At 40.8% G+C, this 125,437-nt stretch overlaps 5 protein-coding genes and 1 pseudogene across 17 annotated transcripts; 5 read left to right on the top strand and 1 right to left on the bottom strand.

Moving 5' to 3' along the window:
• Positions 1-17,421: 17,421 nt before the first annotated feature.
• Positions 17,422-25,025, top strand: si:dkey-6n21.12 (schwannomin-interacting protein 1). Of its 11 annotated transcripts, none has more exons than XR_006010189.1 (8): positions 17,422-17,763; positions 17,911-18,147; positions 19,845-19,969; positions 21,777-21,876; positions 21,967-22,092; positions 23,121-23,238; positions 23,307-24,187; positions 24,228-25,025. XR_006010189.1 is itself a non-coding variant. In XM_041984882.1 (7 exons), the coding sequence occupies exons 2-7, from the start codon at positions 17,911-17,913 to the stop codon at positions 23,405-23,407; spliced, it is 807 nt and encodes a 268-aa protein (XP_041840816.1). In that variant the 5' UTR covers positions 17,422-17,763; the 3' UTR covers positions 23,408-25,025. The 11 variants fall into 11 exon arrangements, 1 of the variants encoding a protein (XP_041840816.1); XR_006010192.1 differs by having other exon boundaries at positions 24,308-25,025; XR_006010193.1 differs by having other exon boundaries at positions 23,307-24,086; positions 24,247-25,025.
• Positions 25,026-36,187: 11,162 nt separating this feature from the next.
• si:dkey-6n21.13 (P2Y purinoceptor 3) lies at positions 36,188-37,702 on the top strand. The gene has a single exon (XM_041984853.1). The coding sequence runs from the start codon at positions 36,257-36,259 to the stop codon at positions 37,700-37,702; it is 1,446 nt and encodes a 481-aa protein (XP_041840787.1). The 5' UTR covers positions 36,188-36,256.
• A 3,686-nt stretch (positions 37,703-41,388) lies between these two features.
• rnaseka (ribonuclease, RNase K a) lies at positions 41,389-52,447 on the top strand. The gene is made up of 4 exons (XM_041984906.1): positions 41,389-41,579; positions 47,993-48,075; positions 50,002-50,128; positions 52,219-52,447. Exons 1-4 carry the CDS (start codon positions 41,505-41,507, stop codon positions 52,234-52,236), a joined length of 303 nt encoding a protein of 100 aa, XP_041840840.1. The 5' UTR covers positions 41,389-41,504; the 3' UTR covers positions 52,237-52,447.
• A 183-nt stretch (positions 52,448-52,630) lies between these two features.
• Positions 52,631-80,304, bottom strand: alox12 (arachidonate 12-lipoxygenase). Of its 2 annotated transcripts, none has more exons than XM_041984840.1 (15): positions 80,007-80,304; positions 73,009-73,155; positions 70,070-70,271; positions 69,412-69,493; positions 69,213-69,335; positions 69,034-69,140; positions 67,222-67,394; positions 66,928-67,071; positions 64,622-64,825; positions 60,397-60,483; positions 58,226-58,395; positions 56,126-56,247; positions 55,847-55,947; positions 55,588-55,758; positions 52,631-53,000 (listed from the first exon to the last, which is right to left on the bottom strand). In XM_041984840.1, the coding sequence occupies exons 2-15, from the start codon at positions 73,153-73,155 to the stop codon at positions 52,821-52,823; spliced, it is 2,013 nt and encodes a 670-aa protein (XP_041840774.1). In that variant the 5' UTR covers positions 80,007-80,304; the 3' UTR covers positions 52,631-52,820. The 2 variants fall into 2 exon arrangements, with proteins under 2 accessions (XP_041840774.1, XP_041840773.1); XM_041984839.1 differs by lacking the exon at positions 80,007-80,304 and adding an exon at positions 78,035-78,232.
• Positions 79,400-91,513, top strand: rce1a (Ras converting CAAX endopeptidase 1a). 2 transcript variants are annotated; one of them, XM_041984868.1, is made up of 8 exons: positions 79,400-79,726; positions 82,058-82,160; positions 83,071-83,154; positions 84,913-84,991; positions 85,097-85,264; positions 85,660-85,731; positions 85,821-85,883; positions 89,740-91,513. In XM_041984868.1, exons 1-8 carry the CDS (start codon positions 79,557-79,559, stop codon positions 89,967-89,969), a joined length of 969 nt encoding a protein of 322 aa, XP_041840802.1. In that variant the 5' UTR covers positions 79,400-79,556; the 3' UTR covers positions 89,970-91,513. The 2 variants fall into 2 exon arrangements, with proteins under 2 accessions (XP_041840802.1, XP_041840803.1); XM_041984869.1 differs by having other exon boundaries at positions 79,400-79,611.
• Positions 91,514-108,815: 17,302 nt separating this feature from the next.
• On the top strand, positions 108,816-111,907 carry LOC121639579 (annotated as a pseudogene).
• Positions 111,908-125,437: the final 13,530 nt, after the last annotated feature.

The following is a 125,437-nucleotide window of genomic DNA, read 5'->3' on the forward strand; positions in this document are numbered from 1 at the left end:
GGAATCTGCATGAATGTGCCATGTATTCAAACTAAGAACAAACCACCAGTTCTTCATCTGATCAGGAACTGATCTGGACGGTCAGAGGGTTCCTCTGTAGATGAGCTACTCTTTTTTTCTTTGTTTTCGTGGTGACAGTGAAAGCTACTGAAGCGTAGAGCTGCACGTTTGCACCATTGTTGTGCGCGCAGGCAGGTGACATATCGTGTTGTTCACAACTGTCCCAAATTCCTGTGTACAATGATAAATCACAGAACAGTTAATCCTTAAAAAAGTACTGAAATGTTTCTGCTTGATGAGAATATTTTCTATAAAATGTATTTTGCTCCAGTATTTCTAGGTTGAAACATCTGCATACTGTAGGCTACTTCGATTCATGTTCTCACAATAAAATGTTTTACACTAAGCGATAATGTGATACGTTTAACATTTTTACAATAAACGTTATAACGTGATAGTTTTATTGTAAAAACGCATCGTGTTATAACGTGATGAAGCTCCAGGTTTTTTATTTGGGTGACAGCTCTACGCTTCCGTAGAAAGCAGCACTGACTCACAAACAAACTAGTTTGGTTCTTGAAGGCTTACAGCTGCAGCTGAAGCCCCCTGGTGGCCAGTTCCTGTACCACAGGTCTGTCCCTGTTCTGGTCTGGTTTATTGGTTCAGCATATTGCCACTTATTTCCACTTTGTTGTCGTGTCTCTATGCTCCCATGGTGTATTCTGGTTGTAGTTTTCCAGGACTCACTCCCTCCACCCAAGTATGAACTCATCTATCATTTGTATGTGTGTTTCTACCACCTCAGTGTGTGTGTGTGTGTGTGTGTGTGTGTGTGTGTGTGTGTGTGTGTGTGTGTGTGTGTGTGTGTGTGTGTGTGTGGAGCCTGCTTTTAGGGTTAGATTTGTCTAAAGGTTGATATTAGGAAAAGGCTGTACGTCAGTGTGTGTCCTCACAGGGACAGTGAAACAAACATCTCGTGTGTGTACTATTAATGTCAGCGCCCTAATTTGCTGAAGGCTGTCCCAGCAAAGTGTCTCTGTTGGCATGTGAAGCTCCTATTTATGGCTCAGAGCTGTGTAGCCAAGCTTTAAAAGAACTATATATGAAAAAAGGATTGTACCTTCTGTCTAATACAAGTGAGGACTGCATGTGTCAAAGGCTGAGTGAGTGACAGCTCCTCTAGCTCCGTTTGTCCAATAGAAACCCTGCTTATATCCCACCTCCGTCCATCACCCCAGCCCCCACCTCCCAGTGCATGTTCTGAACTGTGCAAGGCCAAACTTTTCAACAGCTTCACCCAAACAGACACCACGAGAAGCCATACGTCTGTCCACCAGTGGAGCAGCTCAGGTGTGTTTGCTTCATCACCAACAATTACCACCTTTCTGACCCGAGATGGTCTCAATCAGTGTCCTGAACAGTCCTGCCAGCAATTTCCAAACCACTTCTGCCATCTATAGACAACACAGAGCAACATGAAAAAAGGAGATGATGAGAATATTATATATATATATATATATATATATATATATATATATATATATATAATATAAATTATTACAAAAAAAGAAAAAAAAAATTAACCTTAAGAAAATGCCAGGATGCTTCAATGTGTTGCAGCAAAATGAAATAATGCAGACAGTCAACCGTTTGGATATCCCTTATTCATTCTGATTTACAGTTAATAATAAAAACCTGTGCGGCAGGCTACACAGTTTTGTGATGTTAGCACCTCAGCCTCATAGCAAGAAGGTTGCTGGAGAGGGGTTTGGACCCTCCCCTTTCTGTGTAGAGTTTCCATATTCTTCCCATGTATGCGTGGGTTCTCTCCAGGTACACCGGCTCCCTCCCACCATCCAAAGATATGCATGTTAGGTTAAGTGGTCACTCTAAAATTCTCCCTAGGAGTGAGGTAGAGTGGTTGTTTGTCTCTCGGTGTTGGCCCTGCCTCTCACCTGCTAATTGCTATTATAGGCTCCTGCAGCCCTGAATAAGACTGAGCCGTATAGAAAATGATTGAATACAAATGCTGATGCTGTAACATGAAGACTACACTAAATTTTTTTGTTTTAATATAATAAGACTGAAAGAGAAACAATAACAGAAAATCACAAACCACAAAAAAGGCATTAAAATAGTCAAATATTCATTAGTTTTATGTGTTTCTTTTCACATCTGTGTTACATTTGTGTTTGCACTGAATGACTTCTTACTTAAAGAGTTTTATTTTCTTCTTCTTAAAGCAAAGCCGTCCTTGCCGGCTGGTTATGACTAACCCATTGAAGGACGTGGTGTCTGGTCTGGGTGATGTTATGAACCGCGTGGCCTACAATTCAGATCTCCACCAATCTCAATATATCCTGCCAAACTAGGACTGTTATTTTCTGTAAACTTTGTACGGTTCGATTGAAATATTATCAGAATAAAATATATATATCTAATGTTAGCTATGTTTGATGTTAGCAATAACGTAAACACATCAGTAAAGGAATATATTTGATATTTAAATGCAGTGGAACCATAACACCACAAACAGCCACGAGGATTGAAAGACTTGTTTTTAAAGCAATATTATCCTGAGTAGAAATGAACATGAGTGCCATGACCGTTTTTTCTTGTACATTTGTTTGGTTTGTTTCAATCCTCAGCCTCACTGTTGTGTGTTCCAGTCACTGGTTCTGTAAGTGCTGAAGGCTTCTGTAGCTTCCTAGTATGTCGCTGTGTATCATGAATGCTGACTTGATTAAGCTATAGCAACAGAAATAAAGACATCCTGCTGCATCTGTCCACCTGAGTTTTTACTGAGTCAGAAACAGACCCAGGAACATCCTCCACCACGGTTTCAGGATCTGCAGATGCTATTATTCCCACCTTCAACCATCTTGCAGAACTGAAACACTGACAATGTGAAGGTGCTGCTTCAGAAGCTAAAATGAAGCAATCATCCCCCCAATCCCAAATGGAACACTTGAGCACTCCTGCACTCAAGGGCGCGCTCCCGCGAGGGGCTCAAGGGTTCAGTGGTGTTCCAATTGGAATTGTGTGAGTGATCAAGGGATGATGGCGGACATTTTTGAGCCCTTTCTGCCCCCTTTCCATAAGTCAGCATCGATGCCAACTTTCGCTAAGGAATTACCCATAAATCACTGCGATGTCACGTGAAACACGGAGTTTACCGAGAGAAGCCGACGTGTGAAACATGTTCTTCAGTATTGTGGCGCTGGGTCGTTATATTTTTCGCCGTTTAATTTCCCCACGGCGGCGTTTACAGGAGCTTCCTGACCTCTACTATATATACTATATATATATAGTGTGTATATATATATATATATATATATATATATATATATATATATATATATATATATATGTGTGTATGGCGTCCCTCTCCTTGCAGTGCAGGTCTCAAAGTGCTGTCCCAATCCTATTTAAAGCATTTCGAGCCCTTGTGGCCTGTCACCCTCGACTCCTCACGCAGGTGATGTCATTTAGTCATCAGGGGCTCAGGGCGAGTGCTCAAGTTTTCGGTTTGGGATTGGGGGATCGCGTGAAAGTCAGAAGCAGGTTATCAACTTATTTTTCATTTAATAGTCTGACACTTTGCTTGCATATACAAACACAAATTCTCAGTATCATAATTGCAGCATTAAACCATGTAATTAACCTCTTCTTGGCTAGATTTATGCCCCCTGAATAACAGGGGTTTGCAAGAGATCTTGCGGTAGAGAAGAAGTTTGCAAGTACCTGGAAGCAGCATCCCTACATGTAGCATACCAAAGTGACGGGAAGAAACTCAACTAAAAGACTACCATCCAAACAAAACACAGTTCAAACCCCAAACAGTTATATGGCAATGTAATAAAATGCAATGTCCCTATTCCTAGGACTATTTTAGTAATTCCTGGGGCTATTGTACTCATTCTTAGAACTACTTTACTAGGACTACTTTGCTAATTCCTATGACTACCCAAGAATGGGAAGAGGGGGAGGAGTACTGGCATATCTCAAAGACAGCATTAAATGTGAAGCCATTATAGTCAACGCAGCAGGCACATTCGAATATGTTGAAAATGGTATTATCCCAATAAATGTCTTTCACCATAATATGATTCTACAGACCTCCATCAGCACATGATTTTCTGTGGTGAACTTATCATTTTTTTAAAGAGTGTTTTAAATGGTGTGGAGTGGAACCAATAGCAGCACAAATGAATTCTGCTTTAAGCAGTCTTTATAAAGGCAGGATCAGAAATTGCAGCAGTCCGAGTCTGGCAGGATCCAGATCCCCCATGTGCCAGGCAAACCCATAACAACTTGACTTGAAGTTTTTTACTTCATCCTGCTCCTTTTCGGACTTTATAGCAACAGTTATTTTTTTCTTTAATCTGTGATTCAGTGTGTTATTTTTTGTTCGAAATAAAGACATATCAATTAATCAGTCAATCAAACTAACAGAACAGATAGGAACTGCAAAAGACTTGTGAGTACATAACTGTCCAAATGTTCTCAATAGGCTCTACAAGTGGAGTGTAGTGATGTTACGCTCGAGCACAAACTTTGTTCCGATACATTGATTCAGCATGACGACATCCACGTGACCACACCAACAAAGGGTTTTCGAGAGAAGGTTTTCCTAGCAACCATTCATGATTTCAGATTGAAGGAAAGCCTCTAATTAGAATATTATTAGCTTTTGGGAGTCAAATATCTTTTTTTTTTCTAAACCTGTCCTGTCCAGCATCATAGCAAGCAGAATGATAGTCTGGTTGCTGTATTGTGCCAAACAAACTTGCTTTGCCAAGGGAAAGCTTATGGGTATGAGTCTCCTCTTGATAATCTGATTCATTTATTTATTTATTTACTTTGAATCATGGAATCTATGTAATCTCGCTGGACCTGACCGGAGGGGACAGAAAAATAAGGAAGACAGCAAAAAGAAGCAAAAGAAGAAAGAGGAGGCAAAAACACCACAGACAGCAGGCAATGACCTTCAGTCCAAACTATCACCAGACAACAAACTGTTACACACCAGAAAATTTCCCACGGCTTTTACAGAAAAACAGAGATGCTAAGTCATTAAGAGTTCGTAAATAATAACCAAATCAAAAAGACATTTCACAAACGTATCACAGCAATAATCAGATACAAACTCACAGAAAAAGAAGAATTATCTCTTAGTATATAAACCCATTGGACAACTCAGTGACTGTCAGCATGCAGAGGATGAGGAATAAGGAGTGATCAGTGATGAGTGGTGAGTGAGATCGTGCAAATGTGACCACGCCTCTACGGAGATTAGAGGCAGACCAGGGCAGCCCAGAGACCCGGGCCCTTAGCGGCAACCCCAGAGCACTAACCCAAGCTACCCCACACAGAAGACGACTCCAGCCCCACCTGGAGGGTGGTAGAGGAGAGCCCCAGCCAGAGGCCCCCGGTCTTGGGGCACAGGCCAACGTGGGCCATGATCGGCAGCTGCCGGCCCCGCCAGGCACCGGCCATCCAGGGCGGCCCGAGCGAAGGGTCCAGGGTCCCAGGAGCCCAGAGGCTGCCCCTCCCAAAGGTAGAGGGCCCACACCATGCCTAGGAGAACCAGGCACCACCAGACAACCAACGGGCGTGGGCCAGCACACACCCCGATGTCCCAGCTGCACACCCTGGGAACCAGGGCGCCATCGACCCCCCCTTCCCCACCCTCCACTTACTCTAACCTCCACCCCATATAACCCCTCACTCACACGTCACACATAACCCTCCCACCATGGCCATGGGGGACGTCCCAGGCAGAGAGCTGAGAGCAAGAGCAAGGTCAGAGAGCAAGGTCACCTTCGTGGCCCCGCCCACCATGCAGTACATGACATGCTACATGTCCTGTGTGTTTTGGTGTCTAAGTGTAATTGAAACTGAGAGGTGAGTCGCCACAGGGTGCAGCCAAGAAGGCCACTTGCGAACTTCCCTCTGGATGGTGAGCTGTTAGCAGCACTAAACACTCCTGTTCCCCGAGAGGCCCCCCAGGGCAAGACAGGCCAGCCACCCCACCTATGACCGGGCCACGCAGCGATTGCAGCCAACAAGCTGCCAACCGACTGCCACTGACCACAGAAGGCACCCACCCACCACACACCCAGAGGGGAAGGAGAGGGGCAGGAGGAGAATAGCGGGAGAGCCCAGATCCATAGCACACCACCCCCAGGCCCACCCAGGCCTCCCCCACAGGTTCATGTGATCCCTCCCCACCTTACCTACATACCCTCACATTGCAAACTGAGGGTTTTCGAGAGAAGGTTCAACCATTCATCATTTCGGATTGAAGGAAGGCCTCTAATTAGAATATTATTAGATTTTAGGAGTCAAACATCTACTTGAGATGCTGTTGCCAGGGTAACTGCTGAACAAGAGTATGAGAGTGAGAGCGGGGAGCGGGCAGTGCCTTCAACATCACAGGTAGGCTATATTTCCTTTTATTTATGTTGTTGTTTTTTTAAATAGCTTTGCAAAAAGCAGAGTTTAAAGTTAATTATAAACTTCATCTTGAAGCATCAGCAGAAAATGTTTCGGTCTGCAGCTGCAGAGGTGCAGGACAACCTGTGGGACATTCCACAGCCGAGCTGGTTTCCAATCACTATAGGCATAGATTTTTAATGATTTTAAAAAGTTGTGTAGCGACGGTTTAAATTTCCCTTCACCAGTCACAGAGTTATATTGTGGGGTCTTTGACTGCCCAAACTAATGAAAAAACAAAGGAATAAAAAAATAAAAGGGCATCTTTAAATTAATTTGAAGTTGACAGAAGTCTTAAGTGACGGTCGGTCTGCCACTTTCCTGTCTATGCATCAAATATGCATTCACGTGTCAGTGTCAACATTTTACCACAGAAAATGGAGTCCCAGTTCGCTTTTCCAGAATTAAAATCAGCTTGTGCATGAACAACTGAAGCAGTCACTCTTAAGGAATAAACAAACCCACATATCAGTGTCTATACAACATGACCCTTACATTGATACACCGATATAATTTAAGGTGCAGTAGTGCGCTTCAGGATACTCACTGCACAAAATGTCCATGTTATGTTCAGAAAAGCACTTTAGTGGCAGCATATAACAGTACCTGAACCCTGGGCAGACATGTCATAATGCGGAAAAAATGACAGACCCAAGCAGCAGACACAAACCCCTGTTAATGTGCAAAATGAAAATTTATTTAACCCAGCTGGCAGGCACAGCAAAGCAGAGACCTGCATAGTTCAGTTCTGCTGAGAAGGTGTGTCAAAGTTAAATAAATCCAAAGAGCCACAACAGTCAGAACTTTGAATAATGAATCAGTCCTACTTGGTCTTAGAGGATCCAAGGCAGAGAATAAGTGGTGAAAAAGCAAATTGAATCCATCCATTAAGTGGCGGCAGGACAGGGCAGATATGGCAGCCAAGGCCGGGTGCTCCAAGGCAACAAAGTCTGGCAGGCAACATATTCCCAGGATCAGTCCCAGGTAGAGCAGGAGAGAAGGCGATCTGGCAAGGAACTGCTGCTGCCTGCAGCTTGATCAACCCAACCTCCTGATTACCAGATGCAAGTCAGGTGTACGAAGGAAAATCCAAACAGGCTGAGGGCTGCCTTCACTCCACCTACAACTTAAAAGATTCCCAGCTCAGCCAACCACTGAGCTCAGACAAACTATGACATGCTGTAAATGACTATTTACAGGAGTTCAGTACCTGTAAGGCACTGGGATACAAGGTATTGGCTAGTCTGCTTGTGTGGACATAAATAGACCTGTGGAACTTTCCTGAAGGTAAAAGCAAGAGCAAGTGGTTTTCGGGTTGTGATCTGTCAGAGATTATGCTTTTGGTCTTGTGTAGACATCTGGTGGTACAGATGTCTGACAGGGAGTCAGCTGTCTTTCATGTTCTGGACGGATTTCCTGATTCTCTCCAGAGTCTGTTTGCCAGCCTTTGGGCTTCTGGAGTACCACACCAAGACGTCGTAGGTGAGGACACTTTCCACAGAACATCTGTAGAAAGACAGTAACAGTTCCCGGGACACTTCAGCTCTTTTCAGTGACCTTAGAAAGTACAGACACTGCTGTATTTTTTTTTTTTTAACAAGAGCATTGGTGTTAATTACAGTGGCCAGGAAGTGCAAAACAATACTACATCAAGTTAAACACTTACCAATACCCAATATAATACAAATTTATATCCAGTGAAAAACTTACAATTATACCAAAACACTTTTACAAGTTACAAAGAAAGGTGTTTCATCAAAATCTAAGACCCATCAGAATCTGTGACTGCAGGGAGTCCGCTGCACCTATGTCTTAAAAGACAAGCAAAGTCTTGAAAACACTTTTATTGAAGTCTAAATTCATTATAATGCAGGTACAGTAAGGTAGCACATTCAGATAGCTATCAGAAATGTGTTTTCAATAAAAGTGTTCAAGACTTTGCTTGTGTTCTGAGACCTGCATGCAGAGAAATGTACACTATCGCCCCCCTGTGGTCACAGATTCTGATGGCTCACAGATTTTGATGTAACACCTCTTTGTTATACAGTAAACTTGTAAAAGTGTTTCACTGGATGTAAATTTGCTTTGCAATTCCCGGCCACTGTAGTTAATGACCCATGTGAGGTCCTGAGAAATGTAAGTTCCCATGGGAACTTGAAATCACTGACCCTCTCCACAGTGTCCCCTCTGATTAGAAGAGGAGCAGGTTCTACCCTCTTCCTCCTGAAGTCTAACACCAACTCCTTTGTTTTGGAGGAGCATCAGGTTGTTGAGGGAGCACCAGGTGGTGAGGTTCAGGGCTTCCTCCTTTTATGGCTGTCTCATCCCTGGTGATGAAGCATGGAGGACACCTGCTGCCTGAGTTAATGTGGAAGTTGGAATCCACTGGTCCACTGACTCAATATTTAACTTTATTAAAACTGTAGCATGTGGGTTGAAATATTAGTGGCTAGAACTAAATCTTGATTTTATGTAGGTTAAGTCCCACTGGAGAAAAATACACATGGAGGCAAGTAAAAATGAAGTATAGACATATTTTAGAAAGGCAATATTGTACTAGAATATTTCACACCTCTTTATTTACAATTATATATATATATATATATATATATATATATATATATATATATATATATATATATATATATATATATATATATATAATGTGTACATATATGTTCAACTGTTTGCTTTATTTAGCTTCATTTATAAGGACGTTTATATTATTACTGTTTCTGGTTTACAGGCTGATGCCAGACTGACATGTTAGCTTGAGTAGTTATATTGTATGAACATGTGGTAGGATTATTAGATCATTTAAAACTTTTTCTGAGTTATGGAATATAAATATGAAGTTGTTTCTTTTGCAACATTTAATGCACATGAATCATTTATTATTAAATAAGGTAGGATCTAGGTAAGGATGGTGAAACCGAGGCCTCGTGAATCATCGAGTCAACTTTGACCCAAATACTTGAAAATGGCTTAGTGTTCTGAACTGGTTCTGAATCATTTGATCGGGTCAAAGAGCTCCATCTGCTGGCTGTGGGCATCTGATGCATCAGAAAGGAAGCGTTGACATGACTTCCTTACTGCACGTCGGTCATCCCTGTCTCATCTATTAATAATTGTTCAATAAGGGATACATTTTCTCCCATGTGTGAATATTCATTTTCTGTTGTTCGTATAAATGGTAAAGAGGGGCTATTAGGTAAGATTAGTTAAGGTAACAGAATAGTGGTGTAACTCGGTGGTGTAATGATAGTAATAGTCTACTCACAGGGGGAACATAGGAGGGAAGGGTGCTTGCGCAATGGGGATAGTGATTGTGTTATTGATTTTATACACTTATAGTAAAATTGTTTACTGTTTCATGTGTCTTATTATTCATAATAGATATTGCAAATGTATTTTATCGTCTACCTCATGAGTTTTTTTTTTTTTTTTTTTACACAGCTGGTCTTGAATGTGGCACACTGTACATTTATATACATAGATGATTTACTTAGTTTTTTTTACATTGTCTTTATCTTCTATCTAGTTTTTTTATTGTTTATTTTTTATTTTATAATTTTTTATGACATTCAGTGTGGACGGCAAAGTAAGATTTTCATTGTTCAGGGAAACTTGTTCCGGTGCAAATGACAATAAACACTTTGAATCTTGAAATGTATTATGAGAAAAATGCTTTCGCAACGTTGTGATGTGTCAAGAGATTTTTATTTAAAAACGTATTTTCTCAGTAATGTCAGGTTTCAGTCTGCTCCTCTTTTGGCACACTACCTATCCTGTCATGGTGTTTGGCTGGGGATGAGATTTCCCAGCTGCCCCTGAAGGCATTCTTCCTCCAGCTCTGACTATCGGTTCTGATTACTAACGCGCTCCACCTGCGCGGTGTATGGCAAGCCAAAGTGGTCAAAATTCGCCACTTTATTGGCGCGTTTGTAATAAAACGGCATTAAATACGCCGTTTGTGGTCAAAAACGGCGTTAAAAGTGTCGTTTTATGTGGCAAAAACGGTGTAAAATACGCCTTTTCTTAAAGCTTCGGTAAACGCCGAAAAATACAACATTTTTGGTGGTCATTAAACGCCGCTTCAATGAACGAGCGTAAAAAGTGCTGTTTTGTCGCACTTTAACGTGCGTTAAAAACGGCGTTTTGTGCAACTAAAATGCCGTTTCGTTGTATTATAATTATTATAAAAGCACACAAGCAGACCACATGGTTACTGGATCAATGCAAACAATCCTTCAGCAGAGATCAGTGATGAACTGGAGTGGTCTGCTCTTATTCTTTACTGATTGGATGATCACAGTTCAATTTCACTGGCTGTACAAAAAAGGGGCTGGGATAATTACAATACAACAAAATGGCGCTTTTCACGCGCGTTTTAGTTGCACAAAACGCTGTTTTTAACGCGCGTTAAAGTGCGACAAAACGCCGCTTTTTACGCCCGTTCATTGAACGCTGCAAAAAGCGGCGTTTAATGACCACCAAAAACGTCGTATTTTTCGGCGTTTACCAAAGCTTTAAGAAACGTTGTATTTTACACTGTTTTTGCCACATAAAATGGTGCTTTTAACGCCGTTTTTGACCACAAAACGGCGTATTTAATGCCGTTTTATTACAAACACGCCAATAAAGTGGCGAATTTTGACCACTTTGGCTTGCCATAGGGGTGCGCTTTAAATACCTGTGTGTGACAACTTCTCCCTGCCAGATCGTCTTGGTTTATCCTTGCATGTTTCCAGTCCTGATATTCTGCCTGCCAACCTGTTCCTGATCTCCAACCTGTTTAGACCTGGATTTCCTGACTCTGCCTGCCCCACCGCTCATCTGCTGGTACATGATCACTATACCTCGCACATTCCTCCTGTTCGCTCTGTTCCTCACCTTGGTTCTCCTACCCTCACAGGCAAGCGGACTGAGTATCCAGTTTCTCCACGCCAGGATATATTCTCATCTCTATAGAAAATCTTATTCACCCAATCCTCAGTTCTGACTTTTGTGGTCCAGTTTGCAGATTCGTGACACTCTCCAGCTTTGGAGAGGTTGCACCTAGAAGAAACACAAGAATAAAATTGTAATTAACCAACTTTAAAATCACTGAAATTCTCTGCTGATGGTGATCAGAAACCAGCTTGGCTGTCTAAGATCCTGCAGGTTGTAGTTTTCTTCTGCAGCTGCAGACAGACGTTTCCTCTGATGCTTCTGGATTAAATTTATGATTAATTTTAAAGTCTGCTTTTTGCAAGGCTATTTAAAAAAAAAAAAAAACTATACAAAAGGGAAATAAAGCCTACCTGTGATGTTGAAGGCACCCCCCGCTCCGTCCTTCTCTCATACTCGGAGTTTCTTCAGCCGTTACCATGGTAACGGCGTCTCGTGCAAACGTTTGTTTCCCAAAATCCATAAAAGCTAAATGTGATCCAATATAAGCTAATGCTGATGTGATTTCCCTAAATTTGTTGTCAAAATGCAATGTCTCAGAATCTCATCCTCTCAAAAACCGCAGTCTCCTCAGCGTTTGGAATCTCTCATTGAAACTTACAAGCCCCGCCTCTGTGGCAAGCCAAAAAGGCCATAATTCGCCACTATATTGGCGCATTTGTAATAAAATACGTTGTATTTTTCGGGGTTTACCGAAGCTTTAAGAAACGGCGTATTTTACGCCGTTTTTGCCACATAAAAATCCTTTTAACGCCGTTTTATACCACAAAACGGCGTATTTTACACCTTTTTATTACAAACGCGCCAATATAGTGGCGAATTATGGCCCTTTTGGCTTGCCATACCCCTTCGAAAATCCCGCGTGCTGCTCGATACGTGCTGATGGCGTAACGATGCTCGGTTGGACTATCACGTGACCTTGGCTCGCTGAATCAATGCTCAGCATAGATATACACGTGTCATTTTTTCTTTTTCTTTTCTTTTTTTTTTTATAACAATTTTTATTAATAAAACGCAATGCAGAACAAAGAACAAAAGTTAGAGGAAAAAAAGAATATGGTGATAAGGATTAAACGGGGTAAACACAGCTACAGTTCAGAAAGAGACATTACAGTTTTTAAATGCATTACAGGATCTAATGGCTTTGGGGTTGTTGCTTTTGGAGACAGTTGAAATGTATGATTTTATTTCTTTGATTAAAGCAGTAAAAAATGGCTTGCTGTGTAGGAATTTACATTTATGAATGTGGAACTTTGTTAGGAATATGGTGACATTTATTAAGCAAAATTTGTCGTGGTCAACTTTATCAAAAAAAAACAAAAAAAATAGTTTCCTATTTAAGATTAGTTTTGATAAAGATGGTTAATTCTTTCCATAATTTTCTAGAGAAAACACAATTCCAGAACAGGTGAGTAATAGTTTCAACATGGGAGCTGCAAAACGTACAGTTGGTGTTCTTGTCGTTCACAAATCTGGTCATGTACTGGTTAGTGTGGTAAAATCTGTGTAATATCTTAAAAGATACTTCTTTTATTTTATTGTTTGGTAGAAATTTGTTCTGTAAAAGCCAGATTTTTTTCCAGTTAATGTTTGGGACAAAACAACTCCAGTAGGAGTGAATGTAGGAGACGGTTTCTGTGTCCTGCTGAAACAGAGACGAACTGCTTTGTTGTTTTTCTTGTTCGTAGTAAAACAAATTTTACCCACAGGAGTGTCAGTTACATTTAATAAAGGAGGAACTTCAAAGTCCTTCACACAACCCTGAAAAAGAGTACAGATCTGCACAGAGAAAGCACCAAAGACAGTAGAAAAGTCTTTTGGAGAGACAGCAAGGTTATATTTTTCATTAAACTCCTGGTGTCTTAATAAAGGTCCATCATTGTTGAAGAGCTGACCTACTAGCAGGATGTGGTTATCAAACCAGCTTTGGAAGAATCGAGATTTATTCTTATAAAGAATGTGTTTATTGTTCCAGATGTAAAATTTGTGGGGAGAAAAATTATGTTTATATAAAAGAGACCAGGAAAGTAAAACCTGTTTGTGGAATGCAGAAAGTTTTAATGGGATTTTATCGACATTATAATTACAGAGAAGTAAAAAATTTAGGCCCCACACTTTGAAAAAATGTAGTGAGGAAAGATATTCCACATAGAGGTGGAGTTTTTAAGGTATGATTTTAGCCAGTTTGTTTATAAGGTGTTATTTAAGGTTGTAAAATCTAAAGTTTAGACCACCGTTCTCATTGGTGTTCATTATCACAGATTTTTTTTTTTTTTTTAGTGAATACGGTTTTTCCAAATTAAATTTAACAAGAGGTGATCAATAGTTTAAGTTCTGAGTATCTATGTATAAAGATAAAGCAACATAAGTTAATCGGGATATACCTTCAGCTTTTCAGATCAAGACCCTCCACTTTATATTGGTCCCTTTGGAGCCACTGATTGAAGCGTTTCTTGGTTTTATCAATTATAGGCTCAAAATTTTGACATTTATTGATTGGATTATTGGTAATTATTATACCCAGGTATGTCACATTATTTTTAATTGGAATATTACAGATAGTTGTTGAAGGACAGTCTTTAATTGGTAATGGTTCACACTTGTTGAGATTTAGACACAGACCTGAAACTTTGGAGAAGATTTCAAGTAACTGAAGGGCTACAGGAATCTGGCTGCTATTTTTTTTAGAAAGAGTGTGGTATCATCTGCTACCTGGCTGATAATGATTTCTCTACCTGCGACAGAGATGCCTTTTAAATTATTCTTGAGAATATGATCAGCAAGAACTTTTGTGGCTAGTAGAAATAAGTAGGGTGAGATTGGGCAGCCTTGTTTGATCCCTTTATTAAGGTAAAATATCAGTGAGGTCCCATTTTTAAGTTTGATTGAACAGCATTATTATATAAGATATTCATGGAACCACTGAAAAAAGAGCCAAAACCAAATTTTTCTAAACAACGGAAAATGAAATTCTGATTAATAGAATTGAAGGCTTTATAAAAGAAGTACCAGCTGAATGTTGATTTCCATGAGAGAACCAAATGTCATTACCCCATTGAGATTTCCAAAAAACAGTTTAATTTTCAGAAGAATGAGATTCTTGAAAGAAAAAGAAGTCTGTACGTAATTTAAAAAAAAAAAAAAAACAAAGCTTTACGTTTAACTGTGTTCTTTAGCATTAAGTGAACCTATAGTTAGAGACAAAGTGAAAAAGTACTAACACGAATAACCTTCAGGTAAGTGTGTAAGTGTACAGCCTTTCCCCCCCTGAGTTGTGTACTAAAATATTTTATAACCTTTTATTCTTTTTTTGTGGCGAACTAAATGTATGACATTTAAATTTTGAACAAAGGGAACACAAAAAATAACAAGTTTAACCTGTCAAGTAACTAGATTTACAATTTTCTGTAAGATGTAACTTGGGACTTTTATAAATTCTGTCTTACAGAACAAAAGAGAAGGAGATGGAAGGAGGTGGTGTCAGATACCCAATCTTTCAGCTGTCTAGTTAAACAAGTAATGAATTACAGTCAGACAGAAGACGTGTACCTGTGTGTGTCAACCATAACAGATCTTGAATTCAAACTTTTGGTTGGATTAACTCTTTGTCTTCCACAAAGGCGGGCGCCAACGTAGTAGGCGAGTTTACCCTTTCTCCTCGCCTCCTGGATCAGCTGCCAAAGCGCAGCTCGAGCCTCCCTATCGGCTGGACACAAGTCCTCAGCAAACCTGAGGTGGTTTTCTCGGAGACAGGGACTGTTCTTTGCAGCTCTCCAGATGCCGGATCTTGAGTTGAATCTTAAGATGTCTCCCCTTGGTCTCTGCTCATTCTCGTGCTTTTTTCCCAGACGATGCACAATGTCGATGTCATCTGCTAGTCTTCTATTTTTGTCCAGGATGATAGTCTGGCAGATCCTAATTATCTCATCCTTGATTTCTTCTTTGGGGACGGTTTCTGGTATCACATAGAGTTTGAGGTTCCATCTTCTGGAGTATTGTTCAGTTTCAGTCAGTCTTTCTTGCATCCTTGAAAAGTTTAGCTCCATCAGTGTTGGCTCTTTTTTCAGTGGTTTCAACTCTTTTCTTGATGTCTTGAATCTCTTGGAAAGCAAAATCCATGGATTTTTAAGACCTTCAATTTTCATCTCCATGGAATTGAACCGAGTGTTGATGAGATCAAAGAGAACAGCATCTTGATTTAACATATTATTTTCATTTTCTTTCTGGCTGAGTAAGGCTTTTTTAGGAGCTGGAGCCTTAATGGGAGTGTTCTCGGTAGAGAGCGGCAACGGAGGAAAATCCTCCTCGTTGAAAGGTTCGGTTAGCATTGCTGTAGAATTAGCTGTTTTAGCATAATCATGACCTCCCTGCACGTGCTGTTCTGGGTTCTGCTGTTTGGTCTCTTTGGAGTTTCTCTTTCGGTCCCGTGAGAACATTGCAATGCCAAGTTGTTCCTTGCTGAATCCTGAAAAAAGTTGAGGATCAGAATCTTTAAAATGTTTTGTTTTCCACAAAAAAAGTAAAGTTTAGCACACAAACTCTGGAAGATCCGTCTGTTCACGTCGCCATCTTGGATTGGACCCAGTATATATCTATGAATGCTCAGAAACAATGCTGGCAACACTTCTGTCTCTGTGACATCACCCATAAGAGCTGAATTGAAGCTCATTGGGCGTTTCCCACCGTCTCCATCTTAGGAGTTTTACATGTGTTGTTGTTCATGGAAAATCCAAAAATGAGCAAAGAGGTGGAGCTGAGAGGGGGACTGTGAAGGTGGTGAAGGTGGGGTGGATGATTGACACCTACCAAATTCCAAGCTGCCTGTAGCTGAGAGCTAACTACGAGCTAACAGTAGCTAACTAGCTAACGAAGGTAGGCGTGCTAAAGCTAAGGCATGCTGTTAGCCGGCAAAAAACCGCAGTCATGCTGCACTCTCCCTTCTTGCTGCTGATATTGGATACCTGTCAATCAAAACCACACGCCTTATGCCGAATTTCAAGATTAAATAACATCCAAATGGATGAGTTAGAAAAAACTTCACCCCCCTCACCGTTGTCACGAAGGTAAACTTGACCTATTAATCCTAAAATGTTTTTTGTAACAGGCTTTAAACATGTTTATTTCTTCTGTGAAGTTGGTCTTTTTAACATGGGAGTCTATGGGGATTGACTCTGTTTTGGAGCCCCTAGCGGATGAGGGGGGAACTGCAAGTTGTTGCATTTCTGCATGGGCTTCACGTTTTACCGGCGGAGGTTAGACCAAGTTTTTCTGCAACGGAAAATCCATAGTTTCCCTCAACTCAGGGTTAACATACTCACAGTTTGGCTATAACCTACTTTCTGGAACAACCCTGCAAAACAAAACAAGCAAACAAACAAAACAAACAAACACACAAACAAACAAACAAACAAAAAAAGACCCTGGCATGATGTGTCCACGAGGAAGCTGCTGAAAAAGAAGAGTCCTGTCAGGATGAAATGATCTGGAGGTGATTTCTACTGTTCTGGATAATGTGGGTGATGGAATATCTGCCTCCAGAAATAAAGTATAGAATAGTATAGAATAGAATAGAATAGAATAGAATAGAATAGAAATACTTTATTAATCCCTTTGGAGAGTCCTCAGGGAAATCTGGGTACCAGCAGCAATACAACACCAACAGTAAAGCAGGACAAGCACAAGACACAATATATACAGCTACAAAGCAAAATAAAGGCAACGAGCTGCAAGAAAAGCACAAATATAATGCAATAAATAACAATAAGATAAGTTAAATAAAACAATATAAACAAGCATGTAACATGTAAACAAGTACGAAAAAATGGCAGCAGGCGGGGTTTAGTCTTTCTGATAATACATTTAATTGCAGAACTAACGGAATATTTTAATATCACTTTCTTGACTACCCAGACCAGACTCAACAAAGTCTGGATCACTTACCGAACCCTGACTTCCAGACCTGTATTTTGAAGATTCCAACAGGAAGTTCCGCTCTGGAATTCTTCATCTTGCGGCCGCGAGCTTCTCCCCAAGACATTCCTCAAGTGTGAGTTTGTTCCTCCTGTTTTCCCACGTATGCGTGGGCTGGGAGGGGTGGAAACCTGGCTCCAGAAAAACACGGGAAACAAAGACGAAGTGAGGACGGTTCTAACCGAGGAGAGCTGGATGTGTACCGAACTTCCCGCTTTTCAGCTCGGTAACCGGGAGCAGAAAAGAAAGCCTGCTGGAAAACTTCAGGAAAAACCTGCTGGAAACTGAGGAAGAAAAGGTGCAACACGAGCTGACGATGTGGCAAAGATCCTGACTTCAGTACCAGTAAGTTAAATTGATAACTAGCAGGCCGGTCAGGTAACTGTTAACTAGTTAACTAGTACGTAGGCGAGTTAATGGTGGATAACTAGCAGTTAGTGAGTTAACGGTGGATAATCTGGTGAGTTTTAACCAACGTGCTGTGTGTTACAGATGGAGGGAGAGAAGGAGCGATGGAGGCAGCAGGGGGAGGAGAAGGAGAGCAACGAGGCCGAGGACAAGAGGAGTGATGATGAGGCTGGCGATGAAGAGGAGGATGAAGGTTCTGACGGGGCGGTTTGGAAGGAAGGCTGCGACCAGGACAACCTGGGACTTCCCATCATGCACTGGGAGGCTCTGAGCCTCCGCATTGCTGAACTGGAGAAGCAGGAAGAGGAGAAGAAGGCAAAGGTCAGAGGTCACATGGTCTAGATCCAGACTGAGGTCAGAGTCAGGAGACCTAAACTAATGGTGCATTTGGTTTTTCTCGGAGGTCAGAAGTGGGAGTTAGCAGCCATTTTTATTATGTGAAATCGGAACTAGTGTGTCTTTCCTGACTTTCTGAGTCGGATGTCCAACTTCAAGGGGCGTTCTTGTTGCATTTCCGACTGGGAACTCAGGAAATCAGACTTCCGAGTACAAATCAAACACACCATAACCCATCCGTCAGAGGGAAAGCTATGACAAGATGGCTGCAGAAGTTTAGACACCCTTAAACCAAAAGTGTAGATTGAATTCTAACATCCAGTCTATGGAAGCGATTCTGAACCTTATTTCAATTTAAAATGGATTAACAGAAATGCTTTTTTATTTTTTGACTCATAAATAAAATGAATAATAAATAATACAAACTGCATTTTCATTTTATTCTCCAAGACTGCTCATTTGGTAACTTAATTAAAACGATAAAGAAAAGGACATTTAAGATTTAATTTTTCCAACATGCCCCAGCAAACAGGTACCAAAATTCAATTTGAAATGTCAAATTTGAAAATTAAAATGCATTAGCAGAAAGGCTTTTTCATAGGTGCATAATTTGACTCTGACCCGGTGCTGCCAACTTATTGACTTTCTCACTATATTTAGTGAGTTTTCAGACCCCTCTAGCAACTTTAAAAAACGTCTAGCGACTTTTTCTGGTATTTTTGGAGACTGAGGTGAAGGAAGGTAGTTTACTCAGACCCCTCTCATACGAGGCTTGGTCTTCTCGGAGCAGCAGCTGCTGTATTCAGAGCAGACGACGTTCACCTGTTTCATGACTGGAAAAACGAAACGTACAAAGCTGCTGCTGGCTGATCCCCCGTTGGCTTACCATCAGATAGTAATGTCTATTAATGAAGAGTGTGGACAAAAATATTTAAAAGTTAAGTGTTGTGAAATGTGAAAAACTCCTAATTGAAAAACAAAATACACTTAAAAAACTGAATTAAAAAAATAAAGAAAATATTGACAGAATCATTATATTTTATTTTGTTTGATTTATTTTGCTGTTCTAATCATTTTTAGGTTGTCTTTTTTTTTTTTTTTAAATCAATTTTTGCCTTTCCCACGACGTCTCTCTTTATGGCAGCATCCATTACAACTATATGTACTAGGCTGAATATTTAATTAGTGACTTCTAGTGACCTCTAGCGGACAGCCAGTAGCTACTGTTCTTACTGAGGAGTTGGGAACAGTGGTCGGACCGAGTTACTGATCGGGTGCATATCTGACACTGGAACATGAGAGAAGAGTAGAGCTTGAAAGTTGTGGTGGTGCCACACACTGTTAGAAACAGCGGGAAGTGTCCATTATCGCTTTTTAATGGACACCCTCCAGCCAATCGGTATCGAGTATTCACCCAGACCATGGTGTAAAACTCAATAAAGACTAATTAGTGGCTTTTATTGAAAATCTCCTGTAGTTTAATATTCTAAAAACAAATATGACCTAGATTATTCTCAGAATTGGAAAGTTGATTTTGCTGCATTATTACTTTTTCTGTTATGTCAGATTAAAAAAAAAACAACAACTGATTACTCTCTGTGAACAAGCCATCTTGACATGTCAGAGCTCCTTGGTGCTGGATTAGGACGCAGACTGTGACACAGGGTTGTTCTCATTTTCAGGGTGGAGCTCCTGTAGAGAAGGGCAGAAACCCAGTTATCAGGACGGAGGACCGAGGGATGAGAACAGAGAGCTGGGAGGATGGCAACGACGCCTGCAACAGCCACGTCCTGGCAATCACCTCCCGGTACTCACCCACACCTGGAACTCACCACATGTAGACATGTAGACACTGTCTGTCATCTCAGTCAGAAACCTCGTTTTATACACTCAGTTTGAGTTTGATCCCAGATCGATGACTTTATAATGTTAAAGACGAGAGAAGCTGGACGTTCCTTAAAACAGCTGACATGTCATTAAGATGACTAAAACCAGGACCTGGATTTATAAACCAACGCAGACCTGTAAGGGTCTTTGTACACTAAACCTGAATCCACCAGCTGGTTCTTCTCCTGTGTGTAAATACAGTTTGAGTTCTGGCCTGCTGGCTCAGAACAGAGAAATATCAGTGAGTTCTTTATCTCCTCTAATTAACAATGAATCAGTTATTGATCATGTTTATTAGAAATGGACAGGATGGTTCCAGCCCACAGACCCCACTAATACATTTTCCTCCAGTTGTGGCTCCAGTTAAAAGAGAAATAATACATTTACTGTGACCACAGAGAGAAAATCTACCAGACGTCTGACTGCCTCTTTTCTGGGTTAGAACTCTAACTTTATTGGGTCATATGTAGATAATACTGTTATTCTTCTTCTTATTGTTAAAGTTGTTGTTATTGTTCCTTTTATCAGATCACCTGTTAAATTTTCTGGCGTTTATTTATGGTGAATTCTGTCCTCACACTTCATTATGTTTGATGTTGATGTTGTCTCCAGGTGTTTTACTGAGTTTTAATTCTTTAGTGTTGTTAAACACTGTGGAACATTGTTTAGAAAATCATGTATAAATAAAGTTTTAATATGATATAATTATTATTTACTTTCCAATCTTGAAACCCAACATTTAGTATGTTAATTCCTGGAGACGCCATCGTCCTGCAGCTCTTCACTACTTGCTGTCCAAGCTGTTTTATAAGCCCTGACGTTCAATCTGCCATCAGATTTGTTAATGAACACTTTTAGTATGTAGTCATTTTAGCTTAAGCTTTTATTATTTGTCTTGTTGAGCTTTAAGTTTTCTTTTTTTTTTAACAAATAATTTATTTGCAGAACTGATCTGATTTAAATATGTTTTTTAAAAATGTTTTCCTTTTTTTAAATGGTAATTTCTTTTTGAATGTATGTGCTATTTGGTGGCTAACAGGTAACCCCCACTAGGCTAAGCTAAGTTTAATTTCTTATTTGATTTTCAGAGGTTTTTAGAAAACTTCAGGAAACTGATCCTGGTACTTGTACCCAGACAGCAAAAATCTTTGGCCCAGATATGGCCTTGACTTGTAGCATTGACTCCATATGAGTTGGGCAGTCAAAGCTGCACTAGTCACATGACCACCACATGTGGTCCACAAGGAACTGGCTGTAATCTGTCCAGACTGGTTTCTCAAATCTGGCTCACACAACACCTACCATATTAGGCCCACATGTCTACTATCTGGGATAATGTTCCTAGGCCTTGATTGATTTTTAAAATTTGATTCAGGATGGGATGTTTGTGTTGGTGGATTTTGTTTTTAAACTTAGGAAGTTTTAGTGCTAAATGCAGTGAAGGATTTTCCACAGGTGACTCTGGTCTGCTGAGTTTATATGACCTAAACAAAGTAGCAGCAGAACTCTGATTCCATGGTTGGAAAGAAACCAGCAACTGGTTTTATCTTTAACTGTAGTTTTTCTTTAGTCAGAGCTCAGAAAATGTTGGTCCCACCTCTAGTGAAAGTAAACTTTTCCAGAGTGGTTGTTATAAAATGCTCTAACATGATCTGGCTTGGTTAATCTGATGTGGTAGAAACGTGTTCACAGCTGTATTCAGTCTGGTGTTGTCGCCTGTCTTCTAGCCTCCAGACTCAGATGAATCTCCAGCTCTGCTTCATCAACAACAGTGAAAGTGAGGAGGAGGACGATGAGGAGAAGAAAGGGGAAAGCAGTAACTCCTGGGTAACTTCTCCACAGTCCACCGCTGGTAGATGTGAGATGACGGAGCTGTGAAGAAGATATAACTCACTTTCTTCTCCTCTTCACTGACAGAGAACAACTGTTCAGGCTCAGAAGAACCATCAGCATCCTGCCGAGGCCGAGGTGCCAAAACCTAGAGGCTTCAGGGATGCTCTGAGGAATCTCCGAGACCGGCTGAGAGGGGACCAAAAAGCTGTGGTAAGACCAGACTTTCATGGAAAGTCCAGCAGGTCTTGTCTTCGTCTTTCAGTTTAGTTCCAGATCCAGTTTACAGCTGGTTCCACAAACAGCACAGATGTTCTGGATCCTGGATCTGAAGCTCCTGGTCTCAGGTCAGGATCCTGGACCTGAGCTGCAGCCATGTCAGGTTTTCTGTCTGCCTGAATGTACTGACAGCTAGGGCTGGGCAATATATCGAGATTTTCAAATATATTGAGACTTTATCAGATGCAATGTAGAAGAAGGGAACATCGTTTATATCGAGATAGCTTGTTTTGAGTTAAAAGCATCTTTTCTTTTGCATTTTGTACAGCTGTATTTTTGTTATGGTCATTGACAAGTATTTTAATTTATTTTGTTTTAGGAGCATTTAATTTAATATAAAGGTACTTTAATTTCAGTCAGTTGTTTTAATGCATATCTGCTGCTGCTTTAAAAGTATATGTAGCACTGAAGGCTGTAAATTAGAAATGTCGCTTTGGTTACTTGACAAAAAAATATATATATCGAGATATATATCGTATATCATGATTCAGGTAAAAAATATCGAGATATAAGATTTGGTTCATATCGCCCATCCTTAGTGACAGCAGCTGGTTCTGATCTCAGCAGGTTCTGGTTTTAGTCTCAGCTGGATCTGGTCTCAGCTGGTTCCACTCTGAACTGTTACGGTCTCGACTGGTTCTGACTGCAGGTGGTTCCGGTCTTAGCTGGTTCAGATCTCAGCTGGTTCTAGTCTCAGCTGGTTCTGTTCTCAGCTGGGCCGGTCTTAGCTGGTTCTAGAATGAGGTATTTCTGGTCTCCGTTGGTTCTGGTGTAGCCAGTCTGATGAATCATCACTGCAGACCTTTTGTAGGACCAGATCTAGTTTCACTGACTGATTCTAGATGTTTCTTCAGAGGTCCTGAACCAGAAACCAGACCGGATCCTTTATGTAGTGTGTCTGATATGAATGTTTCTGGGTTTAGGTGGACATCAGTGGTTCTTAAAGCATGTCCTCTCCTCAGACTGCAGCTCGTAGACAACCTGTGATCCTGAGGAAACATCTGGATTTCAGGGATCTGCAGAACTTCAGTGTGGAGGACCTGAGTGGACTCTGTTCATCTCTCAGCCAGACCATACAAGGTACCTACTGCTACATCATTTCATCTTCTTCTATAAGGTCCATGTTGATGTTTATATGTATCCCTCAGACCTGAGCTCGGAGCTGGTGAGTCGACTCCACATCAGAGATCAGCTGAGGACGGAGCAGGACGCCATGCTGCTGGAAGTCCAGGACCTTACGTCACTGTGAAGTCTCCTCTTGACCCAGCTGAGGTTCACCAAAACTTCTCAACCAGGGCAGAACATAAAGCTTGTGAGCCTCCTTCTGACAGATTTCAGACCTGGACACTGAGTGGGACGTTGGGTTTAGTTCTTATCTGTGGTGATTTCAGATTAAAACTAGAACCACATGTCACTGAGAACTGGCGTTCAGTTTTTCCACTTCCTGGTTCACAGAAAACACCTGTTGATGAAAATCCATCACCTTTACTCTGAAGGTCCCAGCGTTGGGACTTAGGTCTTACCGTTGGTTCTGTGGTTCCTCTATTGGGTCTAGGGTCCCACGGTTGGTTCTGTGGTTCCACTGTTGGATCTGGGGTCTTGCTGTTGGTTCTGTGGTTCCGCCATTGGGTCTGGGGTTTCGCTGTTGGTTCTGTGGTTCCGCTGTTGGGTCTGGGTTCTCGCCGTTGGTTCTGTGGTTCCACCGTTTGATCTGGGTTCTCACTGTTGGTTCTGTGGTTACGCTGTTAGATCTGGGATTTTGCCATCTGTTCTGTGGTTCTGCCGTTGGACCTGGGGTCTCGCCGTTGGTTCTGTGGTTCCGCCGTTGGATCTGGGGTCTCGCCGTAGGTTCTGTGGTTCCGCCGTTGGGTCTGGGGTCTTGCTGTTGGTTCTGTGGTTCCGCTGTTGGGTCTGGGTTCTCACCGTTGGTTCTGTGATTACGCTGTTAGATCTGGGGTCTCGCTGTTGGTTCTGTGGTTTCGCCGTTGGATCTGGGGTCTCGCCGTAGGTTCTGTGGTTCCGCTGTTGGGTCTGGGTTCTCACCGTTGGTTCTGTGGTTACGCTGTTAGATCTGGGGTCTCGCCATAGGTTCTGTGGTTCCACTGTTGGGTCTGGGTTCTCGCCGTTGGTTCTGTGGTTACGCTGTTAGATCTGGGGTTTCGCCGTTTGTTCTGTGGTTCTGCCGTTGGATCTGGGGTCTCGCCGTAGGTTCTGTGGTTCCACTGTTAGATCTAGGATTTCGCCGTCTGTTCTGTGGTTCCACCGTCGGATATGGGGTCTCACCGTTGGATCTGGGGTTTGCCGTTGGTTCTGTGATTCTGTCGTTGGGTGTTAACATGGATGTTTACGGAAGTCGGTACATGTTTTATTTCCTCCAACCACCGGGTCGGTCTGTATAGCTGAACTTGACGTCTGAACAAAGATGGAGTTTGGATCTGGAAATGGGAAAGTTCTTGGATTTCTATAAAAAGGCAGAGTTGTCAGCTGGAACAGAGGTTTATGGTGATCATCTTGTTTTTGTTGTTGTTAATAGTTCATAAACAAACCAACAAGTGGTAGCTCTGCTGGACTAACCCTGTGTATTTGCTAACCGATGCAGTCCTCCCTCACTGTAAAGGATTACGACAAAGTTTTCTCTGCAGATGAAGAAAGATGGCAGACATGCTGAAGAAAACCTGTTTTTATAAGAGTCAATTTTTAGTAAAAATCTTCCTGACAGTAATTCATCACCAGACATTTATGTTATTCAATGTATATACAGTTACAGTCTTTATATTAATCTAATATTTGGTATTTTTTTATCTCATTCTTTAAAAATGTTGATGCATGTTTCATATGTACAGAAAATAAAATGAAAAGGGATTCAGGACTTCTGTCGGGCTCAATTTATGCACATTGAAAGAGTAAACATTAGTGTTGAGTACCAGGAGGTTACAAATGAGAAGACTTAAACATAATGTCCAAGTAATTTAGTTCATTTATTAGTCTGAACATTTTCTTGGTTGAAGTCTTAAATGACATGTAGACTAAAAACTTATCTACTTTTCTATTTTTCAATTTCATTATAAACAAGAAACACATGGAAGTAACAAACACAAGTTTTCTTTATATTTACCAGGAAGCCTTGCTGAGGTCAAATACGTCTTTTACAAGGCTTTGTATCAGTCCCTGTACTGCCTGAGACTGCAGTAACAACTTAGTGAACAGCAGATGGCAGCAGGCCGCACAACAAAAACTGAAAAACCAGATAGTGAGCACTTTGATTTAGTCTGTTTCCAAATCCCAGATGTTCTCTCTGCTTCGTCTACACTGTGTTGACCACACATCCAAATTGTGCTGAACTCATCAGATCTTTTTTTAAGATACTTTATTGACATCATACAAGAATGAATAATGAAATTAGAGTGACCTGTCAGGATCTGATTAAAATAAGCCTGTTCATTTACAAATTTTCGTGATTAATATTTTTCTGCTGGCCTTCCTCTTTATCAGGCTATGGTTTGTTACCCAATAAGAAAAATAAGAGGTTTGTTTTTTCTTTTTTGAAAAGGAAAAACAAACCTCCTGAAAGAAGACAGACCCAGTATAATGGTTGCCAGCCTCTCCATGATCAATTTATCACAACTCACAGCTAGTTGTGTGTAATCCAGGAAGTCACCAATTTAGAGAAGCTAACCGTTTTCTAATGCTTATGGACCTCTGGGATGATAGATGATCTAGTGAGAAGCAGGAATTAGTGATCCATTTAGATGTTCTACTCAGGTAGAATGAGTCTTCTTCTCATTTACTGCCGCTGGCTGATCATTGATCAGATCATTAGCTGGTATCTGGATGGTTAAAACCTCCCGGTACATGCATGTAACCACAGCTGGGTACTCTATGTACTCACATTTTAGTCCCTTTCACTGTACTGTAGGAATGTGGTACTTCTTCTTGATGGTGTGGTCTTCACATTTATAGCTTTTATTTCTAAAGTTATTTAACTTAATAAGCTTTAATAATGTTGGTTCTTTCCAGTTCGACTCAACTGAAACAAGGAGACATAATGAGATGAAACTGCAGGATTCTATATGCTGACATTTAAATGCTCAGACAACAAAAATTAGGATGCCATACATTAGATTGTTTTTCTTTAATTGATAAAAGTGAAGTGTGATAGAGGTTTCTGACTTTGTGTTGTCAAGAGGATCAGCCTTCATTACAAAACAAGGAGCTGAGCTTAACAGGTGACAAAAACAGGTGAAGTGTGGAGGAATAGGATGACATGTGGTTAAAGACGGGGAGGGACTGGATCACCATAGAAACGGCTGTGAGTGGTCAAAGCAGGAGAATGAGCTGAAAGGTGTCACTGATCAGCCCGTTCCAGCTGCAATTAGCCGAGCGGAAAGCTGCTGTCCAGGACGCCGTCTAGCTCAACTTAACGCCCGCCTCATTTTCTGCTTTTGGGAGTTTTTACCTGCTGATTTTCTGCAGGGCAACAGATGGACCAGGAGTCATACGGAGCAGAAGCCACGACTGGCTCAGGTAATCTTTGTCTAACCAGATTGCAGTGATGCAGGTATTTATGAGTTTGATGCAGTTCCATTTACTCTGAACCAATACTGATATATGGAGACGTCAGAGCTGTGCTTTTAGCTTCAGAACATCTGCCAGTGCACTAAAATAGACGGCTTTTAAGCATCCAGCGAAGAAATGGTTCTAAAAGAAAGTGTAAAAACTCTTCCTGGGCCTGAACTGATTGGCTCCTCTTTATTAGGGCTAAATCTAGTCTGGAAGATCAATTTCTTCAGAAAGAATCTCAGAAATGACCGAGGTGGTGACGAGGAGGCTGTTAAATAGTCACCGACAAGGCCTCAAACCTGCCAGAAATCTGAGTCTGACTTCACTTTCAGAAGACATGTCAGCAGTGGACTTCATTCTGGTCGTTGGAAGACTGAGAACAGATCTGTACAAAAAACGCTTGAAGAAACACAGAGACACTGAGTTCGAGTTAACTGGAAGACTAACGAGTTAACCAGTTTGTTTTCACCAGTCAGAACAGGAACAAACAGCAGCGCTGCCTGCGAGGAATCAGGAAGCCTTTGGGTTCTGATTCAAACCGATCCATGGGTTTCTCAGGTCATTGAAACCTGGAGACACCTTGTTGGCAGAAATCAGGTTGAACAGCAAAAAAAAAAAAAAAAGACCCTTAAACCCTGTCCACATTTTCAGAAAAAAAAACACCCAGAAAGACATACCCAAAGTAAATGAAGAATAGCTTCGGGTTCAGATGCATGTTCTTTGTGTCTGGGGACATTTAGGGACCTCTGAGAATGGATTCCCAGTGTCAAAAATGTTGTGTCTACTACTATGCCTGAGTAAATTACAATAAATCCAAGGAGAAATGTGAAATTCCTATCCTCGCCTGTTTTTTTATTTTATTTTATTTTATTCTACTTGACAGAGAAAAACACCATGCGAACAATAATTCCATCCACACCGATAACTTTATCACCTGCAGAAACAAAAGTAAGATAAAACTTTAATAATCCCACAACGGGGAAATTTGTGTGTTACTACAGCTCAACTAAAGAAAAACAGAGTAAAATAAGGAGATAAACTATAAAATGCTAATATTAAATACAATAAACTAAAAACTTTATACCACAGTAACCAGTGTTCTGTGTACAAACATACACAGTGTGCATTATGGGGAAGGGTTATGGAAATGTGCAATTAGGTAATATCTGTCTATATGTATGGAAATATGTACCAGATTTGATAGAATTAGAGCAAAATGGCAAAGGCTGGATTTACTATGATATAAAACCTCTGTTTCCTCTGTCTTAAACATATCACATTTAACCTAAAAAAGATGCACTAAAATACACTTTAGCTCTTGTTTTGTGAGCATTTGGGGTAAACTTTAGAGCAACAGTTGAAACTAAGCTCCACAATGTTTTATTGTAGGTAATTATGTCTGTAAAATTTCCGGCTGTTATAGGGCCTGACCGAGCTTAATGTATGAGGAAGATGTAAAAATGTCAGGTACAGTCGATCTGTAGTTGTTTTATGGAATCACTCACAGACTAAAGACTGCTAACTTATTAAGATTAACTAGCAGTTGAGCCTGTTTCTAACCAGATCTCAGGGCTACACTGTGAAAGTGCTGATCCTCTGTAAACTGATGAGTCTGTGACAGGCTGCAGGATGAAGCGCTGACACATTTTATTGTGTTGTCGTATCATAAATATGTCCAGGTGAAACGTTAGCCTGGAGGCTGTGCATTAACATATATCATGTTACTATTTATAACCACTCTGTAAAAGAGCAGCAGATCTTTGAGGCAGTGATAAAGCAGCTGTATGGGTGAAGGACGGCTTACACCTGCCCCTGTGCTGATCTGAATATGCAGAGCTGCAGCTGATGTTCCTCACTGGATCCAGGCCAGTTAATGTTGATGCTGCAGCTCATCATGTGACCGAAGATGGCATTACAATGACAGCGCTGAGGCTGTAAGAGGGATGCATGGACAGAGCCTGGGGAAGTATGGTTACTTATTGCTGAGTTAATGAGGCAAGAAGGGACTGAATCAGCAACATACCCTTGTACACAGGAAGGCAAACAAGCACTAGGAATCAGCAGCATGCAACAGGAGGTCAAACAGACTAAGCAAAGACTTAAAGAGGGGGGAGGTGGTCTGAAAGCACTGGCTCTTTCCATTCCTTACCCTCAGTATGATCCCAGAAAAAAGATCTATAAATTTTATGAAGAGAATTTAGCCCCAGCATGTACGCGCTCAGAAAACTAATCAAATCAATTTTTATTTGTAAAGTTGTTTTCATGACAAAAAGCAACACAAAGTGCTTTTCATATATGCATAATAATAATAATAATAATAATAATATTAAAACAAGCCTTTAAAGAACCTAATCGGATTAGGCTGATACTGTTTTCTCACTTATCAAGTCTCTATTTTTTTTATTTAATGTATTTATTTAATGTATTTAATGTATTATATTCCAATGACCTCATGGGTACTACATACTGATCATGTCTGACATATTACACTTTGAATGCTGACTGGTGTCTGTGGTAAGCTGCAAATGAAAAAACAAATAATAAAATATAATGGGATAAGTAAAGTTTTCTGAATAAAGTTTTTTGAATCTGAATATATAGATAATATGTGGTTTTCCTCAGAAGGGTCACGTGATGTTTAAAGTACCTCATTGTACTTTTAGGCGTACAAAAGATTGTTGCTGGGGGTGGGACCCTCAGAGGCATTGCTGTTGCACCCCGAAAAGTGGGCACTGTGGGGTTCAGCATCTTGTTCAAGGAAAGTGTGGAAGAAGTGAAGACCAAAGAAGTGAGCACTGGTCTACATGAAAACCAGGGGTCTCCTGGTTCAGTTCTCTTCCAATGTGAAAGCAAACAGAGCATACAGTGAAGCAAAGAGAGGAAGTGATGTAGACCAACATGCTGGATATCTGGGTGCCTCCCCTGCTGCTCACACTGGACAGATTCCGGTGAAAACTGGATTAGGGGCCTCATTTATAAAACTGTGCGTAGCAAAGATGGCTACAGGGGGTGTATGTAGGGAAAAAAGTAAATACAGCACACAAAAACTTTCTGAATTCTAAAAGAGTGCACCCGCACATCCCACGCCTGTTTCTGTTTATAAATCAGAATCAGCTCTGAAGTTGGTACATGTGAGGGAGCGCATTGCTCCGCCCTTACGGTGGCTATAGAAGGTCAGGTGAACGCCTATAATAAATATTCATCTATATCATTTGTATGATGGCTCAGGAGGGGAAAAGAGGGAAGAAGCAGATTTTTTCAGAATGTGAGACTGAGATCTTGATGGACCATGAAGAAAAATGTAAAAATGTTTTGTTTGGACAACATAGTCATCACCAGGTTCAGAAAGGCAGAATAGTGGCAGCAGGTGACAGATGCTGTCAACAGCATGTCATTGGGGAAGACACGCCTGAGGCACCAGGTGATGCGGGTAGTTTAGTCTTTTGTTTTAATTTATAAAATATATATGTGCAGATACAACTGAGATTGCTACCAGTTTATGTAGTGTTAAATAATTTTTCTTTATAGTTCCTGGGTGTTCCAGCTGGGTCGGCGTTGCTGCAGCTGTGGTTGGAGAGAGTGAGGTCAGAGACTCCACACAGCTGGTGTCATGCTGAAAAAGCACCCCTGCCATGAAAAACAACCCCCCCCCCTCAAGGAGCTCAGTAACAGCATCTCACCTGTAGATGGTGTGTATTCATTATTACCCTAGGAACTTACCTAAAGCCTGAACTAACCTGATGGATATATATATATATATATATATATATTACAGAGAAAACAAAAGTCAGACAGTAATGCTTAAATGGTCTATATATGTTCATACAGAAATAACAGGACCAACAGGGACAGATTTACTGGGGGGAGTTTATATATTTATGAATAAAGATGCACATTCGATATTAATTCTTAATTAATTAAGAGTGCACGCTTGGGGCAAAAACATTAGGAATTTCAGGAAAAAGGGAAATGATATTAATAAGAACCTCAACCACTAAAATATGTTCTGTCATTGTGAAACAAAAAGTATGTCTTAAAATACATCCAGCTAAATAAGATGGACAGTCTGCTGCCAGCATGTAGCATGTAGCTGCAGTCCTTCATTCTAGCAGAGCGGGATGCAGACTGGAGGCTGGAGGTCTAGAAGTGATGCAACGCTAATGAAACACACAAGGAGGATTTCCTTTTATTCATTTATTCTTATACAATGCTTTTTTAACTGTTGTCCCAATTTCTGTCCAGACAGTCTTTATTTCCCGTGACTCCTTGTCCACCTGGTTAATAGCGGTGATTGTGTCCCTCTGCACCACCCACCCAAGCAACTGGAAAGAACTATTATTTCACACTAAATAAACTGCTACCAATCTCAGATGTATCTGGCCATATTTATTTTATAAATTAAAAACAAATTACTAAATTACTGGCATCAGTTCTGTCATTTAGCAGACGTTTTTTTCCAAAGTGATTCACCAATGTAGGATTCACTGTTCGGTCTCCCACATGGCAGATGCATGCTCTACCGACTGAGATAACCAGCCGCATGTTCCGATGCCTCAGGCGTGTCTTGTGTTTTGACACTGTGATGACAGCATCTGCCTTCTGCTGCCACTATTCTGCCTTTCTGACACAAGTAATGCCCACGCCGTGCCCACCAATAAAACATTTTTACTTTTCTCGATGTGGTCAGGATCTCAGTCTCACACCCAAAAATCCACTGTTCCCCTCTTTTTCATGGAAATGATGTGATGAATATGTATGACAGGGGTTCACCTGACCATTTATAGCCAGCATGTGGGCGTGGGAAGGCGTTCCCTCATGTATGCCCGCTTTAGATTTGAGTGTGATTTATGAACGGAAACAGGCGCAGCATGTGCTTTTTGCGCCGTAGATGCCACCTGTAGTTTGCTTTGCTAGGCAGAGTTTTATAAATAAGGCCCCTGGTCCTCAGAGGAAGTCCTGCAGGTGCAGGACACAATCAACACTAATAACAAGGTGGCAAAGAAGTTGTGGGAAATAAAGAACATCTGAACAGAAACTGAGACAACAGCTAAAAAAAACATTGTGAAAAGATAATAAATAAATAAATTAAAACTACTTCACCTCTTTTGTGTTTCATAAGCATTGTATCACTTCTCGACTCTCCAACCTCCAGTCTGCTTCCCACTCCAGAATAAATGACTGAAACTTGCTTTTCATGTTCTTTCTCTGTCTAGTACATGTTGAAATGACTTCTTCAGAATGACATTTGCAAGACACCATAACTGGTACTTTTATTAGCTTCCTAAAGCCCTTGTTTTCAACAACAGAATATGGGTGCATATCCTAATGAAGCCTGCAATCGCCTCAGTCATTGTGGACCCACGTCAATGAGCCAAAACATTTTTTTTTAAATTTCCATTTTAAACTATTTACATTTTTCCAGTTTTTCTTCCAGCTGTTTATTTGATATTTATAGTTATTTATGCTACTATTTACCTTCTATCCTCACAAAACCAACTCCAACTCAACTGGTTTTTGGCACCACCATGCATCAAAAACGTCTTCTTGGCTTTATTCCAGCCATAGAGTACCATTGTTTTTGTTCTTTTCAGACACACGTAGAACTTTCTGCTCACTTGTTGATCTTTAGCTGCTCCTGATTGGACATTGCTGTCAATTTAGGCTCTCTTATTGGTGGAATTATTGTGGACCCAGGTCAATGAGTCACAACATTGCTGAGCAACATGTTGAATCACATATGTTTTGGACGTTTAGAGAATGAAAATGCTTTGGGAATGACAACAGATCTAATTTCCAATTTGCAATTTCCCTCTGGGATTTCTTTCTTTTTTTTTTTTGTAATTTAATTTCATTCTAATTCATTGTTCCTATTGCTGCAACTTTAGTGCAGTCAACAGTGCACACTTTATTATTTATGTTTAAGCCATATACAAAAACAAAAAACAATTGCACATTTTTGCTGCACAAATAACAAAAAAAAACTTAAAATTGTCTAATTGTACACACACATCATCATCATCATGTGTCTTATCCTCTGTGATCAGCTGATCACCATCTTCTCCAGCATCAGCTGTTCTCTTCATGGTCTGTAGCTCTCCAGGGTCTGCATCCTGGTGGACTCCATCTCTGCTGCTTGCAGCGTCTCTTTCCTCAGCTGATCCGTCTTCTTCGTCTTGCAGAGCGTGCAGCGTTTGTGGGTGTAACTGATGTGTGTCCTAGAAGCAGGGATGGTGCCCAATCTGAGCCAGCCACATTTCTTAAGCTGGTTGACCTGCAATTACATATTTGGTGTTATTAAAAAACTAGTTAACACTGGATGCTTCCATTACATTTCACAATCTTAACCACTTAATCGAACCAGTTATCCATTTAAACCTTTAAACCTTTAAAATCATTCACTCTGTGACGTTTTATTTAAAGATGATTAAACAAAATAAACACTGATCAAACACAAACAGATGAACCCATTTCTATTTCCTTCCCTCTTTGCCTGTAGTTTACAAGTGAAGTTAGCCAATGTTAATATATAGCGACTTTAAAAAGCCAAATAAAGTATATTCATTAACATTACTTACACAATAAAAACAACAGCAACAACAAAAAACTCTCCTACTTGCCTTTATGAAAATGCTGAGAGCAAACACACATGAAGGGAGATGGTGTTGAAAGTGTTGTCCTTCCCTCATCGCTATCCCGAGACCGGTTAGGGAAACCGGACAGAGCTGCAAATTGCATTGTTTTGCTTGTCTGTTCTCGCTCAGTGTAGGAAAAGTTAATGTTACACTGTGACAAACCATTAAAGTCATCTAAAGCTGGATTTAGAACAGCGTGGCATCTGTGTGCAGTCAGTTACGTCGAAGCTGAAGCTGGTGAGTTTGCTCTCGCACTCGAGTGTAGGAGTGTTGCAGTTTCTCCTCCTAATCTGAAGGTGGCAGCGTGGGTGGTATCGGCCAGTAAACTCACCAGGTCAGAGTTCTTTTGATGGTTCACTTCAGTTCCGCGATGTATTTTCTGTTTTAAAGCAACAGTAACATCCTGTATGGTTCAGGATCAATTCAATCAGCCGCTCAAGGGTGCTGTTTTTAAAAACATAAATTCAGTGAGAGAATCCAGAAATCCAGAAACTCAGTATTCCAAATTGGGAGTACATCCGCATAACCATCTGCATAGAAGGGGTGCGCGTCGGGCCTCCATGGAGCTATGCAGTGCCTACAGCAGTGACACAGGCGCCACACGAGTGTATATCCCCCTTAAGCTCCACCCTCTGACAGAAGTGTGTTAATGTGTGTTAGCATTGGGACAATGGATTCCAAAGTTGCATGGTTAAAAATTTCACCCCTCTTCTAACATAATAAGTGAACCTCATCCCTCCTTCATACCTGGTGCATGTGTGGCATGTTACAGCTGCGCCATGTCCTTCGCTACTATTTGCGGCCATTTTAGTCAATGGTTTGGTTTCCACTGGGTGCACCACAGCATGTATTAGAAGCATCCCAGAAGCGCATTGTCGGCGCTCCACTAAATTTACGCACCAAGACTATTTTTGGTGCTTCACGCACCCAGAATGTGTCAAATTCCACAGTTCAGATAGGGGCAGACAGGAAATCAGACAAGGGAGCAGTGTTAAAAGCTTCTGGTATTTTTTAAAATAAAAGCCCCCGTGCAGATTTGCACTGCTGAACCATGTAAACATTACTTGTTTAACCAGTCAGGGGGTGTCTGTGTTTGTTTTTTTATTTTTATTTTTTTGTCATCATAGACAATGAGACGTTTATCCTGGAAGCGGAGAATCACAAGATTCTCCACTCCTCCTGTGATTTTGTGATCTCGTGAATCCTGCTAGGTCAGGGATCTCCAACTCCAGTCCTTGTGAGCTACTGTCCTGCAGATTTTGGATTCTACCCTGATGCAACACACCTGATTCAAATCACTGGGCCATTAACAGGCTTTTGCAGAATTGTGTTGTAGCAGAGACATCTAAAACCTGCAGGACAGTAGCTCACGAGGACAGGAGTTTGAGACCCCTGTGCTAGGTGGACTGCATTCACTGGTACCCCATACCTGACACTCTCCCAGTAAAAACTGCCACGGAGGTCGGAACAAAACCGTGGTGTAAAGGAGGGGTTACATAGCCAGGATCACGGAGGTCACCATTGTTGATAGCTATCAAAATGTGTGACTTTACTGTACCTGCATTATAATGAACTCAGACTTAAATACAAGTATTGCCAAGTATTCTAAGACATACATGCAGAGAAATGTACACTGTTGCCCTGCTGTGTTCACAGATTCTGATGGGTCACAGATTTTGGTGTAACACTGTCATGGTGAGGAATTAATATTCCAACACAAACGCGCTCACATGGGTGCTGAGCCTCTAAAAACTCTTTGTAAAGCAGACCTCCTCCAAGCCATTTTAATTGTTTTTTGATTGTTTTTGGATCCAGGCGGTGATCCGGATCACCCCCAAATTAATTCACTTGTTCCTTATTTCATTTCTGACATTTCCTGAAAATCTAACCAAAATCCGTCTATAACCTTTTGAGTTATGTTACTAACAAACAAACTGACAGAAGTGTGTACGCTTTGGTGGCGGTTAAAAATAAAAAAGGAAAGTGAGGAAGTTCTCTGCCCGAAACGTCTGCGTTGTAATAAAGTGAAATTGAGTGATCAGAGTGGTGTCTGTTCATATTGTCTGATTAATTAATATTGCATAATTTAGCTCATTAACGCATTAAATGGAGTCAGCAGTTTTCTGACAACGTTCCTTCCTGGCTGATTCAATGGCAACAGTGTTGCTTTTGGTCTGGATGAAGCATTTACATTCTTCATATTTCCTCACGAACAACTGTCTGCTCCTTCAGGGTGAAGTATGCTACTCTGCAGGGTTTCTCCATGACTGCGAATGGTCAGACAGTGCAAACTTCACCCATTTTATGTGCGTGCGCACTGATCTAGATGGGAAAACCCTGGGTTGAATTACCGAGTTAATAACCAGCTTCATCGTACCCACTTATCCAGATCCCAAATGTCTGGGTAAGTCAACCCGGGTAACTGAGAGATACCTGGGGTATGTTAATCACGCTTCATCGTACAGACCTCTGACTTATGTTTGTGTTTTACATTTTGTGTTTCAGCCCCAGCCCTCGAGGGCAGCTGTCCTGCAGGTTTTAAATGGTCCCCTCTCTCAACACACTTGATTCAAATTAATGGGTCATTGTGCAGAACTTGACAACAAGCTGTTGGATCCATTTAATCTGAATCAGGTGTGTTGGAGCAGGAAACATCAAAAACCAGCAGGACATTGGCCCTTGACGGCCGGAGTTTAATAGCATTGCACTAGACATCAGAAATAAAGCATTGTCTGGACACAACTCTGACTAACGGACTCATATTTGTCTTTATAGGTTAACGCCTCTTCATGGACAAACGCATCCGAAATCAAGTGTATATGAACGCATACCCACGGACGCAAGGATGACAGCTAAGAAGCCTGTCCAAATCCACAAGCTACATATTTCTTGAAGTTCTCTCTTGCATGAAAATATTGTCATCCCTCACAATGTCATCCAGAGGTGAAGATGCTCCAAACATCAGCGTGGCCATACTCCATGATGTTCTTAGTTACTTCTCTCCCTCCTCCATCTCTTCAACCCCTCAAACTTCATCTTGCAGCATAGATGAGTCCTATAAGTACATTTTCCTCCCTATTTGTTATTCTTTTACTTTCATCTTTAGCATCACCCTCAACTCTGTGGTCCTCTACCGCTCCTTCCGCCAGACCAAGCGCTGGAATGCCTCTCTGATATATATGGTCAACCTGGCCTCTACAGACTTCATGTATGGCCTCTCTCTACCCTTTCTTGTGGCTAGTTACATCATGCGTGACCAATGGGTGTTTGGGGACTACATGTGCCGCCTGGTCCGCTTTCTCTTTTACTTCAACCTCTACTGCTCCATCTTCTTCCTCACTTGCATCTCCGTCCATAGATACCTCGGTATCTGCCATCCAATGAAGGTGATCAGGCTTGAAACCAAGAAAGTTGTCAAGTGTACATGTATCTTGGTTTGGATTGTAGTGTTTGCTTTGACCTGTCCAATTTTCCGGTTTGCTCGGACTGGTCTTGTAACAAGGCTGGCAGGACTTGGGGGCATTGCAAGTGCAAGTAGCGACAACCAAAGCCATAGCACTTCATCCATCAGTGGTAATGCCAGTAATTTGGGAGGTGTCATTGAGGAGTATCAGAACTGTTGGGACGATGCCATAGATGAGGAGTTACTTGATTATGTACCCTATGGAATCATTCTGCATCTGCTTGGCTTTTTTCTACCCTTCTCTGTGATTGCCTGGTGTTACTCCCACGTGGTTCTGACCATATTTAGGACTCTGCATTCCCAGCCTTCATCCCACTCAGGTTTAAGAGATGGAGGCATTGAAGACATGCAAAGAAGGGCCAGAAGTAACTCTGCAATAGTTGACAAAGGAGGCAATGGACTGTTGCGGGCAGTGGGAAAGGATAAAGGTTTTTCTGTTTTCCTTGGTGCTCATTCCCCATATGCAAGCCGCAGGCGAAAATCTATCAAAACCATCATCACCATCACCCTGCTCTTTGCTTTGTGCTTCTTCCCTTTCCATGTCACTAGAACCATCTTTCTTCTGTTGAAGGTTTTCAAGAGAGTCCCCTGTCACACCATGACCACAGTGTCAATTTGCTACAAGATCACCAGGCCTTTAGCTTCATTCAATGCATGGCTCAACGCCCTGCTGTACTTCCTAACCAAAGACAAGGTGGGAGCCCACTGCTGCCAAGCAAACGCCAACCCCCAACAACATGAAGGACTTCTGCTGCCACTGAGGATGATGGGAAAAGCAGAGGGTGCTGAAGAAGGAGGGCTGGAAGGCCGGATTGACATTAAGGAGAATAATACATTTCACAGTCCTTCATATACGAATAGAGCAAAAGTTAAATATATGGTTAAATGATATATTCCTATAGATAAACAGACAGATAGACAGACAGACAGACAGACAGACAGACAGACAGACAGATAGATAGATAGATAGATAGATAGATAGATAGATAGATAGATAGATAGATAGATAGATAGATAGATAGATAGTGCATGAACACTGCAGCACAGCCAGTTATTAAAAATTTATGAAGCTGAATAAGAGTTTATGTTCTGATGTTTCTTCTTTAATGTGTTATCATGTGAAACAAAATGATAAATTACAGCTCACTTCAACAAGAATGAAATGCAACACCTGATTCATTTAAATGTGTTTTCTTTGTCCAGCATTCAGAATGGTCAAAGTCTGAATGAAACAGAGATAAATGTGTGTGTTAACCACTCAGCCAAACGTGATTGATAATAAATGTTCTGATCAACAAGGAAATGAGTATCAAAGGAAGTGAGCAGTGCTGTCTTATTGCAGACCCTTTGGAGGTGGGGATTCGATCCCCTGATTGACAGATCTAAGATCAGCTGATATTAAACTCATTTGAACCAAAACAAATTATTTAGACGTGAACTCCTACATACAGATCTGTCTCAGCCACCCACCAGCTCTGCACAAAGTTGCCAAAAACGTTAACCCTTTAAACTCCAAGCCATTTTTTGCTATTCTTGGTCCACCTGAACCCTTTTAATCCCAGTCAACATCCAGACATTTTTCAGGACAGCCTCAGTTATCAGATTATGAAGCTAAAATTATGTAAAATCTAATGTATCTATAGATATATCAGGATAAAGACCAACCAAAACAATAAAACTGAATTTATTAACAACAGTAATTTGTAGTAATAACACAAGTCAAGTTTTGCCTTTCAGGAGAAAAAATACTGGCATTAAAACAAACACACAACAGAAACTATTTACATTTTTATACTTTTCCTTCCAGCTGTTTATTTGATATTTACTGTTATTTATGCTACTATTTACCCCCCAACCTCGCAAAACCAACTCCAACTCAGCTGGTTTTTGGCACTGTCGTGCATCAAAAATGTCTTCTTGGTGTTATTCCAGCCATAGAGGACCATTGTTTTTGTTTTTCTTCTTTTCAGACACACATAGAACTTTCTGCTCACTCATCTTTGGCTGCTCATGATTGGACATTGCTGCCAATTTAAGCTCTCTGATTGGTGGAATGATTCACAGGATGTTTTTTCATCATAATTTCTGAGTCAAAATAGAAGTCTCTTAGCAACAAAGCAGTGACAATGATCATTTTTTATTTTGTTATCATGGATCACTTATTATGGATTTACATCTCATTTTGTGGCTAGATAGTAAACCTCCTGGACGGGATATAAATGCCTGGAAAACATCTGTAGATTACCTAAAGGGTAGGCTATCCATCACAATTTACCCTACAGTGTTATACTACTGTTCCTGAGAAACTGGTGATGATAAAAGAGGGGCTTAGGTGGATGAAACCTCTCATGTTGAATTCGTCCTGCAGGATTAAAAACATCAGCAGTGAAAGGTTCAGTCTGGTCCTTCCACTAATCTTATTTCTCTCTGGTAAAAGGGAGGCAGGTAGCCTTTATTCTCATCTCTCCATCACTATGGAGGGAGAAAAGTACCACAAAGAAATACATAAATACAACACAGAATAATTAATTAAATGTGTTTTCAGTCTATTTAAATTGTAAATAAATACAGGACTAAATTATAACATTTTTATAGTAGTTTAATTAGAAAATCATTGCATTTTATGTAAAAATACATATAATATCTTCATTATTTGATGAATAATTTCATGGCCTTTATTGCTGATCATTAGGAATTAATTATATCCATCTAACCTGGTGGACAGGGCTACAATAATAGATCATTATCCATATATTGATCACTTTGGTCTTAAGTTAAAGCTGCTGTTGAAATTACGTTCTTCTTCTTCTTCTTAATTTTTATTCTTTTTTTTTCTTTTATCATGGTGATTGATATTGGGGGAGTGGTAGCCTAGTGGTTACAGAGGTGGTCTTGGGTCTGAATGACTGGATGACCATGTGCTTCTTTCAGACATATTCCCGAGAGCTTTCCTGGTGTTTCATAATTTATTTCAGCTGGTTTGTCAATGGGGGTGAGGGTAGTTGTCCTCCTTCTAATCAGACAGAATAGACCAAAGTAATACCAGTTTCTTGTCGTGATTTAATCACTTCAACCGCAACATTCTAGCGCAAAATATCTCTCAGATATTGTGTATTGTGTAGCATCAATACTTCGCCCACATCCCTTGATAAATCAGCTGAAATACATGTTATTAAACACAGAGTAATGTCACAGCACGGATCTTCCTCTTGCAGCGCCGACAGGTCCACTGCCCAGATGATCTCTCAGTCTGCAAGTCATGAAAAACGATTTCACACGATAACATTAGCTATTAGCAGTAGCTTGGTACCAAATACATGGAGGGCATGCTTGTAACTTATCGGCATAAAACAAACAAACAAACAAACAAACAAAGAAAAAAAAACAGCTCTGTACCTCATCACCTGAGGGGACACCCGAACTTCTGCGAGATGTTGACATTTTCACATTCATGAGTCTCCGCTGCTTCCGTAGTTGTAATAATGCACTTAAATGGTAAGGTTCCAGTATAGCACTACTCTGTTGCTTGCATTACATTAGCACACCACTAGATGGGAGTAATTCTTATACACTGGGGCTTTAACACTTTAACAACCACAATACAAATCGATCATCAATGGAGCTCTGATATCTGGAATCACTATATATATATATATATATATATATATATATATATATATACATATATTAGGGCTGTTACAGATTCAAATCTTTAATCAGGTTAATCACTACTTTCAAATTGCTAATGTTTAATCACAGCTTACAAATTAATCATGATTAATCACCATTGGCAAGTTTTTATAAGCCTGAAATTTGTCTGGTTTTACTGTATCAACAGCAACAGTCGATGCTACAAACATTTACTGTTAACTGAGCTTCTCTTCAAATGTCCAATGGTCAGTAAACGCAGCATGTAAGGAACTTCTATGTTGTTCTAAATCATCTCTACCATGTTCTACATCATAATTAAGAATTCATATATCATCATCTCACCAAGCGTCTCCATGGTGATAAAACCAGCAGATGTGACGACTGAAGTTAAACAGCCAACATTGATGAAGAAACTCTGATAAAACTGATGATCTGGATAAAAACACATTTTTCCTTTTATTATTGAAGTGTGCGTGTTTGTGCAGCAGTGATAAAAGTCCTACAGCAGCATCACCCAAAGTAAACACCTGCTGATAAAATACATCATTGGCTGTTTGTTTAACAATGTTTTCTTCACTTTTTCACTTCACTTTTTTTTTTTTTAACATCAGATGATCACTTTAGTTGTAATAATCAGTTCAAAAGATCTCAGATATATCATATGTTTATATATATATATGTTTGTATATATATATGTATATATATATATATATATATATATATATATATATATATATATATATATATAATATATATATATACGTGTGTGTGTGTGCGTGTGTGTGTGTGTGTGTGTGTGTGTGTGTGTGTGTGTGTGTGTGTGTGTGTGTGTGTGATTTATGTCCTTCCAGTTTATGTTTCAGCTGAAAAAACACAAGCACGCTCACACGCGCGCGCGCGCGCGCACTTGTGTAGCGACTGATTTTGAAGTTGGTCATTCAAATTTCCGGTGTCGGGTCACATGACTGAACTTCTACCTGAACTCTACAGACCGTGAATTCTCCGATCTTCATTGAGAACTTAACAAGTGGGCTTTCATCATGCGTGGACTGATCTGTGGACCTAAACTCGCTGCATTCGGGATCGTGCTGAGCGCGTGGGGCGTGATCATGTTGGTGAGTGTGGATATCAGCGGTCTTCTCTTCTGACAGGTGTGACATGACGGCCAGACCTGACAGGGTTTCAGTGACTCGTGTTAACCCACAATGAGCTCAAGACACGGGACGGGTCACACACACACACACACACAAACACACACACACACTAAATTTAGTGCACGTGACAGTGAACCGACTGTTAAACGGATCGTTAATGACAGAAATCTTCATGAGAAATCTGCCGCTCTCACTACATCGGCAATTGCCGGTGTTGTAACGAATAAAGTTCCCCGTCCAGATTTGTTCCCCTCCAGCTCCGCTGAAGCGCCGTTCTGTCCACACGGGAAAGAGCGCATTTTCTTCATGTTTATATTCTCAACAAACTTATGTCACTAATAGTAATAAATGAATATAAAAAAGGAAGGAAAAAAAAAGTTGATTTAAGAGTTTTCTGTTTTAATGCAGATTTTATCTATGTGGAAATGTTTGCTTAATAACTTACATATTTTATAAAATATATAACACAATAATGCCATTTTTTTTACTAATTATTTCACTAATCATTTGCTCACTTGTTAAATTTGGATAAATAAAATTATGGTTGTGGCGGAGAAGTTATCAGATAAAAAAAAGTGACACAACATTATGTTAACGCGGTATAACATTGGAGAGCACTGGGGCTACAATTTGGCTCAGACCTAGCTCTTGTCCTGCGCAGTAAGTAACAACATAAATGTTATAAGTTATTTCGACATGTTCCACAATATGATGATATTGTTTTGCTCAGTGTGTTTGCACTTTGCTCATGTTTTTCACAGACAAGGCAGTTAGGGACGGGGAAAGAGGAAGGTGTGGCTCATGACACTTTATTTTAGTCCATAAGCAGTGCACAACAGCAAACCTTGCAGTGAAACAATTCAGCTTTTTGCCCCTTTATTGATAGTTTAAAAGGGTCCGATGGGCTAAAACACTTGAAAGGAAAACAACCTTGAACCTAAAAGTCTGCAAATGACTAGAGCCTTCCTGAAATGCGGGCACTCACTCTGTCGTCTTGATCAGCCTTTGATAAACTTGTTTTTTATCCACTGACTGAAGTAAAATTTTCCGGTTTTGTGCTAGACGCAAGCTGTGTCCCAATTCAGGGTCTGCACCATAGACTGTATATAAAAGATGGACAGAGCCTCAGTAAAGTCACCAGTAGGTTTATGAAAGGCTGAACTGAAGCTCATTGGGCAGTTCCCACCGTTGCCATCATGGCAACGTCACACATGTCGTCATTCCCGGAAAATCCAAAAATGGGCAAAGAGGTGGAGCTGAGAGGGGGACTGTGGAGGTGGGGGTGGATGATTAATACCCATCAAACCCAGAGCTGCCTGTAGCTAAAAACTAACCGAGCTAACCTGGAGCTTATGGTAGCTAACCAGCTAACGGAGGTCATGCTGCACTCTCTCTTCTTGCTGCGGATGTTGGATACCTGTCAATCAAAAGGACCGAATTTAAACAATAAATAACATCCAAATGGATGAGTTATATAAAAAAAAATCACCCCCCTCACTGTTGTCATGAAGGTAAACTTGACCTATTGATCCTAAAATGGTTTCTGTACCAGGTTTTAAACATGTCTATTTCTGCTGTGAAGTTGGTATTTTTAACATAGGAGTCTATGGGGACTGACTCTGGAGCCAGCCCCTAACAGAAGAGAGGTGTACTGCAATTTTTTGCACTTCTGCATAGGTTTCACATTTTACCGCTTGAGGTTGCCTCTTGGTCTGCACACTTCGAAGTGTGTATTCGTCGTCTTCATATGTCATCATGGTACGCCAAGCACTGTTCCAATTTGAAGGAGCCTCCGAATCCGCCCTACAAATCCGCCCTTCATTTGGCCTCAAATGAAGGCTGCTGGTGATGCATCCTTCGTGGCCTCTTTTCTCCCAGAATTCATTGCACACAAGACAGTGGCGAGTGAGCAACCAAGCTGAGTATGGTTCTTTCTTTAACTACACTTTAGCAGAAACGTGATAAAACCAAGTACATTAAAAACACGTTTGTTAAACGGTGGCATTAAAATTCTGTAACATTTGATATTCGTGGATATTTAAAGGGGTTAATGAAGTGTCTACCGGCTGAAAAACAACAGAGCCTGAGGCAGTTTTTTTTTTCTTTTAGTTTTTAATGCATTTGTTATCTTGTACATGAAATATGTTACACAAATTAACCGTCCTGCCTTTTGTGAGCTGACTTCGGCATTGTAATACGCACAGTGAAAACAATGGAGGCGTAGAAAGGGGAAGTGGTCTTTTTGGGTAAATTTTTGCACAGATGTTGCAGTTCAACAGTTCAGAAAAAGTTTGCGTACTCTAGTCTGGTGCAGTGCGTCCTACTCGGCCATCTTGCCAGACCTCCAACTGCTAGGCTTAGTTAAAGGTGAAATAAGTAGCACTGACTCTTAGTGTTTCAAATCAGAGCTACAGTCGAAAGAGAAAAATGCGGAGAGATGATTCACACACAGTGAGATGCTATGTTTTGCAATGCTAGTGCAAATTTCATGCGCTAATTTCCGTTAGCTTAAAATAGAGTGTAAACAATACCGTGGGGAGTCACATATGATTGATTAAGGAACCAGGAAGTAGGAAAGCTACACAGTGCACCAAAGTTATTCCGTCATGTAACTCTTACTTTGAAAGGAGAAAAACATGACAAAAACATTGTTAATGCAAGGCAAGGCAGTTTATTTGTATAGCACATTTCATGTACAGGACAATTCAAAGTGCTTTCCATAAAACAAAGACATTACAGATATTTAGAAATAGTAAAAGGCATCAACACAAAATCACAATAAAATATTAAATTACATTAAAATGATTAAAAGCAAGATAAGTTAAAAAAAAAGAAAGTTAACATGCAGAATTCATGCATAGGTCCATGAGAAAAAAAATGTTTTTAACCTGGATTTAAAAATGTCTACATTTGGCGAAAGTTTAATCTCCACTGGCAGTTTGTTCCAGTTGTTTGCAGCATAACAGCTAAATGCTGCTTCTCCGTGTTTAGTCCGGGCTGCACGGTGGTGTGGTGGTTAGCACCGCAGCCTCACAGCAAGAAGGTCGCTGGTTCAAATCTCAGCTGGAGGAAGGTTTGAACCTTGGGGGCAGTAGCCTTGCTGTGTGCATGTTCTCCCCGTGTATGTGTGGGTTCTCTCCGGGTACTCCGGCTTCCTCCCACTGTCCAAAGACATGCATGTTAGGTTAATTGATGACTCTAAATTCTCCCTAGGAGTGGTTGTTTGTGCCCTATGAACATGGTGTGCTCCAAACTGACACAGTCTCTCCAACAGCAGAGGAAAGTCTTTCTTCAGGATCTCGGAGCCAATTTTCCTTCTCAGAATATCAAAAGACCCTGTGTGGACAATAATCTTCATACCATCTGGATGTGAAGACAGAATGGTCTAAAGATCTCTGTCAGTTCCCTGACTGATGTATTAAAAAATGTTAGATTTTCCGTCTTTGCCATCCTCACATGCTGTTATAGAGTCTCTAATCAGATTTGTGTCTATTTGTTTTTGTGTAGAGGCGCCGATAGCTTCTCTAGTCCTCCTGTTTGTGGAATTTTGGCCTCTCCTCCTGGTCTGGTTAGCCCTGGGCTGAGTTTTAAGGTTATTTCTTGAGTTTTTATAGATCCTTGCATTACATTCATCATCATTCATTTTAATATGAGTCAACACATCATATTTATTATGCAGTGAGACTTCAGGTGGTGGAGTGAGTGCTGGAGCTTTAAATTTCCTGCTGGATTTACCTCTGCGACGAACAACATCAGACCAGGTTCTGGCTGGGGTTGATGACTTTGGTCTGGCACCAACACTGTTCCAGAAGGAGAGATCAGTCTGATGGTCCAGTTTGGGATTTTCCCAGCTATTCCAGTGTCATTTGAACACATCCAGGGAAGTGTATCAACCAGGTCTGAAGCGGGAGGCTCCACATTCGACATGCCTTCGCGTATGAAGATGTGACTCAATCCATTTGACAACTCAGTAGCATGTACAGAAGCTACTACAGAGTCAATAAATTCTTCATTCACACGAATGTCTTGTAGTGTTTCAATCCTCTTCTCCAGATGTGTTATCCTCAAAGAAAGTTGCTCACAGTGTAGCTCACTGATACTGCAGGGTTAGGAGACATCATTCCACTAGTTCTCCGATGGCAATCAACTAAATTTATCACAAAATAATATATTTGTTCCAGTGATTTATAAGTGACCAGGAGTCCTTGTTCCTAATTTTTTTGCCGGTAAGGATAAGAAAAAAGAAGAAAAAAAAAGAAGAAAAATGCAAGCAGAAAGAAGAGCAAAGCAGGAAGCATCTGCACGGCAGCAAAGCAGGAAGTACCAATGTAGAGAGACAGATTTTATAGGGAAGCGTCCTTTAATTCCTTAGCAACAAATGAAAACATTTTAAATTATTTTTACAGAAAAAATCCTAATTATTTAGCCTTTAAAGCTAGAGCTGTTTATAAATAGAATTGTCTATTGATGCCAGCGGTAAATCCAGTCCTTGCACAGAGGATTTGATATCCTCATTTTCATTCTCTTGCATCAGCACTTCGGACACTGTTGCTCCACTGGAATCTATCCGGCCTCGCTCCAGACCCAGGCCATGACACAGTAACATCACCTGGGCTGCCAAGCAAAAAGGATGGGAGGCTGAATGTAGGTGGAAAAACGATAAGCTGCATGTGTCACAACAGATCCAACAAAAAAGCTGGCACAAATACCAAAAAACTGTCAAAGCTGAAAGAAATTATATTTCTCTGATTCAGTTTCTCATTATTTCATTATTTCTCAAATTCTAATTCTAATAAACCCAAAGTCTTTTTTAACACTATAGATCTGATTTTCAACCCCAACCAATCCAGTAGTCAGGCAGCTTCTACTAAGGTTTGTGAAAATTCCCTCCACTATTTTTTAGACAAAGTTTCCACCATCAGTGCCAATATTTCACCCCCTTCCTGTGACCCCCTTCATTTACAGCACCTGCTCAGTTACACTGACCCATTTGACCTTGTCTCAGTACCATTTCTCACTGGGCTTGAAGCTGAAGCCCTCATCTTGTCCCACCCTGCCTCTTCAAAGAGGTCTATGAGACTATTGGCCCTTTTGTTCATAATATATCATCTTTCTTCAAGTATTGTCCCTGTATATTTTAAGGAGGCAGCTACTGGACCCTTAATTAAAAAGGGTTGAATCTTTTGGTGGCTTTTTATTAACCACTGACGCTGGTGATTCTGCCATCCTTGTGCTTTAGACCTTACTGCTGCTTTTGACACAGTTGGCTATGCAATTCTCATGTCCTGTCCAGAGCACAGTGTGGACATCACTGTCCTCCAATGGTTTAGTTGTTATCTCTTGTTTGAGGGGACGAGTCTCAAATAATAGGAATGCTAGTTGAGGCGGCAGATTATGGACTATGATTCCGGTCAGAGAATCAAGGCACTTGGAGAGAGAGATCTGCCCCAACTTGTCCAGACAGCATTCTTCTTCTCGCCAGCTGTTGAACCTTGACCTGTAGGGCTTTCTCACATCTCTTGACAGGTGGTTTTCTGTAAGGCTGGGGGCCCACCTCTTCAACACCACCATGCTAATATTTAACCAATGTAACACTGACCATAAATAAATAAATGTAGGATTTACGAGTTAATTTACTGAAAGTTAAATTATACAGATGATGGATAGTTTCTCTGTTCCAACATAACCAGCTCAGCATGAGGTCGATACCTTTGTGGTCAGTGTGCAATGACAGCTGGAGGTCAAAGCTAGCTAGATGTTTTCCTGTGTTTCTAACTTCTCCATTCAGGCAGAAAATAAATGTCCAAGACCATTTTTATAATGCAATTTCCAGAAACAAGACTCCCACGTCCAAGTAGAGGTCCCGTAGCCTTTTCCATCTGTTTTCTCTGAGATAAATCCAGAGTTTATATTTAGGATTTATTGATTCTTTACACAGCAGAGGGGCTTTAGTTTGTTGTTACTATTATTTTGTTATGTTGGCATCAAAAGATAAAATAAATAAAAAATTAATGACCTATAAAGAGTGTAGATGTAATTTTACACATTTATAGTGTTGGAAAATTAATGCAGAATTATCCTGATTATTTATTTGTCAACAATCGTACCAAGAACTATAATCCTGATATTCTTACAAATATAAATCTGCATTTATATTTGCTGGAGAAAAATCAGAGAGGAAGAAGCAGCTTAAATCACATGCTGGCTCTGTTGTCTGCAAAATGGTTATTTCATGAGCACCCTGAAATATCTTCAGTTGATCTGCCGTTGAATGTGTCTACAGATCCAGATTAGGTACAGAAATATTAGGAAGTGTCCACCTTATGTCTTTAGGTGAATGAGTCCATGAAATGTCCAACCTCTCTCTCCCTCAGGCCATGCTGGGTATTTTCTTCACCACACACTCAGCATTGCTGATCGAGGACATACCTCTGAGGAGTAAGGACATCCATCCAGGGTAAGACAGATTCTGATTCTGATTAACTCCAGGATGGTTTCCTGAAAAACGTTGAGTCCTCTTCCTCTGAGATTGAATCCTCATTACTATAAACAGTTTCATAGTTAGTAGGAATCGTTATTTTAGCTGAGCTAACAGGTGTCTTAGCTTGTGTTGGTATTTATTGTTTTAATGTTGATTATTTAATGTATTTATTTGTTTTGTCTTCCAAAGACCTTGGATACCATGGGTATTGTGGACTGATTATGTCTGACACATTGCACTTTGAATGCTGACTGGTGTCTGTGGTAAGCTGCAAATATATTGCCCATACGGGGAAAATAAAGTGTTCTGAATCTGAATCTGCAGGAAAAATGGACGAGCATCAGGATTTAGTTTGACAAGGACCAAAGTGTTGGCTGGACGATCCCGTCTGTGTCTCTAATTACTGAACTTACTTTTATTCACGTCTAGGGCTCTAAATTAACAGCCACTAAATCAAATGTGGTTTAAAACTCTGTTTGGTGGGTGAAAATAAAAGTTTGCACCCACTGCTACTCAGCAGTGGGTGGGGCTTTAGTCTGATGGACACACCATTCAGACAATCACATGCTGGGACACAATAGAATCAGGGTTCGAATTATGGGGGAGCGAAGGGGAGCTTGGCTCCCCTGAAAGGCAGAGAAGCTCCCCCAAAGAGATTCAGCTGATACGTTTGGGGGAGCCCAAAAAATCTTCCAAACGACGCAGATGATCCGTTCTGCTTCCTGCAGCTCGGTGGACAGCAGATTTTTTGCCTGTTGTGTCCACACAACCACCTGATGTGCTTCTTTTTGTGGTTAAATAACTCTCCATCGCTGTTTCTGATTAAACAAGCTGCATACAGTAGTTTTTAAAATAGTAACCATATTTCTGCAAATCAACAGTGCAAGAGAATAAGTAAGAAGAATAGACGATAGAAGAATATACATTTAAATAAGGATGTGCAAAACCAAATGTAAGAAAAACAATGTGCAAGAAATGTTGTGTTTGGATGGTTGATGGGAAAATCTTGTATTGATGATATTGTGATTCTCTGTAAGGGAGACAGATGGGCAGAAATGACCTGACCAGAATTGTTTCTACCACTTTCTGTCTTACTTTAGAGCATCTCTAGAAGTGAGAACAGCTGCAAAAGCACATTAAAGGATCTTATTACCCTCCTGCTGTGTTCTACACCAGGGGCTAAGATAATAGTTCCCAGATGGGAATAAGCTATATATGGAATTGTCTTAAGCTAACCGGCAGTTCAACATTTGTCTGTTGACTGTGTGAACTCCTGCAATTGCAGCAAACAGCTGTGTCTTCTCACTGATCTGAGTGTCTGTCTTTCATTTAGAGGTGAAAATAACCAGGTTGGTTAGTAACTGGTTAGTACGTTAATTTGTTCCTTGCTGGAAAAGAAAACACTGAGAGATTGTTGTTGTTTTTGTTGTTCTGCATTTGAGCAGCTTTGTTAAAGGCCTGAGACTGGTGGAGGTAAGTCAGGAGAGAAACTCATAGACGCCTTTTAAAGTTGTGTCATTAGAAACTAAAGGATGGTTATTTTCCGCTCCACTTTGGTCCAAATTCCATCAGATAAAACAATCAGTTAAACAAACACAGACAGGTATTTGGGGTTTACAGAACAGAATGTTGGGAAAAGATTAAGGGAGTCTGGAAAAATCTGGAAAAAGCAGAAACTGGACCTTCCAGTGTTGGTTTTCCTCTGCAACCCAGCATGGCCAGTCATGATGGAGAGCAACTGTCTTTTTTATGCTGCTTATGGGATCGACTCAAGTTTCCTCCTCTGAACTACCACCTCCTCTTCTAATAAAACAGCAGCTTTAACATCTTCATGGGCTTTGTGAGAATTGTGAACCTTCTTTTCTGGGTGTAACCATGTCCTCTGTGTCCTCTGTCCCCCAGTCCTAACCCCCTGGATGGTATCCACATGCTGTACAACAAGGTGGGCTATAACTGCTTCATAGCAGCTGCTGTGTACGTGGTGTTTGGAGCTCTGTCTTGCTGCCAGATGAGGCTGAACCAGAAGAAGGTGAATTCACTGCCCACCTGACACAATCAGAAAAATGCCTGCTGATAGAAAGAGGAATGATTTGAGGATATGAGTTTGGAACAGAAGTGAAAATGGTGATGTCTTTGATAAGAAGCAGTCAGTTGTTTTATTTATTGCCCCCGATAGAAATGCTTTTTTCTCAATTCCTCAGTAAAAAATATTAAACAATACATCTCCACTCACATACACCAGACATGACTTTCCAACCAATTCACCAAATAAAAACCACTAAAATAAAATAAAAGTCTGGACTATGGTATGCATAGTGACTAAGATGTAATTACAATTCTCTGGGAATGAAGAAGTGGTGGGATTAAATAAGCTTTGGCTTCTTCCAAATCCATTTTAACAAGAACATTTTTCTTATGTTGCTTTTCTTTTTGTCTCCATTTATAAATAATCTCTCTCAAAACAAAATTGGACCAAACATTTAAAATCCATTGTAAATGAAATGGACACCAGGACAACTCAGAACTCTCCAGTTGATTGGTGTCAACCTCAATAAGTGGAGGGGAGATCTGGACCCAGATTTATCAGGAGATGATTTGTCTGAGGTCAAACTCAGCCTGTTACCATAGAAACCGTTAGTTTGATTTGCAAAAATTACATCAGTTTAATGATAATAGATAATAGACAGGAATAAACTGTAAAGGAGATTCAGCGAAAGATAGAGAAGTTAATCTCTGAGGATGTCTGAATGGACCTCCAGTTAACAGTTCTACAGTGTCTAAAAAAGTATTCACCCCTTTGATGTTTTACCTTTTTACTGCTTTTGTAAATCAATCATGTGCAACATAATTTTTTGTGACCAAAAATGTCCAAATGCCCAAAATTCTCTTAAATGTCATATTGAAAAATAATTTTTATAAAGTAATAACAGTTAAATAAAAATATGTCACATAAAATTAGTGATTACATAAATATTCACCCCCTTCAAGTCAGTATTTAGTAGAGACACAGAGTCTGTGTGGATAAATTGGTCTCAACAAGGCTGCAATTTTACTCCATCTGTCAGGTTGTGTGGTGGTGAACAGACTTATCAAGTCCAGCCACAAGTTATCTATGAGATCGAGGTTCTGGCTTTGATTGGCCACTCTAGAACATCCACCTAGTTGTCTTCAAACATCCGCACAACATGATGGTGCCACCACCATGCTTCACAGTGAGGATGGTGTGTTTGTGGAGATGTCCAATGTTTGGTGTCCGCCAAAACTTAGCACCTTGTCTGATGGCCAAAACGCTCCATTTTGCTCTCATCAGACCAGAGGACCTTCTTCCAGTATACCATGGATTCTCCAACATGCCTTTTGAATGAGTTTTCCTCAGCAGTGGCTTTCTGGTGGCCACTCTCACTGGTCTTCTTGTTGCACGGTCACTTAGTTTGGGAGGACGCCTGGTCTTGGCAGATTTACACATGTGCCATATTCCTTTTCTTGATGATGGATTTAACTGAGCTCCAGGGTGTGTTCAGCATCTTTAGAAATGTTTTTGTGTCCATCCCCAGACAATAACATTTTCTCTGATTTGATTTGAGTGTTCTTTATATTCATGTTTCACTGGTAAACCAGTGGATGGACTTTCCAAAAGGAGGTGTCTTTACAATCATTTTAGACTAATGACTCTATTCAGGTGATCTCATTTCCACTAACTGTGAGGCTACTAGCACCAACTGACTGAATCTCTGTTAAATTAGGTCAGTCACTTTAAAGGGGGTGAATATTCAAGCATTGAACCTAATTTTATGTTACATATTGTTATTTAAAGGTCATTATTTTGTAGAAATCAGTTTTCAGGATCTAGAGAACTCTGAGCGAAGCTTGATGAGAAGTCAGCTCTGTGGACTCTGAATCTGTCAAACCATAAACATCAAAGTGATTTGAGATGAAGATCAGTCATGTCTGAGATGTTTTGCTTTTTTCTGTTCACTAATTCTGGATGGAGGAAAGACTCAAAACCGAGTTTAAACTAAAGTTCTTCATTCTGTAATCAAATGTTGGTACATCACATCAGACTGTGATCTGGTGATGATGATGATGATGGTCTCTGATCTGTTCTCTGCTACTCTTCAGGAGTATTTGGTACATTGAAGATCTTCCACCATGCTGACCTCAGGAGGTTCCTCTAAAACCTCACCTGGAGATTGCTGGGAGCCATCTCTTTCTGATCCGACCTCTCATCTTAACAGGAAGTGATGCTGCACTTAATACCACATTTCTGATTATTGTCACTGTTGGGAATGATTGAAATAATCTGTCTGTGGACACTGGTCCTGTCAGCAGTGACTGATGGATGTGTTGTTCTGTCACCATATTGATCATTAAAGTTCAGAAAAGTCAGTTTGGTTCTGTATTTGGAGTTCAAGTCAAAGACATGGATCGGGATCATGTGTTTAGGGAACAAAACGACTTCTTGTCGGAGGGGCAACAGAATGTCAGGAGATCACAGGAAGTTTTTTTTTTTAAATTCTTTTATTTTCAATATTGACAAAGAGTACACTAAGTACATTATATAAGAAAAGTAAAGCATAAGTATAAGTAAAACAAACAGGAGGGTACATCTCAGAAATTTCAAACATCATTTTCCATCAACAAACTGCTGCTGAGCTCAAGTCCAGCTGTCAGGTTTTCTGTTGGTCTGGGTGGAGGTCCAGAATTAAATCCAGGATATGCTTCTATATAGTGATGCTGTTTTCAATGCGGCTGGGCAGGAGGAAAAGATACTGCAGGTCTACACCTGCATTCTGGTTCAGGATATGGTCCTCAATCTCCTTTAGCTTCTGTCTGAACCTGTCAATCACCTCCTGGGCCTCCCGCTCAGTGAAGTGCTCCTCTGGGTACTGGCCCAAAGGAATCTGGACAGAGAAAATGGGGAACAGCTGGGAATGGAAACACAAAACATTCCACTTTGGGAAAAAAAAAGGGGGGGGGGGGGGGGGGGGGGGGGGGCATAATTGGATAATTTTGCAACTAAAGCAATGAGTAGCTTCTCATTTCATAAACAACCATGTGGGAAGATAAATTCTGTGGTTGTGGAAAACATGTTAGTCTGTTTAAGAAAGATCAGATTATTGGCATCAAGCAGATCAAACATCTAAGAGGATGCTAAAACTACTAAAATGAAGTAAGAACAGTCCAACACATTAAAAATCTGAAGGATAGTGGGGAACCATCATCTTCCAGGAGGACAGAAAAAGATCTTGAATGATGACTTAATTATTTGGTCAACTCGGATGCAGGCCTGTCTTCGAATAGAGTTAAAGGGAGCTCAGCTCCCCTGAAAAGCCCGAAAATTTGTTCACTTTCAGCTTCCATTTAACTTTGCATTAGGTTCCAAATGTGTGTTTTTTTTAAATCATTTATTTAATTTAATTAAATAAATCCTCCAAATCACACGGGTGACAGGTTCTGTTTCCTTCAGCACCTTGGACAGAAGCATTGTTTGTTTTGTGCCTCGATCGTCCACACAACGACCATCTGATATGCTTCTTCTTGAAGTTGGTAAAGAACTCTCCATCCCTTTTTCTGATTAAATAAGCTGCATGTAATAGTAGCAGGAGGTTTTTTTGGTGCGCTGCATGCGTGTGCATGCCCTCCCCAGAAAGCCCCAGTGTAGCCCCTGCTCAGGGCTATGTTTAATAATGAACATAAGAACATTTTCACACAAAACAACGTAAAAGGAACTCAAGGGATTGGGAATAAACAGCTATGGGGCCTTAAGAAAACCACTTAGATGTGAGGGCAATCAGAAAAAGGGGATTCTAGGATGCAAGGGGGCATAAAGATGAAAGAAGGTTAGAAAAAAGGTAGTCTGATGAGTCCAGATTTACCCTGTTCCTATGCGATGGGAGCATCAGGGTAAGAAGAGAGGCAGATGAAGTGATGCAGCCATCATCCTATTCTACAAGCCTGTGGGGGCAGTCTATGATCTGGGATTGCTGCACTTGGCCAGGTCTAGGTTCAGGTCGAGGTGCACAGGTCTGCACATATGTGACTCATACCGGAATTTTTAATGACATAAATTTGATTTTTAAAAATCCAACCCACGTCCTAGATCGGATACATATCCAATCTGTGTCGAAGCGACTTCAGTCTGAATGGTCGTGTTTCATCCGACTTTGACATTAGAGAAGTGAGACAAACAGCACAATTCTGTACCAGTGGAAGAAGGAATACCAAATCATGACAATACTGAATAATTTCATTCATGAATTGGGCATATTTTTTTGTTGGTTCCAACTGTCCAAGTACATGTTACACAAACATATGAAGCATCCATATTTACTTCCATAAAGACTACGCACTGCGTGATGTCGTGCGTTCTTCTGCGCATGCGTGTTACTTACCGCCATGTACTGTTCACACTTAACTGTGATGAAGGTTGCATTGAAATAATAATGTGAATGACCACACAAACACAAAAAAATCAAATTTCGGAAAGAAATCGGTTCGAGCGTTAAGACCTGCAGTGTGAACATAGCCTTAGTTTACCAAACCTCATGTTCAGAAGCATCAGTCATTTTCTTTACTTCACGTGTCCAGAAGTCAACATTAAGTCACTGATTTAGGTTTAAAACAAAAAGATGATCCCACATTTGCCATCACTGGAAAACATGTATAGGATCAACTATGCATATTTTTGGGGGGAATGGAGAAAATTAAAGCATTTCTGGAAGGCTGTAAACAATTTGACTGTCAAAGTTGAGGAAACTCTGGGTTTGCTACGCATGTCAACACCCTATCTTTTTGGTACAGAACTGGACAAGACTCTGCATCCTACAAATATGAAGAGAATCAGCATAATACCCTATGTAGCAAAGAAATGTATCTTACTCAACTGGGATCAGCCGGGACCCTGATCATTTATTCGGTTTAAACAAATTTTGAATTAAACTTTTAGACTGGAACAACAATTGTTCATCTTTAAAGACAAGGGGGACGTCTTCTTGAGGATATGGCGACTGCTTATGGGCCTCTGACACCCTCCCGGTATGACAAGGCCGGCTTGGACTTCACGAAAGGGACCATGGACTGAGCTGATTGGCTGTTTTATTATTTTGTTTCATAAACAAGACAGTTTCGATGGACGCGCCTGCCCGTTGTTGGTAGCGGCGGGTTGAGCGGTGCTGGTGAAGATGGTCACGACCAGCATGTGTAAGAGCTTGTCTTTGTTTTTCTTTTAATTTTTGATTTTATTCTACTCTTGATCTCTTTGTTGTTTAAGAAATTTTGAAAAAGCAAATAAAAAGAAAATTGAAAATAAACTAAAAAATTGTACAAAGATGTTTTTATCATTCTTAATATTAATGTAATTATTATTGTTATGGTTGATTATTAAATAAAAAACATTAAATTAAAATTAGAAAAGGCCCTTTTCTGAAACATTCCTTAAATTCTCTGTCATATTCTGACGGAGGTCAGAAACCAAACAAACGGACTCACAGCGTCAGGCTGGGCTCGGCCCAGATGCCAGGTGATGGCCATCTGCACACAGGACTGGCTGACATCAGGAAGGGTGGCCATGATCATCTCCATGGTAACAGCATCCTTGTCTGACGGTGGGGGGAGTCTCATGGTGCACGGGGTGTTGGGAACCCAGGCACACCAATCAAACTGAACAGGGAGAAGGACAGTGCTGAAAGTTCTTGTGTGCAGTGAAGCAGACAATGCAGTATCAGACTGACAGTGCAGACGGACACACCTGCCCGTTGTTGGTGGCGGCGTGCTGAGCGGTGCTGGTGAAGATGGTCACGGCCAGCAACGTGCACATCTCCTCTCTGCTGCTGAGCTTACTGGCCAAACCTGAAACAGGAAACAGCACAACAACAAAATGATCTACAATTACCTAAAATGATCTAAAATGACGACTTTTTTTTTTTTTAAATGGTCTAAAATGATCTTTCCTGCAGCTCATTTGTCACAGAAAAACATCATGTGTGACAGTTTTCAGTGGGAAAATTCCAGGATATTCTGAACTGACCAAAACTGGGAAGCTCTGTAAAGCCTTCCAGGGATATGTCTTCGATCCAGGCCTGGAGCTCCGGGTCCTCCTGCACATCCTGGTCAGTCTGATAATGCAGGTTCACCATGTCCGAGACATAACTAAAGGAAACAGTCCAGATCAGTCCAGTTCACACAGAGCTGAATCTTTACAGAACTTCACCGGAAGGATCAAAACACTTTCAGATGTTATCCTTAGCATACCGGGACTTTGTTTTACAGCATACAATGCATACCGGGACTTTTATCGGTGTTCCTCAGCAGTCAGTATACCCTCCTCCGACCTCACCACAGTTTACAGCTTGTATTTGGTTATTTAAAAGAAAAAAAGTTGCCTCAAAAGAAATATTTTGTTTTGATGCACAACGCTTGCTGTACGACGTCACGCCGCACTAGTGAAGGGAAGGAGATCTGCTGATGAGAAGGCTTGTGAAGCACCAAACCAATCAAGCAAAGAAGAGCCCAAGACTTGCTGGAGCCTTTTTTAAGTAAGCTGATGTCTTCATTCTAATGTAAATCCTCACCGCTGTCTTATTTCTTAGATGCACACTACTGTTTTAAAGTGTAAGAACAAATTTTTAACATTATAGTGTATGTACAATTATTTAAAGTACTAAAAATTTCCTCATATTCGTAGCTAATGTTTTCCTGCTTATTTTTGCTTTTTCTTTCAGCCGTTGCCATCTCCTTTCCATCTATATTTCTACCCCTGCTGTGTGATGGGCTTGTTTTTGTTGCCCTCAAGTTTCAGGCCATTTTGAATTTCACACATTTCTGTATTACAATTCATATTATCTGATTACCAATTTGACTTTCAACGGTTTAGGCTGACAGTGTGTAGCTGGTCAGCATTTGAGTTTTTGAAGATTATTTTCAGATAAAAGATAAGATATATTGCTAAAGTGGCATGGGCCAGGCCTAATCCTAAGAAAAAATATTTCACAGAGAAAAACTGTAAAGTAATATACCGTTAAATAAGTCTGTTAATAAACTAAATAAGTCTAAATGGGACTTATCACTTCTTTATGTTTTTAAGGAGCTTTTACTTTATGTATTTACTTCTTAGTTTTATTTTTAATGTCCATTTTAATGCCATGTGGCTTGAAGGTAATAAAAGTGTCTCCATGGCACTTTGAATTTGGCAAATGTGTATTTGATTTAGAACTTGCTTTGTTAGTTTGTTATTTGTCATTTCTATGCAATAAAACTATTGATCTATAGATCGATTTATAGATGCACATATAAGTATCACCCATGTTTTTGTCCCATATTTGTACTGTATGACAAACTGACAGCAAGTCATTAAGGGAGTACCACCACTCATTTTGTTCCACTTAAAGCACTGATCTGATCCCAACACCATGATCATTCTCAACTATTTATACCAGAGGTGAGGACATCTACTCTGTTTAAAATGCTTGAGTTTCATTATAATTCAGATCCATCCATCAATTTTCCATTGTGGAAACTGTGTAGTAAAGGTCCAATTTATATTTTTCTTTAAAATATTCCCACCCCACCAATTATTGAGTGTCTTCAGCTTATGGGTCAAACATTCAACTTAAATTAACATGAAATAGTTCAGTATAATGGACTGATGGACTGGTGACCTGTCCAGGGTTTACCTGCCTCTCGCCTGCTAGCTGCTGGGTTAGGCTCCATCCTCCCCACGACCCTGAACTGGACTCAGCAGTACAGAAAATGAATGAATGAATGAATAAATGAATTCATTCATTCATTCATTCATTCATTCATTCATTCATTCATTCTAATCTGCAGGGTTTTTTGTGTTCACCCAATCAATAGTTATAAGATCCTTTGCACAGAATTTTTATTTTCTGTATAATGTGATATTCCTTTAATTTTAATTTTAATTTTAATTTTTTTTTTTGCTTTTTAATTTTTTTGTTTTTTATCTTTCCCTGTAATCACATCAACCCAGTACTAAAAGGTGGACCTAATGAAGTGGACGGGGGATTTAAAGCAAGTCTGATGTAAATGCCTGTATTAATTCCACCAGCCACATGCTGAACATCATTTCTTTAAATGTGGGATGGTAAATGAAAATCATGCCGGCTACCTGTAAATGGCTTCCCACAGCATCAGACTGTGTTCCCTGTAGAAGTAGTTTGGAAGCTGGGAAACTCCTCTGTCACTGAAGTCACAGAGAGGCTGGAGGGAGCGGTAGGTCAATAACTTGTATTCCCTCTGAGCCAGAACCAGCAGGCCTTCACCACCAGTTGACACGACCTACACACAACCATGACCATTTACACAGCGAGGATGAGTTGTAGAGAACAGACATGTTTACATTCTACAGCTTGACACGATCATAAAACAATGGCTGAAGTTTGACATCTTAGGGTGACAAAAATCATCTGATCCTTTACAAACTTTACAAACACCAAAGCATGACATATACACAAAAGTCAGAATCTGATAAAATCTGGTTTCTCTTCATGATCCAGCAGCTTCTAGAAGCCCCTCCAGCGGCGGGATGTTGCAGTAATGGTTTCTGGATGGCATTATCAGCCTCTCTCATGGTTTTGCTCCACAGTTCTTTCCACCATACTGAGACCTCCTCTTCCTCCTCCTATAGTCTCTCTGTCTCCTGAAGTCGGGTGAAGAAGCAATTCTGAACCAGAACAGGCTGCAGGTCCAGATGGTGTCAAACTTTGATTGGACCATGTCAACACATTGAGTTGGTTCTGCTGGAGGTTTTCCTTCCTGTTAAAAGGAGTTTTTTCCTTTCCTTTCCTTTCCTTTCCTTTCCTTTCCTTTCCTTTCCTTTCCTTTCCTTTCCTTTCCCTTCCCTACCTTTCCTTTTTGTTTTCCTGAGCCACCTGCATCGTTCAGGATGGGGGACTAAATTGATTGAAGGTATGATTTTGATGCAGTCCGTTGGGTTCCTTAGCTAAGCTATTATTTTTCTGAATTGGCTTGTATGAATACTGATTGGATCACAATGAATTGGCTCAATCTGATTTATCTGTAAAGTGTCCTGAGATGACACTGTTGTGAATTGCCGCCATATAAATAAAGCTGAATGGAACGTAATTGAATTTTTCTTTTTCAGCCATTCTGTTGTTAATCATCTGCTGTGTTTGGGATCATTGTCCTGTAGCATGAGACAGTTTCAACCAAGCTTTAACTGTCAGACAGATGCACTCACATCTGACTCTAGAATACTCCAGAGGACTTCATGACAAATGATGGCTGCTGGGCAATGTGACAATAACAGTTTTTATTTTTGGAATAATGAAAACAATTTCACTTTAATCCTAACATCCTAACATCTAGCTGAGATTCTCCATGGCTCCTGTGTTTACCTGTAATAATGTCCCTGGTACTACCTGCTGTAAAAACTTCTTTCTTCTGTTGTAAATAGTTCTGTGGTTTGTTGAAACACGGTTATATTTTTCATCAGCCCAAACAGAAAAGTTACTGAATATTCCAACCTTGGATATGCAGGAGGTTTTATATTGAATTTCCTGGACCTAGATCAGGGATCACCTTCTCTGGTCCTCGAGGGCTGCTGTCCTGCAGGTATTGGACATTTCTGTACTTCAAGACCTGATTCAAAAAAATGGATTTCCAACAGTTGTCCTGTTGTGGCTGTTGTATTGAGCCTTTTTGGCGAAGGTAGGGGAGAAAAAAGAACTGGACTGGTGGCTGATATTTTCTTCTGAATGTTGGTCTTTATGGAATAACGAGCTTTGGTGATGACTTAACCTGTATGTGCAGACAAGTGTGAGCATATGCATGCAGTACGTCAGTTGGGGTAGCCTGGAGTATGATTCCTGGCCTGACTTTTTGTCCCAGTCCAGCCCTGGCTGACATGCTGTTTGTTCTTTTTCTGCATTCTGACCAAATATCTCCTCTTTGGTCTGATCTGTCCAGAGGACATTGTTCTAGACGTCTTGTGGTTTGTTCGTTGTGGTTTGGCTTTGCCAACCTAAGCTGTGCTGCCATGTTGTTTTTAGAGAGAAGAGGCTTTCTCCTGCAGGTCTCAAACATGTTGATTGAGGCCTGGAGAGTCTAAGATGTGGCTACTATTTTTTTTTCTTGGGTTCAGAACTTGCTGGGACCTCCACTCCTAGAATATTGCCAGCTTCCTTGAATGTTTTCTACATGTGAATAATTTTTCTTTCTGTAGAATGATGGACGCCAGATAGTTTGGAAATGACCTGATAACCTGTTAAATAAATAAATGATTAGTAATCATTCATAATGTGTTTCTGGTTTACTAACCCGTTTGAATATGCCATTAGCAGAGATGAGCTGAGTACGCCCCCTACAGTTGATCTCCAGTGTGTACCGTAGATGAGGATACAGCAGCTGCAGCAGGAAGACAAAGAAAACTTGAGACTATAACTCGATTATGTCAAACTTCCATCTGTTATATGTTTAACTAAATTAATTATCCAGGAAAATTACAAATAGAAAAGTCATTCCCTCTCATAAAACTGGTGATAAACATTTGATGAATTATAGGCTTATATCATTGTTACTTCAATTTAACATAATATTTGAAAAATAAATTACCAAGCAGTTAAATGACTTCATTGATAATCACCATATATTTTGTGAACAAAAATAGGGTTTCAGTAAAAACTGGACACTTCACTGGCACTGAACAGATTACTGATGCAGTAGATAGAAGAAAATATATGTAGGTTTACAGAAAGTATTTCACACAGTCAGTAAATTAATGAGTTGCACATGACTGGTTACAGAGTTATTTAGAGGACAGATATCACAATAAAACTGATTAAGAGTTCTTGAAGGTACCATGTGGGGGAGCTACAGGGTTCTCTACTTGGTCCTTTTAGTTTATAGTATTTATTAATAATTTACATTTCGTTTCCCAGTTGTTGAGGTGTATCTTATTTCCTGATGACACAACACAAAAGCTGCAATGGAAATTACGGTGTTTTTGTTTTAATTCACACCACATGTAATAGATGAAAAGCAAGAACTTTTTGGGGAAAAGCTCTAGCAGTGAGTAAAACACTGATGGCAAATTATATTTATTAATTTCGGTATGCACTATTATAAATGTTGTTAACTGTGATGTAAAAGAAAGAGTTACTGCCTCTTAGAGGTAGCAACTTCTGTCTCTGCTCACTTCCTGTGGTGTAACTTTTGCTGTTACCCCCTTCATGTAGTGTAAATTCTGAGGAAAAAAAAGAAAGAGTGGTGCAGCTTCCATTGCAGCTGTTGTGTTGTGGCTAATTGTGGATTGTTGTGGCTTTTGTATTGCTGTGACACTTTCAGGGCCACTGTAGTTTGCTGCCAATAAATGATCTATTCACTTTGGAAACACGAAATAGGCCGTTTTTGGAAAACGCTAGTACCCTTAAAAAATTTGCAAAAGCAAAGAGGAGAGAAGAGGCATCATTTCACATGAACATACATAAATGCACGGCCAAACCGGCGGCTTGTAAAAACAGGGCTGGAGATTAACACGAGACGGTTTGTGAAGTCACACTATACTCCAGATGAAAGTACACCTCTAGTCCTTCGCATGGCTCATTTTTAATTCCTTTAATCTAGAAATGATGAATTTGAGCTTATTGCCCCTTTCAAGAAATAAAATTTTCAGGAGTTGTTGTTGACAATAAATTAAACTGAAAATCACATGTCAAAATCTACTGAAATACTGAACAAAGTAAAAACCCTTTTTATTTTCTATAACTCACTGATTGTTCCATATACTATAACTATTATTGTGAAGTATTGCATGGGGATTTGAGGAAACATTTTAAAAAATATAAATTCAGTCTTTTATTGGAAGGGTGTGTTTGTGTCTGTGACAGTACCAAGGCTAACTCTGGTACTGTGCATCAAATAGAAACAGTTATGTTTGAAATTGTACATGATCCTTAATAAAACAAAATAAAGAACACGTAGAGTTTGTTAAAACACAAAGCAAAACAAAGAAAAAATATTACAAACCGACAAAATCATTGATGTAATGTTTTGTAATTAATTTTTCTTTTAATTTTTTAAGAGCTAAAGGGAAAGTCAGTCGATCGCAACCGAAAGGCTGACAACTACTGCTCTATGCTGAGTGTAATGGGTAATGAGTAGTTTAGCAAACAGCATGACCTGTGGCATTGTGGGTAAGATGAATGCAAAGGAAGGACTACTGACTGTATATGAAAGCTGGACGGAGACTCTGTGATGTCAGCCATAGGTTTCTGAAAAGCTGAATTGAAGCTCATTGGGAGTTTCCCACCGTCGCCATTTTGGCAGTGTCACGTGTGTTGTCATTACCATAAAATCCAAAAATGGGCAAAGAGGTGGAGCTGAGGGGGATACTGTGAAGGTGGATAATTGAACCCTATCAAACTCCGAGCTGCCTGTAGCTAAGAGCTTACCAAGCTAACCCTAGAACTAATGGTAGCTAACCAGCTAACGGAGGTAGGCGGGCTAAAGCTAAGGCGCACTGTTAGCTGGCTAAAAAACGTGGTTGTGCTGCACTCTCCCTTCTTGCCACAGATATTGAATACCTATCAATCCAAAGGACACGCCCATAATTATGTCGAATTACCATAGGGATCGGGTGTAGTGTGAGCTGGGCAGCGGCCGAAGGTGAGGAGTTGCTCCTGGTGAGAGGTGCACAGCACGTGTGGGCATGCTCATTTCCCCCCAACTTGGAGCCTGTACATTGGGGTTTATCCTGGTGGACGAGAAGTTAGCCTTCCTTCGGGTGGTGGGACGGGTCCTGACTGTTGTTTGTGCTTATGCACCAAACAGCAGTTCAGAGTACCCACCCTTTTTGGAATCCTTGGAGGGGGTGTTGGAGAGCACTCCTTCCGGGGACTCTCTCGTTCTGCTGGGGGACTTCAATGCTCACGTGGGCAATGACAGTGAGACCTGGAGGGGCGTTTTGTTATTGGACTTTTGTGCTCATCATGGATTGTCCATAACCAACACCTTGTTCCAGCATAAGAGTGTCCATATGTGCACTTGGCACCAGGACACTCTAGGTCGCAGTTCGATGATCGTCTTTGTAGTCGCGTCGTCGGACTTGTGGCCGCATGTCTTGGACACTCGGGTGAAGAGAGGGTCAGAGCTGTCAACTGATCACCACCTGGTGGCAAGTTGGCTCAGAAGGTGGGGGAGGATGCTGGTCAGGCCTAGCAGACCCAAGCGTGTTGTGAGGGTCTGCTGGGAACATCTGGCGGAGTCCCCTGTCAGTAAGAGTCTCAGCTCCCATCTCCTGCAGTGCCTCTATTGTTGAGGTGGCCAGCTGAAGCTGTGGCCGTAAGGTTGTCGGTGTCTGTCGTGGCGGTAATCCCTGAACTCGTTGGTGGACACCAGCAGTAAGGGATGCTGTCAAGATGAAGAAGGCGTCCTAGTGGGCCTTTTTGGCCTGTGAGACTCCAGAGACAACTGGTGGGCATCGGCGGGCTAAGCAGAATTCCCCTTCAGCATTGGCTAAGGCAAAAACTCGGGCATGGGAGGAGTTTGGAGAGGCCATGGAGACTTCCAAACGGCTTTGAGAAGACTCTGGTCCACCATCCGGCGGCTCAGAAGGGGAAAGCAGTACTCCATCAACACGTCCATCAACAAGTCATTTTGAGTCCATTTTCAACCTGAAAAGGTCCAACTAGCTAACAAAACTAGCCCATACCAGTACCCCACCTCCACCTTGCTGGCATCTGAGTTGAAGTGGAGTGCTTTGCCTATTACTGATCCAGCCACAGGCCCATCCATCTGGTCCATGAAGAGTCACTCTCATCTCATCAGTCCATAAAACCTTTGAAAAATCTGTCTTTGGATATTTCTTGGCCCAGTCTTGTTTCAACATGTCTTGTTCAGTGGTGGTCAGGTTACAGCCTTCCTTTCCTTGGCCATGTCTCTGAGCACTGAACACCTTGTACTTCTGGACACTCAGGTAGGTTTCAGTTCTGACTGTGCTGGAGGACAATGGATTCTTGGTAGCTTCATGTTTGATTCTTCTCAAATCTTTTGCATTTTATTTTCCGCTTTTTTTCCTCAACACCTTTCTTGCGACACTGTTGACTATTTGCAACAAAATGTTTGATGGTTCTGTGCTCACACCCCAATATTTAGGCAATTTCAGGAGTGCTGCATCCCTCTGAAAGACTTTTCACAATTTTTGACCTTTCAGAGTCAGTTCAATCTCTTTTTTGTCCCATTTTGTGTGAGGAAAAGAAGCTGCCTACTAATTATGCACACCTTAATATAGGATTTTGATCTCCTTAGATCACCACTTCTCTTGTTAAACAAATTCACATCACCTGATATGCTTAAATTCAATAAGGACTCAAGTTTATACAGCTGGAGTTGACGAATATGCCTGGAAATGATATGTTCAAAATAATCACTTGCCTATTAATTGTGCACACAGTGTATTCTCTATAACATGGTTGGATTGATGTGTTTAAAGACCAGAGACAGCTGTGCTTTTCTGTTACAGAATCCAAAGTATGAGGACATTTACCTTATAAATGGGATGTACAGCAGGCAGCTGTCTCAGAGTAGCGACAGACATCACCTCTACCACCAGGTGAGTCCTCAGCAGGTGAGACAGGATCTGGAAAATTTGGAACTCAGAGTGACGTACCCACATCTTAGCCAGCAGCCAAGCCAGATGTGGGTCACTGGGCAGGAATATGGGAGCATCCAAGCCTGGGGTCTGATCGAGCTGAGGACAAGAAAGATCTTCAGACTACTGCGGGGATATGGAGCCTAAAACTGGCCAAAAATAGGGCCACATTTACATGACAATGTTTCCAAGCAAAACGCAAATATTTTACTTTTGCATTTTTGAAAAAACAAACAAACAAACAAAAAAACAAAAAAACAACAACAACCAAACAAAGAAAATATAAACAGCAGAATGAAAATTATATCCGTGCTGGAGAAAACACAAAGTGGACCAGAAACAATGTAGTGCACATGCCAGGCCTCGAGTGGGCAGTGAAACTTTGCAACGACACACGCAGGTGTGCATCGCATCCTCATAAGACTGCAAAACACAACAGAAGCGTTACGTGTAAACTGCTAGTTATGTGGCACAAGTAAATTATGCGTCTTTGCTAACGGCATAAATACTAATTTACGTGTAAACAAGAGGCCAGTACGCAACCAAACCTTTGCGTTTTACTGTCTTATCGCTGTGGTGTAAACAGGGCCTAAGACTAGTGAGTTACCAGCAGTGGCTACATTAGCATAGCAGGAGGCTGTGTCAGGATAGATAAAGCTCCCACTAGAGGTATGAAGTCACTGCTGGGATATCACTAGTCTTATCTATGGTCTTCATCCTATCTTGTTCCTCAACAGAGCATACAACTTAACTTATTTTCAGTATTCCTGTTTTTTTTTTTTTTTTTCTTCTTCTTCCGCAGGTAGTTTTATAACATCAGTTCCAAACATTTGGTCTCTGTTAAAAATCTAAAAAAAAAAAAAAAAAAAACAGAATCTCATCAATCCATATTATGTTTTATAGATGATAGATAGATTAGATAGATTTGCTACAAGATCACCAGGCCTTTAGCTTCATTCAGTGCATGGCTCAACGCCCTGCTGTACTTCCTAACCAAAGACAAGGTGGGAGCCCACTGCTGCCAAACAAACGCCAACCCCCAACAACATGAAAGACTTCTGCTGCCACTGAGGATGATGGGAAAAGCAGAGGGTGCTGAAGAAGGAGGGCCGGAAGGCTTGATTGACGCTAAGGAGAATAATGCATTTCACAGTCCTTCGTATATGAACAGAGCAAAAGTTAAATATATGGTTAAATGATATATTCACATGCATGTATGTATGACTAGTGAATCTCTATCCATCTTCACATCTGAGAGACTCTGCCTCTCTGAAGTGCTCCTTATATACCCAGTCATGTTACTGACCTGTTGCCAGTTAAACTATTTAGTTGTCAAGTTGTTTTTGATTTGTTTCAGTTACTTTTCCAGCCTTTTGTTGTCCCTGATCCAACCTTGTACAGATGTGTTGCTGCCATCAGATTTAAAATGAGCCATTATTTTCCCTTGAAATGGTAAAATGCTTCAGTATCAACAACGGCTATGTTGTTCATGCTCTGTTGGGAATAAAATATGGGTTGATGAGATTCTGGCTTTATATACATTTTGCAGACTCCCACCTTTTTCGCCTGTAGATTAAAAAAATCAATGGTACTGATCAGCCACAGCTTTATTGAATATTCAGGTTCTCTGTTTCACAAAACTTTGTTCATTTATCATTAATTATTCCATTAGTCCCAGGTTTTAATTCAGCTGTTATTAATCAATTGATCAATATTTTTTATGCTTTTTATTCAGTAATTAGAAAACAAGCCCTTCAGAAAGTAAGGGACACTCTGGCTCCATTATTGATCAGTAGTGGTCCTGAACAAGGCCTGATAAAGAAGAAACATGTCATGTTTACAACATGACAATCGCCTTACATGTGCAACATGTAAAGACCTACAGAACAACCTCTTGGACCTGCAGGTTAAATCCAACAGGACGTCAGCCATTATCAAATACAACTTGGTTTTAGCTATAATTTTGGCCTTTTTCTGTGGTTTACATTTGAACAAACCCCTACAGATTTGACTATATAAACTGGCCTGGATAACAATATGACCTTTTTATTAGAGTTACTATTTATAGTTGATCTACTGAAGGTTTAGAGTGAGACACTGAAAGATTAACCTTTTTTCTCAGTGACAAACTTTCTGCTGTCAGTTGATTCATTGAGTATTTCTGTTTATGTTTTGGGGCATAAATGGTGTGAGTGACTTACCTGTATGGCGATAGGTATGAGTCCATTGTCTGGGTGCTGGTACAGGAGACACAGTGGAGCAGCAACGTACTGGGGTTTACCCTTGATAGTGTTGGTGGGAATCCCGTCCATGATGGCATAGTCTAACAAGTATATATTTCCTGCCTGGCCAGTAGAGATCCAGAAAACCAAGCAGACATAAGGACACAGGACAGTGAGTTTGACTAGAATGTGTCAAAAATCCCTGAATTTTAAATCTTTTGTATTACAATACAATTGTATTGGTCATAAAAACAGATTCAGAGCTTTCTTCACCTTGAGTTCTTTGTCCAGGGTGGTTCTCACTGCCATGGACCTCTGCACCATATCTGGTGTGACCGGGAAGTTCTCTGGCAGCTTCTTGCATCTCTGGATCATCCTCGGGTTGGAGCCGTTCAGGCACTGGTAACCAAAGAACCAGTCCTCCTCCCAGTGCTCCATGCAGTATTCTAGAGTTGCACACATACTGATTAACTTTAAACCCTCATGGTTTAGCTTACTGCATGAAAATGGTAGACCCATGAGACCTCAAGGTCTGTGTGACAGACTCATTAAACTTTGGTCAATGTGAAGAGATGTCCAGACATCAGGAGCAGAAAAACTAAATGTTTAGTTTGAACTATCGGGATGGAAAGTAAACTTGACCCAAATGATCTTAGAAGTCATATGGCGTCAGTAGATCAGATTTGTATTCTGGACCAGAACCATAACCAGTGTAAAGATATGAGAACTTTTTCAGGTCTTTATGAGAAAATGAGCAGCATTCTGGATTAGTTGCAGCTGTCTTAGTGGTTTTTTAGAGACCTGTAAAAACATTACAGTAGTCAAGACTTCCGAAAACAGACAATGAAGAGGTTTTTCCAAATCATGCTGAGCCATCAGTCCCCTTATTCTAAATATATTCTTCAGGTGGTAAAAGACAGATTTGGTTCCCGCTATAATATGTCTGTTAAAATTTAGCTCAGAGGTGACGCCAAGATTTCTGGACTGAGCTGTTGGTTTTAACATTGCTGCCTGAAGATGGACATTAATCTTTGGTTCCAAACACAATATTTTCAGATTTATCTTTATTTATCTGAAGAAACTTTTGAATCAACAAAGTATTGATTTGACTGAGACACGAACTGAAGCTTTGTCTGAGACCATATCATTGTGAAGAGATAGCGTCTGTACCTCCAGACAACAGAGACTTTAAGCCCCCACTCAGGGTGTTCAGGAATTTTTACACCTGCACCAGTAAGTGGCCCTTAGCAGGATGGTCTGGAATAGACCGAACCGGCCTTCCTAGCCTGCAGGACATTTATGAAAAACATAAGTTGAGGGTCAGAAGGCCCCCTGACAGCTCCGCCACCCTGGACACTCTCTCCTCACCATCAGGCCAGAATTTCTGCAGCCTGAGAGGATGAAAAAGAGATTTCCACAGTTCATTCACCTGCTTTATCACCATCACTGCTGAAATTCTGCACAACACCTGCATTGGTGTCAGCGTGGAAGAGTCATGCCAACCAAAGTTTTTCCTGACTTGGAAACTTTATTTCATGGATGAGGCATGCCAATACCAGCCATGTATTTAGACTGATCTGTTGTGGTCCATGCTCCTGCTCTGGTTTCCCCAGAAACCAGGATGTTCACCTGCATCTCATCCGTAATCAGCAGCATTATTTAGACTAACTTGGCCTTTCAGTCATCCCCAGATTGTTGGTTTACCCAGTAGTAACAGCACTTGGCCATTTCTACATTCTGTTTGTCATTTCCTTCAGCTTATTTATAACCATCATTTGTTTGCTCCTCTCAAAAACCCAGACCTGCCTGCCTGCCAAATCTTCCTCGTTCCTCTGCTCATCTCCAGTCTGCTCTGTGTCTGTGCTTGGGTCCTGGTTTCATGCTGAACACACAACATGATTATTAACCCAGTGAGAATAATAAACCTCTCTACATGCAGAGAAGGGTTGAGTCCTGCCCACATCCAGAGGGAACGAACTGAGAAATAGTTTTGTTTATCCTAACGGAACCAAAAACACCATGTTTGTTTTCCTACTAGCAGCAGCAGCAGTAGTAGTAGTAGCAGTTGTAATAGTATTAACCCACCGGCTATGGGGCTTCTCAGCTTCCAGAAGATCCGTTTGAAATCATTCAGATCATTCCAGGATTTCCCAAATGTGATGGCAAATTTCTTCAGAGACAGCTCCAGCAAGCTGAGGGAAGAGAGGCTCATTTCTATGTTTTCCAGTCAAGTAGATAAATCTCTGAATGAGTGTACCACCTACGCATAGTGCAAAGAATGTTCAAAATCACTCCTCTTCTCATTGTCAAAACGAACATCTTGATGTAAATCGGCTTCTGTTTTGGCATCGATACATCGGGGAATCCCTGGAGCCCAAGTCACCCATCTGACACAGTGTGATCCAAACATTAATACCTGATGAAACATGGAGGATGTGGACTGTAGTCTCTGAGATATCGAACCTGTATGTCCTCTGCCTGTCCTGCAGCTCCATCTTCCTGTGTATCAGCAGCTGAGGGGATGAGTCCTTCATCACTGTCTTTGCTTTGAAAATAGGGATGAAAGAGAGACAAAGTCTGGTCCTCAGTGCAGACCCACCATGTCAACACTTAATAAAGATGGTTTAAATTTCAGTCTAACTTTCATTTGAAAGCTGCTCAAAAACAACCAGTATTTCACTGAAAACAGCAGATACAGAAATATTCAGCATCAAGTTTCACTATTAAAATGTATTTGTTACACATTTCAATTAAATCATTCCAATTTATATAGTATTTTTTTTTCCAATTTAGCATTATTTGTATAGCACCAATTCACAGGTACTTTACAAACATATTAAATGAAATTACAAATTTCCTTTTGTTGGATCAGTCTGTGGTTTGCTGCCCTGCTCAATGGCTCACGTGAACATTGGGAATGTATTTTGGCTGAAATGTTTGCTCAGGAATCTTCTTTACTGACTAAAATGAAGTGGAAGTACTGCAGTATGATGATGGTGGCTTTATTTTTTAAATCCTGAGGAGAGGCGCTCCAGTGTTTGCTTTATGTGAGATATACGATGACAGAAGAAAACCGAGTGAAAAGAGTGCAGGAGGTCAGTTTTTGGACATGTATTCCTACCTGTGCCCTCTCTGATCTCCACCTTGCTGTTTCCTATAAGCCAGCGGTAACAAGGGAAAATCAGAACTTTGTCTCCACATGGAGCCTCCACTGTCACATAGCGACAGAACCAGTTGTCTTCAACCCAGTACTTCTCTTTCTCCAGTCTGACCAGTAACAATGACCCTAATGGTTTAGAGCTGGTCACCTTGTACTGATCCACCTAATGGACAGATGGAAGAAAGTAGGATAAAACTATCTAAATTTCATCACAGATTACAACATAAAATCTCAGCTTGCACTGCACAAACATTCTAATACTAGAGCAGAATCATAAATAATTTGTGTTTCATAAAATGACAAAAGGGAAAGATCTAAATATCAAGTGTTCAGAACTCCTCCTCAATGTAATAAGAGGCTGCAGCTTGAAACAGCCCCTGAAACTCTGACTACTATTATTCCACAACACAGGTCAGTCATCACACTGAATAAACATCTGAACCAAGATTCCCAGTCATGCCAGTCATGGCTGGGTTTCCTGTGACATCAGCAGGAAGTGGTGGTAGACCAGGAAGTGTGGGTCAACCAGCTAATTGTAGTAGAGGGGGTATATCAAATAGTGGGTTTACTGGTGTAAATGGCTATGCTAAATGGTAATCTTGTGTTATCTTTCCAAAGCGGCTAATCTAGGTAAGCTAATATGGAAACTTATGATGTGAACATAGCCTGGTAGGGAGTAGGTTTTGTTAAGGCTATGTCCAACTTATCTCCAGCACAATTTGAGGGAAGGTCACCATGTGCATGATCAAATCCTTTGGAACCAATTTAATTAAAAGAAATGAAAAGGGCTATTTTGTTTTCTGTTTTGTTTTTTTTTTTGTTTTTTTTGCATGCTTCATTGCCTGAAAAGAGAAGCACTTTGTCATGCAATGTCATCATTTGCTGATAGATTTGTTAATTTTGGCCTATTTCTCTATGTATTCCTTACCACTATCTTCCATTTTTAATATTCAGTTTACAGGTCCACTTTTGTGATTTGTAGCTGAAGGTGGACTTTATAGAGTTCCTTTAGTCACCTGGCACACAAAAACAGCTGAAAAACATGTTTAGCATTCAACAGGGTTAAAAACATAATGAGGTACCCCCAGGATGTCTTCGATCATCGGACGGCCCCAGTTGATACTCACCCCAAGCGCCTCCATAGGGGTGAGGGGTTGTCCCGAACCTGCCTTCCGCCCTGCCGCTGTCTTTTTATTAACTGTGAACCAGTTACACCCTTTTGTGGTAAACCCACAGCAATATCTATTAAAATTATAGGCTACCGGAAGAATTTGTCCACGGTGCTGATGAGAAATTCTTACCAGTTTGAAATAATATTTCATAATATTTTATTGTCACTTGGACCCATACCCTTGGGACTGGAAGGGTTACATCTGTTATAAAATATAGTATGATATCTAATCCGCAACATATTCTCATTACCTATTTATAGCAAATTTAGGCACATTTAGTTATGCTTTACTTTTCGTAGGATTTCTTGTGAATTTCCAGCAACAGTGTGTCTGCACCACCAGCACATTCCTTCATTTAGTCAGAAATGCATTCGCAATTCAGTCAAGTGAGAGTGTCTGAATAAGGATCCCATTTAATGCGAGCACCTCATTGGTTGTTCAGTGTCCTACAATACTTCTTGTTATTGACAATATCTGCATTGAATTGATAATAGAAGGATAAAATTATCTTTTTATTCTAATAAATGAAACCATCCAAGAGTCAGTGGGTTTCATACAAAATTGTCTGATGACATAAAAACACACACACACAGTGACACACAATGAAATTATGATGAAGATATTAAAAACCTTTTTCTGCCTTTTGTTTTTTATTTCAGAAAAGTCTGCAGACGGCACGACATAGCAATTTCCGTAACTTGGACACGGATTGGCTTAGAAATTTGTAAGAATATGTATGAATATCAGTGTACTGTTTTTCGTAGGAAATCATACGAACTATTTGTGAGATATGTCTGTAATATGATATATAAATTACACAAAATATATATAATACAGGCATATTGAATTTAGCAATCAATAAAACATGTCAACTACAATGTAGGCTACCATGCCTTTAACATCCACTTATGCGTGGACTTTGCTCGCAAGCATCACAGTGGGTGATTTTTCTTTTTTTCATTACTATATTTTTCTCTTTGTCACAGGCTTCAAGGAGGACCTATAACTCAGCCTGTGAAAAAAAAAAGCTGCTTTCCATTTGGTCACTTTCATTGTGTTTTCAGGGCTCAGTGGTTAACGCATTTATAGGTTTGACGTGAACTTGCACACACCAGACCAAAGTAATACAGGGTTCCGATAGCTAATTAATAGCAGGTGTCTTGGAACCAACAGTGCAGGTTAAGACATAAAAGAATTTAGCAACCTTGTGCACAGGCTTTATCACAGCATTTGTTAAACCTCCTTTCTGGAATACTCCCTGTTCGAATAGATCAGATCCGTCTTCAGGGTTCTTCGTGAAGTCATGAAAAGGGAGAGAAATCCAGTGATTTAATGAAAAGATGTAGAGAAAACTATCCTGTGAACCTTTGGTCGGGCTCAGACGGAGCTCTTTCAGATCATGTCAAAGTTTCAGAGATCACTTGGTTATATTGCACAGCTGATCTGGGACCCCACAGGGAACCGTTCTGGCTCCGTTCCTCTTCCCTCTCTACACTGCAGACTTTTCATACAAGATCTCCACCTGGCTAGCGTAGGGGGAAATGTGACCTGATGTTCAGCTTTTTTTTATTATCCATGATAGAAAGAGTTCTTTTCTTTTCTTTATGCCAACTAAGGAGCCATTTTTCTACATGAGATCAGGTCAAAAACCACTGAGTCCTGACTTTGGGGTGAACCACTTTCTGCCTAGAATGATGAATTTGGAGAAGACCTTAGATATACACTTACTGCTCCTCTACAGAAATCCAGTCCAGGGTTGTCCAGCAGGGTGCGCTCACTTTCCCCATCCTCTCCAACCAGCGTCACAAAGATGTAGTTGCTGGTGCCTGAATACTCCGATGTTCCAGTCGCCACTGTTACAGTGTACACCTCCATCTGAAACAAACAATTCAGTTGAATGTGTACAGTCCTGGTTAAAACTCAAGCAGCAGCATTTTGGATGAGCTGCATATGTTTTTGTCTGTTTATGGGAAGTCTGGTTAAAAGACCATTTACAGTAATCCAGTCTACTGGAGAGATTGATTTGAATTTAATTGATCCATCCCATTTCTTGCCCCTTATCTGGGGTTTGGGTTGTGGGGGCAGTTTCCTAAACAGGGAAGTCCAGACTTCCATCTCCCCAGCCAATTCTTCCAGCTCATCTGACGGGGTCCCAAGGCATTCTCAGGCCAGCGCTCTCAGGAGATGTAGTCGCTCCAGCGAATCCTGGGTCTTCCACGGGGTCTCCTCCCGGATGGATGTGCCTGGAACACCTGAACAGGGACAAATCCAGGAGGCATCCTGACCAGATGCCCGAGCCACCTCATCTGGCTCCTCTCGATGTGGAGGAGCAGCGGCTCTGCTCTGAGCCCCTCCCGGATCACCGAGCTTCTCACCCTATCTCTAAGGGAGAGCCCGGCCACCCTGAGGAGGAAACTCATTTCGGCCGCTTGTACTCGCGATCTTGTTCTTTCGGTCACTACCCACAGCTCATGACCATAGGTGAAGGTAGGAACATAGATCGACCGATAAATCGAGAACTTTGCCTTTTGGCTCAGCTCCCTCTTCACCACGACAGACCGATGCAGAGTCCGCATCACTGCAGACGCCGCACCGATCCACCTGTCGATCTCCCGCTCCATCCTTCCCTTACTTGTGAACAAGACCCCGGAGAAGCCACCCACCCTTTTCCGACTGAGGACCGTGGTCTCGGAATTGGAGGTGCTGATTCTCATCCCAGCCGTTTCACACTCGGCTGCGAATCGCTCCAGTGAGAGCTGAAGATCATGGCCCGATGAAGCCAACAGAACCACATCATCTGCAAAGAGCAGAGACCCAATCCTGAGGCCACCAAACCGGATCCCCTCAACACCTCGGTTATGAACAGAATCAGTGACAAAGGGCAGCCTTGGCAGAGTCCAACCCGCACTGGAAACAATTCTGATTTACTGCCGGCAATGCGGACCAAGCTCTGACACCAGTCATACAGGGACCGGACAGTTCGTACAAGCGAGTCCAGCACTCCATACTCCCAGAGTACCCCCACACAGGAGTCTCTGGGGGACACGGTTGAATGCCTTCTACAAGTCCACAAAGCACATGTTGATTGGTTGGGCAAACTCCCATGCCCCCTCAAATACCCTGAAGAGGGTGTAGAGCTGGTCCACTGTTCCATGACCGGGACGAAAACCACACGGCTCCTCCTCAATCCGAGGTTCGACAACCGACCGACCCTCCTCTCAAGCACCCCTGAATTGACCTTACCGGGGAGGCTGAGGAGTGTGATCCCCCTGTAGTTAGAGCCCACCCTCCAGTCCTCCTTTTTGAAGAGGGGGACCACCACCCCAGTCTGCCAGTCCAGGGGAACTGTCCCCGATGTCCAGAGGCGTGTCAGCCAAGACAGCCCTACAGCATCCAGAGCCTTAAGGAACTCTGGACGGACCTCATCCACCCCTGGGGCCTTGCCACCGAGGAGCTTTTAAACCACCTCAGCAACCTCAGCCCCAGAAATAGGAGAGCCAGCACCAGCTACCCCAGACTCTGCTTCCTCATCGGAAGACGTGTTGGTGGGATTGAGAAGGTCTTCGAAGTATTCCCTCCACTGCCTCACAACGTCCCGAATCGAGGTCAGCAGCCCCCCATCCCCACTGTACACAGTGTTGACAGAGCACTGCTTTCTCCTCCTGAGCCGCCGGATGGTGGACCAGAATCTCCTCGAAACTGTCCGGAAGTCATTTTCCATGGCCTCTCCAAACTCCTGCCATGCTCGAGTTTTTGCCTTAGCGACTGCCGAAGCTGCGCCCCGCTTAGCCCACGGGTATCGGCAAAGGCCCGATAAGACTCCTTCTTCAGCTTGACGGCAGCCCTCACTGCCGGTGTCCACCAACGAGTTCGGGGGTTACCGCCACGACAGGCACCGACGACCTTATGGCCACAGTTGCAGCTGGCCGCCTCTACAATAGAGGCATGGAACACAGCCCATTCTGACTCAATGTCTCCCGCCTCACCTAGGACAGGGTTGAAGCTCTGCCGGAGATGGGAATTGAAACTCTTACTGACAAGGGACTCCACCAGATGTTCCCAGCAGACCCTCACAACACGCTTGGGTCTGCTAGGCCTGACCAGCATCCTCCCCCACCTTCTGAGCCAACTCACCACCAGGTGGTGATCAGTTGACAGCTCCGACCCTCTCTTTACCTGAGTGGCCAGAACATGCGGCCGCAAGTCCGACGACGCGACTACAAAGTCGATCATCAAACTGCGGCTTAGAGTGTCCTGGTGCCAATTGCACATGTGGACACTCTTATGTCTGAAAAAGGTGTTTGTTATGGACAGTCCATGACGAGCACAGAAGTCCAACAACAAAATACCACTCAGATTTAGATTAGGGGTGCGGTTCCTCCCAATCACGCCCCTCCAGGTCTCGCTGTCATTGCCCACGTGAGCATTGAAGTCCCCCAGCAGAACAATGGAGTCCCCGGAAGGAGTGCTCTCCAACACCCCCTCCAAGGACTCCAAAAAGGGTGGGTACTCTGAACTGCTATTTGATGCATAAGCACAAACAACGGTCAGCACCCGTCCCCCCACCCGAAGGTGGAGGGAGGCTACCCTTTCATCCACCAGGGTAAACCCCAACGTACAGGTGCCACGTCGGGGGGTAATGAGCATGCCCACACCTGCTCGACTCCTCTCACCGGGAGCAACTCCAGAATGGAAGAGGGCCCAGCCCCTCTCAAGGACAGTGGTTCCAGACCCCAAGCCGTGCATCGAGGCAAGTCCAACTATATCTAGCCGGAACTGCTCAAGCTCGCGCACCAGCTCAGGCTCCTTCCCCGCCAGATAGGTGACATTCCACGTCCCTAGAGCTAGCTTTTGCAGGAGAGGAACAGACTGCCAGGGTCCCCGCCTCTGGCAGCCGCCCAGCTCACAATGCACCCGACCCCTATGGCCTCTCCTGCAGGTGGTGAGCCCACGGGAGGGGAGGCCCATGTCACCCTTCCTGGCTGGGCCCGACCAGGCCCCATGGGCAAAGGCTGGGCCACCAGGCGCTCGCCTCCGTACCCCACCTCCAGGCCTGGCTCCAGAGGGGGGCCCCGGTGACCCACGTCCACCCAAGGAGAATTTAGAGTGACCAGTTAACCTAACATGCATGTCGTTCAACAGTGGGAGGAAGCCGGAGTACCTAGAGAGAACTCCACATACACAGGGAGAATATGCAAACTCCACACAGAAAGGCCCCTGTTGGAACCAACGACCTGCTTTCTGTAAGGCCACAGTGCTAACCACCACACCACCATGCAGCATCAATTCAATCTTCTCAATTCAATTTAGTTTAATTCAGCTTTACTTTTTACACCTGATAAATCTGTCCAGTTTATAATTGACCATATTCTGTCATGGTATAAAAGGCAGAAGCATTCCTTCTACAGTAAAGGAAGCGCTTCATCCCATGATACAGAAATACCAGCAGAATGTTTGGCTGCTATGGGTATAAAAAAACCTATGGTGGGGTCAGGCCTCCCCTATAATACAAAAACATGTTGATAGTGGGATGACAGACAAAACTGTCATTAAAGGAAGTTCAGAATTGGGTTATTATATTAGTTGTTAAAATGATGCTGTATCAATGATTCATATATCATTGATATAAAGTGATATAAAGTGATCCTATACACTAAACTGTTCCATATTCTGAGGGCATCATTCATTTCAGCATGTCTCCTGGTTTGGATTTGAATGTTATCTGTAACCAAATATGTCAACCAAATTCATGAAAATGAGCAGATGAAACAGCAGATATGTCTATTTATCTCTGACATTTTCACTTCATCATATGTTTCATTTATTTTTAGACGCTTCAGACTTTTAAACGAGAAACTTCTGATTCAGTTTTCTGAGAAATCAGCTTCATATGAATCAGCTATCAGTGTGTTTGTGGTCTCTGATTCATGGTTACGGTCCCATTTGTCATTAGGGTGTTGGTTAATTTATAACTATCAGACAGATAAGAGCATCCATGTGTGAAAACAGCTGATCAAAAGAAAAAATCCATGGTCAAGTGCTTTGTAAAACCACAAATGGTTAGAAAACATAAGATCAGTGCTAACTATTCACCATTATTAAGTAATGAGAAACTTTCCTTTATCCAAAGGACATTTGGAACCATTTTAACAATATTATAAAACAATGTATTTAGATTTATATTAATCTGTAGTATAATTATTAATTCTGATATTATATAATGAATAAAATAAACATAATCAAATATATTTAATTTTTTTACTTGTATAAATTGTATAAAGTTACAATTATATAATTATAAATATATAGTATATACAAAAATGCTCATAAATATTCTAAGTTTATTTAATATTAATTAAATATATTATAATAACAATTATTTGTAATAAATAAGTGAGTATTGGGTCAGTTAGTGCTAAACTTCTCAGGTCTGAATCATAAATTATTTCATTACCATTACAACATGATGCTCTCAATTTTTGTTCCCATCTTTACATAAGTCACATCTGTGTTCTGTTTCATTCCCAGATATGGAAACCTACATAAACATCATCTGACGGCCCTAAACAGTGACAAACCTGCGTTTCCCTGCAGAATTTGCTAAACACTGTGATGTGTGAGAACAGACTTAGTGAGTAGCTGGAAGGCAAAATATTTGTTTTCCCCTTTAATTTGATTTATCTTACTGAATGAAGAAGCAACTCATGAGCACTTTTTATTCAGGTGCTAAATGGGTCAGAAGCCAAATATTCACCTTCTTCCAGAGCTGTTCACAGAGCTGAGAGTCCCCCTCTTGAATGAGAAAACCTCCGCTGCTCTTAGTCCTTGTCTGGTCCTGGTTCCACAGATGTTTGTTCTCTATTTTTGATGGCGTCTATCACACTACGGTGTGACTCAGCGTGATAATTTCCTCTTTGTCCAGCCTCACACACACTGTGTGTGTGTGTGTGTGTGTGTGTGTGTGTGTGTGTGTGTGTGTGTGTGTGGGTGTGTGTGTGTGCTGCAAACAGGAAGTTGTTTTATTTATTCCCAAAGGAAAGTTATGCTGTTACTGTATAGTAAATTACTCAGAGAAAACATGTTAACAAGGGAAATTAGATTTAGAAAAGGACATTAAGAGTTTTTTTTGTGTGTGTGCCAAAAAAATTTTTTTATTATTAAAATGTTTTGTTGGTTTAGAAATGATTGAAGTGATACAAAAAAATCCATCTTGGGGCCCATGTTGGTCTCACAGCCCCATAATACAACCATCAAAAAGATGAATTTCCTGCATCTGCCTCCAGTTAGAAACCAGTTTAATCTGGTGAAATCCAGTTAAAAAAAATCTAATAAATCTACTTTTTTAACAGATGAAATGCCGACATCACAGAATAAAGAAATTTAACGCTTTAATGACTGACACAAGAAGTAATGGGCAGAAAAATTCCTCCTTTTTTTTTAATCTGAAGTCTTTATTTGGCCCTTTAATGAAATGTAAATATATAAATATGTAGTTGAGATGTCAGAATTATTGTAGTGCTAAATATCAGGGGGCAGAATACAAGTATAAGAATACCAGAATTTAGAACAATGTTTTACCATAAAGTGATGAAACAGAGCTCAGAAACTGGATGTTTAACATACGGAACATTACGTCTTAAAAGATTAAACTGGAATAACAGATTAAAAATGTGGTTTTAATGGAAGTCAGTGGCGGAGTCCATAGTCTGACACAACAGTCTGTCATTTTATTAAGGTTACATTTATAACTTAAATAAATTATATATATATATATATATATATATATATATATATATATATATATATATATATATATGAAATTGGTATTTGAAAACAATACTGTAACTGTAGCTATATCCAACTGTTACTTTAACAACAATTACATACAATTTCATAGGGGACTGACGCTTCTAACAACAATATAATTTTCTCACACAACCTTTAAAGTTTTCTCATACCAGCTTTTCTGGAATTAATTTAGAAATTTATTATTAATAACTAAACTAGGCAGATTGAATAATTAATTAATCAATCGACTGTGGAAGTTCCGAGTTAGTCACGGTCAGCGAACGCATCTTTTTATTTATTTTTTTTTTTAAACATGATGACGCAGAAAGAAAGCGACAGGAAGTTAGCGCTCCAAGCTAGCAGCATTAACCGATGATCTGAATGGAGATGATTAAACTTATCGCTGCGCGTGTTCGAGTATGTTAGATGTTTCAGCTGCCTCCCACGCGCACAGCGGTCATTTTCTTTAGTCCCCGGAGGCTCCGGTCATGGCAGGAGAGGAGGATTTATCAGAGGACCTCCTAACACAGGAGGGGAAACTCGGTAATGGCGACTTCACGCCACCAGATGGGTTATGCTGGGTGTCGGTTCTGTCCTGTTTACTGCTCGCCTGTTCTTATGTGGGCAGTTTATACGTGTGGAGGAGCGACCTGCCCAGGTGAGCCGAGCCGAACCTGATTTGTAACTACAAGATCGTTAAAGTTCGTTAACTTTAACCCAAACACCTAACTTAAATACAAAACTCTAAACTGAAGCTGAATCTTCTGTCAGCTTCTGGATCACAAGAGCACAGTTCATGGTAACACATGTTTCTGTCTAATTTTATCCAACTCACTGTTGTCCAGTTATAATCCAACAAAAACAGATTCATTATAAAATCCACATGAATCCAGTTTATAATAACTGTGTTTATATCAACAAGTTAATAAAATAATTACCTTGCTATGGAAATCTATGGATTGTATCAACTCTTCTCGTTGATTAAATCCTCCATTCTGAACTGCGTGAGGAGACAGTGGAGAGGAAGACCTCCATCAGGACCAGAACCAGGAAGGACAGCCATCTTCCTGGTCTGGTTGGGGATGAAGAGGACAGGGAAGAGGGGTCAACAAGAAGCATAACTCTATAAGCCAGGGATACCTGCTGAGAAACACAAATTTGGCATTCTCTCTTGTTGACAACAACATCAAGTATTTCTACATGGAGAGTAAAGAGAGCAGAGCATCATGGGATGTCACCTAGCAGCCTCAGCTTATAGCAGCAGAGCTAAAGGGGTGGACAAGGGTCATCAAGCCAGACGTTTTTTTTTTTCTTTTTTTTTTTTTTAACCTGTCCTGTCCAGCATCATAGAAAGCAAAATGATAGTCTGGTTGCTGTATGACGATGAACAAATTTTCTCTGCCAAGGGGAGGCTTATGGGTATAAGACTCCTCTTGATAATCTGATTAATTTATTTACTTTGAATCATGGCATCTATGTAATCTTCTTGGACCTGACCAGAGGGGACAGAAAAAGAAGGAAGACAGCAAAAAAAATCAAAAGGGAAAGAAGAGAGAGGAGACTAAAACACCACAGACAGAAGGCAACTACCCTTCAATCCAAACTATCACCAGACAACAAACTGTTACACCTGTACATAAACACACCAGAAAATTTCCCACGGCTTTTACTGAAAAACAGAGCTGCTAAGTCATTAAGAGTTCTTAAATAATAACCAGATCAATAAGACACATCACAAAAGTAGCACAACAATGACCAGATACTATCTCACGGGGGGGGATCTATTAGTGTATAAACCCACTGAACAACTCAGTGACTGTGTCAGCATACAGAGTATGAGGAATAAGGAGTGATCAGTGATGAGTGGTGAGTGTGATCGTCCAAATGCAGCCCCGGAGCACAAACCCAAGCCACCCCACCCCAAAGACGACTCCAGCCCCACCCGAAGGGCGGCAGAGGAGAGCCCCAGCCAGAGCCCCCCTACAATCTTGGGGCACAGGTCCCAGTGGGCCAAGTTTGGCAGCCGCCGTCCCCGCCAGGCACCGGCCATCTAGGGTGGCCCGAGCGAAGGGTCCAGGGCCCCAGGAGCCCAGAGACAGCCTCCCACCCCCCACAGGTAGAGGGTCCACACCATGCCTAGGAGAACCAGGCCCCTCAGACAACCACCCGGCGCAGGCCAGCACACACCCCGATGTTCCAGCCTCACACCCCGGGAACCAGGGCACCATCGACCCCCCTCCCCCACCCTACACCTACTCCAGTCTCCACCCCATATAACCCCACACTCGCACCCTCTCCTGCGCTGTACCCATAAGCAAGCCAGACCAAACTATAAGATCAAAAAGGAAAGTTTGAAGACTTATCTTAACCCATACCAAACCATTTTTTTTACTATGTTGGTCCACTTGTAATTTCTCAATTTTCTGATTATGAGGCTAAAATTATGTAAAGTTATGGTATCAATAGATACCATAAAGACCAACCAAAGTAACAAAAACATCATTTACTTCTAATAGAACTTTGTAGAAATAACACACCGATCAACCGTGTCTAAGCCTTTTCTCATCTGCATATCTTTCTCTCAAGTCTTGGCTTTCAGGAGGAAAATATTGGCATTAAAGCAAAAGCACAACAGAATTTTTTATATATATTTACACTTTTCCACCAGCTGTTTATTTATTTATTCATAACTTACGGTTATTAATGCTGTGGAGCTTTAAGGGTTAAGGGTAGAAAGGGTGTCTGATAACTGAAGGTGGTTCTGGTTGACTTTAGTCTTTTGAATTTTTTCTGCTGCAGAGCGAAGCTAAAGCACCATCCTAGCTAACAGCAGATCGTTCTGATTTCTCAAACTGCCCCAGGTGGCATTAAAATGCTGCAACAAGTAGAGGAGTGTTTTCAAGTCCTTGATGGTGTGCAGGACCGTGGTCAGATCCTCCATCTGAACCATGTCCACTCATCTCCGCTGGTCACTGTCCTCTGTCTTCAGGGATCATCCTGTTGTGATAAAGCGGCGTTTCACCAGTGTCCTGATTGTCTCTGGCTTGTCTCCTCTCTTTGTGTGGACTTGGAGGGAGTTCACCGGAGTCAGGGTGAGTTTCGTCTCATGTTCCTCACAACATTGGAAATGTGCAGATCTCAAAGTGAATTTTGTCTCCATCTGTGTTTAGGGTTTTTTTTTTCCTTGGACTGTTTCTCGAGAATCACATGACCAAACTTTCACATTGTTCTTCTATAAAAATCAGCCTAATTTCTGATACTTTTCCTGTAGAAAGTGATTGGATGTGGGTGATTGGTCAGAGAGACCCTCGTCACTGACGGCGTTATGAACATCCTTGGTGATAATCAGGCCCAATGTGTTAAAAATATTCCAAACAGCAGAAATTACAATATCTGTGATGATAACAGGAAGCAGCTTTACCAAAACCTCTGTAAATGACTGATAGAAGATCCTTTCAGTTCAATACAGACATATTTGAATGAATCAACATCACCATGGTAACTGTTTTGTAGTGAAATGCAACAATGCCACAGTTCCTGTTAGAGTCAGATGATCCTCTACATATGGATGGTGTCAGCTGGAGCGACGGGTCACACTCAGGAGGTAAACACTCCTGGGGTGGTTCTCTAACACAGTGATTCCCAACCCTGGTCCTCAAGGCCCACTATCCTGCAGATCTTAGATGTTTTCCTGCTGCAACACACTTGATTCAAATGAATGGTTCATTGGTAGACTTGTGCAGAGCTTATCAGAGAGCCAGTTAATCAGAACCAGGTGTGTTTCAGCAGGGAGACATCTAAGACCTGCAGGATAGTGTGCCTTGAGGACCAGGGTTGGGAATCACTGCTGGAACAGACAGTTATCTCCTCATCCTGCTTCTCCTTCCTCCGGTGAAGATGAACAGTCCAACTCAGACCAAAGCTGCAGTCTGAAACATCTTGTTTGTTTTTGTTTTTGTTGTTATTTGTAAATTGTGCTCACTTTGTGTCTATGTGTGTCAGACTAGCTCCTCATTGCTGGCTCTGATGGGGCTCCGATTTGAAGGCATCATTCCAGCTGTATTACTTCCTCTGCTGCTAACCATGGTGAGAAACACTCTGTTCTGCCTGTTCTAGTGCTTTTCTGGAGTTTTAGAAACAAAAATATTTCTGTTTCATTGAAACTTTGTTCAAAGAAAAACTTGATGTCAGAATATTTCTGCAAACCAACATCTCAGAGAGATATTAAAGAAGTTGGTGAACATTAAAACTGATCTTCTGATAGAAGAACACCAGCTTTGTTACATTCAGTTTCATTTAGTTCCAGAGATGATGGTCTGGTTCCGTTTAGTTCCAGAGGTGATGGCCTGGTTCCGTTTAGTTCCAGAGATGATAGCCTGGTTCCGTATAGTTCCAGAGATGATGGCCTGGTTCCGTTTAGTTCCAGAGATGATGGCCTGGTTCCGTTTAGTTCCAGAGATGATAGCCTGGTTCCGTATAGTTCCAGAGATGATGGCCTGGTTCCGTTTAGTTCCAGAGATGATGGCCTGGTTCCGTTTAGTTCCAGAGATGATAGCCTGGTTCCGTATAGTTCCAGAGATGATGGCCTGGTTCCGTTTAGTTCCAGAGATGATGGCCTGGTTCCGTTTAGTTCCAGAGGTGATGGCCTGGTTCCGTTTAGTTCCAGAGATGATAGCCTGGTTCCGTATAGTTCCAGAGATGATGGCCTGGTTCCGTTTAGTTCCAGAGGTGATGGCCTGGTTCCGTTTAGTTCCAGAGATGATAGCCTGGTTCCGTATAGTTCCAGAGATGATGGCCTGGTTCCGTTTAGTTCCAGAGATGATGGCCTGGTTCCGTTTAGTTCCAGAGGTGATGGCCTGGTTCCGTTTAGTTCCAGAGATGATGGCCTGGTTCCGTTTAGTTCCAGAGGTGATGGCCTGGTTCCGTTTAGTTCCAGAGATGATGGCCTGGTTCTGTTTAGTTCCAGAGATGATGGCCTGGTTCTGTTTAGTTCCAGAGATGATGGCCTGGTTCCGTTTAGTTCCAGAGGTGATGGCCTGGTTCCGTTTAGTTCCAGAGATGATGGCCTGGTTCCGTTTATTTCCAGAGGTGATGGCCTGTTTCCGTTTGGTTCCAGAGGTGATGGCCTGGTTCTATTTAGTTCCAGAGGTGATGGCCTGTTTCCGTTTGGTTCCAGAGGTGATGGCCTGGTTCCGTTTAGTTCCAGAGATGATGGCCTGGTTCCGTTTAGTTCCAGACATGATGGCCTGGTTCCATTTAGTTCCAGAGGTGATGGCCTGGTTCCGTTTAGTTCCAGAGATTGGAACAAAACCAAACTGAAGAGTTCTGAAGGGGTCCAACAGATCATTGTGAATTTCCTGAAAATGTTAACCCTTTGAAATCCTTGAAATTTAGCCTGAAAGAGGTTTTGATGGACAGAAGACTTGTTGTTGACCAACTGTTTTAGTGGACTAACAGGACAGTTCTTGTTGCAGTATCATCTCTGCTGGAGTACAATATGGATTCAAAGATAAACTGCATTGGCAAAAAGTCAGAAATAAGTCATTTATTTATTTTAATTCAAACACGTCCATGTGAACAAAGTAACATTTTTTTGTTCTTGTGGCCCCGAGAACAACAAAAAGTTCTCGCTTTTCGTGGAATTTGTTACACGCTTTAACTTACTGGTATTGTTTGTGTTGCAGTGCATTGTGACTTATAAATAATCGGAACATTAAAGTTTATATTGTCTTGCTGTAGAATAATGGTTTCTAACCATCCTGCTCCTCTGTGTGTTCCTCTGTATGGCCTCAAGATACAAACTAGCTCTCTGGATATAACTGGTTCAATGGTTCTGTGCTGCAGGTTCTCTTTCTGGGCCCCCTCACACAAGTGGCGATGGACTGTCCCTGGACCTTCATAGATGGGGTTCGGGTGGCCCTCGGTGAGCTTCATTACAGCTGAACATGAACTTTCACCTTTACGTTTGCTTCCCTACCTAACAACTTCATTTGTGTGTATTTTCTGTGTTTTGCTTGTGTTGATGCAGATCCGTGCTTCTGGATGTTGTGTCTCAGTGACATGCGCTGGTTGAGGAACCAAGTGGTGGCCCCGTTAACAGAGGAGCTGGTCTTCAGGGCCTGTATGCTGCCCATGTTGGTGCCGTGTGCAGGCCCCTTCACCGCCATCTTCACCTGCCCTCTTTTCTTTGGAGTCGGTGAGGAAAACTAGAGAAGTACTTTATTAAGGGAAATTTTTCAGTTACAGCAGCAACCATCAGATTGAAGTAAAGAACAGAATTATAATGAAAGAATGTAAACATACAGAGAAAATACAAAATAAACTCAATATATACAAGGGAACCCTGAAAAAAAACACAAACAAGTAAAAAAGCTATAAACACTGACTATATACAGTTATTATTAGGGATTGTTGTGGGTAGATGATGATCACCTCTCACACATGGAGGAGTTATTGAACAGGGTGGGAACGAGCTCTGCTGTCCCTCCAGCAAAACAAAAACTTTATTAACTGACATCCAGCTGTCAGTCTGTCAGATCTGTTATTGTTGAACCAGCTTGTGAACCGGGTGATGTGTCTGCCTCTTCTCAGCTCACTTCCACCATGTGATTGAGCTGCTGAGGTTCAGACAGGGAACGCTTTCAGGAATCTTCCTGTCTGCAGGTGAGGTGTTTCATCACGTCCTATCTTTTCAGAAAGCCAATTCATCTCAGATTCCTGATGAGGAACATGTGTTTTCTGCTCTGCTTCAGTGTTTCAGTTCTCCTACACTGCAGTGTTTGGAGCCTACACCGCCTTCATCTTCATCAGAACAGGTGAGCAGCTCTCATTAACATGTTTGCTTACTGGAGGTCAGGAGGTCACACTAATTTTAGTTCAGGTTCCGCATACAGGCCTCAGATCTGGGCTTTTAACCAGCATTTATCAAACACATGTACTATACACATATATTTGCACATCTTAACAAATATCTCAAGTGTTCCCTTTAATATGACACCAAAGCTATTCAAATGAACCTTGTAGATGCAGAGATACACTCATGTTATTAAGAGTATGTAATTTTAAATAAAATAGCCTTCAGGCTAAAACCGTCATCTCCAGTAGTCCAGATCAGTAAAATAACAATAACCTATAAATACTGAAAACTCCTCATTTTTCTCTTTGTTTTAGTCCAAAGAAGTACAAGTATATTATCAAGATGTTTAAAAACTATCCGTTTAGAAAACTAACTGAATAACCTAAAATTTTGGTCAAGTCCAGTTTCAACTGTATTTTTCCTTTTATTTATGTTGTATATAAAACAAAATGGCCCCAACAAATTCCTGGAGATCTATCAGGCATCTCTATCCAGGGACGGCTAAGATACGGCCTGGCAGGAAATATGTATTTCAGCATATTGAAAAGGTCTGCTGGGAATGTCTGAATGAGTCCCCTGCTTCATCTCATTGGCCCTCATTTATCAAACGGTGTACGACGGAAATCTGGGTCACCCTTGCAGCACTGCAGACCCTGAAAATAGTTATTAAACAAACCTCAAACCACCATTTAAACATAAGCAGCCACATATTTAGTACTCAGAATTAACGCGATTTGCAGAAAAGCATTTTAAAATGTATTCCCAAAAGATAAAATTACCTCTTTTGTCATGTTACCCCCCCAGCAGACAACAGCATAAAAAAGTGTACTAGCTACCACAGACTGATAGAACATCCACAGGAGCTTCCTGCAGATGTTAAAAGATCTCAGTCTTCTGTCTGTCTTTGGTACTTTGGTTGTCATGATGCATCTTATTGTTGTCTGTTTTTTTTTTTTTTAGGAGATCCTAATGACTGTCAGCTCCTTTTACCTGTAAAAGCTGTAGGAAATTCTCTCTTGTGTTTCTGTGCAGGTGTAGCAGCAGTTTGTCTGGTGTTAGGTTGGATTGAAGGGTTGTTGCTTCTATCTTCTGTATCTTTGTCTCCTCTTCCTTTTTTCTACTTTCATTTTACTTTTCTTTATTACTCTCCTTTTTTCTGTCCCCTCCAGTCAGGTCCAACAAGATTACATAAATTCCGCCATTTCAAATAACTAAGATAAAACAATATATTTAAATAAATAAAGAAATAAATGATATTATCAAGAGGAGCCTTATACCCATAAAGCTCCTCTTGCAAAAGCAAATTTGTTCGGCAAAACACAGCAGCCAGACCATAATTCTGCTGCCACCATGCTGGACAAGTTTAAAAATAAAGAGTGCTCTATTTAATCAGTAGGCTAATGTTATCCATGCTGTGTACTTTGCAGTATTTTACTGAACAGGTGAAAGTGCTATAGGCTACCAGTCTTCTCTTTTAGAGTTATATTCCCTGTTTTTTAACGTTTTCATTGATCTGTCAGTTATATTTTCAGGTGTGCAAAGTAAAGAATTGTAACTTTCAGTTACCAGGCATGGGCTATTATCCAAATTAAAAACTAATAAAACATTAACTATGGGCATATATATGCTACCTATAGAGAATTTTATTTATACCTCAGCCGAAGTCTGTTAAACAACGTTGAGGCTATTAACTGCCTCCCTGATCCTCTTCCATGTAGCATTTGTGTGCACGCCTTTGACTCCGGTTTTTAGGTTTCCAAACAGCACTTCTTTATTTTTTTCCACCTCACAAGTGAGGTTTTTGATCTCGACCTCCAACAAGTTTCAAACATCTCCTCTCCATGGTTTGACCTCACTGGGCGAGGCCTCTGTACCACGAATAATTAAGGGTGTACCATGTAAATGACGATGGATTTCAGCCGCTGTATTCATCAAGGCCCGATCCTTCCTACGCTGGGATCGGTCGGATACAAGCATTTCATAAATCACACGTAGATCCAATCGTAAGATTGTTCCTGCGATCCGATGTGCGCTCATTGATAAATGAGGGCCATTGAGGCAGAGTAGGCTTGCCTCCATTGTTGAGACAGCTGACTGGAGCTGTGGCCGTAAGGTGGTAGGTGCCTGTCATGGCAGTAATCCCTGAACCCATTGGTGGACAGTGAGGGATGCTGAGTGTGGTTTTTGTGGGACAGTGGACCAGTTCTGCACCCTCTGCAGGGTCTTGGAGGGATCATGGGAGTTTGCCCTAATGGTCTACATGTGTTTTGTGGACTTGGAGAAGGTGTTTGTCCCATGGAGAATTCTGTGGGATGTTCCAGCAGTATGCAGTACTGGACCTCCTTGTACAAGCTATCTGGTCCATGGTGTCTTGACCCTCCCTAAGAGATAAGGAGAAAAGCTCTGTCATCCAGAAGGAGTTCAGAGTTTAACTGCTTCTCCTCCACATCCAGAGGAACTGGATAAGGTGTCTCAGATGCCTCCTGGACACCTCCCCAGGAAAGGGGCCTGGCTGACAGGTCGGGGATATCACAGCCATGTTATGCCAGATGGTTAGATGTTGGTTTGTCACAACGTTACATTAACTTTCTTCCACTGGGGGTGAACAGGCAAACAAAACAATGCAATATGCAGCAATGTCCGGTTTCCCCCAATGTTAACAGCTGTTTTGACTGCAGTCATGTTGCTGTACGAGAATGAAATGAAATTTCATCAAATGAAATTAAAGAAATTAAAAATACTTTATTAATCCAAAGGGAAATTACAAATTTAATCTGCTGTCATTAACTAAAGCATTTTCATTCTCTAAACCAGTGGTTCCCAACCTTGTTTACTCAGCCATGGACCCCCTGCCCACCCCGTGCTTAAACCACCAACAAGAAAATAGAAGAATGTTCAATTTTTGTTGCTGTGGCATGGCACTACAACCAGTCAGCGAGGGGCTTCATTTACTGACCAGTGAGAGCAGGCTAGACAGCGCAGTCTGTCAACACTTCCAACATGGAAGAACACATCATTTGTCTGACTTTCCCACACGTTATCATACTTCACACAAAGATTATAGAGATGTGAATAAAAAGGCGGCCGTGTGGCGCCGGGGGAATTTGTCCCAACATGGGTTCTGGATTTATCTGGATCACACTTGAGGTCCGCCATCAAATGATGAAATTCATAATGCCGTTACCTGTTGTGTAAACTCGGATGAACCCTGGGTTTTCTTTCGCTTTTGTAAACAAAAAAGTAAACAACAAGACAACAGACTGCTTTGAAAATGTCAAAATTCCCTCCAATAAAGCGATCTCAGAGCGCGATGCACAGCACTGCCTCTGTTGCTGTCATTGGTCGCCTCCCGTCTTGTTGGCAGCATCTGCCACCTTCTGCCTTTCTGACACTGGTGATGACCACGCCCCCCCCCCTCACCAAATATAACTTATTTATGTTTTGCAACGTGGTTCATCAGGGTCTCAGTCTCAGATTAATGAGACTGAGAAATGACATGGATTAATATTTATTAAAGGTGTTTTCATAATAAGGGCAGGGCAATGTGCTCCCTTAGTGCACCAACTTTAGAGTTGATTCTGAATTATAAATGGAAACGTGGGACGTGGGTGCTTTATTGTGTGCCACATTTCCTTTTTTCCCCTTTGTACACCACCTGTAGTCTGCTTTGCTATGCAGAGTTTTATAAATGAGGCCCCAGGTGATGTAGAACAGGTGAACTGAGTGAGAAAACGGGGAATCAGAAAGTTTTCTCGCTCTGTACTGACTCTCCGGACGTTTTCCAGCTCTAATGACGGTGTTGCTTTGTGTTGCAGGTCACCTGATTGGTCCGGTTCTCTGTCACTCCTTCTGTAACTACATGGGTTTTCCTGCCATCAGTTCAGCCTTGGACCACCCCCAGCGCCTCGCGGTTCTGTGTTCATACCTGTTGGGGGTCCTACTCTTCCTCATCTTCCTCTTCCCCTTCACAGACCCCTTCTACTATGGCTCCCCCACCCCTGTCTGCTCCCTCACCTCATCCCCCAGTTCTCTCTGCCTCTCCTGATCCTCCCCCACCATGTGTTTCCTCACTGGGCCATGGAAGTTTACATTCTGTTGGGTGGGGGTTATTTATTAGGTTGTTTTATTTAAATTAGAAGATGGAGTTAAAGTTTTGACAACCATCGGATGGAGACATCTGTGGTTTCTGGTCCACCTTCAGTCTGCTGGACTGTTACTGTAAACAAAGCTGGATCCGTCCGGTCCCAGAAAAGCAGCATTCAGAGGATTCCTCCATCACTGATGGAGGAATCCTCTGAATGCTGCTGGACGTCAGTCTGATCTGCTCCTTCACTGCTGCTCCTGTTCCTGCTCCTGATCCTGGTCATGTTTCTGGTCCTGGTGGTCTTCTGGTGGCCGTTTCAGTTCAAGCATTTTTTGTTTTGTTTTGTTTGTTTGTTTGTTTTTTTTTGTTTGACAAAATATCAGAATTATGTGAGGAAACCAAGATGGTGACTGTTAACCTCCACCTCCTCCTCCAACCTCCACTTTATCCTTTAAACTCCACCTCCTCCATCTTGTTTTAGTGTCTGGTTTTCTGGATCAGACTAGTGCCCGAAAGTACCGGATTTAAATGTCAGAACTTGTTCTAGTGAAGTTCCGACTTTACCTCATCGGTCTGGTAGGTGACGGGCTGGAACGGGTCATTAACGTCGGTACAACCTCATGTTCTGCTGTCAGGTAGCTGCGTGCTTTAATGTTCTGGTTAACATCCAGCAACGTTCCAGTGAAGGTTTAAAATTTTTCATTGCATATGGAGAACTTGGTTCAGATCGTGGTTCTCTGTCCTGGATGATCTGGGTTTACTCTTAGGTCAATTTCAGGCCTGAACCTGAACTCGTCCTGTTGGTCCGTCTGGTGCATCAGGAACATTTCTGTCACATTTAAAGAGCTGCTGATCAGCTCTTCATGTCAGTGTTAAAGCTTTGATAGTTCTGTGAAGAAAATCAAACTGGACCATCTCTCTGGGTTTACATCAGGACATCTAATGGAATTAACTCCAAACCAGGCCGATGGGGATGTTGTGCACCTTCATGGAGGATCCAGCAGAGTGTGTTGGAGGACTGAGGATCAGGGTGTCACAGTTAGAGGAGCAGAACTGAGTGTAGAGCAGTTCTTCACCCCGAAACAGAGCCATGGTTTTTGGTGAGGTCATCAGAGAAGAGCATGAGGACATGTTTCTGTCACATCTCCACAAACCCAGACACATCAGGACCTTTGCAAGACGATCACTTTTTTTTTCTGCTGTAAAAAGAAAATCTCGGATCCGTCAACTGGTAATTAGAGGAACGAGGGTTAGACAAGCTGCAGCCGTTTTTTCCAGCTCAGTATTTCATACAGACACCAGGAGGCAGGAAATGTTTCTACTGAGCTCTATTTTCTAATCAGATCTATTTTGGTGACAGAGTCTACAGAGAAGTGTTTGGATTTTATTCTCACTTTGGCCATGTGCACAGTTTACGTTAGAGACTTCATAGTTTTAGTTTGACAATCTTTTATGGAAATTTAGAACCGCTGCAAATACCGATTTGTAAATAAAGAAAGATATTTTCTACAGCTGGGAGTGTGTTTCTGTGTGTTCTTCACTGTTAAATGTAATGGAAATCAATCCTGGTGGGAGACTTACACATTTGTTATCGACCCCTTTGCCCTCACATATTTTCCTCTTTCATTTGATGCTCATTTCAGCTGCGTAACAGCTAGCGACATGAATCATCACAATAACTCTTTTTAAGGCATTATTTTTAAATTCAGTTTTTTTCTCTGACGTCTATGCTGTTAAAGCAATTTTCCTCCTCTATTGACTTTTGTGGCCAACAATGTTCATGCACAAAAAACTGCTATAAAATCATCAAACATCAATATTTCTGTGCTTTTTGTCATAAATCAACTTCAGACCTGCTCAAAACTACCAACCATTAAATCATTTTAGGGAGTATCTGAGAGGCAGTACTGTATCTGATACTGTACTGATGATTTCAAATCCAATTATCGGTTAATCTTTGACATATCACAGACTAATCATCGCCAAAGACTCATTCCCCTTCATATTTATTATTGAGAAATAATTCAGATTTTTTAAAATGTTTTTAATAAATAATTGATCACTTAAATATTCGGGCATTTAAAGGGTTACTACTAAAAATTATTTGAATGTTTGGTCGTTTTGAGCAGGTCTGAAATTAAAGTGATTTATGAAAAAAAAATATATATGTTGATGATTTTATGGCAGTTTTGTTATCCGTAGACATTTTCGGCCCCAAATTTCACCAGTGGGTGATAAATTTAAAGGAAGTCACGAAGGTTAAACCAGCATTTCTTTCAAGAGCACAACATTTTTCTGAAATGGGCTTAAATCCAGCTTTGCTCCATATTAACATGACAGCATCACACAGTTGCTGCAGGTTTGTCGGCTGCAACCATAATGAGAATCTCCCGTTCCACCACATCCCAAAGCTGCTCTACTGAACTGAGATCTGGTGGCTGTGGAGGCCGTTGGAGTCCAGTGAACTCATCGTCATGTTCTAGAAAGCAGGTGGAGATGATCTGAGCTTTGTGACATGGTGCATTATCCTGCTGGAAGTAGCATCAGAAGATGCTCCACTGTGGTCATAAAGGGATGAACATGGTCAGCAACAATACTCAGGTAGGCTGTGCTGGTTAAACCAGGCCTCGTTTGTACTAAGGGGTCCAAAGTGGGACAAGACAGTATGTTCATGGGTTAAAAAAGTTTAGATCCTAGACTGATATTAAGAAAAGATCAGCAGTTATACCAAAAAATAAATGTTTATGAAGCAATTAACAGAAAAATGCATTTTTTGTAAAATTATAAGTTCATGTTTTGTGCATCAGCAGCTGAATTCAGATTAGAAGTTGCCATAATTGTGCCGCCATTATTACTACGGTGTCTCTGAATGGGCAAACAACTCTGTGTGTACACTTTGAAATTGTAGTACCAGCTTTGTTAGAAAGATGCCAGCACACTGTTTAAGATGAGTAACGCCTTAAAAGGACCACAAAAGAAGACTGTGTGAATGCACACAATGCTGAAGTAGTAGTTGCACAAAGGGCTTAAGTCGGGATATCTCGGTCATCCTAGTGGGACAGTGGAAAGTGGGATATGTTATGACGTGTTACCATGGAGATTTATTTTGTGGCACTAGCCTTCTCCAGACCAGGCTGAGTTCCAAGATAAATATAATCTCATCTCGTATTATAGTTGGCAGTCACCACAAAAAGAAAGCAATATTTATTCCACTGCCCGCTACACAGTCTTATCACATTCAACTAAACCCACTGTCATTATTTAACCACTTGTGGTTATCAATTGCATTTTAAATTTTAAAGAATGGATTTTAGAGGATTTTGCAATTAGATAATTTACATTTTCCCACAAACTCTATATAAAAAACACATCCCACATAAATACAAAAACAGTAACATGATGTTCCTTTATTAAATGAGGATAAATCAAAGCTATTAAACCATGAGCTCCATTCAAAACTGAAGTTAAACAGAGCTCTTCAGCAGTGATTCCCAAAACCTTTGAGCCAAGATAACATACATATTTATTATGCTCTGAAATTATTTTGGACACAAAATCAAAGCATATTATACAACACAAGAATATGTAAACCTTCACAAAGGTCTGAGGGACATTCCTGAGCCAGCCATGATGTTAAAAGTAATGATTAATAAAGTTTGTGTGGCTCACCTTGTGATTGGTGCTGATAGACCGAACGATTTGGGAGTCATGGACTGAGCCAGACCACTTTATCACAACATGGCGGGTTAGCCAGTCAGCATGCAGGCCATCTAAAATGATCAGGTGTAGACTATCAAACCCATCAATGCACATCACACACAATGTACAGTCTTCATTAAGGAACAATATCAAAGAGTCATTGTCACCCGAACATTTATGCTGTGAAAAGATTTCCTACTCACAAAATCCCCCTAATGGGCACCTAAACGGGGATTTTACTATTATATGATGGCTTATTGAAATTTATGTGGATTGTTGTTTAATGTTTTTTGGGGTTTTTTTGTCCCACAAGTGCTTTCTGGCACTTGCCAGGTCAACATTGTAAATAAGAATTTGTTGTTCATGTTTTGCCTGGAAAAAAAAAGTTGAATAAAATGTAGGTGCAGTGCACCAAAGACATTGGATCCATCTGTAACAAAAAGCAATTAATTTCTTACTGGCTGTTGACAATTGTTCTGCAATGTTTTTCATATCTGCAATCCTATAAAATCCTCTGTGATGTTGCAGAGTCCTCTGTGGCCAGGGAAGGAGATGAAGACATCTGATAGGGCTTTAATAGCCAAACACACACATTTCCCTTAATTTAACCTGCAATTTCAACAGATTCATAAAACAACTACGTTTTCAGAGATGTTAATTAACTATTTAAATTGTAATTGTGATGGTTTCCACAGAGTAGTGAGTGTGTAGTCTTGGGTGTGTATTTGTGCCCTATGTCAGTACTCTTCTCCTTGTTTTATAACCATTGACTGTGTTTCCCTTCTTTTTTATGAGGTCATTGATTTCTTCATATGCTTCAAGGAGGATTTCCTGCTCCAACAAAGTATGCCGCTCTCCTGGTAGAGCAGTTATTCTGGTATACAATTCGAGGGTCTATTTGTGGAAGCTGCATTCATGCATTCATCCAGGATCCGTGTCTGTTTGTCCTGGCTCGCTCTTGGTGCAACAAATCAAGCCTGGGTGCTCTTGTTCTGGATTGGATGAGCCCAGCTAAGTCATTTATCCTGGATGTCTAGTTCTTGTGCAACAGGCCCTGCAGTGCCGACATCGCTGCACCTAAGGCCACCGGACCCACTCACGAATGAAAGCTTTATGTCTGGAGGAATTTTGATCACTGAGGGCTACTGTACAGTTAGTGGTGGATGTATCGATCCAAATATAGTGGATAATATTGATATAAATGTTGGTACCGATATTGATGGATACCTTTGTAATGATGTTGATAATTTAGTTTAACTCTACACCCCAACAGACCCCTGACCCAGCAGCCTTTCAGCTAGAGAATATTCGGGTAAATAACGGTGATGAAAGTACAATTTCATTTGTTGCATTGGATAATTAATTTAATTAATTTCACAGTGCAGCTGGTCAATTGTTACTTTAGCCAACTCAAAGCCTAACTAATGCTAAGGTCTTACCATTTATCCCATTAAAATGTGCCATTTAAATTAACACATTTACAAGAATCGAAGCAAAGACAATATATAGTGAATATATTTGACTAAATATAACCTTTTGGTTGACTGTGTAAAATTTTAAATTTGTTCTGTTCCATTGTTTGTATTAGTCTATCCTGGGTTTTGGTTAATCTAAAGGAGAAATGACAAAAATGCTTAAAGTCCAAAAATTAATTCAGATTCATCAGTTTGATGATGCATCCACCTTAGTTATTAGAAAATATCTGTAGTGTATTTACTTTGTTTGGGATTGACACTAAATCTGGAAGTATCACACAACTGTGTTTGACGTTTGAAGGTATTGCTATGTCCTGCATCACCACTAGATGGCAGTAATTCTTCCACACTGCACCTTTCAGGACAGGAAGTCATCTCTCCTGAACCCCACGGCTTTGACTCATGTCAGAAAATGACAGACCGTTAGTTAGCTACTTAACCCACCACCACACATGGTAAATAACTGAATACAGATGCAGAGTAAATGAGTTATCATTTGTTCTAAATTATATACAAATATGAGCATAAAAATATTTGCAATTAAAAATGTAATAAAATATTTTTCATCATTTGAAAATCATTTCAATAATAATAGATCATTAAATATTATTAAAATAATTAAATTCAATTATTGTACTTATGTTAATTAATTTATTTTTATTGTGTTTTACAAATTATTACATTTTTTATTGATATTAAAAGTGATTTTTAGTTTCTGGTAGTGGGGTCTTGTGTGTAAGCTGCTGCTGTTTTCTCATCATTCCTGGTTCCCAGCAGGTGTCCTGATCTTTGTCTTGCTGTGTAACACTAACAGAGACATTATATCTGTCTCCCACCGTTTCCTTGTCTTATCTTTGTCGACCGTGGCCTCACTTGTCTCCAGGTTCAGTAAATAAAGCAAACTGAGACCAGCAGCCTCTCTGTAGCCTCTGAATGTTTAGTTAACAACACCCTTTCTGTTCAGCTCCCCTTGGTCACGTCACACCGGACTGAGCCGGTTCTGTCTGCAGATACACACTAGATGACCTCAGGCCTGTTGCTATATTTGCTTTGACAGCAGATAATTCCTGCATCCAGAGCGTGCTGCAGGACATTCCCAATACTGAGGTGTGAGTGTCAGGAGAATAACCAGGAATGTGCATGTGTGTGTGTGTCAGCACTTTAGAGAGGCTGGAGAATGTGTATGCCGCATTCACACCAGCTTGGCTTATGTGTCCAACTCCTCACTGCAGGGGTGGAAAAAGGAAGGAATTCCTGTCTGCTCGGACTGGGATCATCAATCTTCCACCAGGTCTACTTGATCAAATTCATCCTATAAAACATTTTGATGTTAGAACTAAATTAAACATCGGGTTGTAACTACAGAAGTTTTTATAATTTATTTAACAGAAAAGTCCAGATTTTCAACATATTCACTGTCCAACTTTGTTGTTAGGAAAACACAGACAAGGCAAGGCAGTTTATTTGTATAGCACATTTCATGTACAGGACAATTCAAAGTGCTTTACATAAAACAATAAAAGCATTACAGATATTAAAAAGTAGTAAAAGGCAGAATCACTGTAAAATCATAAATGACATTAAATCATTAAAAGCGAGATAAGTTAAAAGTTTCCGTGCAGATTTCATGCATAGATGCATGAAAAGAAATGTTTTTAACCTGGATTTAAAAATGTCTACATTCGGGGAAAGTTTAATCTCCACTGGCAGTTTGTTCCACTTGTTTGCAGCATAACAGCTAAATGCTGCTTCTCCATGTTTAGTCTGGACTCTGGTCTGGACTAGTTGACCAGAGTCTTTGGACCTAAGAGCTCTGCTAGGTTTATATTCTCTGAACATATCACAGTTGTATTCTGGGCCTAAAACATTCTGGGATTTGTAAACAATCAGAAGGGTTTTAAAATCTATTCTGTGACTGACTGGAAGCCAGTGTAAAGATTTCAAAACTGGTGTGATGTGTTCAGATCTCTTAGTCCTGGTTAAAACTCTAGCAGCAGCGTTTTGGATGAGCTGCAGATGTTTTAATGCCCTTTTAGGAAGTCCTGTTTAAACGACCGTTACAGTAATCCAGCTTACTGGAGATGAATGCAGGATGAGTTTCTCTTGGTCTTTCTGGGAGACTAAACTTTTAATTCTGTTGATGTTTCTGAGCTGGTAAAAGCTTCTTAGTGACAGCTTTGATGTGGCTGCTGAAAGTCAGATCTGAGTCTATCAACACTCCCAGGTTACGAACTTGGTTGGTGATTTTAAGAGCCCGAGTCTCCAGGTGTTTGACCAATGCTCACCCTCTTCTCTTGGCTACCAAACAGAAAAATCTTAGTTTAGTCTCATTTAATTGTAAAAAATTCTCTTCATCAGGTGTTTATTTGCTCCAGACACTGACACAATAAGTCTATGCGGCTGCAGTCATCTGGTGACAGAGACACATAAAGTGTGTATCATCTGCATAACTTTTGATAATTAATGCTATAGTTCTGGAAATATTGACCTAAAGGGAGCATATGCAAGTTAAACAGAAAAGTGATCAAGGACTGACCCCAGGGGGACTCCACAAGTCATGGCCACTCGCTCGGATTCATAGCTGTCGATCGTAACTAATATAACTTCGGCCTTCTAAACAGGACTGAACCAGTAAGGACCTCCTCCAGAAAGTCCAACCCAGTTTTTCCAGCCTGTGCCAACAGGAGCTGATCTGCAGTATCAAACGCAGCACTGAGAATCAACAGAACCAGGACTGATACTTGACCCAGGAATCAGTATTCAACCTAATGTCATTTAACACTTTTGGACCAGAGCTGTTTCAGGGCTGTGATGAGGTCGGAAGCCAGACTGAAATTTATCAAGATCTCTTTCATTTAAAAAGTCGTTAACCTGGTGAAATACAACTTTTTCAATAATCTTGGAAATATAAAGAGAGGTTAGAGACCAGGCCTATAGTTGTTCCTTATAGAGGCATCTAGAGCCATTTTCTTTAGTAGTGGCCTCATGGCAGCTATCTTAGTGACTTGGGAAAAATGCCTGATGCCAGTGAGTGTTGGACATCACTTTCTACTGGGTAAAAAACAGTTTTTAAAAAGTCGGATGGTACCAGAGTAATATGTTGTTGATTTACAAATGCCAAACTATTACTTGTAGGATTTTTAAATTGACCATATTAAATTGTGACATAACATCAGAATCTATTAACATAAACAGATTTAACATCTAGTTTAGAAACAGGAGTCAGGATGGAAAAGCTTTCCTCTGACCACCACACTTCAGTGTCTGGTTTTCAGCATCTATTTATGGTCATGTTCTGTATCGTTCTGTTTGATCTGGCATATAGAATAATTTGTATCAACTTAGCTGGTTCTGGACCCTTCTCCATGTTGTGTGGAGTCCCACAGGGTGCAGTTTTAGGACTCCTGCTTTTCTTCCTGTTATTTTTCCTTTTTCTGGTTTCCTTCTTAGACATACTGGTACCTCCTTACTCCTTCTCCTGACAATTAGTTTAATTTTGAAGCAGAGATGGAGATTCCCAATTACAACACCACTTCTTGGATGGTCCTAAACTTCTTCTATTTTAATAAAAAGAAAACCAGAAGTGATGGTGTGGACCAGGGGTTGGAGGCCATATCTCATCATGGATTCACAGAACAGACTCATGTTCTTGTGCTGCTGGATCTCATCTGACACCATTGATCACATATTCTGCTACAGAGTTGAACAGGTTTTTCAGATTAAATGAACGGCATCAGGCTAGGGTTAAATATCTTTATCTGATATATTCCAGTTTGTTCATGGAAATTACGAGTTTTCCTCACACATCAGAGTAAGTCATTGAGTTCCTCGGGGTTCTGTACTCATTACGTCTGCTACGTTATTTACACAGCATGGTATACATACACTTAAACATACTTCTCCATAAAATCTGGAAAAATCAGTTTGTTAGATTACAAAGATGTTTTAAAGACATAAAAACCTAAATGACATTTTTTTCCTTTTAAATTCAGACACATTGAGGTTGTTTTCTTTAGACCTGTCTAGCTTTGGAATTACTCAGGGTTGGTATTTCCTTGGCTTCCAGTACTACAGTGAGGAACTTTGTAGTCTATTGTGGGACCAGGATCTGTCCTTTAACTCACATATAACAACTTTCTAGGACCACCTTCTCCACCCTATGTAATATTCCCCAAAATGATGGAACAACCTGTCGGAGAGTGATGCAGAAAAAGTAGTCCATGGTTTTGTTACTTCCAGTTTGGACGACGTAATGTCCTGATTATTGTGCTGTCCTAGAAATGTTCTAAAATGTCTCCAGTGGTCCAAAATGCTGCAGTGAGGGTTATAATAAGTCTGCTTTCGTTCTTGTTTCACAACAGTTTTTAGTTTGTTTCTTGTCTCTTTAAGACATCTCTGAAACTTCTGTTCCAGTGCCAGATCTTCATCTTCTTTGCATCATTGTGTGTTTTCTTCTTTTGTCCCAGTCTGCTCTTCTGTTGGATGCTGCTGGATTTCCTGCCTTTTGTTAAAAAGGACAACATTTCATTATTTTACTTCAGGCTGCTTCTGGAACTGTGTGTGCATTCAGTTACAGATTAAGTTGTATCCCAGAAACACTTAGACCCACCGATTTACCACTTCCTGTAAAAATCCTTCCCACACGGGAAAATGTGGAGGAATGAACCAGAAACAAACATTACTGGGTTCTGGATTCTAATCTGGACCTGAACATATATTCTGCCATGACATTGTGAAGGTTTCTGTTTTTTTTAACTGAAATATTGTCCGAGTGCTGCAGCAGTTTTGTCTTTTACAGGATTGTTGTTTTTTATGGGCCACACTGTTCTGGTGGAGATAAATTATCTAAGAGGTTCAAGGCCAAAGTTTTGTTGGGGTATTGTGGATATTTTTAGAGCTTTGGATAAAACTCAGCTGTGGCCTGAAGAAAGCTGAAAATAAATTGGTGCTGAGAAACAGCTTAAAAACATCCACACCAGAATACTACATTCCCTTTTTGGCGTCGCTCGCCCTCTTCTCCCGTTCTCTGCCTGACCCTCTTCTTCATGGTTTAACCCCCTACTTCCTGTTTTTATGTTGAGGGGGACTTGGCGGAGCGTGAGAATACTTTGGGAAGAAGGCTGTCGTAACCCCAATGGTATTCAAACACATAACTGGCTGTAAATAATCGGGTAAATGTTGCCTAATGCCTAATCTGAGGATGAGGTGGAGTCATTATTTCTCATTATTCTGTGACTGATATCAGCTTGAGTCTGACACACAGCATTTCTTCTTTTCTTCTAAACTACAGGAGGAGATTTAAAATTAAGCTTGTCACAGATTAGATCAAACTGGACTAATTGTTTCCTTGTGTATGTAGCCTGAGACAACATGGTGGCTTAAACAGGTTGACCAGTCTGACCAGTTTAATCAGGGAGCCATTACAGCAGTCTTTCATCACGTTTGAGCTCTTAATGCTCCAAACTCTTGTGTGAAGCAGACTGTTGTGTGGTTGGGAGCTGGGGCTGCAGAGAATTCCCTAAATTGGCCAATTTAACATTGGATGTAATGATCGGACCTCCCCAGGGAGCTTGTATGGTAAACATCTCTGGAGTTCTCCCACAGTAACTCTGGCAGGACTCCAGGACCCCCACCACATCTCTGCACAGCTCCACTGAAGCCCCCCCACCCCCACATAACTTCAATACTTGTACAGCAACAGCTGGACTGATGGCTTAGCAGGAGGTGGCTAGGAATGCTGCTTTCTGGTCTGGATTCATCACTGCTAAAAGATGGACGAATGAAGATTATAACCTCACACGCTGAAATGACAACTCATTGCACCAACCAACCCAACACCACACTAATACCAGCCAGAAAAAAAACTATTTCTTTCCTGTATGTAAAAAGACAGCAGCTAAAAAGCCCATTTCACTTGCTTCTAGATCCGTCCATCAGTAGACCAGTCCACCAGCAGACTTTAATGCTTAATGGTCATCCTGACTGTATAGAATTAGATTAGATTAGATTAGATTACCTTTCTTTTAATCCCCCTAGGAAAATTCACAAGTTCCAGTAACATCTACAAAAATGTAAGACAAAGAGACATGCAATAAATACAGATGAAAAACAAAAAACACTAAAAATTCTGGAATGTTAAAAAGGATTTTTTTTAAAAATGATGTCCTATTATTGCATATGCCTCTTTTTTGTCTTAGATGCTGCTGAAACCTAATTGTTCGTGATGTTGTTCAGTGTGCAAAAAACTTAGTTGTTTATAGTTTCCAACCAGAGTGGAGTTAAAGATCCACATCACGTGGAGATGACTGCATTCCTTGGCAGTCTGTATCTGAAGCTTCTTCTCTGTCTGGATGCTGTGGATCTTCCATGATTGACAGGAGCCTGTACAGCACCCATCACCATGCCACAGTTGTCCAGGCTGTCCAGGTCTTCCACAACAGAGTCCGCTTTTAGTCTGGCTTCAGTTTTCTTTGTTTTTAAAAATGGACAAGCACATTAACAAACATGAAAATGTGAATATGCTAGATTTAGGGGAAGATAATTTCCATCTTTAGTCCCATCTTCCCCACCAGTTTGTCCTGACATGAGGTATCCTTCCTCATCTTCTGATGTTTTCTTCTAACAAACATGATTTCCAGTAATCCCAGTTTGCTGCCATGGGAGCAGAGAGGAGTAGTTAGCTACAGCTTGTTATCAGCCAGACGTACAGTATAACATGTTTTCATCTTTTCTTTCTGAATTTGTCTCTCCATGCTGGGGGTGCTGTGTCTAACATCTGGTCCCTATATGGATACAAACACACTCAGTGTTCTTATGTGTGGGAAGTTATTATGAAAGGCCTTATTCTACATAGTTATAACTGACACAGTGTGGAAAGTCCCAGAGCAGTCGGTTGTGTTTTCCCAGTCAGCGGGAGATTATTTATTTACATAGTGATGGAAGACAAGCTCAGTGCAAAATGGAGGGAGTTAGCCCTGTGTTCAGATTCATGTATGCACCAATAATGTGCTGCTGTTAGTTATACGTAACAGGAAACAATAATTTAGTTCCTACCTGGAAATACCAGGGCTGAGTGATGACTGGAACTGAGTCTGGCTCAGTCTTTGAAAATGATTTTAACAAAACTCCAGAAAGACATATATACACACATATACATCCCCTATATTGACCCCTATATTTCTGCACCCCTACACCCCTTTTCGTTCCCTCTGGTCAGCTGACCAGATGTTGGTGGTTGTTCCTAAATCACATTAGAAAATAAGAGGTGATCAAGCTTTTTCTGTTGTGGCCCTCAAAGTTCGAGCCTTCTTTACACATAAGACGAGCTCCCTCAGTTGTCTTTTTGAACTTGATGTAACCGATCATTTCCTCCTATCATTTAATGTTACACTCTGTCTCTCTGCAGTCAAGTCATCACGTCTCATCACATATCGCAATATAAAGGACATCCATGTAGATGCTCTCTGCTTCAGTATTGAAAATCTTCTGCTTCGAGATGGTCTGTCCAACCCGGATGACTTTGTAGCTCACTACAACAATAGTTAAAGCAACATTCTCAATGCCCTTGCTCCAGTGAAAACATGGGCTGTTTCCTTCTCCTCACCTGCCCCCTGGTATAACCCTGAACTTCGGACAATGAAAACAAAAGGTCGCCAACTTGAGCGGCTCCATAAGGGCTCATGGTTCATAAAGAAATGTACATATCCACTTATTACATTACAAGGACAAAATTTTCTCAAATCAAATCAAACTACTATTCCAGCCTGATCATCGACAAACGAAGGAAACACCAAAATACTGTTTTCACTACTAAATAAAATTCTCCAGCCACAGCCAGCCCAACTCCTACCCTCCCACCTGTTCTCAACTGCCCACATGTAACTCCATAGTGCTGTTTTTCACAGAGAAAATTCACAATATTCACCAGCAACTGCGTTTAAATTTGAACACCTCCTGCCATTCCTGAACCTCCCCTCCACTGCCAGCGTTTTCTCTAGCTTTCAGCTTCCCAGTGCTCTCTGAAATCTCTGACCTTATCCACAAATCCAAGCTCACACCTCTTACCTGATCCCCTCCCCACATCCCTTGATGAATCTGCCTTTTTCTCACTGCTCTCCCCTCATAACCACCATTAGCTCACTCACCTCTGGTATTGTGCCATCATCGTTCAAAACTGCATCCGTCATTCCTTTTACTGAAAAAAAATTGGTACAAATCCAAATAATTTCAATACCCTCCGTCCCATCTCTCAACTCTACCATCTAGAAAGAGTAGTTACCACTCAACTCCACTCACACCTGTCTCAAAATAACCTCTTCCAGTCTGGTTTTTTGCCCCCATCACAGCACAGAAACAGCACCTCATAAAAATTACAAACGACCTGCTCTTATGTTTATCTCCATCTTAACATTTCACTCATCTTCCCATTTTCCATCTGGGAATAATTAAATGGGAATGTTCAGGTTTGCCATCCCAGATACCAGGGACATGTTTTACTGTCCAGATGAGCTTTAGACAGAAGATGATCTGAACTCTTTAGGCCAAACGCCCTGACTTTAAAAAGAAAATATTACAATTTCCTGAAATCCCTAGTTGGGAGAACAAAGAGAGATACAAATTCCCACCTCCACAGTTAGGAAATAAGGACAATTTAGGGAACAGTAAGCTTTTTTTACCCTTTGATGCATAGTTTCCACTACAGTGGGACACATATTTAAAGGGGTTTTAAATGTATGCATGGGTGTAGATCGTACATTAGCAACCTTCATTGGACATTAGTATTTGGAGTTCACCAATACTCTGCCACGTATAAAGAAAAACTACATTTTATATAGTATACTGTATACATACATTGTAATTACCAAGTTTGCCTTAGTGATAACAAGAAAATGTTCCAGTCCTTTTTATAGAAAACTTATATTATATTAATATTACAAGATATTATTTTATAAATATTTGCATAGAACAGAAAAATCAATACACTGAATAAAAGTTAAAATAAGATTTAAAAACAGAAAAACATCAGTTTGCATGTCTGTAGAAGTAGAATATTTTATTTAAAAAAATGTGGTAATGTTTTGTAATAATTCATGCACCAGAGGATTAAAAATCTATTTTTCTATTGAAAAAAAACATGCATTAATCTGCATTTTAGAATAATTTTCCAAATTCCTCCTTCATGTGTTCCTGACACAGAGACATGACTCATTGGGAATGCTGGACTGTGTGGGAAACTATTAAAATCTTAGAGGGTCCCTGTGGGAAACTGAAGCCGTCTTGGAGCCCTGAACTCTTCTGCTGCAGCAAACGGGAACGAAATCATCAGCTAGCCCAGCTTTAGATGATCAGCTGGGATCTGTAGGGTCCCCGCTGTTATGTCACAGCAGACATTAAATCATTACGTCCTTCCTGGTGTTAAGTCATTCTAAAGCAGTGGTTAGGAACCCTGCTCCTCGAGGGCCACAGTCCTCCACGTTTTCCATGTTCACTGCTCTAACACGCCTATCAAGTTCTGCACAGTGACTCATTAATTTGAATCAGGTGTGTTGGAGCAGGGAAACATGGAATATGGAAACGTAGAGTCTTTAAAGTTTTAAGGCTGATCGGATTGAAAATTATTTTCGATCGAGATCGATCATATCAGCTGACTTGTTTACGTGACACATTTTTATTTTGATTGAATGTTAGATTTGATGTAAACACAGCTAATAATAACACCATAAGAAATGCCAGTCTTACAGATAAATTTAACAAGTATTTTGTCTGGAATGGAAAAAGCCTGTCTAATATTATCAGCCAACCTTTAAACAGACACTAACAGTTAATTATTTATCCAAACTTCCTCCTGAAGTCTCAACGGATTGTTACGAAGTCTGTAAGATCAACATGAATATGAAACAGCTCTAATTCATCTGAAGCCTATTGCATGAGTCCATCTCACTCTGTGCCATGAACGGCAAAAACAGCATAAGTTACACCCAGCCTTTTAATTCTAGTGATAGGAACAACTTTGGCCAGTTTTCATTCTGCCTACCTCTCTCCAAGGTTTAGATAAAAAATAATTAACAATAAACTGAACTGCTACCTTGACAAGCAAAACATTACCGTTTCCAACAGGCAACTATGGTATAAGCATCTTCCTAGATTTATTTTAAAGCAGCTGATACCATGCAGTTTGACATCTTGATTATCAAATTTTACGTCTCTGGCATCACAGGCCTAGGACTAGATTGGCTTAGTAGTTATTTGTTCGTAAGACACAAAGATGTTTTTTTCAAACAACCATAAATTATCATACAAACCTGTAGGCTCCATCCTTCTCTTCACTTTCTATGTTAGTGACTTCATTAATTCATTTTCTTTATTACATAAAATATTATTCGCCGATGACACAATTTTTTTTCTACAAGAATAAATAAACTTTCAGTCAGAAAAACAAACTTAATTGTTTTTTGTTCTAATTAAAGAAAACCTGATCCACAACCAATTAGTCCTAAAATAAATTGACATAACATTACAATAGCCAGCTCTACAAAGATCCTGGGGATCCTTATTAATCAATTTCTTCATTTTCGAAGTCATATTGATGATCTGATAAAAAAAATAAATAAATAAATAAAATAAAAAAACGGGTAAATATGGAGCTTTGTTCTTTAAGTTGAGATAGCTTCTTTCTCTCTATGCACCTCTCTGATCATTTACTAATACTTTATTGTTAAATTACACTTTAACAAAGTAAAAAAAAAAATCAAAGTAAAATATCATATATTCGTTATCCTGATCTATAAGTATAATTCTTCATATCATAATAATTTCCTAAGGCTTGCTGAGTATAGTTACCTCCGAAGATGATTTGTGTACTGTACCAGGTGGTCCAGAAACTCAAGCCTATAAACTGGTTCCTTCCTACACACACACAAGAATAAAAACTGGATTACTGGTAAAAACTAAAATGTTCCAGCTTTAGTTTTGTGTGCAGAGGCCTTAGGCAGGTCCGGAATGACCTCAGTGAGAATTTATAAATGTATTAATCTAATATAATCAGAAAGCGGGATTATTTCTGATGTGTCTTCTTCTGTTTATTTGTATGTTGCTGTACAGCACAAAACATAATTGGCCTATATTTAAGAAAACTGGACTTACTGGGATTATATTTCTATCTATATTTCTATCTGAAGGTTTATAATAATTCTGATAAGAGCTACTTGCTCTGCAGCATCAGACAAACATGTTCAGCTCAACCAGCAGTTAAAAGCTGATCTCAGCAGGTTTAAAGTGACGTTGATACGTCTATCCTGAAGTTACGCCTGGACAGGGATCACTCGAACAGTTTATCCTCAACACCAACCCATCATCATCCAGGCTAGTAAACAACGATTATTCTTCAAAGTGCAGAGCTTTAATTTGTTGTATTTACTTTATTTTCCCCACATGTGGTCTTTACTTCTTTGATCCTCTCATTTTCTAAGCCTCTCATGTCCTTGGCTTTTTTCTTTTGATTTCCTGGTTGTTGGTGATTTGACTTTTTGACTCAGTCTGATTCCCAAACAGTTTGACACGGTAAATATGTAAATATGTGTCATGAAAGTGTACTGGGATATTTGAACCTGCGGTCCAGCCTTTTGCAGGCCTTTGTACAGACTGTACTCTGTGTTCTACAAACCTTTACGCATGAAACATGAGGACATGAAAGGTGTGGGTGTTGTACAAGATTTTTCAGCCTCTTGCCTGCACCTTTAATTTCTGTGTCTTCCACAGAGTTTTCATCTTAGGGAATAAACAGTTACATATCACATAATATCTGACAACAGATAAATTTACTTACCTAAAACACAGCGTAAGCTCTCAGAAAACCTCTCATGCAGTGCATCCAGAAAATCTTGTACACACAGCGCTTCACTTTTTCCACATTTTGTTATGTTACAGCCTATTCCAAAATGGAATAAATTAATTTTTGTCCTCAAATTCTAAACACAACACCCCATAATAATAATGATGATAATGATGATGAAAAACACTTTATTCAGACATCATAAACATAGAAGTGGTAGTATAATATAAAAATAATAATAATATTAAACAAAAACCCACATAAATGTCTGAAAAGGAGGTGGGGAAGAAACCTAAGCTTATTTAGCCTACCCCCATTACATTAACTTAACCAGAAGCTGCCAATGCTATTAGATCACAATGTGAAAAGATTTTTGTTTTTTTTTTCACAGCCTTTGTGCAATACTTTGTTGAAGCACCTCTGGCAGCAATTCCAGCCTCAAGTCTTTGAATATGATGCCACAAGTTTGTCACACCTATCTTTGGGCAGGATGTCTCTGTACATTGCTGCATTCATCTTTCCCTCTATCTTGACTAGTCTCCCAGTTCCTACAGCTGAAAACATCCACAACAATGATACTGCCACCACCATGCTTCACTGTAGGGATGGTACTGGCTTGGTGATGAGCGGGATAAATTGTCATTTTGGTTCCTCCCAACTTGAAATCTGGCATTCACACCAAAGAGTTCAATCTTTAACTCATCAGACCAGAGAATGCTTGTCTCTCATGATCTGAGAGTCTTCAGGTGCATTTTTGGCAAACTCCAGGCGGGCTACCATGATCTTTTATTAAGGAACGGCTTCCATCTGCCCACTCTACCATACAGGCCTGATTGGTGGATTACTGCAGAGATGGTTGTCCTTCTGGAAGACATCTCCACAGAGGAATGCTATAGCTCTGACAGAGGTGACATCAGGTTCTTGGTCACCTAGGGCCCTTCTCCTCGATCGCTCAGTTTAGCGTAGAACGAGGTCATCACGACTCGCCACCGCAGTAATGGCAGTGCCGCAAGATGGTAAAACATCACTACAAGTGCTGGATTAAACTACACAGGAGGTTGTTCCTGCTCTGAACATGATCAATTTTATACAAGAACTTATAACCAATGAATGATTTGTTCTTCTACTTCTTCTACTTTTCTTGTTTTTTCTTTCTTTTCTTCTCTCTTGTTTACTTCTTCTCAGCTCCTTTAACAGTGAGGTCTGATCTCAGCTGCCCACATAGCTCTTCGCTACACCTCCCTCGCACCTCGAGCCTCCTCCCTCTAAGTTCATCCATCTCCATTTTTACTGACCCGGTCTTTGTTTGTGACAGCAAACCTAAGAAGCCCCTTCCCTTTGCCTCCGAGACCTTGACAACATTCCCTGACTTCCTTATCCCCAGTCTGAGATTTATTACCACAGTGAAGCTGTTTAATCTGTCAAGGTCCAGCGATCCTGTTTCTGTCTCACAGAGTCCAGGACATCTCTGTCCTTTTCAGTTTATCCAAATGACGTAAAAACCTGGATTTAGTCACCAACGAGCTGAAAATATTCGCAGAGTGTGTTTGGAAAACTTCCATCATACCCAGTGACAGCATGCAGAAGAGAGACTGTGTAGATGTGTGTGTGTGTGAAGTCTCTTATGAAAACCATATGACTGCTCTGTGAAGAAAACCAGTTCCTCCCCCACTCTGACCCCCTCCACACCCACTTCTTCAAATAACACACAATTGCTCCCCTCTCCTGCCTAAGACCACCCCCACTGCCCGGCCCACTGCCCTCCCCTCTCTGAAGGGACAGTTTGCATCCTCTCAACTCAGCAGCAGACCTCAGCAGACGGAGTGAAGACCAGACCGACTGAAAAACAACAGAACAGACAAGGTGAAGGAGCAGAGGAATGGCCTTCCAGGTGAGCAGTCCTGCTGTCCCTTTCCTGCCCCCCCTGCTGGCTCTTCTCTTTGGACTTTCTCCGGTTCTGGTTCAGGACCTGAGGGAGACGGACGCTCTTTGTAATTCTGATGGATGCTTCGTCGTTTATTTCCAACGGAAGATCTTCTTGGACTCTTGGAGGACCTGCAAAGAGAGAGGCGGTAACCTGGCAACAATTAAACGCAGAGAGGACGCTGCTGCCATCGCCACACTCTTCTCCACACTGGACCTAAGACAGTCACGCACCAACATTCGAGTCTGGATCGGGCTGCAGCGCCAACCTCGACACTGCACCGCCACATGGCCCCTGAGGGGGTTCTCGTGGACCACTGGTGACCAGGACACAGAGTACACCAACTGGCTGAGAGAGTACTCGTCAGACACCTGTTCAGTGCCGCGCTGCGTGGTGATGGGCTACAGCACCACCAACCCGGACCATAACCTGAAGTGGTTGGACGGGTCCTGCTCTGTCCCTGTCGATGGATTTCTTTGTCATTATGCTTATAAAGGGATGTGCCCCCCCCTGTGGAGCGAAGGTGGAGTGAACGTCCTCTACAACACACCTTTCAACCTCGTCAGCTCACTTCTGACCCAGGTACCAATCGGGTCGTCGGCTACCATCACCTGTCCTGAGGAGGAGCGGTCGGCTTTGTGTCTGCTGAAGGAAGGTGGCTTAGTGGGATGGTCTCTGGACCCCCCCCTCTGCTCCGGTCTCGTATCACCCAGCACATGTGAGCTAGATAATGGTGGATGTGAGCAATACTGCCAGGCGGCTGGCGATCTCATCTTCTGTGAATGTGCTGATGGTTATGAACTCAGGGAGGACGGGCGTAGCTGTGAGCTATCCAGCATCTGCAGCGCAGCACCCTGCGAGTTCGAGTGCCTGCAGGTCTCAGACGGCTACCGCTGCGCCTGTCCGGATGGATACATGCTGTCCCCGGATGAGCATGGCTGTGTGGATGTGAACGAGTGCCTCCAGAGTCCCTGTGGAGCAGCTGTGTGTGGAACCACTCCGGGAAACATTCCAGTGTCAGTGTCGGGACGGTTATTCTCCGAACGATGAGGGTGTATGTGAGGATATAGACGAATGTGCGGACTACCTCTGTGACCATAACTGCGAGAACACACCAGGCTCCTATATCTGCCACTGTAATCCGGGTTTTTCCCTCATCCCGACGGACCCCGGCAGGTTGCCAGGATGTGGATGAGTGTCAGATTCCCGGGGACCTGTGAGCAGATTGCTGGGAATTAAATGGCGGCTTTGCCTGCTACTGTAAAGAGGGGCTACGAGCTGATGACGCTCAGTTATCATTTATCATGCCCCAGAAGACGAGGGAAGGTGAAAACCAGCCTCCTGCCACACCTCCTCTCCTGTGGCCCACTCCCCAGCCTGGACCTGCTTGGGATCCTACAGACTATGACTACACTGACTGGCCCACAGAACAGGACTTGTTTACCGATCCAACCAGAGTCTTGGGTCCTAACATAATCTGGGTCACCAGGACCCCTCAGGAGGAACTTCCCTTTGGTTCAAAACTGACCCTTAATTGGTGGGAGGAGAAGCAGAGACCTCAGCCAGAGACCACCCACACCAGAGTCCTGCCTACCACCAGCTCCAGTTCCAGCACCACACCAGACCAGTACAAAGACAATGAAGAGGAAGAAACAACAGCTGTCCCGTTCCTCTCCACCTCTACGACCTCTGAAGGAGCATGGAACTGGTGGTCAGGGATCACCATCCACGACCAGAGTCTGGACAAAGTTGTGTCTACAGATCCAGGCCACCAGAACGGACCAGAAGAGGAATGGCACCATGATGACTTTCAGTTCCCAGAGGAGGAGTCAGAACAGCAGCAGGAGGAATTTACACAAGCTCAAAGTACTGCCATTCCCACCCAATTCACAGTTTCCCAGGCTCCTCTGGGTGGAGGTCGGGGGGATGACCGGGAGCAAGGAGACAACAGCATGTGGCTCCTGGTGGGCCTCCTGGTGCCCATTTGCATCCTTATTGTGGTGATGGTGGCACTGGGTATTGTCTACTGCACTCGCTGTGGCATTCAGCCCCGAAACAAGAACACGGCCGACTGCTACCACTGGATCTCTGGGGCTCATGATAAGCAGGGGGCCACAAACCCCCCAGCAGGGGCCAAGACCTGTGTTTAAACACTGAAGTTTACAGAAACACACTGAAGACAAGCTGAACGTTAGCCTTTGTGGAGCTGAAGACATGTGGGGAAAAACTGTCTGATATTGTTGTTGAATATCAGCTGATAGACACAGAAACACGGAAAACCAATGATGTTCCGGAGAATTTCTGCCTTCCTGTTGCATACACTGACCACACTGAGAGATGTTGTCAGGATACTCAGAAAAAATCTAAGGTACATAAACACATGAGAGTTAAGGGTCATTAAAGTCATGGTCCTGGTCCATCATCCTCATGCTAAGTTAACTGATGACTGTAGAAGAAATATGTCCCATTCAGCTTTAATCCTTCCTGTGAACACAAGTCCCAGATTTGTAAATATTGCCTGTTCTGTGTTGGTTATATATTTATGTTTCTTTTACAATTGTCTTTATACTTAGAATAGATTTACAGCTGAAATGAATGAACGAATGAGTTATTTCACCTTTATAAATTTACATCAGGCAGAAAACGCATGCTCATGGTTTCCTACACCCATTAAGTTTTCTCCTTTTCTTCAGTTTTCTGTAAAGATTTCAAAATGTGAACATTCGCTCTGCACAGTCAACATTGTTTAGGGTCCAGTTCTTGATTCTGAACCTGTTTATAACCCTGATAACCCGTTTTTATGGATCCATTCCAGGTGTTTAGACTTCCCCTGAAGGACTTTCTGCCACAACTTTTCATATTTAGCTTTAAAAACACCACCATTCTCTGAAGCCCCTCATTTTTCTTGGTTCTGAGATGTTTTGTTACTTTTTAAGAAACTGTAAATTAAAAATATTGAGAATGGCTTGGATTAATGATTTAAGTGGTTTTAATTTGAGTCCCGTGTTTGTCAGAAAGATTCACAGGATCGGACTGAGCAGAACATAATGTATAAATGTGTATGGAGAGAACATCAACTCAGTATCATTGTGTGTGTGTGTGTGTGTGTGTGTGTGTGTGTGTGTGTGTGTGTGTGTGTGTGTGTGTGTGTGTGTGTGTGTGTGTGTAAAACACATGGTTTGTAAAATAATTAATGCGAAACTTGGGGTACTAATGTTTAAATGCACACACAAATATTTAGAAATTGGGCACACAAAATTAATTTATACATGAACAAATTCTAACAGTGCATGAACATTAAAATTCTGCACACAGAATTTTTTTTATCTTCAGGCTCACAAATCACACAAATCACACTATCCGCCTGCCTTCCTGTCTTCCTTCCTTGCTTCTTTCCTTGAAGGGCAAACTATTCTGCCATACGAAGCATCTTTCCCACTCTGAAATAATTGGATCTGATGAAAATCAGATGAAAATCCAGATGACCCAGCTTTAAAAACCATGTATAACACACATAATGATGCTGAGATGATTTTCTCTCCATAAATGTGACACGGTCATGTTTTTCATTATGTTTCTGATCACTGTAAACATACTGAGCTGGTTGTGGTGGCCCCTCTTGGCTCATCTCTGGCCACCGGCAGTAAGGAACTTTTGTGATTCTAACTGATGCATTATGCTGATCAGAGCCAGGATCTGGATCTGTAAGTGGTTCTCAGAGGGGGTCTAGGAGCTGCACTCATTTCAACAGTTTATGGATGAAAGGAAAGTGATGATCACATGCCAGGAAGGCCCAAATTAGGTTTCTGGGGTCCACTAACACCCAGGGCTCAGAATCAGAGTTTGAATTGGAGACAGAGTTCAGACTTATAGATCAGAATCAATGATAAGAATCAGGGATCAGATCAGTGTTCAGAGTCAGACTTCAGAATCTGATTCAGAGTTCGGAGTCAAAAATGGGAATAAGATTTCAGAATCAGAGATAAGAATCAGAAAATAGTTCCTGGTTACTCTACATATGTTCCCTCAAACTCACTGCTCAAGATCCTGGGTACTATAGGTATGTTCCCACAGCCTTGTTTCTGAGCTGGAGTAGTTGTGAGTAGTTGCTATAGTCTCACTGAACAGAAGTGAAGGTACCAGGATGTAAAGGTACTCAGAAAACTTAGTGCTGGAAATGTAACGTCCACACTGGACATCTCCATTCTCTATGTAACCAGCCAAAATTTCTTCTTTTTCATGAATCTGATCTGATTGTATAAAAAACTGCAAAGTTCAGAAAGTTTAAAGAAAGACAGATTAGATACAGAATGAGGCTCCAGTGAACTCTTTCAGAAGAAGAAAGTCTGCGTCATGTTGTTAGTCAGTCTGCTGTCATCAGGTCACGACTGAAAAATATCAGCTGATATTGGTTCAGCTGCTATAAGAGGACAGGCGGAACCATCCGGGTCAAACATTGTGGGAATGTAGGAGGAATACCAGCAGAGACCGGAGCTGATAACACAGGAAACAACACGGGAGCAGCTGATGAGTTCACAGGCAGAAGAGGCAGAAAGTTTCACCAAGTAATATCCTGAAAAACCTAAAGCTTTCTAAAGCTAAGTAAACTGGACCGGTCTGTTCAATCTGGACGAATCTGAACTGATCATGATCAATCTGGACTGATCTGGACCGATGTGGTTTTGTACAAGTGACCTGAACCCCATAGATCTGCTGTCAGTCTATGAGGTTTTAGTTAAAATAATGTCACACCACCGACTTCTCCATTACGCTGCAGCAGCGACCAGGATAATCGTGTTTAACCTTTGAAGGTCGTTAGAGATTTTTTATCCTTTCAGGTCATTTTTTCCTCAATTTTTGGCCATTGTGGTGTTGTTACCCATACAGGATGATTTTATAACTTTTATAAGAAAATCTGTTTTATATATATATAGAAAGACTTTGGTATTGAAAACATAATTTTTTCATAGAGGTGAAAACACAAAAACTAAGAGCAGATTTCCTTTCCTTATTTGAAATTTAACACCCATTTGGAAAATGATCCCTATCTCCCCATGGGCAGGTGCAAACCTACATCACAACCTGGTAGTCACGTGACCATCTTGTTCTCATAGTTTTAAGTTTTTTCCATAGTTTTTTGTTAAAAAATGATCCATAATGTCATACAGTTATATTGATACCCTCAATGTCGAGGCTAGAAAAAGATATGAGGCAAATGTCCTGATGTCTGTCTGCTGTCACATAGTAAAGGATCTGCTAACAAGAAACACGGAGAACTTCACAAAAACGGCCAACAGATGTTTGTTATTGTTACTGTTATTGTTACTTTAACCAGCCATCGTATTTTTGACATCAGTACAAAACAAAATATACTTTTTAAAACAGTAATATCATAATAAATTTTTTGGATATTCTGAAGGACCCGTCAGCATTGACATGCTTGATAGCCACTAGCCAGTTATCACATCTTTCTGGGCTTTTGTGAAGTCTTTTCAGTACTTCAAAGAATAATCTCTTGTTGTCTGTGGAACAACTGTTTATGGGTCCGGAGGAACGTAGGAAGGAACGAGAGGATGGTGGAAAAGAGGAGCTGCAGAAAAAGAGAACAAGCAGAGAGCTGCCATTTCCTCAGCAGCTGAACAAAAAATGCTTATGGAGATCAGTGACGTGCGGTGAGGTTCATGGCTGGTGAGGCACCGACTCCTCTGCAATCAGATTTACATTGTAAGAACTGAAAAGAGCATCTTATTTCACTATTCATCCAACAGCATGCAACTATGCTCCTTTGAGGTGAGGTAGAGTACTGCCTGCCTCACCTGCTGACTTATTGTACGATAAGCAGGAATAATTCTCTCACACATACATTAAAGACATTACACAGACTGTGGAGAGTCATGGTGTGTAACATATTTCTGTAAAGTTCATATTGGAGATATGCTGAGGAGCAGAAACGCGTCATGAACCCAGTTTGTACTGGATCACCAATCAGAGGAGGCCCAGCTGCTACTGCCTCATCCAGGATTTCTGCCCTGGGTTTGATCGGGAAATCCTCAAATTCAATGATTATTGTGTAGAGTCATACTGAAAATGCATTTTTAACACAGATCAGTGGAAATTATTAACATTTATTTCATGTACTTTTTTATTTTTCATCATAACAGGTGAGGCACTGTCTCACCTGCCTCTCCTGCTGTATAAGATGTACTGGCCCTGCTCAGTTTATTAATAACCCAATAATCAATATGCATCATCATATTTTGTGAATATATTATCGTGTGCGTGCGTGTATGTGTGTGCGACCTACATTAATTCTGCACTGTTACATCAACAGCAGCAATCTTAACAGCCAACACGTACCTGCAGCAGGTGGAAATAAAGTACAAGAACATATCTGAGAATGGGAGGTAGCCTTTAAATAAATGTGTTTGTTCAAAACACGTGTTGAGCTGTAAATATGTTGCACTGTAGATACCAAGGCAACATCAGAGGCCACTGCTACTGGTGGGGGTCCTCCCCCTGAAAACCTGTGGGGCTGGAGGCCTGAATGTGCTTTAAATTAAGCGTGCACCCTCTGCAGGGACATTAATAAAGGCCAAGGCATGGTAACCAAAAAGGTAATCATCAATAAAATAGTAGCAAATATTAAATCTGACAGAGCCCCGACACATCAAAATCAGTGTTGATACTGATCTACGATATGTTTAGTATTAATTAAATCAAGCTCTCTGATATGTTTCATATGAAAAAAAAAAATTTTATGTGTATTTTTTTCTTATGTAAATGGTGATATCGTGTAATTAAATAGCCATTTAAAGGGTTAAAAAAAATTAAAGTACTAACATATTTGGTATTTTTGATTAAAGTTGAAGTTGATTAAAATATTTGAGGGAAATAAGATTAAGAAATAATAATCTGTAATGTTTTTATATCAATTTCTGGGGGGACTTTTTTGTCCTCTGATGACCTGAAAGATTGGTAAATTAAAGTGATCCACATGGTTTTTAAACACAGAGATGACAATAACGCATAGAAATATACAGAAAAGTAAGGACATGAAAGTTACCCAGGCAGGGACTGGAAAGCAGTCACATGACACCACCAACATTTAATATAAATCTTTCATCATCATCATCAATCATTATTCTAACAGTTAAACTGTATTTTTATGTCTAGAACATGTTGTCTGTACACGGAAATACAGTGAAAGGTGGATTATTGCTGACGTGAGGTCAATATGGAGACCAGAAAAAGGTTTTCCTGAGAACTGGTTTCCTCACACCAGGAGATTTGGAGCTAGAGATCATTAAGGAGACATTAGATGATGTTTAGACTTTTTTTATTATTATTATTCCTAAATGCAGTTTAATTTATTAAAGATCCACTACTGAGAAACTCCTGTGCAACATGATGCAGCGTTCCAGAAGTAAAAGTAGTGAAATGGCTTCACAGCCTCGGGACACTGCAGGAATACACATAATAAACGTATGAGTCAGAAATAGAGTTTAAACGAAAATTAGATGGAGCTACTTTAACACATAACAGAGAGAGAGAGAGAAAAAAACAGAAATGTTGTAATACTTTAGTTTGGCCTGTGTATCTGTATGAAAACAAAGCAACAGCTGGAACCTTCCTGCTGGGAACTTTCAGTCCTTTTTCTAATGATCAATCAATCAGACTGAATAGATGATTGTTTACATGGAGCTACTTTAATATATAACAGAGAGAGAGAGAAAAAAAACAGAAACGTTGAAATACTTTTGTTTGGCTGATTGGAAAATTGATATGATTTAATAGTTTACTTCTTATTTTCATAAATAATTTGTGAATTATTAATCAACCAAATAAAAAATTCCTGGAGCTGGACACCAGAAGAAACTACAGAAAGAAAAGGTGAAACCAGTTCAAGCTTTGTTTGTGTGAGACAATGTGGTTCCAGAGTAACTCCTGCAGCCTGATCTAGGCCTTAGACCTCATCCCGCCCCTCCTTTTCCTGGCCACCTCAGCCTCCAGATTCTTCCTCTGTATCTGTATGAAAACAAAGCAACAGCTGGAACCTTCCTGCTGGGAACTTTCAGTCCTTTTTCTAATGATCAATCAATCAGACTGAATAGATGATTGCTCACATGGAGCGTTGAGGCTCCTGGTGAAAAAGAAACATCATTTACGTAGATAGAAAGTAGAAAACGTGTTCTAAAAATAAAACATGTGCGTGGCTGTTGAATAGATCAGCGGTGTTGAAATACACCTTCACCCAGCACAGGGATGAAGAAAAACTACTCAACCAGAATCATGTGACAACTGACTTATCTTGGAAAAAATAAATGTGCACAGATGTCTAAAGACAACACAGATTACATTATAGAACTAAGGGAAAATGAACAGTGAAGTTGGAGGGATAAAAGAATGCAAACTAAAGTTGTCAACCACTCCACCTTAGCATTCAATTAATGATAACTTACTACCGTGAAAATGCTGTGAACTAATAAGCATACTCCTTAAAATGTTGAATTGGTGCCGCCTGGTGACATTGGAAATGTGGGCACTTAGTTTTTGTTTCCAGGTTGGAAAACTAAAAAACCCAATACCCTGTCACAATGGCCTACCGTTACGGTCATGAGAACGGTTGGGGCAGCTCAAAGCAGAAGAAGCGCTCGCCATCACTGGATTTGGGGCTCGCTATCCTCTGGTCTGCCGGGGATGTCTTCCACAGGGCATGCTGGGAGAGTTAAGTGTGATGTGGATGTGAGAAAGGGAGTGTTTGTGGGTACGGCATGGGGGAGGCTGTGAGTGATGGGTGTAGGAGGATGGGGGCAGTGGAAGATGGTGCTTTAGTTCCCGGGGTGTTCCGCTGGAGCAATGAAGTACTGGCCCACGCCGGGTGGATGCCTAGGGTGGCCTGGTCCCCCCTGGGCCTTATACCCATGTAGTTCGTCATGGCAAAGCAAATTTGTTCGGCACAACACAGCAGCCAGACCATCATTCTGCTGCTACCATGCTGGACAGGACAAAAAAAAACAATCTATAAATGCCTTTGTGTTTCTGGAGCTTCATTTATTCACAGTGTAACCAGTTATTATACATACACTTTAAATTAATGTTATTTTACCCGCTGCATTAGATGAGCACCTACCAGAGCAATGTTCACTCCGTGGTGTTTCAAGCACAAGTTTGCGATGTGTTGAGGAGATGCACAACCTTGTCTGTTGAGAGGAGCAGACGCCGCCATCCTCTCTGCTTTGACATTTGTACCAGCTCTATTGCTCCAGTGTTTCTGTGTTTTCATGTAAAGAAAATTTAAAACTGCGAAGATGTGCACTGTTTTTATTATGTGATTAATTAATTTGTCAGTATGTATATAGTTGTAATTAGGTTACTTAATTTTATATATATATATGGGGCTGGTTGTTCATACGTAATCTGATTGGACTTCGGTCATCGGATAGGATCAAATCTTGAAAATGGGAAAATCCATATTCCAAAATCTTCTTGGATCATGTAATCCAATCGTGGTTGTTATCCAGATAAAACCCTTAGTTTGGGTTCTTCAAAACTTCTCACTAGGATCCAGATAACTTTGGTCCAAACAAACAAGATTATCCTGAACCCAACGGAGGGTAGGATTTCAGGAAGAACATGCGGTACAGCCTAACAGCTGATCAAATAATAGAACTTTTATTCAGTGCATATGCTCATATTTGTATTTTGCACCTGACTTGTTTAACCGTTAGTTATAAAATGGTTAAAATAGGCATAGGCTACCTATTAAGCCTTTCAGTATAGTACAGCAAGAATAAAACATAACATCATCTTGTCCCCATGAAAATAAATCCCCAAACAAATTCTATAACAAGCACACATAAAATAATCAATGTCACAGGAAGGAACATTGTGTTTTCTTTATTTAAAGGCGAAATAAGTAGCATAACTACCAACTACTGTTTGAAATCAGAACTGCAGTCGAAAGATAAAAACACGGAGAGCGTTCTCCCTCCCTCAGAGAGTTTCGTGTAGGTTGTCGGTTTGTGAGAGGACGGCCTTTTTTATATACAGTCCATGGAGAACATAGTGCCAGCAAACATCCTGATGACGAGCGAAGATGATTCACACACAGTAAGTTGCTATGCTTTGCAATGCTAGCGCTAATTTCACGCGCTAATTTATGTTAGCATAAATAGAGTGTAAACAAACGCTATATTAATCAACAAATACCACACAGCACCTGTTTCCCTCAGTATCACTTAATAAATTAATTTGATAGTAATTGCATGAGTTTATAAGGACAAACACACTTTCACATGACCAAAACACCATTACATTTGTTGTAAACTAATAGGCACCAATTTACTCAACTAATACATCTATACAGTCACACAAATTCATTTAATGAGTTCTGAGAAATAAATTGGACTAAAATCTTTGTAAATCAAGATAAACGTTTTGGTTAATTTAAGCAAAATTCCGGTGCTTACCTGTCGAGGAGAAACTTTGTGAACTCTGCATCCATCTTGAAATTAATTTGGTCTCTCAGACTTCTCCACCTTTCAAAAGATTCTCCAGTATTGATCCTTGTTTTATTCCATTTTTTGGTCGTTTGCTTTTTTAGCAGGATGCAGAGGCTTTTTAGGTTTTTCTGAAACTATTTCTGGTCGCTTCTGTCACTAGCTTCCATACCTGCAGGCTACTGCTCTTTTGCAGACATAAAATACTAAATGCTTGCTGTTGTTTGGCAACTGTGGGAGATCATATATGATTGGTTAACGAACCAGGGAGTAGGAAAGAGCTACACCGAAGTTATTCCGTCACGTAACTCTTACTTTGAAAGGGGAAAAACTTGACAAAGACTTTGTTGATGTAGGAGACAAATTGTTTATAGGGAAGCTTCCGTTTATCCCTCGCAACAAATGAGAACATTTTAAATTATTTTTACAGAAAAAATCCTAATTATTCAGCCTTTAAGACATTCCGAAATATCCACAATGTCGGTGTTAATGGATTAGTTTTATATTTGTTGTGGCTCCGTTGAGAAGTCATAAAATTATAGAAGTGGATGTTCATGATTTTCTCTGTGACCCCATACCATCTCTTCTACCTGTTGTTCCTCACATAGCCAGAAGCCCACATTGATTTACATGCTAGAAATCCAGATTTGGTGATCCTGAAAAACGGGATTCTGGATCAGGGCACTTTAATCCAATGTTCCTGAAAAATGGGATTTTTTGAGCTTTGATCCAGACTAAATTTTTTGAGCAACCGGCCCCTGAAGATGACATGAGTAACAAGTTGGTTCTGCATCATTAAACTGAATTTATTTACTGGATTTCTGAACCACCAGTCTGGTTCAGGGAGACTAGAAAAAAAGAAAAAAAATTGAACAATTTTCTTTTCTTTCTTTCTTTCTTTTTTCTTTTCTTTTTTTTTTTTTTTGTAAGGTCTGGTCCTATTTCTGAGCCACTGATCCAGCTCATCTCATTGGTTAAAGGCTTCCTTCAGTGTCTGGTGGAGAATTGGACTCACCTTAATCCCAGAAGGTTTCAGTTTCCACTTGATTGTTTCAGCAGCTCAGAGATGAGAGGATCTGTTAAACAGATCACAGGAACAGCTACTAGACCACCGCTGACTTATTACTTATTAAACTCATTTTTACCTTCTTCATTCAACTTCTGCTCCCTGTAAAAATAAAGTGTTGACCATCTAAAATAATAATCATGTCTGTAGGTTCAAGTCCCTGTTTAATAAATGGTTCAAAAATATCTGTAGTGGTTGGTAACAGAAGGAGAAAAGCAGCTCGGTCAGAACACAGAGAGCTGCTTTCAAAAAGGTTTCTTAGTAGAGTTAACATACCCTGTGAGCCACAGCGTGCCCCCAAACATAGGGTAAACTATTCTAAACCCATCAAGTTAGCTTTATTAAATGTTAGGTCATTAGTAGGGAAAACATTTTTTATTAATGATTTTATAACTGAGCACAACCTTGATTTTATGTTTTTAACTGAAACCTGGTTAAACCAAAATAACTGTGCAGCTACTCGTATAGAATCAACCCCTCCCAACTTCAGTTTTATCTGTGAGGTCAGACTGAACAGGAGAGGAGGTGGGGTTGCAGTTTTATTTAATGAATCATTTCAGTGTATGCAGTTATCTCTTGGAAGTTTTACTTCTTTTGAATACGTGGCTCTTCAGTTGAAAGCTTATTATAATATAATTTACCTAAATTTCTATAGACCAAAGCGACAAGGACAAGGAGAAAGTGACTAAAAATCTGGGTAACAGTCTGGAGAACTTTGGGCTGACTCAGCATATAACAGAGCCCACACACATTAAAGGACACACTCTAGACTTAGTGATTTCTAAGGGTTTGGATGTTTCCATGGTTACTGTGTGTGATGTGGGCCTGTCTGATCATTATTGTGTTTTCTTTGAGTGTACAGTTTCTGTTCACACAAATGTCTCAACAGAGGTGATCACAAAACGGTGTATAACTAAAAACACGACTGGGATGTTTAACCAGGTCTTCTCTTTAACACCTGCCCTGTCAGGCGGTTCAGCCAATGAGCTTGTCACTAGTTTTAATGCTAAAATTTTAAATATTATGGATGCTATTGCTCCTATTGAGGTGAAGGTTGTCTCTGGAAGGAAAAGTCTCCATGGAGAAATTCCACACTGGTAAAGCATGGAAAAAGAGAATGTCGGAAAGCCGAGCACAGATGGAGAAAAACAAATCTACAGGTTCATTATGACATGTATAAAGAGAAACTTCACTCTTATAATCTACAACTGAGGAATGCAAGAAAGTCCTATTTCTCATTATTAGCAAAAACTATCATAATGCTCGGGTCTTATTTGCTATTGTTGACAGGTTAACAAACCCTCCTGTGTCAGTAGCACCTGAACTTTGTTCCACAGAGGCTGCAATGAGTATGCCAAATTTTTCATGGAAAAAATCCAAAATATCAGACAAGCCATTTGTTCATCAACAGCAGGTTCAACAGACATACTGTGTCCATTGAAAACCAGTAAAGCACCATAACACAGTTTAATCCCATTAACAGCAAAGATCTGGGCGACATCTTATGTCAGCTGAACTTCTCCTCTTGCTGCTTGGACATCCTGCCCACAGGTTTCTTCAAAAAGGTCTCAAAGACTCTGGAGCCAGATCTGGTCCAGATTGTGAACTTGTTCTAAATTTCCAGCGTCTTCCCAGAACTTTTAAAAACAGCTGTAATCAAACCTCTGCTAAAAAGGGACAATCTAGACAAGACACAAATGAGCAGCTACAGGCCGATCTCAAATCTTCCTTTTCTAAGTAAGATAATTGAAAAAGTCGTTTTTCATCAGCTAAATGACTTTTTAACACAAAACAACTGCTACGATGTCTTCCAGTCAGGTTTTAGACAGCACCACAGCACTGAGATGCTCTGACCAAAGTCATTAATGACGTATGTTTGAACACAGATGATGGAAAAATGTCAGTCTTAGTCTTACTGGACCTCAGTGCTGCATTTGATACAGTTGACCACAATATATTACTAAAACGACTGGAGAACTGGGTGGGCCTCTCTGGCACTGAGCCACACTGGTATAAATCTTATTTAGAGAACAGAAAGTACTTTGTGTCAATAGGTAATTTTATATCTGAGCAGACAAGAATTACATGTGGAGTTCCCCAAGGTTCCATCCTGGGGCCTCTTCTGTTTAACATCTACATGCTCCCACTGGCACAGGTTATAAAGAAAAACAAAACTAGTTACCATAGTTACGCAGATGACACACAGATATATATTACAATGTCACCAGGAGACCGAGTGCGAAAGAGAAACGATTAAAGGTCACCACAGAGCTTCAGTCTATACACCTAAAAACCACCAACCAGACCAGAAATCTGGGTGTATTGATGGACTCAGACCTTAACTTTGAAAAACACATAAGGGAATTACAAAGTCAGCCTACTATCACCTTAAGAATATATCAAGGGTAAAAGATCTGATGTCTCAGCAGGACCTGGAAAAACTAGTCCATGCTTTCATCTTTAGTCGGCTTGATTATTATAACAGTATTTTTACAGGTTCTACCTAAAAAATCAATTAGACACCTGCAGCTGATTCAGAACTCTGCTGCTCGAGTCCTCACTAAGACTAAGAGAGTGGACCACATCAGTCCAGCTCTGAGGTCTTTACACTGGCTGCCTGTTCGTCAGAGAACAGACTTTAAAGTTCTGCTGCTGATCTATGAAGCTCTGAATAGTTTAGGACCAAATTACATCAGTGACCTCTTGACCCAGTATGAACCTACCAGAACCCTCAGGTCATCTGGATCTAGTTTCTTATCAGTTCCGAGTCAGAACCAGACATGGAGAAGCTGCATTCAGATTCTATGCTCCACATGTCTGGAACAAACTCCCAGAAAGCCTCAGATCAGCTGAAACACTCAGTTTATTTAAATCCAGGTTAAAGACCCACCTGTTCTCTGCTGCATTTCAGTAGTTTTTATTTAAAGTCAAAATCTACATCTGGTTCTTTTAAGTTGGAATCATGTTTTAATATTGTCTTTCCCCACACTGAAATTTTATTTCTTGCATTTTATCTGTTTTTAATCTGCATTTTTATCTGTCATTTGTTTTAATCTTTTTTTTATATATATTATTATTATTATTATTATTAATGCACTTGTAGTGCTTTCTGCACCCTTCTGAAATGTTTTATGTAAAGCACTTTGAATTGTCTTGTACATCAAATGTGCTATACAAATAAATTTGCCTTGCCTTGCCTTCAAGTCGGACGCTGTTTTCACTGGAGAGGACTGGTTTTAATCCTTGTAGGTCATCACAGACTTTTTTGTCCTTTCAGATATTTTTTTCCTCCATTCTGGTTGTGTTTCTCCACATGGGAGGACACAAAACTGCCCAAAACCTACTATAAAAACAATAAAGATTAATATTTTTTACTATTATTTTGTTTAAATCACTCAATCTGCTTTACTCCTGATAAAAAATACCAAATAAATAACAATATAAATACCAGTTTGATTACATGAGGTCATGTTTTTAAGAAAATATGCACATAAATATACACATAAAATATTATTATACATGTAATACATGTTGGGGGATGGGGGTTGATGGAAGGATCTAAATCAATGTTTTTACATTATCTTAGTACATTTAAGACTGAACAAAAATGAATGAATAGATCAAATAAAATACATATTTTATGGAAAATAAATTATTTATTATTATTATTATTATTATTATTATTATTATTATTATTATTATTATTATTATTATTAGTGTCCCATATTTGTTTGTTTTGATTTGGACTGAAGGAAAATTTTTGAGGGAAAAAGTAGGAAATATGTAATGTTTTTATAGAAGTTTTTGTACTCTAACGACATGAAATAATGGTAAATTGAAGCGAACTGCATGGTTTAAAGCCTCCTTGATGGCCTGCAGCTGCAGACTCGCTGCTGTGGACTTCAGGTTTCCTGCCAATAGGGGGCAATTCGAGAAATGAGCTATGTGGTCTGATGTAGACCCTACTGTGTTTACTGTAAGTTGGTTCCTGAGCCAGTCCACATTGTCTGACTTTGGGGTTGGGGTCGGTGCTAAGTCATAGCTAAACTGGACAGGAAAATGAAAATGACTGATGAGCACCATCAACACAACATGACTCATCTTAATGGTGGTCATTATGATGGCAGCCTCCAGGTCAGAGGACACAATATGAATCATTTGGTTGTAAATGTGAGGACATCCTCTGAGAGCCATGAAAATCTGGAATGGTGGTGTGAAGAAAGCTGAAAGCCATCAGTAGGGTCACCAAAAAAGGAGCAAGAGAAGGACGGAGATTCAGCCAAATAAAAACTCATGTTGTACATTCCAGGCAGATAAAACACCTCCAGAGACAAAACACTCACCATCAGCCCAGATAAAGACAGTAAGTCACTGTTATTGCATGAGTGCAAAGAGGAAATTCATCTGCAAGTATGACAATCTGTAAGAAAATATAAACTCTTCAAAACACATTTGGAAATGTTATTCCAGCGATTATATCTCCCCTTCAACAATCCCAGCTGGTGTTGTGTTCAACATGGTGAATAGTCACCTTCACATTGACACGTTCTTCCTGTGGGAGAGTTCAATCATCCAACCCACCAAGAAACTCACACACCAACATGAGAATATTACAGGGGATTCTGGGATATTTTGGGGGTTTCTACCCACATGTAAATCAGATTTGTTGGTTGTTGTTTTTTTTCTATGTTTTTGTGCGTCGCCTGTTTTTATTCAGTTGTCCTGTCTTTACTACCAGGTGTAGTAAAAACAGGACAACAGAATAAAAACCTCTGTTAGCTGTTCCCTCCCTATGCTGCTGAAATAAATGTATTTACCATTTACTGGCTTTTTTAAATAATGACTGCCAACTGATGTCTGAGACAAATTTCCCACTGAGACGTTGGGAAGTTTATTTCAGTCTCAATGTCCAGCTCATTCCACAGAAGCACCATCT

This window comes from Melanotaenia boesemani, chromosome 5 (genome assembly GCF_017639745.1).
Source record: "Melanotaenia boesemani isolate fMelBoe1 chromosome 5, fMelBoe1.pri, whole genome shotgun sequence".
Classification (NCBI taxonomy): domain Eukaryota; kingdom Metazoa; phylum Chordata; class Actinopteri; order Atheriniformes; family Melanotaeniidae; genus Melanotaenia; species Melanotaenia boesemani.

Coding starts and splice junctions, on each gene's coding strand:
- alox12 (XM_041984840.1), bottom strand. CDS start 73,155: ATGGAGGTGTACACTGTAACAGTGGCGACTGGAACATCGGAGTATTCA. Junction 56,248..58,225: donor CTGTGGGAAGCCATTTACAG/GTAGCCGGCATG, acceptor TGTTTCCTTTAG/TTATGTCTCGGACATGGTGA. Junction 55,948..56,125: donor TACAGAGCTTCCCAGTTTTG/GTCAGTTCAGAA, acceptor TTCCTGTTTCAG/GTTTGGCCAGTAAGCTCAGC.
- rnaseka (XM_041984906.1), top strand. CDS start 41,505: ATGCGTGGACTGATCTGTGGACCTAAACTCGCTGCATTCGGGATCGTG. Junction 41,580..47,992: donor CGTGGGGCGTGATCATGTTG/GTGAGTGTGGAT, acceptor TCTCTCCCTCAG/GCCATGCTGGGTATTTTCTT. Junction 48,076..50,001: donor AGTAAGGACATCCATCCAGG/GTAAGACAGATT, acceptor TCTGTCCCCCAG/TCCTAACCCCCTGGATGGTA.
- si:dkey-6n21.13 (XM_041984853.1), top strand. CDS start 36,257: ATGAAAATATTGTCATCCCTCACAATGTCATCCAGAGGTGAAGATGCT.
- rce1a (XM_041984868.1), top strand. CDS start 79,557: ATGGCAGGAGAGGAGGATTTATCAGAGGACCTCCTAACACAGGAGGGG. Junction 82,161..83,070: donor GGGAGTTCACCGGAGTCAGG/GTGAGTTTCGTC, acceptor TATGTGTGTCAG/ACTAGCTCCTCATTGCTGGC. Junction 84,992..85,096: donor TGGGGTTCGGGTGGCCCTCG/GTGAGCTTCATT, acceptor GTGTTGATGCAG/ATCCGTGCTTCTGGATGTTG.
- si:dkey-6n21.12 (XM_041984882.1), top strand. CDS start 17,911: ATGGAGGGAGAGAAGGAGCGATGGAGGCAGCAGGGGGAGGAGAAGGAG. Junction 21,877..21,966: donor GGGAAAGCAGTAACTCCTGG/GTAACTTCTCCA, acceptor CTTCACTGACAG/AGAACAACTGTTCAGGCTCA. Junction 22,093..23,120: donor GAGGGGACCAAAAAGCTGTG/GTAAGACCAGAC, acceptor TCCTCTCCTCAG/ACTGCAGCTCGTAGACAACC.